This window comes from Capricornis sumatraensis, chromosome 4, assembly GCF_032405125.1.
Source record: "Capricornis sumatraensis isolate serow.1 chromosome 4, serow.2, whole genome shotgun sequence".
In the NCBI taxonomy this organism is placed as follows: Eukaryota; Metazoa; Chordata; class Mammalia; order Artiodactyla; family Bovidae; genus Capricornis; species Capricornis sumatraensis.
The window spans coordinates 3,422,992-3,543,645 of NC_091072.1; the positions used below are offsets into that span (position 1 = coordinate 3,422,992).

At 48.2% G+C, this 120,654-nt stretch overlaps 3 protein-coding genes and 1 non-coding gene across 7 annotated transcripts; 3 read left to right on the plus strand and 1 right to left on the minus strand.

The window, feature by feature from the left end:
• The first annotated feature begins 3,488 nt into the window (after nucleotides 1–3,488).
• Nucleotides 3,489–70,742, plus strand: LOC138077900 (ubiquitin-conjugating enzyme E2 E1). Its single transcript, XM_068970274.1, has 6 exons — nucleotides 3,489–3,603; nucleotides 4,493–4,677; nucleotides 8,121–8,171; nucleotides 67,613–67,745; nucleotides 69,522–69,669; nucleotides 70,612–70,742. The coding sequence occupies exons 2-6, from the start codon at nucleotides 4,526–4,528 to the stop codon at nucleotides 70,707–70,709; spliced, it is 582 nt and encodes a 193-aa protein (XP_068826375.1). The 5' UTR covers nucleotides 3,489–3,603; nucleotides 4,493–4,525; the 3' UTR covers nucleotides 70,710–70,742.
• Nucleotides 70,743–76,146: 5,404 nt separating this feature from the next.
• NKIRAS1 (NFKB inhibitor interacting Ras like 1) lies at nucleotides 76,147–87,483 on the minus strand. Of its 3 annotated transcripts, none has more exons than XM_068970275.1 (3): nucleotides 87,377–87,483; nucleotides 81,529–81,770; nucleotides 76,147–76,587 (listed from the first exon to the last, which is right to left on the minus strand). In XM_068970275.1, exons 1-3 carry the CDS (start codon nucleotides 87,468–87,470, stop codon nucleotides 76,345–76,347), a joined length of 579 nt encoding a protein of 192 aa, XP_068826376.1. In that variant the 5' UTR covers nucleotides 87,471–87,483; the 3' UTR covers nucleotides 76,147–76,344. The 3 variants fall into 3 exon arrangements, with proteins under 3 accessions (XP_068826376.1, XP_068826377.1, XP_068826378.1); XM_068970276.1 differs by having other exon boundaries at nucleotides 76,147–76,590; nucleotides 81,700–81,770; nucleotides 87,377–87,470; XM_068970277.1 differs by lacking the exon at nucleotides 76,147–76,587 and adding an exon at nucleotides 78,449–78,664.
• Nucleotides 87,484–90,855: 3,372 nt separating this feature from the next.
• TRNAG-CCC (transfer RNA glycine (anticodon CCC)) lies at nucleotides 90,856–90,928 on the plus strand. Its single transcript has one exon. It is a non-coding gene; the product is annotated as a tRNA-Gly (tRNA).
• A 5,200-nt stretch (nucleotides 90,929–96,128) lies between these two features.
• Nucleotides 96,129–100,048, plus strand: RPL15 (ribosomal protein L15). 2 transcript variants are annotated; one of them, XM_068972203.1, is made up of 4 exons: nucleotides 96,129–96,206; nucleotides 96,618–96,800; nucleotides 96,888–97,024; nucleotides 98,231–100,048. In XM_068972203.1, the coding sequence occupies exons 2-4, from the start codon at nucleotides 96,629–96,631 to the stop codon at nucleotides 98,534–98,536; spliced, it is 615 nt and encodes a 204-aa protein (XP_068828304.1). In that variant the 5' UTR covers nucleotides 96,129–96,206; nucleotides 96,618–96,628; the 3' UTR covers nucleotides 98,537–100,048. The 2 variants fall into 2 exon arrangements, with proteins under 2 accessions (XP_068828304.1, XP_068828305.1); XM_068972204.1 differs by having other exon boundaries at nucleotides 96,199–96,322.
• Nucleotides 100,049–120,654: the final 20,606 nt, after the last annotated feature.

Sequence of the window (120,654 nt, forward strand, 5' to 3'; positions counted from 1 at the left end):
TGGATGTGACATTGGCCAAAGAGAACAATCAGCTTCGTGAAATATTTGAAGTTCCGTGCAAGCAACAAACCAAAAACAGGAGTGCTCGAAAGTTAGACGGGGTCTCTTTCTTTTGAATCAACTATGTCATTTCACCTCCTAGGGATCAGTCAATACATTGCACTTCAAGTGCTTCTACTTAAAGATACTCGATACGCTAAAGATGGCTTGAGGAAGAGAATTGGATCATTTTGAGAATCAGAAACAGGCATTACTAAACCGGAGCCCAATTTTTCAAAGCCCAGGGACGGCAGAGTGCTGCACCACGTGGGCCTTTTGGCTGAATGCATCTTTTAAATGTAGATTGAGCCTTCTTATCAAAGCAGCCACTATATATATGTGCATTTGCCTGCCCTTGACTTTCAGAGTTGGGGGGAGGGGTGGAGGGAGATTTTCCTGGCACACCCTTTGGTTTCTTCAGGATAATATAGCATGAGAATGTAGTACCTACTTAAAATATGCCAATCAATATGAAATAAAGACACAATAAGGATTAGTCTGAGTAGGGAGCAGGGAACTTCAATAGTGATCATTAATTGGTTCAAGTACAATACATGTTATAAATTCAGCGATTCCCTTCACTTGCTTTCATTTTTTTCCACCTTCCCAATTACGCTGATGGCTTATGTTCTTTAAAATATTATCAGAGTTCTTCATATATTAAATATATTTAATATATTGTTCTTTAACATAATTGAGACTCTCCCTTCTTCCCCCTACCAGACATTGCCAGAAGAAACAAGATTATCTCCAGACACGATGGACCACAGCTGTAATTCTGCCACCGACTTTCTGCTTGACCTTGGATAAGACACTGGGTTTCTTGTCCTGAATTTCTTCATCTGCAACATGAAGAGTTTGAACTCAAAGATATTATATCTTAGGCCCCATTTGGTAAATAAAATCCTCTGATTCCTCCACTGTTATCTTTCTCCTGAGGAGGTTTCTTATACTATCATCAATTCCGAGTCATAAAGACCCCGTGTCCTAACAAAATTCCTGAGAAGTAGGATCAGGGTGGGATTATGAGCAACAGTTAATAAACCATCTAATTATAGATACATATTTGTTCTTTCTTACAACTTACCAGTCACTATGGCACAGGTATGGACCTTCATAGATGAGGAAAGGGAGGCTTAGAGAGGTCAGTTTGGCTCCTTAGGCCTTGCAGCTAATAACCAGAAGAGCTAGAAGGTTATAAATGAATTATTATTTTTTTATGACAGAGACAACTGTCGATTTAAAATAATCTGACATAAAAAATAGTCTTCCGAGAGCAGCAGATTCTCTTCTTAACATTTTGAGGTTTTTATTCCCCCTTCGGCAGGCAGGTCATTCCTGAACCCGTAAAGCACTAACCAGGGTTAGAGATAAGAAAGACACAAAAGAGAGCTAGTGTCCCTCCAGACTGGTGGTTGGGAAGGCACTCCCCTATGGAGGGGCCCTTCCATTTCATGATTTATTTCCCCAGGGCCCAGCCTAATCTAAGCATCAATGAAACACAAAATACCATGTTAGGTTTTTTTTAAAAAAATATTATTATAGTTAGTGTCCAAACATATGATTTACGCAAACCAAAATTAAAGAAAAAACTCAGCCACCATCCTAGGCATGTGAGCAATTCAAACCTTTTCTTTTCCTGCATTTTTCACTGGTTGTACTCACACTGTTCAGTTCAGTTCAGTCGCTCAGTCGTGTCTGACTCTGTGACCCCGTGGACTACAGAACGCCAGGCTTCCACGTCCATTACCAAAACTCTTGGAATTTGCTCAAACACATGTCCATCGAGTCGATGACACTGATAGTGTAGACATGTATTTTAAAGAATCAGGAACCCAAATATTTGTTAAGAGGAAGTCTCAGTTTTAATAACTGTCTTCAGATTTTTTCATCCCTACTGAGTTCATGTTTGTTTACTGTTTTCCCTTAAATTTATTTCTTTTACATCAAAGTACATGTATACAGCCTGGTTTTAGCAGATTCTTTTGGATTGTTTTCATATAACATACAGCAGAGAATGTTATTATTTTTATATGCTCTACTAGGACTCCTGAAATCAAACACACATCTGGGATCTTTTCAAAATTTCTAAGCATCTGAGTGACTGAGGGATTGCTCTGTCTGGAGATAGGAGGCTGAAATGATGACCTATATGTTATTTTCTTTCTCAGCTTTTAGACCCCTTGATTCCATGACAATTCTTGGTAGGTACATGTTTCCTGGTCCCTCACAATTACTTTATGAGTCTTAATAAAGTTGGAGTTTCATGTTGAGGGCTCGGAGGGGTTTAAGTGGGTGGTAAGAACGCTTGTTTTCCTGGTTAGTGGATACGCCTCGGGCTTTATAAATTGTGTTGTACTGTGGTAACTGCAGCCACACTGCTGCCATGGAAAAGGATGGCAATTTGAATGAGATAATGTAGTGGCCCATGGAAATCTGACTGGACAGTCGCTTAATGTACTACAGCTCCTACCTGTAACATCATACCTATTTCTTCAATTTCCTTCTATTGAAATGAGGAATAAATGTGAAACATAATCAATTTGATGGCTGAAAAAAAGTAATCTTGTTAAGAATACTAAATGAACAATTCAGAATTAGAGGGACTTTTAGAAAAATTGTATGATTATTTGAATGGCGTTTGTATTGTAGCTGAAGAATGTACAGCGGCCCCCCAAACTTTTAATCCAAATTCTGACACCAAAAATTCTAAATCCAGTCTAATGCAGTACAGAGTGTATTCCCACTGATTTCTCACATTCGTGAGGCTGTCACACGTTGGTTGGTTTTACCTGTCACGAAATTCTCTGTATCACTTTTAGAAAACACCACCTCTATCTATAAAAATGACTGGAAATACCTAAAATTGTAAAATGGCACGTGTCTGGGCAGAAAAGCCCCGTTCCTCACAGGCGAGCCTGCACCTACTTCTGCTCCTAGCAGGTAAACCGTCAGAGGGAGAAGCCAGGTCAGCCCATAGAAAGCCTGTCGTGGGATTTCTCATTTCCCCTTAGGCTGATCACTTTTAGGAGCAGTTCCCGGGGCCATTCTCTCGTCCAAAGTCCTGGCTACCGGATCACCTGTTGTTTTTTTTTTTAAACCAGTCGGCCACCCTCGAGTCTCCCTGGCAAAAGCCCCTTGCGGGAGGACTTCCTCAGGTCACCTCCCCACTCCGAGCAGTCCTCCGCACCCCCACCCACTCCCAGCGCGGGCGGGGGCGGGGGCAGGGGCCCGGTCCCCAGGCCACGCGAGACCTCGGCCCCCCGCCCCGCGCCCGAAGTGCTGAGGTGCGCGCTGGGGGGGAGGGCGCGCGTGCGGGGGGCGGGGCGGGGCGGGGCCTGCGCGGGCGGGGGCGGGGCCTGCGCGGGGCGGGGCCTGCGCGGGGCGGGGCGGGGCGGGGCGCGGGCGAGCGTGTGTGGCGGGGGAAGCCATTGCCTGTTTAATAGTTGCTGCTGCTGCACTTCCGCTTCTCTCCCGGCGAGAGAGAGACACGAGTGGCCAGGCCCAGCCGCAGCCGCAGCAGCAGCCGCCGCGGCGGCACGGAGCAGCCAGACACAAAGAGAGGTACGGGGATCCCCCCCGCCGCCCGCCGGCCCCCGGCCGCGCCGCCGGGCCTCGGGGCCGCCCCTAGCCGCCCGGGCGGCCGCCGGGCGCGGGGCCGGGGCTGGGGGACGGCGGGGGGCCGGGCCCGCCCGCGGGGGGATGGGCGGGGCCCCCGGGCCGCGTGGGGCGCGAGGGCCGCCCGCGGCGGGGGCGGGGGGGGGCTGCCGGGGCTCGAACTGTCAGCGCGGCCCCGGGAGCCCCCAGTGGCCGCCGAGGCCCGCGGAGGGGGAGGGGAGGGGCGCCCCGTGTCCCCGAGGCGGGGGCCCGCGGGGCTAGCTCCCCAGGGCGGCCGCGCTCATTGTTACCCCTCCGCCGGGGAGGCCCCGTACCCCTACCCCGGCGGCGCCCGCGCGAGTGCTGGGACCCCCGCCCGGCCGCGCCCCCGGGGGCCGGCCCGGGACTGGGGGGGCCTGGCCTCGGCGCCCCCGCCCGCCGCCCGCTCCCCCCCACCCACCGGCGCCCGCTCCCCGCCCCCGTCCCCCCCTTCGGCTTCCTCCCTCGCCCCTCCCCGGCCTCCCCGCCCCGCCGAACTCCGTTCCCGGCCCCCGCGACCCCCGGGGGCCGCCGCACACCGCTCGAGGCCGGCCGGCCCGGCCCCCGCCCGGAGGGGAGCCTCGAGGGCGGCGGAGGGGCGGCGCGCCGCGCTCCCGGCCGGTCCCCACCGCGGCCCCCACTCGGGGCCAGGAATACAGACAAACAGCCCGCGTCCGACTCGCGGAGGCCGTGATGGGCCTGGAGATTCGGGAAAGCGCGTGGAGGGCGGGGGGGCGGCCGGGGCCCGAGCCCTCCTGACAGCGCCCGAGTTCCGTGTCTACACCGGCCTTTCTGTTTTGTCTCCCTCCTCCTGCAGGGGCTGTGTGCGGGGTGGGGCGGGGGGTTCGCTATGTCGGATGACGATTCGAGGGCCAGCACCAGCTCCTCCTCGTCTTCGTCCTCCAACCAGCAAACTGAGAAAGAAGCAAACACCCCCAAGAAGAAGGAGAGCAAAGTCAGCATGAGCAAAAACTCCAAACTCCTCTCCACCAGCGCCAAGAGGTACCGAACCCCACCCCCGCCCCCCAAAGCAGGCTTCCTATTGCCCGCACGGCCTCCGGTTGCATTGGGTCCGCTTCCAGTGAGGGTAGCTTACACGCTCCTCAGGGCTTATGTGTTCATAAAAAGGGGAAAAAGGACCTTGAAAGCCCGAATTATTTCTCTCTGTTGCTGCTTCTGGTTTTACTTCTGATCATTGTCTCCATGCAGCTGTTGTGGCTTGCCTTCCCCGTATCTTGCTGCAGTTTGTAAGAATCCGCATGAGTGTTACTAGTGACCTCCAAATCTGATTTCAAATTATTTGTCCTGTTAATCACTAATCTGTGACCCTCCCCAAGACTGTCATCCCACTTAATTATTAATACCTGCCCGGACAGCTCTATCACGACGATTTCTATCTCTGTCTTACTGCCTTCTCACCTGTTGCACATAGGATCTCTCTTTGAATAGTGCTTTCTCCACAAATGGCGTAAGGAATAACTAACTCACATTAGCAGAGTGAAAAATTTAATAGATGGAGATGGATGTTTTCAGATGGGATTTAAAGAGATTTTTCTGATTTAGAGAGTTGAGGCAAATTAATGAATCAATAAGTGATGTAAATTAGTTATTCTAGGCTGTTTTGGGGATTCTTTTGTTTTTTTTTTTGAGAACCTCCACTTAAATTTCCGGGAAGCTCAAATTTTTTTTCATGCTGTTTTCTTTTATGCTGTAAACAAAACAAAAACACTTTTGTCAACACAAGTTGAATTCAAGCAGTAGCTCTTTTTCTTTTTTCTCTCCCTCTTATGTCTCTGATAGAAGTTACTTTTAATCTCCATCATCCTTCAGTAGTATCCTCTGATCCTCACGAGCCTTAGTCTACAGCAGATTCCTTGGAGCCTCCATTCCTTTTCATAAATCCGGTTGTCCAGTGTCCAGTCATTAAACTTTAAAGTGGCAAACCAGGAAGATAGTAAGGAATCGAAATGGTAGCTTAGGTAAAGATGTCTGTCTTAAAAGATCGTTAAAAAAGTGGAACAGGAGGTTTTAAGTCTCTCCACTGAGTAGTGAGCCAAAACTTTTAGTTAGAAAGTTTGTCCTGTCATTTTCCCTGAAATTTGGAAAGTTGATAAAATGCTTTGGTGACCTAAGCACCGGAGATGAAGAAAAGACTCTGGCTTACTGTAAACAGTGTATTTGTGTAGAGTTAAGTGGCAAGGTGCCTTGGCAAGATTCTCATTTTCAGCGAGGTTGTTTGATCGCATCTCAGCTTCCCAGGAGTCCTGAGCGGCCCTCCGCTGTCAGCCCTGTGCTGGTGCTCCCCAAGCCTGGCGTCTCCCCTGCCTGCTTTGGATGGAGCCTTCTCTTCATTCCCCCTCCCTTTCTCTGGGCTGTCTGATCCAAGCTGAGGGCAGCTTTTGGCCTGACCTAAGGCAGAATATTTGCGTTAGTTCATTAGCACTTTTATATTTTGCTGGATTACCCTAGTGTCCAGGAATATATTTGGGGATAAAGGCACAGGTGTCAAATATAAAATTGTCTGCTTTATGTAAGCAAATAGAGACAGTCTTATTTTTTTTCTTCATTAGACACAATTTGTCCATTTATGCTAAGGGAGTTAAAAACTCATTTGGAAATGCCTGGGAAAGAGATGGTAGGTGTAAAATAAATGAAAGGTGGGAAGCTTCCAACAGTAATTTTATCAAATTAACATCAGCTTTAGCTCCCTGGGAATCTTGCTGAAAGGGTGGCTGTTACCATAAAGCAGATCTGTGGTTAATAGTAAAGGTGAAAAAACAGAGGAGGCCTCGTATCCACAAAAGAACAAGGGGAAAAGAGGTAACTGGGACCCTGTAGCTGCTGGTCTGGGAAATTGATTTGGAAGGTAGGAATAGAATTGGGACGGGCACATATACTAGGAGATGGAAAGAAAGAAGCCTGAGTTGGCTGACAGAAGGTTACTTTACTGCATATTAGAAGGAAGCTGTTGGTTTTTAGTCCACAGCTGAAGGGAAAGCCCCCACTGCTGGTGGACTGGATAAGAAATACTCCGTGGAACATGAGTGGATTACTCTTACAAATCTTTTCCCAGTATTCTAGAAGTAGTGTGAATGTTTGCTGTAGAAATGAAGTGGATAAAGCTGTCTGGTATCTTTTTTAGGTATTAAAGAAACAGCTCCCTTTTCAGTGAATATTTTATCAGAGAGATTGGATTGACGAGGAAAATTTATACCAGTTGTGCTTAGGGGGAGGTGATTTTTGCCCCTGTACATAGGCCTTAACGTACACAGCCATTGTAGTAGATGCAGGTAAAGAAGCGGGAAGCCCGGGATCCCAGCTTTGCCTGACATACAGTAATGAGTCAAACACCAGGGATGCCAAGGGCCCAGAGCTGATAGATGATCGACAGCAAAAGAATTGAGCAGGACACAGATAAGTAGATACCAGAGATAGCAAAGCCCTTTCTACAGTTAGCCAGATTTGCAGGGGACAAGAAATGTCCTCCACTCGGGAAAGTTTACGGAACTTCCCTAATCACCACCCCAATCCGAAGTAAATTTCTCTTGACTTACAAATGAAAAAAACTGCCTTCATAAAACCTTTTGCAATCGCAGCTAGCTAGTCCTGTCATCCTACCCTCAACACCTTTGGGAAGAGCAGAGCATCCATTGGGATTGATTGCTTTTAGACTGTGTGGTTTTTACTGTACTGCCTATGTGGGATTTCTAAATTGTGGCATAGCCCTTTAGGGCTCGATACGGTAGGGGCGGGAAAGGTGGTAAAGACAGCAGGCTGGCTCTGGAAGGTGGCGGAGGCTTCACGGCCACAAACTTTGGTCTGAACTGATGCTCTGGGCGCCTAGGTAGGCCGAAGACAAAGGCCGGCCCGGAGTAAAGGCCGGGCGGCATCGGCCCGGGGCGGGGGATGGGCTCCGTGCAGTGGCGGGGCGCTGCGGGGACAGGAGCCCGGGGGCGGGGGGGGGGGTCCCGGGTTCAGAACCCGTGCGGGGTGCGGCCGGGGAGTGCGGGCCGGGGGCCGGTGCACCTTGCGGGCCGCGGGCGGGGTGTCCGGGCGGGGCGCTGCTGCGTGCGCCGCGGGCGGGGCCCTCCGGGGACGCCGCGCGGCCTGCGCCGCCCCCGCCAGCCGGCCAGGCGGCAGGGCGGTCAGCGCCCGCGGGGCCGCGCGGGGAGCGGCCATGTTGGCTGCGTCCCGGGGACGCGGGCGGCCGGAGGGGGGCGCCGTGCGGGGCGGGGGCGCCGCGGGGCGGCGGGCGGCGGGCGGGCTGCTGCGGGCGGGAAGTCGGCCGCGGGCGAGGCGCTCCAGAAGGGTCGCGGCGGCGGCGGCGCCGAGCGGGAGCCGAGGGGCGGTGCGCGAGGCGGGCCTCGAACCCGGGCGGGGGGTGTCAGCCCTGCGCGCGGCCGCCCTGACGCGCTGTCTTTCTCTCCCCTCGCCTCCCGATCCAGGATTCAGAAGGAGCTGGCGGACATCACTCTAGACCCTCCGCCCAACTGCAGGTGAGCGCCTCTGCCCCGGTCCCCGCTCCTTGTTGCGGATTTCTGCTTTTGTCCCTTGGCCGGCGGTTGTGGGGCGCTGACCCCGAGCTCCCGCCGGAACCCGGCCGGGGCCGGGGCCGAGTCTGCGCCGCCGCGCGCCGGGTCGTCCGAGGGGACCCCCTCATGGCTCCCGAGGGGCTGTGAGACCTGGACGCGGGGGGACATTTCAGTTCAGAAAGCTGCCGGCTTTGTTCTTCAAGCTAATGGAGCCGCATCTTCACAAGTTAGGTTGTCTGCATTTTTGTGTTGGACTTTGGGCTGAGCGATTCAGGATGTAGTTTGTGGCTTTGATAAAGAGGTTTTTACTTTATTTTATAGATTTTAACTCTTCCGTAGAGATGTTTTTCCTCAAAATTGTGTTACTCGAACTGTGTGTATATAATGCGTGTTTCAGTTTCAAAACAATTTTGATACACGCTTTTGAAGGATTTGGTGATGATTTAAAATGGCCACTTGGCTTTTGTTGGGTCAAGGTGGAAGACTGGATGATTTTACTAAATCAACGTGAAGTGATGAAGGACTTGCTACTGCTGCTAAGTCGCTTCAGTTGTGTCTGACTCTGTGCGACCCCATAGACGGCAGCCCACCAGGCTGCCCCGTCCCTGGGATTCTCCAGGCAAGAACTCGGGAGTGGATTGCCATTGCCTTCTCCAGTGCGTGAAAGTGAAACGTGAAAGGGAAGTCGCTCAGTCGTGTCCCACCCTCAGCGACCCCAGGGACTGCAGCCCACCGGGCTCCTCTGTCCTTGGGATTTTCCAGGCAAGAGTACTAGAGTGGGGTGCCATCGCCTTCTGCGACGAAGGGCTTAGGTACTACAGCAGCGCCATTTGAGAGAGATTAGTTATTCAATTCTGTTACTCCCACAGTCTGAAAATTAACTGTAACAGTTAAGCTAATTCTTAGTTCTCAGGATTGATAATTGGAATAGGATGTGGTGTTTTAGAAGTGTACTAAACTTAGGTAGCATGGGAAGAAGTTGTTACTAGCAGATAACAGTGGTGATAAACAGAATTTAAAATGCGCCTGTGGAAATATTCAGGTTGAAAAACGAAAGGGAATGTTTTGCTTATAAACACTGAGCTTTCTAAGCTATGGTTAATAGATTAAGTGGGGAAAACTTTAATACTGCCATTTTCCTAACATGTTCTTACAGTCGGTCAGGTGTGGGGTGTTGCTTGGTAAAATCTTGTCCTGTTTTCTGAGTTTAAAATGCCCTTAAACTATGGTTTGTAGCCAGTTAATCGTTCTGGAGGATTTCTCTCTTGGCTTTTAAGAATCTTTTCAGACTGTCTTTCTGCACAGTTGAGAAATGGGCCACGCTTAGGCCTGGAATATTTTCCTCTTTCATCTTGGTGGCAGCCTCGTTGGGCTGGAGGCCTGTGGCTCCCTTGGTTGGTTGTATTGAACCCATTGGCATTCCCCAAGGTACGTCTTCTCCCTGTCCTTATCACCCATACATCTGATACCACATCTCTTCCATGTATGTCTTGTGCGTTCAGACAGCTTTAGCTGATTTAGATACCAAGCTTTTAAAGCATGGTTTCAAAACTAATAATGTTTATCAAGGCATAAACTGCTTTATTAAACTTACAGTTTAAAATTGTAAACAGTTTGAAGGTTTTCATGGGATTAGTCATTTTCTTTAAAAAATCAGTTCTCAGTACACTTTAGTTTCCAACCATTTTAGCTGAGTTCCCGTGCGAGAGATTTGTGTTGCTCAACATGTAGAACTTCTTATCCTTGGAAAACCCTCCTAAAGACCTTTCAAGGTGAAACCTCTGACCATTAATCACTTGGGCGCCAGGGGAAGCCCCAAACTGGATGGATGTTGGGTTGTGGGTGGTGGGGACACCAGCTTTAACATGCTTAAACATTTTGAAAGAATTTCTCTTCAGTTTCAGAGAAAACACAAGACATTTTTATTTTGGGAGGGACATGTATATTATGTTGTCTTTCAAAAGTAAAGACTGCCTTATTTTTCTGAAGGTGTTTTTTCAGTAGGGCTGTTTAAGTACCGTGAACTGTGATTTCTACTTTTGGTTGGTTTACTAGTGTTACTGACAGAATGTTGTACAATACCCCAACAATCAGCTAATGTGAACGAGTTTGGTTTTAGGTTTTGTATTGGTACCTTATGGGATTGAATCATTTACTATTTTAATGTACATTGTTATTTGAGATGGAAATGGATAATTTAAAGCTACTTTTCGAAGTTCATGTTCAACTCTTTGTGATCCCATGGACTGTAGCTCACCAGGCTCCTCTGTCCATGAGATTCTCCAGGCAAGAATACTGGAGTGGGTAGCCTTTCCCTTCTCCAGGGGATCTTCCCCACCCAGGGATTCAAACCAGGTCTCCCACATTGCAGGCAGATTCTTTACCTTCAGAGCCACCAGGGAAGCTGCTGCTGCTGTGAAGTCGCTTCAGTCGTGTCCGACTCTGTGTGACCCCATAGACGGCAGCCCACCAGGCTCCCCTGTCCCTGGGATTCTCCAGGCAAGAACACTGGAGTGGGTTGCCATTTCCTTCTCCAATGCATGAAAGTGAGAAGTGAAAGGGAAGTCGCTCAGTCGTGTCCGACTCTTCGGGACCCCATGGACTGCAGCCCACCAGGCTCCTCTGTCCATGGGATTTTCCAGGCAAGAATACTGGAGTGGGGTGCCATCGCCTTCTCCGACCAGGGAAGCTAGCTTCCAATTAAAATGTGTGAATTAAGTGATACAGTGAATGTATGGATGTTTATTTCTTTATAATGTTCTTAATGTTACTCAGCATGAAAACTTGATAGCTTGATTCTTAAAAATTTTTAATTTCGACAATTGTAAACTGCATTTTGAGTGAGTTAAATAATTAGCTTTCAATTAATGTATATTAAGCTTTTGTAGAACTTCCTTTCTTCAGACACTATTGTGTGGCTTAAAAATTAGCTACATTACTTTATTAAAGTAAAGTAGTTGGCACATAGTAGCCTCTCAGTCAACCATTGATTATTTCAAATCAATGAGAGAATTGCTTCTCCTGAAGGTGCACTGGATTTGTTGAGTACTTTTAGCACTTGACAAATATATGTGAACTTATTGAGCTTCCAAACCTGTGTGAAATGCAGTTTCTAACAAAGTTATGTCTGAGCACATCAAGTTAAACCCTCAGCGTTTTATGTTGAGTAGATGTTTTTTTGAAGAACGGAATGAGGGGTATATTCGATTGGTGGTGTTCGTTTGTGTGCTACTATGCGACCCCGTGGACTGCGGCACCCCAGCTTCTAGCCCTTCACTGTCTCCCTGAGTTTGTTCACATTCATGCTCATTGAGTCGGTGATGCCGTCCAGCCATCTAATCCTGTCACCTCCTTCTGCCCTCAATCATTCCCACCACCAGGGTCTTTTCCAATGAGTCAGCTTTTCGCATTTGGTAGCCAAAGTATTGGAGCTTCAGCATCAGTCTTTCCAGTGACTATTCGGGGTTGATTTCCTTTAGGATTGACTGGTTTGATCTTGCTGTCCAAGGAACTCTCAAGAGTCTTCTCTTGCACCACAGTTCGAAGGCATCAGTTCTTTAGCGCTCAGCCTTCTTTGTGGTTTAGCTCTCACATCTGTATGTGACTACCGGGAGAACCATAGATAGCTTTGACTAGATGGACCTCTGTCTCAGGTTTTTAAAATGCTGTCTAGACGTGTCACAGTTTTTCTTCCAAGGAGCAAGCGTTTTCTAGTTTCATGGCCGCAGGAACCGTCTGCAGTGATTTTGGAGGCCGAGAAAATAAAATGTCACTGTTGCCACTTTTTCACCATCTATTTGCCATGAAGTGATGGGATGGGATGCCATGATCTTAGTTTTTTGAATGTTGAGTTTTAAGCCAGCTTTTTTGTTCCCTTCTTTAATACATTCAGTGATCTCAAAAGTATTTTAAACTGTATTTTAAAAATTACTGTGTATTGCCATTTAAATGAAATTCCTTGGTATCTCTGAACGGTTGCGTTTGTACATATGAATACGATCATAACTCGTCTCCCAGTTCATGTACTGTGCTTTTGGTGAGGCTTTTGCCCCTGCATTTTGGCTCTCACTCATTTAGAAGAAGAATGCAGTCTTAACTGCTGTAATGATTTCTTAAAGCATTGGATTGTAAAATGATGCCTTTTAGATAGCTGGTGAACTCTGGGCCCCCAGAGTCAGTTTTGTAGCTGTTACATTCAGCCTGAGGCTCAAGCTTTGCTAAACTGACTAGTTATAGCTACATAACTAACCTGTAGCCATAAATGTCTGTAGCCTGTATGTCTGCAATAATAAATGACACATTTTGTGCAAGTCCTTTAAACTTCAGATTTCTCTTATTAGATATATCAGAATTTTGAGTACTCATTTAATGCCTCAAAACCTAAAAATTAAGATTTGAGGCAGGGTGCTATCTAGGACAAAGTGTCTTAGAGAAGTCATTAAACATTTCAGGCATGGGTGAGAATAATAAAAATAAAATTTCCTTTTATATGAGATGACTTTATTACATTTTGAGCATTATTTTTCTAAGTATATAAACCCAACTAAGTCAGTGCTTTTTATTTTGGGGGGAGACCTAGAATGAAATCAGATACAGTGGTTTTAAAGTTTTACGGCTCCACTTACCCTTTTTTTAATATGATACAAAGGCTAATGTCAGGAGCGTTAAACGTAAAGCAGTGTTCTCAGCCCTCTTTTCCTCTGTCACTGAAAGGGCTGGGCCCCTGGCCGGCCTGCCTCAGGGTGTCGTACAGTCCACGTGAGATTGAGGGCTTCCTGATTGCGTTCTGCGCTGCCGCTATCGGAGCTGCCCACTGAGCCCCTTCACTAGCTCATCTTTTCCTGACGTCGGGTTTTGTTGCTTGTAGTCTAAGCACAGTCTTAGGCTGTTACTTGATTGTGAGAATGGATGTTTTTGAGAGGCTGAGAGGCAGAAGTTGTGGAGTAAAGAGTGGAAGATACTTCCGGTGGTCTCCTCTGCCCTTGCCCTTACAGAGGTGCTCTGGGTCAGCACTGATGGTGTCTGTGACTTTACATGTTTGTATTCTGTTGGTTTTGTAAAGTCTCCTGGCGTTGGTGGTAATTATAGTGAGATCTCAGTTTAGAAATCCCAGACTGCTAAGCTTGGACTGAAAAGAGATGACCGTCTTCTTACAGCAGTAAAGGCCGGTCCTTTTGCCCAAGCATGTTTTGTGTGCTTGCTTGGGTTTAAGAAACAGGTTCAACAGAAGTCTTCCTGTACCAAAACCCTGTCTCACCTTACCTGCTGAAAAATAGCCTTCCTTGTATGTATCTTTCATTTATCTGTTACCTGTCTAAAAGTGAATTGCTTCCTACATGAGTAGGAACTCTTGGGGGTTTTGTGCTTCCCAAAAGACCACATGTGTAAATTGTAAAACTATACTGCTGCTGTTCCCCATAAAGCGGAAGAGAATTCCTGTGTGACCCAGCAATTCTCCTCCTAAGGGTTGTCCCAAAAGGATTGAAAGCAGGGACTCTGCATTGAGTCAGTGTTCATAGCTGCTCATAGTAGTCAAAACGTGCACATAACCAAGTGTCCATCAGCAGATAAGTGGATACACAAAATGTGGCCTATCTGTATAATGGAACATTTTTCAGCCCCGAAAAGCTGTCCCCACCCGCCGCTGCACTGCACAGCACGTGGGATCTTAGTTCTCCCGGGGGAGTGAGGGGTGATCGAACCCTCACCCCCCGCAGTGGAAGTGAGAGTCAGCCGTTGGACTGCCAAGGAAGCCCCGTGGAATGAAGTTCTGATTCGTGCTATACACCATGAATGAGCTGGAAAATGAGCTAGACAGAAGGACAAACATTATTACATGATTCCAATTACATGATGAAATAATTAGAACAGGCAGATTGGAGGGTTCCCAGGGGCAGGAGGAAGGGAGAATAGGTAGTTATTTCTTAACAGGGGCAGTTTCTGTTTGGGGTGATGAAAATTTTGCCAACAGATGGTGGTGATAGTTGCACAGTGTTGTCATTGTAATTAGTGGCACTGAATTTTACACTTTCAGGTGGTTTAAAATGGCAAATTTTGTACTATATATTTAACCACACTAAAAGAGGGAAAAAGAAAAAGACTATACTGCTGTTAAAATGTCATTGGCATCTTAAGGGAAAATTGCTTGTGGTTTAGGAGGCAGCACTACAGTTTTTTTGGATTTGTGTAAAGGAGTGTTAGGTTCCTGTCATAAACCGTGAGTGCCTGTCACATGTGAAAAGTCATTGCCTTCAGGGACTTCATTGTTTAGGAATCTTGGTAAGAGATGCACATACAGATTTTGGGTTGTACTTGGAAGTGTCAATAGTACTTGCAAAGTAGTAAGTGCATGTGACATTATTTTAAAGGTTCAGAGGAGTGCGCTCTTTCCTGGCATGAGGGTTTGTGTCTGGGGCCGTGCAGGAGAGCAGAAGTGAGTGGGGAGAGTGAGGGAGCCTGTTGGGGGAGAAGGGGTGCCTGTGCAGGTCCATGGGGTGTCAGAGGAAAGCAGCCAGGGCGCTGCTGGGTGCCAGGGAGCCAGCATGTGGCCTGGGGCTTCCCGGGGGGCTCCGTGGGGAAGAACCTTCCCGATGAGCGGGAGCCGTGGGTTCCATCCCTGGGTGGGGAAGATCCCCTGGAGGAGGAAATGGCAACCCGCTCCAGTATTCTTGCCTGGGAGAGCCCATGGACAGAGGAGCCTGGTGGGCTGTGGTCCACAGGGTTGCAAAGCGTTGGACGCAACTTGACAACTACACAACAGCAAACGAGGCGGTGGGAAGGGGTGGGAGAAGCGGCGACGAGACGCGTGCTCCTCAGGGTCGCCCCGAGGCTTCGGTGTGACTTCCTGGTGCTGGAGGGTTGCCAGAAACCCTTCAGACCAGAAATATGGTCCAGTTAGAGCTGAGCATCCAGACAGAGAAGCAAGGGCTGCGTGGAACTCCTGCCGCAGAGTCCAGGTGGGAGGGCAGGTGGGCCTGGGATGGGGACAGGTGGTGGCCTCAGTGGAGAGGGGAGAGCAGCGGAGAGTGCTGGAAGCACCGACCTTGGCCCCTGATGGAGGTGTGGGCAGCTTGAGAGGGCCCAGGGGTCCGGGGAGGACGGCGGTGCCGTGAGCACAGGCCGGGGAGGCCGGGAGATGGCTCCCGCTCCTGGGGAGAGTGCTTGTGGACCCCGTACACACAGCGCTGAGCACCCTGCTGCTCCCTGACAGGCATCAGTCAGGACTTGCATGCTGACGGTACACTTAGGCTTGTTATCATCAGCCGTCGAGCTCTCAGATCTTCCTCACCTGTTGAGATCAGGCAAGCTAGACTTACAAACTGCCCAGAGAACAGCAACCACGATTCCTGTTTTTATTCTGATCCTACATATTTTTCCCCCCAACTTCTTAAATCTGGAAACTTTCAAACTACAGAAGAGTTGAAGGAATGTTACAGGGAGCACCAGCGTTCACCCGCGTGTATCAGCTGTTAAACCTTTACCTGTGCTTTGCCTCCGTCTCGTCTCTATTTTGCAGAACCATTTGGAAGTGAGCTGTGGGCGTTGGGACGCCTGCGTGTGGGGTTCTGTGCATTGAGTTTGAGGTGGGCTGGCGGGGTGCTGAGGCTGGGGCTGGCCGTGGGCGTCTCCCGGAGACGCGAAGGTGGTTGAGGAGGTCCGCCCGATCGCCCCGGGAGGAGGAGAGTTGAGATTTGCGCTCTGAGGGATGGGGGAGCAGCGAGGCCCCGGTCAACACAGATGCCAAGTAGGGGAGAGCTCTGAGCCGTAGGGGAGGGCAGGGAAGTTTTTCCTGTGGACTTGAAGCATAAGCGCGCGCTCGGTCGACGGAGAAGAAAAGCGTGAGAAGGCAGGAGAGGGAGCGGCAGGGTTTTCTGAACACAGTTTGTACGGAAGACAATAGGATCAGACCTGAGATGGGAAAGTGAGCGCTAAGCCCCTGCTGTCGCGCCCAACTCTTTGAGCCCCGTGGACTGTCGCCTGCCAGGCCCTCCTGTCCACTGGCCTCTCCAGACACCCACACTGGAGTGGGTGGCCATGCCCGCCTCCAGGGGCTCCTCTGGGCCCAGGGACTAAACCCCTGTCTCTCCTGTCACCTGCATGGGCAGACGGGCTCTTTGCCACTAGCACCACCTGGGAGGAGGGAAGTGGAAAAGCGTGTGTTTTGGAAGGCTGCTGGCCCGAACCTGATGGTGGAGGGGCCGTGTCTAGAGCACTGATGGCTTTGTGGCCCTCGGGGAGCACTCTAGCTGCTGGAAAGGCAGCACCCGCCCCGTGTTCTTCCGTTCTTTCCTGGGAGACTTGAAGGTCTTTGAGAGCAGGGATTACGTCTTTGCATCCCTACATTGTCCGAGAGAGAGTAGATAAACGACAATACACATTTGTTAAATTAAAATACACAGAACCCCAGCTTGAGTCTGATGGTTTAATGGGATGCCCTCATTACCCTCTTCAGAAAGTACTGGAAAGAGCTGGAGAGACGGGCGTCGCAGTTTACAGCTATCCATTGCTGGCAGTCTTTCCGAGGCGGCATCCACCTGTCTTGGCAATTTTCACCTTCCCGGCATTACAGAGGAACTGGGGGGGGGGGGGCGGGTACGAAAGCCAGTGCTGTGGCTTGTGTGGGAAGATGTATGCAGAAAATGCTCGTACCTTTGTTCATGGGTTTTGACTTCAAAAGATTACTGTTTGCCAAGAAGTGAGCATGGGTTTAGGGGTGCTGAGTAAATTGGGCTTCCCCGAGTGGCTCCCTGTGCCCAGAGCCTTTCCAGAGTGGGGTGCGTGCAGGTGCGGGCAACGCCGGAGGCATCTGACAGAGCCCCCAGCACCGGCGAGTGAGGCGGGGCTGCGCAGTGAGCCCGTGCTTGCTCTGCCCCTCCCGTGCAGTCGTGCCCTGAGTGAAGCAGCAGGCCCGGTAACGCTGTCAGGGAGTGCTCCTCCCCCCGGAAACCCCCTTCTGCAGAGGCGAGGCTCTCCACAGGGCTCCTTGCTGGAGAGCTGCTATCCGGGAGCCACCCTGTGCGGACAGCTCCTTGCTGGAAACGTGCCAGTGACGGTGGGTTGTTGCAGAGGCCCTGCCACACTGTTGTTGAATCGCGGAGTCATGTCGCACTGCTTGTGACTCTGTGGACTGTAGCCCGCCAGGCTCCTCTGTCCATGGGATTCTCTAGGTAAGCATACTGGAGTGGGTTGCCATTTTCTTCTCCAGGGGATCTTCCTGACCAGGGAATCGAACCCACGTCTCCTGCATTCTGGGTGGACTCTTTACCACTAAGTCGCCAGGGAAGCCCTGTGCCACGCTACGTAGCTTATGATGAACTTGCAGGAGGCCAAGGTGATGTCTCCGTTAGGAGGGCCCTGTTGACTTTGCATGACTGTAAGGTATCGCTGGGTTCTGTTACCTGGGCAGCATACTGTTCGTTAATACTGTAATTACAGGGGGTGCAGAGCTCTCCTGGGCCAGGCCTAAGCCGCTTTTTTGGTATTTTGGCGCATCAGTCACCTTCCCTGGTGGCTCAGATGGTAAAGCATCTGCCTGCAACGTGGGAGACCTGGGTTCGATCCCTGGGTCTGGAAGGTTCCCTTGGAGAAGGAAATGGCAACCCACTCCAGTATCCTGCTTGGAAAATCCCATGGATGGAGGGGTCACAAAGAGTCGGACACGACTGAGCGACTTCCCTTTCCTTTTCCTGAGGAGGAGCATGGACTCGAGACACAGAGAGTTGAGGTGTGTGCACTTGGGAGAAGCCAGCTTGTAGAGGCTCTCGGAAGCCTCCTGCTCACCTGGAGAGGAAGGCGCGAGAAGAGGGGTCAGGCTGAAGACTCGGACGCCTTCTAGACAGAGGTGGTGGAGGCTGAAGGAGAAGCCAGAGGAGGAGACAGAGAGAAAGAAGGAAAAGGAAGAGACGGGGGTCAGGAAGCAGCGAGGGGGGAGAGTTCTGGGGGGCGTGGCCGTCAGCTCTGAAGCAGAGCCGCCGCAGTGGGAGAAGCGGAGACCGGCAGGTGGCTGCCGGGTTTTATGCCTTCTCGTTGTTGGGGGCCTTCACAAGGCAGAGCCAGTAGCGGGGCTGACTGTCGAGAAGGAAGCGGTGTTTCTTTGTGTTGCTCTTCCCAACTAGCAGATCTCATAGTGTTTATCCAGGGAAGTGATTCAGTGTTGCCAGATTTCTACACTAGTGTAATTGTCCTTAACATTGTGCATGTTATTTCTCTTGGGAGGGGGTCTGTCATTTTCAGTGAATTCTCAGAAGGATTGGGGGGGGGGTCCTTTTCCCTCCCTCCACTAGAAAAGTTCCCGCTTTCCTAGATTCGAGGCCTTTGTGATCGTTGCGGCTAACACCTGTGGCGTGGATGCCATATGTAAACAGTACAGAGGTTCAGATGTTGTGTTTTGATAAATCCCTTCCGGTGGACTTGGTTTGAAAATACTAGGCAGTGGGTAAATTGGAAAATCAGTGAACTGCTGCTGCCATCCTTAAGCTTTCTTACCTGCTCTGATTTGCAGTGGTTTGTGCTCTTCACGCCTGTGGATGCCCTAGAATAAATGGGTTTATGTGTTTACTTTTAACACAGCGGAAGTTATTCATCAGTCGATTTTTTTTTTCAGCCTTTTAAGGTTGACTGTTACGTTGTCTTACATTGAATGTACCTGGAACTCCAAAGATCTTACAAGCATCACCTTTCCAATCATCTTCCAGTCCCATTTTATTAATTTGTTTCAGATTATCCCAGGCACTCTTGGGGCTCTGTAACTTGGTAATTGAAACTGACCCTTTTTCTGAGGTTGATTCTCAAGACACATACTTGTAAATTGCACACCATAACCATGGGCAGTAAGACACCTGGAGTTACCGCTGTGCGTGGGTAATAGTTTCATATAAGACAGTGCAAATGTTGGTCTTCCCTGGTTCTCCCCATCAGAGCCCCATGGTTAAACAGCAGTTAGGCAGAGAAACAGACGCCAGGTTCCCATTCCGAGTTGGAGCAAGGGTGGGGGATTGCACAGCTGTCCTAAGGCGTCTGGTTGGTGTCTGTTTACTCATCTCACAAAAGTTGTCAGTCAAAGCACTAGCTCCAAAATACACTGTATTTCATTGACATTGTTCTACTTAGTTCAAAAGTGGAATTTTGGATTATGATTGATATTCTTCACTTTTTAAAACCGGCAGAGGTCATTATAGTAAATGAGTATTTGGAGGAGAAATTATTTACGATCTCTCTTATTCAAATAATTTTGACAAATTTGTAAGGTAAAACTGACGACACAGAGCCTGCCTTCACTTGTACGGTGGGGAGGCTTCTGCATTGTGTCCTGGTGCGGGCTCGCGTGGTGCGGCGAGGTGTCTCATTTTAGACTGGCCCAGGTTGTTTGCCAGTCTGCCGGTCAGTTCCTCAGCAGTGTCTGACTCTACGACCCCGTGCCTCCCTGGTGGCTCGGATGGTAAAGCATCTACCTACAAGGCGGGAGGCCTCGGTTCCATCTCTGGGTCGAACCTGAGGAGGAAATGACAACCCGTTCCAGTATTCTCTGGAGAATCACATGGGCAGAGGAGCCTGGCCTCCAGTAGATGGGGTCGTTTGGGTAAGTTAGTGGCTTAGACCACCTGGAAGAGTGAGAGCAAAGGTCTGGGAGTTGACAACAGAATAAAGAACTTTTCTGGGCTGGGAGACGACATTCAGCTTGTTCAGAGTATTTGTTGGCGTCACAGAAGCATTAGGTACTGGCAGAGGAAGACAGACAGTAACTGTGAAACCACAAGGGTTTTGGTTACATGGCACTTTGCTCCCCCAGTAACTTAAATTTCTCCTGCCACCACTCATAACCCTTCCTCCTTTATGGAGATGTATGTCAGTGTTAGGAAGGTTCCTGGAATTGGCTTTGTAACCCTCCTTTATGGAAGTGTATGTCAGTGTTAGGAAAGTGAAAGTGAAAGGGAAGTCGCTCAGTCGCGTCCGACTCTTTGCGACCCCGTGGACCATAGTCAGTGTTGGGAAGGTTCCTGGAATTGGCTTCGTAACCTTTCCTCCTTTATGGAGATGTATGTCAGTGTCAGGAAGGTTACTGGGATTGGCTTCGTAACCTTTCCTCCTTTGTGGAGATGTATGTCAGTGTCAGGAAGGTTACTGGGATTGGCTTTGTAAAATTTTACTTCTTAGCTGAGTCTGCTAGAACACATTGATCCTAAAGAAAAGAAGATGGTTAAAGTGGTAACCATCAAAGATTGTGAAAGAAAACGTTCGTTTTATAACAAGCACCCAGGAGGATTTTATGTGTATATATATATACACATAAACATGAGAGCGAGCTTTTCCTCTAACCTGCGTAACCAGTTGGGCAAATGTGCCTTAAGTGCTGATAGTGATGTGTGAGCAGAGGCTGGCAGGAAAGGCAGCAGCGCCTTGTATTGCTGATAGGATGCGGTTCTGCTTTGGCCTCAGTCCTTTCCTGAGTGACCCTTTTAAGGAAAGTCCTCAGAGTGCATACGTTTATTCTTCAGCCTGATTGGCAGGCCCCCAGAAACTGCCGCTGCTTTGTAGCTCAGAATACTGAGGTGTTTTCACATCCAAAATGTATTTATTACATAGTAAACATTGCCAAGGGGTTCACAGGTGGCTCAGTGGTAAAGAATTCACCTGCCATTGCAGGAGATAATGGGCTTGATGCCTGGGTAGGGAAGATTCTCAGGAGAAGGAAGTGACAACCCATTCCCTGGAGAATCACGTGGACAGAGGAGCCTGGCCTGCAGTCCGTGGGGTCGTAGTGAAAGAAAGTGAAAGTGAAATCGCTGAGTCGTGTCCGACTCTTTGCGATCCGATGGGCTGTAGCCTATCAGACTCCTCCGTCCAGGGTATTCTCCAGGCAAGAATACTGGAGTGGGTTGCCATTTCCTTCTCCAGGGGATCTTCCTGACCCAGGGATCAAACCAAGGCCTCCCGCCTTGCAGGCAGACACTTTACCGTCTGAGCCGCCAGGCAAGCACGGGGTGGTAGAGTCAGATACAGTAACTGACCAGCAGCCTGGCAAATAATCTGGGCCAGTCTTAAACCACACACTAGGGCGTAGTTCTCGTTAGAACCAAAATTTGAAATTGGTTTTTGTTCTTCCCGGCCATGGCTGCTGAACGCTGTGTGGATATAAGAATTTCTGTTACTGCCGTGTGCTGTAACTTTTGCATTCAGACATACTGGGAGGAACTACTGTCTTATAGTGCTTGCAAGTTAAAATACGTGGTTATGAAAGAAGCCCTGAGAAGTTACCCAGGTCAGTTGTGACGGGCACTCTGGGGCTTAGAGGATTGGATGTCCCCTTCTCTGTTTCTGTGGCCTGTTCACTGTGGGATGAGTGACGTTTCATTCACAGGTGACAAGTACTACGTTTGTCTTTTTCCAGGGCTCCTCTTGAAACCTTTCTACAGTTAGAGGTCATAGTCCAACTCTCGTAGCTTTCCAGAGGTTAAACTTTGGAACCTGGTAGGAAGCCCCTCCAGTTCTGAAGCTTCTCTGAGGTCGGGCCAGCCCATGCAGTGCGATGATAACACTTGTCGGCTGACCTGGAGGTGCAGGAAAAGAAATGCTGTCTTGTTGTTTAAAGGGCTAAGTCAAATCTTGAGTCTTAATGACATAATGCAGGCTTAGTCTGCCACTTCTTTCGGGCTGAAATCTTCACAGCTTTGCTCTGGCATTTCTGGCTTCCTTAGTCCTTGCTGTGCACCCCCCCCCCGGTCCCTTCAGAACAAAAAAGTTAGCCAGTTGGGGGAAGTTTTCTGTTTGTTCTGAACACGTTCACTTGAATCAGAAAGGTTTGTGACACTGGACTTGTGAGGAAGAGACGTAAGTGTGAGTCTCCAGACTCTGTGAGTCGCTGTCGGCTGAACCGTGAAAGTGTGGTTCGTTCCCCAGCAGATGTTCACCAGGCCCAATAGGTTAGTGAATTATGTTCCTCGAATGACTTTTTAAAGCATATGACACCCTGAATACACGTGATTTGCATCAGAAGAATTGTCTGCGTAATGACAGATTTTTGTTTGTTCCAGTTTAATCTTACTACTAGTTTTGCAAGTGTCTTGAGGCCTGGCACGGCTGTCAGTGCCGAGCTGGGGTGCGCGGGGTGCCCCCGCCTGCCTGGCACGGCTGTCAGTGCCGAGCTGGGGTGCGCGGGGTGCCCCCGCCTGCCTGGCACGGCTGTCAGTGCCGAGCTGGAGTGCGCGGGGTGCCCCCACCTGCCTGTGTCCCTGGGGCCCGTGGAGCGCTCTGCAAGCCTCTGCGCCGAGTCCTTTGCGGCGTCCTCCAGCAGGCGGCCCTTTGAGTTAAAACGCAGCTGTGTTAGGCTGCTCCACCCCACACTCAGTTGCTCGTCCTAACATTTCCTGGGCACTTCGTGTTGCGCCAGGTACATGAGATAGAGCTGTGGGACAGTGCTCGTGGAGCTTACGTGCATGCGGAGGAGGAACAAGTTAAAAACGTATGAAACCGTTCTCTTCACAAGAAAAACAAGGTTTTCTGTTTCTTTAATTTTGTGTCCAGTATGAGATGATAGATATTCACTTACTGTGATGATCACTTCGTGATGTATTCATAAGTCAGAACGTTACGCTGTACACCTTAAACTTAGGCAGTGCTGTATGCCTATTACTTTTCAATGAAACTGGAAGGAAAGTGTGCAAAAAAGCAATTTTAGGTGGCAGTACTAAGAAATTAGAGTAATGGCGTAGTGAGTGACAGGGCCAGTGGGAGCATTGGTTGATGCCAGTTGGGAGAGATGGCCCTGAGTGATGACAAGGAGCCAGCCACGAGAGGACATTTTTAAGCCCAAAGACAACAAATAGAAGCCTAGACATTATGCGTGAGGGCCTAGAGGAGTAGGAGGTGAGGTGGGCAGCCGTCAGATTGGATTGATTTCAGAGAAGGCCATTGGAAAGTTTTAAATAGAGGAATGGTCTACACCACCGTGATTGGCCTGCTGCTGCTGCTAAGTCGCTTCAGTCGTGTCCGACTCTGTGCAACCCCATAGACGGCAGCCCACCAGGCCCCTGTCCCTGGGACTCTCCAGGCAAGAACGCTGGAGTGGGTTGCCATTGCCTTCTCCAGTGCATGAAGGTGGAAAGGGAAAGTAAAGTCGCTCAGTTGTGTTCCACTCTTCGCTACCCCAGGGACTGCAGCCCACCAGGCTCCTCCGTCCGTGGGATTCTCCAGGCGAGAGGACTGGAGTGGGGTGCCATCGCCTTCTCCAATGATTGGCTTAGTAGTCTCACACAAAATTGCCAGCTCAGAAAAAGAGAGCTTATGGAGTTACTCTTTGTAAATACCCCTGTTGTTTTTTGGGGTTTTTTGCCTTGTGAACAGATTCGCGGGCATTTCTTTATGTAGCTTTCTATTGTATCTGGATGGAGTAGCTCTGTCGTGCCTGCTGTGTGGGTAGCTCTGTCATGCCTGCTGTGTCTGGACGTCTTACATCTGGAAATTACATAACAGTGAGAGATGTGCCGCCCAGAGTCTGTGTCTGAAACCGCGAGGGGCTGTGTCACGGCGCTCCGCTCGCCTGTCTGATGCACCGGGTGGGTGAGAGTGACTGCCCTGTGGCGTCTGCATAGCCGACAGAAGCGGCTTCTTGGTTGGGTCTCTCCTGCTTGCCCAGCTTCCAGCTGAAGGGCAGGTGGCGTGGGGCTTCTGGGGGGAAGCCTCAGGACCTCGGCCTCTCTCCCCAGCAGAGCAGGGGCCGCAGACAGAGCTGGGCCGGCAGGCAGTGCAGCCCCGGTGGGCTGGGCGCAGCCTGCTGGTCTCCCAGGCCTGCCTCAGTTCCCGCGGCCCTTCCAGGCTCGCTCTCAGAGCCGGAAGCCCCGCGTCTGTGCCATGGGACTGTGGGGCAGTGTCCTTGGTTTGGTAGACTCTTCGGTGGAGTGATAGTTTGCCCTATCTTTTAGTTAGTGAAAGTGGAAATACTTGAACTAAAAGGGACATGTAGGCCAAACACAGGTAACATTACTAATAAATTGATTAGTGTTCTAATCATTCTCAGGTGTGTGTTTGAAACTTTAGCTACTGAAATTCTGATGTTATAGAAATGACCTGTAAAATATAATTCCAGCCTATTTAATAAATGATTCCAGGAGGTTTGGAGTTGCACTGACAAGAAATTACATAATTTCTTACAGAAGAGTAGGTTTTCTTACTGAAGAAATGGTCCTCGTGATTTTTTTCGACTGACCTAATAACAGCTAAGTTAGGAGGCCTCTAGGAAATTTTCACTTATTTACCGTTATAGAAAAAATTACACACTTAGAATTTATGCATGTCATCCAAAGTTTTTAAAAGGGGCACAATTTCAGTGCAAATGAAACATGGGTATTTTGCTCGAAGGGAAGCTACACCAATAATACAAAATAATCGATACAAAAACGCTTCAAGTTTTTTGACTTTTAAATGAACTGTGGTAATTATACTATAAAATGAATGAATGTGTCTAATATTCTGGGTATTCACTTTATGCAAAATAATGAAGGAACAGTGTGGGAAAGCCTGATTTATGATACTCTGGACAGCTCTTTTTAAAAAATATTTATGTTTTTGACTGTGCCTGGTTTTAGTTGTGGCATGTGGGATCTAGCTATCCTGTTCAGGAATTGGACCCCAGGCCCCCTGCGTTGGGGAGTGCAGGATCTCAGCCCCTGGACCACCAGGAGAAGTCCCCTGGACAACTCTTTAGAGTTCATATACATATCATATCTTGTTCAGCTTCTTTCTGCCTCATACTCTGTGCTGTGGAGATTTTTAAAATAGCTTAAAATTTAGTGATGATAGCAGCTAACACGTCACTACGATTTTTATTCCCGTTGTAAAGATGAGGAAAGAGAAACTTAAAATGGTCAGGTAGCTAGTCCAAGATCACTTGGCTCTTAACTGGGGGAGCTGGTGTTTAGGCCTTGGCCCATTAGGGCCTCCTCCCTAACCATCCTCTGAGTTAGACCTCACTTCACGATACTGCCCATTCAGTTTTTACTCAGCTAAACTGTGTAGATTTAAAAAGACGGGGCTATTCACAAGTTAGCCACTGACTTTGTTTCATCAGGCTGGCCGTTTACCCCTCTGTGTGTTCTCCAGCGTAGTTTAATCACCAATGCATTCCTCTTGAAGAGCCTGAAGGACTCCGGCTGCCCTTCGGATTCAGTGCCCCCATTCTTTCTGAGGGCCGAGCTGGCTCTTTGTTGCGTCGTGTGGCCGTCTCTGTTTCCGAGCGCGGCTCTGCAGCGCCTGGCTCCGCGGGTGTGGTGCGTGGTGTGGTTTAGTTGCCAAGTCGTGCTGCAGTCTGCCAGGCTCCTCTTTCCGTGGGATTCTCCAGGCAGGAATACTGGAGTGGGTTGTCATTTCCTCCTCCAGGGGATCTTCCTGGCCCAGGGATGGAGCCTGGGTCTCCTGCTTTGCAGGCAGATTCTTTACCGACTGAGCTGTATAGAAATCCCTCACAGGCTGACTCCAGGAGGCCTGGCTCCTGTTTGTTACTCCCCCTCTGTAACTTGGCCACGTTCCTCTCACTCCCCGGTGCATTCCCGCTCCAGTTTCCATCCTTACTGTTCTTACAGCCCAGACGGAGGTGATTCATCCCACGCAGCGCTCTCATCCGTGCCCTGTGGCACTTCATTCTCTCCTCTTTATAGCATCGATCACACTCGGTTACCGCCGTTTATGTTTTCTGTAAGACCTGATTGCTTTATTTCTTGGGCTCCTCAGGTGGCGCAGTGGTGAAGAATCCCCCTGCCAATGTGGGAGACACAAGAGATGAGGGTTTGATCCCCGAGTTGGGAAGACCCCCTGGAGGAGGGCTATAGTCCACGAGGTTGCTAAGAGTAGGGTACGGCTGAACACACATGCACTTTTTATTTCGTGAGCCCAACACCAGGAGACGCCTAAAAGGTTTGATTCTGAAACAAAATACTGATTCGCAGTAATTGTATAGATGTTTCTTTAGTCACTGAAGAAATTATAGTCAAGTTGAGGTGATGAAACCACAGTCAGTTCTAATCTTTCATGGATAGAAATAGGACTATTTCTGCTACTTTGCATAAATGTAATATATATCTCTAAGGTTTTAAATATAGGTTTGGTTTTTAAGAAAATAGACAGTGCATCCAGTGATTGAAAATTCAGATCAGAAGGAGAAAATGGGATCGTGACTTGGGTGCTTAGCAGTGCTGGTCGAAGCATTGGCGGGTGAAGGCGTGGAAGTTGCTGCATTATGTTGAAAGAGGTGGATGTGAATGACTTTTTGCAATAACATGCTAAGAGTAGCAGGCACCGTCAGGAAAAAAATCAGGAACGGCATTTCCTTGGCTGTGCTGCGTCTTCGTTGCTTCTGTGCGGGCTTTCTCCAGTTGGCCGAGTGGAGGCCCGTCTTCGCTGCTGAGCGGTGGCTTCTCGGGGTGTGCACTTCAGCAGCTACGGCCCGCGGGCTCAGTGTGGGGCTGGCCTCAGTCGCCTCGTGGCACGGGGGGATCCCATCTGTGTCCTCTGCTTTGGCAGGTAGATTCTTAACCACTGTGCCCCAGCGAAGTCCTGAAAGTTACTTGACTAAAATTATAAACTGAGCATTTATTTGTGTCTGTGTATGTATAGCACTGAGTTAGATTGTTTGGAGATAGATGTTCTCAGCATAAAACGGCATAAAGCAGGTCCTGAGCTGGACACTGTATACTGAGGTTCATAGGACAGGACTGTTCAGTGTTTTCTCTTCATCATACCTCCCTTCATCCAAGCTTTCTGTCCTGTGACGGCAGTGATTCCCCGTCGTGCCTCTGACCAAGCGCACCCGGGGGGTGGGGAGCCCAAGCCCGCCTTCAGAGCTGAGGGTAGAGAGGAGGGAAGAGCCCCAGCAGTCCCACAGCCTGAGCTGGGGCGGATGGGGGCGGCCGGCGGCCTGAGGGGCAGCCCCAGCCTCGCTGCTAGGGGCCGACAGGGAGGATGGGGGTGTGGAGGGTTCACGGGCTGGGGGCCTCCATGGAGGGGGGCTGGGGCTCTGGAAGGCTCTGCCCTGAGAACGGAAGGAGTCTGAAGAGGACTGACCTATTTCTCAAGGTTAGAAATGGGGCCTCGCTTGTTCTCCCCACAGGCTGCATTTCATCCCTACATGTGCTCCTTTGTATAAATAAGATCCATCTGAAAGAGAAGCCGAAAAAGGCGTAGGAGAAACCCGGAGCTGGGTTCCAGGAAGAGGCGCCCCGGACTTTGCCATCACTCCAGACACACCTGGCCTGCCCTCCCCTGCGCTACCTCTGCGGTGGCCCACCGGGGGTTCGGGCTCTAGAGTAATTTTGAAAACAGTTTTGCCAAGAAAGTATCTTTGGAAAAATCGTGTATGTATGCTTTGTTAAACTTGTTCTCTGACCCTTGAGGACCCTTTGTTTCTGCGCCTTCCTTCCTCTCCCCGCTCTTGGTCTCTCTCCTGATTTCTTTCTGGGGCGTGATTGACAGGCAGCACGTTGCATTCAGGAAGACGGCGCAGGGACTGGGTGTTCGTGTGTGTTCTGAAATGATCGCCACAGCAAGTCCAGCTAACGTGTTACCATACGTGATTCCAGATGATTTTCCTTGTGATGAGAACTTCTGAGATACCCTCTGCTGCTGCTGCTGCTGCTGCTGCTGCTAAGTCGCTTCAGGCGTGTCTGACTCTGTGGGACCCCACAGATGTGGCCCACCAGGCTCCCCCGTCCCTGGGATTCTCCAGGCAAGAGCACTGGAGTGGGGTGCCATTGCCTTCTCCACTGAGATCCTCTCTGCTGGCAGCTTTCTGCACGCGGTGGTGGTGACTGCAGCCTCCATGCTGTCTGTGGCCCCCCTGTGCCTTCTTAACTGAGAACTTGTGCTTTCTGACGCCCTTCACCCAGTCTGTTCTGTCTGTGAGCTTGGTGTTGGGGTGTTGGATTCCACGTGTCAGTGAGATCACGCGCCGTCTGTCTGTCTCTGGCTGACTTGGCTCAGCATCGTGCCCTCAGGTCCACTCACATCACTGCAGGCCGCACACTGCAGGCTTTCCACGGCAGAGTAGTACTCCTCTGTGTGTGTGCTGGCGCCTCTTCGTGCCTCGCTCAAGGGGGCACGTGGGCGGCTTCTGTATCCTGGCTGTCGTGAAGAATGCCACAGTGGACCTGGGGTGTATTTAGACAGTCCCAGAAGTGGAATTCCCAGGTCATAGGATAGTTCTGTGTTTAGTTTTTTGAGGAAGTTCCATCTTCAACAACTGTTTTCCTTCCCACCAACAGCGCACAAGGTGGAACCCTCTTTTTTTTAAAATTGAAGTATGGTTATTCGCAATACTATGTTTCAGGTATACAACATAGTAATTCAGTATTTTTATGAATTATATTGCATTGAAAGTTACCACATGTAATGGCTTGTTTCCTGTGCGGCCCAGTACATCCTTGTTGCTTATCTCCTGTATACATGGTGATCTGTATCTTGACCCCACACGCGAACTCCCCCCATGTCCCCCTCCCAGCTGGGAGCCCCTCACTTGCTCTCTGTATCTTGATCCCATGCCCCTGACTCCCCCATACCCCCCTCCCAGCTGGGAGCCCCTCGCTCGTTCTCTGTGTCTATTTCTGTTTTGTTACGTGCATTCTTTTTTTTTTTTTTTAGATTCCACATGAAAGTGATAACTAGAATATTTGCCTTTTTCCTGTCTGACTTACTTCACTAAGCATAATACCCTGTGGTCTGTCCATGTTGTTGCAAATGGCAGAATTTCATTCTTCTTTATGGCTCAGTAATAATTACACTTGTATTGTTCATCTTCATCCCCTCTGTTGATGGACACTAATGTTGCTTCCATATCTTAACTCTTGTAAATAATGCTGCAGGGAACGCTGGGGTACATGTGTCTTTTTGAGTTACGGCTTTCTCCAGGTCTGTGCCCGGGAGCGGGGTTGTTGGGTCCTGTGGTGGTTCTCAGATTCTCAGGGACTCTCCACCCTGCTCTCCGCAGGGGCTGCCCCGCTTCACGCCCACTCACGGTGCCTGAGCACCGCCTTCCTCCACACCCTCACCAGCACTTGTTACTTGTAGACTTTCTGCTGACGGCCATTCTGATGGGTGTGTGGTGCTGTTGCGTCGTGGGTCTGGTTTGTGCTTCTCTGATGGCTGGTAATGTAGGGCCTCTTCTGGTGTCCCGTTGGCCATCTGTGTGTCTTTGGAAACGTTTCTGCGCAGGTCTTCTGCTCACTGTTTCGTAGCGTTTTTGGGTCCTGAGTTGTATTAGCTGCTTATATATTAGCGCCATCGATTTCTTAGACGCTTGCTCTCTGGACCGCGCCTGGGCCACGCTTCAGTCTAGCTCAGTGAGCCCTGCAGGATGTGCTCTTCAGTTTTATTCTCAGCTCTTTGTGTCAGGCCTTCTGATACCCCTTGACAGGACCGCGGATGGGTGTAGCGTCTCAATTGTTAGATCCTGTAAATAGATTCACGTTTCACAGATGTCAGTAGTCTAACTGCCCAATTCCCGTTATATATGCAAAAATAAAATCACAAATAATGAAGTAAAGTTTATACCAGTCAGGGATACTTTGTTTTTGGCAAGCTGAAATCATCTGTTGAATCTGAAAACATGCTGAAATGTTTAGGGTTAGAGAATGAACAGGGGAGGAGCCCCCCGAGGAGCGGCAGCTGAGAGCGCCCCGGTGGGCGCCTCGCGCTCCTGCGGCTAATAAACCTCTGAGACACCAAAAAAAGAAAGAAAATGAACAGAACGTAAGGGAGGGCCGTGTGACCCCACGTTGGGGTGGGGCAGGTTAGGTTCTGGTTGTGTGCTGTCTGGGCTGTGGGCACCCTCACTGCTCCGCTCCATCCACCAGCGTGGAGCCTGCCCCTCGAGAGGGTGGCCCTGCCTCTGTGCGCCCCCCACCCCTCCCCCAAGAGCGGCAGGGGTGTGTGCTGCCCCCATCCCCCCCGCCCCCGCCGAGAGCAGCAGGGGTGTGTGCTGTCCCCCCCTCCCTGAGAGTGGCAGGGGTGTGTGCGCCTCCCCCCAAGAGCAGCAGGGGTGTGTGCTGCCCCCCTCCCCCGCACCCAGAGTGTCAGGGGTGTGTGCTGTCCCCCCCTCCCTGAGAGTGGCAGGGGTGTGTGCGCCTCCCCCCAAGAGCAGCAGGGGTGTGTGCTGTCCCCCACCCCCCCCCGCCGAGAGCAGCAGGGGTGTGTGCTGACCCCCTCCCCCGCACCCAGAGTGTCAGGGGTGTGTGCTGTCACCCCCCCCCCCCAGAGCGGCAGGGGTGTGTGCTGCCCCCATCCCCCCCCACCCCCCGCCCCGAGAGCGGCAGGGGTGTGCGGCACAGGCCTCGGTTGGAGCGCTGGCTGCCCCTAGGGCTGTGCCACTGGAACAGCAGAAGCAGGAGCTCCTGTGAGGCGGTTGCTGTGGGGCAAGCTTTGCTTCCAATGTAGAGAAATCATCCAAAATTTAAAGCGTCTGTATTGGTGGGCACTGTCAGGCCCATTTTACAGGTGATAGAATGAACCCACGGGTTCTAGGTGGTGAGTGAGTGGAGGGCTGAAGAGGAGCCCAGGCCCTCCGGCTCAGGGCCCATGTTCTCCACCATTCTGCTTTGTTACTGCCTAAGACTGTCTGTGTTGCAGGTAATGAGAGTTCAGTTTTAATGCATTCAAATAGAAAGGCGTTGCTATAAGGACACGCAGGTGTGTGACGTCCTCGTCTGACCTGGGACGTTCTGGGCGACAGCGGAGGCAGGCCCTCGCCCTCCGTCCCGCCTGCGCTGCTCTCTGCGCGCGGGCCTCGTCTTTCTCACACCGCAGGTCGCTGCTGCCTGACCCGCTGCCTGCAGCAACGGCACCGCAGGGACTCAGGGAGAAGCTGCCTTTTTTTTTTGTCCAGTTCCAAAACTTCTGGGTGAGGGCCCAGTTAGGGCTGTTTGATTGACTCCTGGACCAACCAGCTAGTTTGGTCACTGGTCCAAATAACACCAGTGTTGATGGTTAATTTAAGAAAATGGAAGGAACCCGTCCATTTGGTTCCTAATAACTGGCCGTTGAGGTTCCTGGGCACTCTGCACCCCCTGAGGATGGGACCGTGCCAGCCACCCAGCCGCACAGTGTCTGGAAAATGGTCGGTGCTCAGATGTTTACCAAGTGGGGAAAGGAATAAGTGAATGATCTTCCTGAAAAAGGAGCACGCCTAAAAATAGACTTCAGTTTTCTGATGGCCGTCCAGGGAGTGCCGTAGATGCAAACAGCCTGTTGGAGCGTGCTCAGCGGGGAGAAGGGCCGCTTCTCCTGGGCTGGGAGCGCGCGTTCTAACTGCAGCACTGCCGTCTTCCCCTCCCTCTCTTTTCCCTCAGTTTGTGTCTCAGGATTGCCTGGTGTAAAGTGGAGACGATCATTTTTTATTCTGTACTACTTGCAGAGAAGTTCTGTGCTGCTGTCCCTAAGCTAAAAAAGAGTCGTGAGTGTGCCTCCCTTGGAAATGAACCATTGATGGTCATATATTAAGACGTAAGAATTTAGTAGGCTATCCCAGGGGGAGAATTTGTTTCCGAGACACCTATGGAAGCAGCTACATTAATTAATTACATGCGATACATAAACTACTTTAATTTGACTTCTTATTTTCGAGACCCTTTGTTTTCCCCATTTTTAGATGATTACCAGTGATTCAGGCAGCGCCTGCGGTCTGAAAGCCATCCTGAAGCAACGGTCCAAGAACGAAGTGCCAGCCATAGAGAAGGGCGCTGCAGAGCCGTGGCAGCGTCAGCGAAGCTGGCGGGAGGGTGAGCTTCTGTGTTCAGCCGCAGACTTAGCTGCCCATGGGAAGAAATTGCAGGCTTGAGTGAAGAAGGCTGCCTCAAGATACCGAAAGTTTTTCCTCAGACTTGGCAACTTAACAGCTTGACTCTTGTGTGCAGATGGTTTTTGCGATGTCTTGGGGCAAGACCTGCACTGCTTCGTTATTACAGAGCCAACCCATTGTCTTTGCTATGAGGAGAGCTGGCTTTCTAGTCTCACAAAATGTGATTCACATCTTAACTCTGCCCCTTAGCGCTCTAACCTGGGCAGACCACCTAGCCCCTTACAACTTTCTCATCTGTGAACTGCAGATAATAACCCCTACCAAGTTCTGCAGAGGGCAAGCATTCGTCACCGTTTAGGGCAGTTTTTCTAAAACGTATCAAGTCGCTTCACTCTCTCACGCGGAGCCCTTCCTCTCCCCTTCGGGAGCCTCAGGCCCGTCTCAAGCTGCCCCTCTGAGGCTGCTGCTGACCTCCCGCCCCTAGTCGTCTGGTCCCGTTGAGATGAGAAACTGGACAGTGGGTTTTCCTACACTTTCCTTGCGCTGTCTTCATGATGGAGACATGCAGTCCTGCAGTCCTGCAGTCCCGATGCGCCCTGGGTGAGCACAGCACGCAGTGCCCGGAGCCCCGCAGCTCTGCGACTCTGTGGACCCTCTCTGGAGCTCTCCAGGCTCCCCTGTCCAGGGGATCCTCCAGGCCAGAACACTGCAGTGGGGTGCCATGCCCTCCCCCAGGGGGTCTCCTGGACCCGGGGATCGAACCCGCATCTGGGTGCGTCTCCTGTGTTGCAGGCGGAATCTTCACTGCTGAGTCACCGGGGAAGCCCTTTAGAGTTAGTATGTCTTTACCTGATAGGTAAGCGGAAAAGACAGACCAAGGCTGGAACCTTTTTCTAACTTTGTAATGTTTGAGGAGGACATGTTTCAGAAACTTAATTTTAGGAGGGTAATTATGGTAGATGTCATTAGTTGGCTTTGGGTTTACTAAAGCTATGGATGTTTGCCGTATCTTGGAGCTTTAAAAAGGAGCTACAGGGTTCCCTTTCCCTTCTTTTATGTTGAGGAATTTCTTTTAAAAATTAAATTTATATTGAATTTTGTTTTAGGACTTGTGGTATTTCCTGGAATACATACAAATCAGTATGAGGAATCAGTGTTTGAATCAATAATACTTAAAATTTAGAAGACGCTGAGTTAATTACTTGCTTAAAGCAAGTGAGCATTAAGTGTGTGTTTTATTTTAATATTCATTTATTTGGCTCTGCTGGGGCTTAATTGAGGCATGCAGGGCCTAATTCCCTGAGCAGAGCTTGAGCTCGGGTGCTCTGCGCTGGGCGTGCGGAGTCTCGGCTGCTGGGCCACCCGGGAAGACCCGAGGGGTGTATGTTTAGTGCCGTGGTTCTTGAACTGTTTTCTCAGTTATATGTAACATTTTAAAAAATATTCAGAAGCCACAGCCCATCTCAGTGACTCATCGCCAGGGGAGTGTTCAGACACTTGCATTAAGACTGCACAGGCCAGTTGCCAGAAGGCATATAGTGTATATGTTGCCTGTAGTATAGTTTGGGTCCTAATTTCTGTTTTCACGGCATAATCATAATTACTAAACAAAATAAAAAGATAGTTGGTCAGTTTGGGAAACTGTTTTTTCTTTACTTTTTGAACTTTCAGAAAGAAAACCTCAGGGTAACGATGTGTATAGCTTTAATCAGTTCATAAATAATTGAACCCTGGTGAATTGAGACTGTGTTAAATTTCAGTGTGTGGTTCTCTGCATAATCAACAGAAACAATCCACAAAGTAAACGGTTTATTTCAGCTTGTAGCAGCTTTGTATCCAAAGGCATTCGGCGGAAGGTGGGCAGAGGGGTTCAGTACCTGTTCGCCCTGCGTGCTGAGCTGTGTCTGATGACTTCCGCCGCTGCTTTCGTGATCTAGTCGAAGCTTAGACAAGATACGCGTATCTCAGGAAAAAGTTTCTGAGAGTTTACTGCTGATGTTACAAGACTTCGTTTTCTGTTCCATGGGCCTTTTGGAACAAAATTGCTTAGATGTAGTTGAAATATATTGAAACAGCAAGAACTGAAGCATTTTAAAGTCTTGTGAACAAGTTTTTAGAGCAGTTTTTATAACTTAAATAGATATATTTAAAGTGAACATTTCAGCTAATAAAAGTAGCCATTCAAAAAATTTTTGGAAACAGCTGATTTAGAGTTCTCCATAAAAGTACTTCTTCATTTCATTTATTGCTCATAAATTTTCACTGATAATGCATTCACTCATTGAACATCAGATGCCATCCCTGTAACACAAGTAAGTGACACAGGCTAGGCCGAGGCCCTGTTGAAGGTCTTAGTTTGGAGGAGCAAGCAGTTTTAAACAAGAAATAAAAGGGCTGTAAATTTTACGCTGAAAACTAAGCTGTTAGGATTCTCCTGGTCAGAGGCAACTCTGGTTCTTTCTTCCCAAGAGTGATACAGGCTTTTCTTGGAGATTTTAGAGCTGTTTTTCTAGTCCAGTTCCTCACTTTATGAATGAGAACACTTAGATCTGGGGAGGTGACGTGACCTTCCTGCAGTGGCAGAGCTGAGGGCTGGTGTGTTTGGCAGAGAGCACCAGGCTTCTGTTTGCTGCCCATGTCAGCGACAGACCGAACCGTGCACGCTGGGTCCATCAGCACCTTCTGCTGACGGGCTTCACACTCCCTGTGTGCTGGCGTCTCGGTTTACTTAGAAAGAAGGCAAAGCTCTTACCATTAAACAGTTCATAGTCCAGAGTGAGAGACTGGCAACTTTGAGAGCAGGTTTATGGAGCAGGTATTCGTTTAGCATGTGGATTATGATGACAGGTTCTGAATTAGATCGGATTAAAATTGTAGTTCCCCACTTAGATCTGTAAATTTGGGAGAAACATAAATCTCTGCACCTCAGTTTCCTTATTTGTCAAATGGAGATAAAAGTGCTTACGACCTCACAGGTTTTTAGGATTTGAGTACATATTGTACATAAAACAGTTGTAACAGAGCTCTATTCATAGTGAGCCCTTAATATGCAATAGCTACTAATACTAAAACTGCATTATTTAAAAAAATTTTCATTGGAGTATAGATGATTTTCAGTGCTGTGTTAATTTTCGGTATACAGCAAAGTGAGTTAATCACGCACATATATCCACTTAAAAAAATATTTATTTCTTTATTTGCCTCTGTCACGTGGGATCTTTTGTCTTCGATATTTCTTTACTTGGCTGTGTCACGTGGGACCTTTTGGTGAGGTACAGGAGCTCTGGTGGTAGTGCACGGGGTTTCGGGGTGGGCAGACTTGGGCTTCCTTACCTCGTGGCATGTGGGAGTTTTGTTCCTTGACCAGGAATCTGAACCCGTGTCCCCTGCATTGCAAGGCAGATTCTCAACCGCTGGACCACCAGGGACGTCTCCACTGTTTTTTTTCTTTTTTAATTAAAAAAATTTTTTTATCAGAGTAGAGTTGATTTTACATTGTTGCGTTTCAGATGTCCAAGAAAGTGAATCAGTTTCCGGTTTACATACATCCACTCCTCTAGACTCTTCCAGATACGTCATTACAGAGTATTGAGCAGAGTTCCCTGGACTATAAATAGACCTTAAATAGATAGCTAATGAAAGCATTCTCTTCAAAAAGTTATACTCTTCTGGTTTTTCTCCAATTTGTAGAAGAAGTTGAAGCATAAAGTTAGATAACTTGCCCATGATCACACAGCTAGTATTCTGGGGAGCCAGGACTTACAGACTGGGAATCTAACCAAGTGCTCTCTGTGTAGACCTAGGCCAGTGTGTTCCAGACTTACTGCCAATACCAGGGAAGTATTTGGTTGGTTGGCTTTTGTTTTGGCTTTTGTTTTGTTTTTTAATAGGATCGCCTACATCTGATTTGAGTGAGAATGGTTTATTTGATAAATAGCATTTATTTTTTGAGGAACTTTTGACTTGAGGATTAAATGTTGATAGTATATGGTATGTACTTTGAATAGAAAACAGACTCTGATAATGTGGAAAATTGAAAATTATAAATCTTTGTCCATCTCCTGTAAATTTCCCTTCCTTTCCACCTACCCATTAATAGCTGTTGCTTTATACTGCACATTGATGTTTTCAGGTCTCTGCAGGTGAAGTGTTTATACTGTTAGCACATAAGCGGTAGCTGGTGCGTGACTCTCAACACTGAATAAGGGTTTCTTTTCAGCAGCCTTGGCTTCCCCAGCAGCTCAGTCAGTAGAGTCCGCCCGCGTGCGGAAGACCTGGGTCTCATCCCTGGGTTGGGAAGATTCCCTGGAGAAGGAAATGGCTGCCCGCTCCAGTGTTCTTCTGGACAGAGGAGCCTGGTGGGCTGCAGTACATGGACTCACAAAGAGCTGGACACAACGGAGGGACTAGCTTCCACTTTTCAAGGGTTCCCTTTAAGCAGGACGGAGTGGCGATTTCTTTTCTAATCTGACAATCTTTGTATTTAAATTGGAATGTTTAGCCCATTTACATGTAGTGTTATTGTTGTTGTGATTGGGTTTAAAATCTATTGTCTTACTATTTGTTTTCAATTTATCCCATCTGTTCTTCATTGCCTATTTCCTTTTTTATGCCATCTTTTAGGTTCAGTTTATCTTTCAGTGATAACATATGCTTTGTTGGGTTACTGGCTGTAACTTTTTTTGTTTTTTTAGTGGTTTTTTTAGAGTGTATAGGATTCCCTTGTGGCTCAGAGGGTAAAGAGGCTGCCCGCAATTCTGGAGACTTGAGTTCGATCACTGGGTGGGGAAGATCCCTTGGAGAAGAAAATGGCAACCCACTCTAGTACTCTTGCCTGGAAAATCCCACTGACGGAGGAGCCTGGTGGGCTGCGGTTCACAGAGTCAGCACGACTGAGCAACTTCACTCTCACGTTCGCGCAGAGCTTCTGAGCCACGTCTCCGGCATATTTCAGTCTGCCTTCAGGTGAAATCATGCCCTTCATGGCACAGAGCCCTTCAGCATTTATTCCTTCTATGGATACGCTGTTGTTATCATAAATTTTATTTCTGCAGGTTATAAACCCCATAATACTTTCGTACTATTTCCACTTTACCCTTTGAAGAGATTTAAGAAATTAAAATTTTATATTTTCCAAATATATTACTGTTTGTGGTGTTGTTTATTCTTTTTTATAATTGCAGGTACACACCTATTATCATTTCCTTCCAGCTGAGAGATTGCCTTTTAACATTTCTTGCAATCAGGTTTGCTGGTGATGAATTCTTTCAGCTTTTGTATATCTGAAAAAAATCTTTGTTTTGCCTTTGTTCTTGACACATTTGCTGGGTGTGGAACTCTGTGGGAAAGTTTTCTCTTCGCACATCACACTGGCTCTTCTGCTTCCGGCTGGCTTTGTCTCCTGAGCGGTCTGCCGGCGTCCTCGTGAGCCACCCCACGCCTCCCCCAGCGCGCGCTCAGTGCTGAGCGGCAGTCGCTCCGCTTGGAGGATGGTCACGACAGCGCACGGTCTCTCAGCTTTGCTGTCGGTCATTGCTGGGTTTGTTCCTGGTGATTGGTTTCTCTCCTTGCATTTTCAGACTTTGCTGTATCTGGTAGTTTTCACAGTGCCAGACATTGTGAATCTACCGTTTTGGGTGCTGGGTGTTTTGGACTCTTAAGCGTGGTCTGGGTCTCCTTCTCAAGCCTTTATTCTTGGCCGTCTCTAGCCTTCGCTGCCACGTGTGGACTTCCCCTAGCCGTGCTCCGGCTTCTCGTTGCAGTGGCTTCCCCTGCTGCAGCGCACGGCTTGGGCGTGTGTGCTCAGCAGCTGAGGCTCACAGCCTCAGTTCCCCACGGCACGCGGAACCTTCTGGACCAGGGATCGAACCTACGTCCCCTGCCTTGGCACGTGGATCCTTAACCACTGGGACACTCAGAAAGCCCTTAAATATATTTTGAGCTTTATGTTGAGGTACAATTAAGTTACTTGGAAATAATCTGATCCTTTCAAACTTTGTTTACAGTGATAAGAACAGCTGAAGGTTTAACTTTCTGTCGCCTCTGCAGAGGCAGTACCATTCTGAGTGCCCTAGGGATTAGGAGATTTTTCTTCTCTGACAAGTGGAAACATAGACTCCTCTTAGCCTTGAGGGAGCCCTGGGCTGTCCCCTTGTTCCCTGTGTGCGCGCTCTCCCTGGTGTTGTACGGCGGCGCCTCTGGTGCGTGTGCCAGACTTCCGGGTTCTCCTCCTGGGCAGCTCTCTGCCTTCCAGCACTCGTGTGCCCTGGCCACTTGAGTTCTGTCTCTGCACCATAGGGAACACGGGTGTGTGTGTGTGCATGCGTGCGCGCGTTCAGGGTCTGCACCGTAGGGAACACTGGTGTGTGTGTGCGTGCGTTCTGGGTCTGTACCGTAGGGAACACAGGTGTGTGTGTGTGCATGCGCGTGTTCAGGATCTGCACCGTAGGGAACACTGGTGTGTGCGCACGCTTGTGCGTGTTCTGGGTCTGCACCGTAGGGAACACTGGTGTGTGTGCGTGCATGCATTTGTTCATTCTTTCATTCTGGGTCTGCACCATAGGGAACATGGGTGTGTGTGTGTGCACGTGCGTGCGTGCATGCATTCTGGGTCTGCACCATAGGGAACGCGGGTGTGTGTGTGTGCACGTGTGCATGTCCTGGGTCTGCACCATAGGGAACGCGTGTGTGTGTGTGTGTGTGTGTGTGTGTGTGTGTGCGTGCGTGCGTGTGCGTGTGTGCGTGTGCATTCATTCATTCTGGGTCTGTACCATAGGGAACACGGGGGGTGTGTGTGTGTGTGTGCGTGCGTGGGTGTGTGCATTCGTTCATTCTGGGTCTGCACCATAGGAAACACTGAGTGTCTGTGTGTGTGTGTTTCTCTCAGGAAATACTGCCCTGAGCTGCCTGATGTCCAGTGTTTAAAAATCCTTGTTTCATGTATTTTTTCCCTCTGTTGTTCACAGTGTTTGGGAAAATTTGGTCCCTGTTTTATCCATGTTGACCAGAAGTTGAAGTGACATAAAAAGGCCAGGATATTTTTTTCATGTATAAAAGTCATTAGAAAGCAGTACTTTTTATGTTGTTCCAGTTTTTATACATTTATTATAGTAATACTTTAAGAAATGTAGGTGAACCGTTTCGAAAAGATATAAAGTTACTGGATTCTTGTTGCAATGATGGAGGGATGGGAATTAAGTTCATCTTACGTGGCTTGTGTTTCACATTTCATCTGCTATAAATGAATAAAAGATTATATTTAAACTTTATCTTCATGTTTGGAGACTAGTACTGGTTCTGGTGGATCAGCTGCACATTGCACTTAGAGAATTTTTAGTTATTTTGGACTGTTGGTCTCTTTTACTCCTGCTTTTACTGACTTAGGATTAAGTGTGCTTTGAGTGTATACTAATTCTAATATGATTGTAGGTCAGATCACATCAGGAAGATGTGTTGATTATAATAAGACATTGTAAATTGTTAGAGATTACAGTTCTCTTTTCCAGGAATTTCTGTTGGATTTGCAGATGAAGTGTTCTGAATCTGATAGGAGATGTAAATGTCAGATACTGAGCTCTTGCTTCTTTCATTTTTAACATTTGCCTCTTCTGAGCCAGTGCCCTTCAGCATGGGCTGGAGCTCCTGCTGTGGTCACCGTCAGCCCCGAAGCCCACGCGACTTCTGCTTTGAACACGGTGGTGCACTGTACTCTTCTGACTCAGGCTTGAAATCCTGTGGGCTGGTGAGTGAAAGAGCCGCGTGGAGCCAAGAGTCCCAGTTCTATATCACCGTCCTCGATCTGCTTGTTTGGTGGCAGGGTGTTTGTGGGAGGTGGTTTGGGGTTCTGGTAGGAGAGGGCTGAGGGCATTTTGAGGGGGAGCTGCTGTCGGGGCAAAAAGGACGACTTCATGCTGTGGTTACTCTCGAGATTGTTACACTGGACCAGAAGGTTAGTTCACCTTGGAACGGGTAACTAGATAGAAGTGAGGAGGGTGTGACTGTAACAGTCTGGCTGTAACAGGCGGTAGATCTCAGATGTTCTAGGCTCTGTGTTTCTAGGATCAGGTGAGAAAATGGATCCGCGCTCCTTTTGGGAGCTCATTCTGGATTTCCTTTTGTGGTCACCTTTCATGGCTCATTGGGGGTTTTTGTTGGTTTGGGGTGAATAGCAGTTTTTATGACATGAAGTTGAAAAAACTAAGTATATTTTCACTTGTATTTCGAACTTTTCATTTTATGCTGGAGTATAGCTGGTTAGTGTTGGGATAGTTTCAGGTGAACAGTGAAGAGACTCGGCTATTCACATGCGTGTATGCATTCTCTCCCCAACTCCCTCCCATCCAGGCTGCCGCCTAACAGTGAGCAGAGTCCCCTGTGCGTAGAGGGGGTCCTTGCTGGCGATCCATTGTGGATACAGCAGTGTGTGCATGTCCGTCCCAGACTCCCTGACTGTCCTTCTCCCATGCCCCCCTGATCTGGCAACCGTAAATTTCTCTAAGCCTGTCAGTCTGTTTCTGTTTTGAGAATAAGCTCGTTTGTTCCACGTCTCTTTAAATTCTGCATGTAAGGGGTGCCATGAAGTATATCTGCTTCTCTGTCTGACTGACCTCACTCAGTGTGATTGCCGCTCGGTCCATCGATGTGGCTGCAGATGGCATTGTTTCATGCTGTTGACGGCTGAGTAGTATATTCCATTGTATATAGTTTACATTTTCAGAATTTTGGTTCTTAAAGTCATGTGTAAGATTGATACTTTTTGAGGGAAGGAAGATCCCATACCGCAGAGGGCTGAATGGGACAGACGCCTCCAGCTTACGCTTCTGGGATGGGTGCTCGAAGCTTTCGTTTCCCATATTTGGTAGTTGCGACCTCTGAGGAGAGCAGGGGCTTGTTTTACCGAATAGCCCTTCTGATACTGTGCTTGCGGTAAAACAACCGTAAAGTGTACCGTGCATTATTGCAACATGGTATATATCCAGTAATATAAACCCGTGACATAGTACTTACTGCTCGCATATACCACAGTATATGTGCTGTATGTGAATATCTAGATTTTAAAATGTTTTATTAAAATATAAAGTATGGTATAAAGCTCTTTTTCTGGCTTTGAGGACAACTTTCTTCAGATTTCTGAGACGGAAACTGACTTTCTTTCTGTCACCGCAGGGAAGGCTTTGTTGCGGGCGGGGAGAGGGACCAGAGGGCTTTTCATGACACTGTGACTTAGTCTGTGGACTTGTGAGGCTAATGCCAGTCTTGTCAGCTGTGATCCCTAACAGGCTCTCGAGCACGTGTGCGCGTGCTAAGTCTCTCCATCGTGTCTGACTCTTGTGACCCTGTGGACTGTAGCCCGCCAGGCTCCTCTGTCCATGGGATTGTCCAGGCAAGAATACTGGAGTGGGTTCCCATGCCCTCATCCTCCAGGGGATCTTCCCGACCAGGGGTGGGACCTAGGTCTCTGGCATTGCAGGCGCATTCTTTACCACTGAGCCACCAGGAAAGCCTGCCTACCACACAGTGGATGTTGGATGTTTATTGACTGGCACTGAGCGTTTTGCGGTGCTTGCTGGTACTGAAGGAATGTCAGGGCACTGAATCGCACGCCTCTGTTGGATGCTTATTGACTGGCACTGAGCGTTTTGCAGTGCTTACTGGTACTGAAGGAACGTCAGGGCACTGGACCGCACGCCTCTGTGGAGCACCATTCACGTCAAGACACTGCAGGTCTTCTCAGTTCTCTGTTTGCAGAGATTCCTTAAGTCTTTCAGTGCCTTCTGCGGTTAAAGTAGAATCTAATGGCACATGAACTTAGCTTTTATTGAGTAAACGAGAGCTGTGGTTATTTACTCCCTGCCCCGTCTCACCTCTCCGTGCCCCCAGAGCATCCGTGTCATGTCTTCTGTGCTGTGGTCATCTCTAATAACTGTGGCAGTTAGAATAGCAGTGCACCCAGGTGAGTCTCAGAATCCGTGTCCAACCATCCTGGACTGCCCTCTGGAGGTAGTGCTTTCAGCCGAACATTGGAACCGAACAGCAACACGTGTCAGGCGCCACTTCCCCCAGCTGCCCCTCCACGTTCCCTTCTCTCTTCCGTGGTGTCGTGCGTCTACCCAGGTTAGCAGGGACTGCCGTCCTCATGCTGCCTGCTGGCTGCCCCGGTGCCAGCGCATGGTGTCTTTCTGATGCTGTTGCCCTTCATGATTCCTTATGCTCAGACTCCTCTATTAAAGGTCTTTCAGATGTGAACTGGAGCGCACGAAGACATCGCCCGGGCTGCGTGTGAGCGCATGTGCTGTGCTTGGGTGGGCTCTCCGGGTTCTGCTGCAGTAGCCAGTGTGGTGTGTGTGAGCGTTCCCTCCACTCCCAACGCCCCCCAAAGTCAGGAGTTTGTGTAAACTAGGCTCCTTTTCCCCTCTTCCCTTCTCGCTTGTCTTAGCCCCAGTTTCCCCTCTGTTGACGCCCAGAGCGCCCATCCTGGCATCTCACTGTCATCAGTGCGTGCTCTTACCAGGTACTGAGTTTATAGCTCTTGCTTGCGTAAATGCCCCTCCCACCGTCTTTCCGAAGTGTTTTCAGCTGTAGTCCTTGACTTGGTTTGCTGCGTGGCGCTCCACCGTAGGGCATGCCCCCTCTGCCTGCACAGGCGCAGCCTGCCTGCGGCTCAGTCATGACCAGCTGAGCCCCACCAGCGTTCCAGTACGTGTCTGCCTGCCGATGGCCTCTGTAAGAGTTGAGCGAGACTGTGGGGGTCGTGGGGGTCGGTTAAATTTCAGTTGTGCCAGGAGTACTGCAGAACGGCTAAGCCCTCTCCACGCCCCCGGCGCAGGACGTGGGGGTCTGCACGCCCACACGTCCCTGTGGCAGTGCTGGGGTTCTGGATTTTGCCAGTCTGCAAAGCAGAAGGTGGTGTCTGCAGCTTGGCGTGTGTTTCTCGGGTTAGGCCGCTTGTTGGCCTCTCGGCACATCCTTGTCAGATTCCTGCGTGTCCTGTGCCGTACGTTGTCTGACCACCATTTGTCCACTTTTCTACTGAAGTGCTATTTGATATCTTAGACATTAAAGCTTTGTTCTAGACTTGGCAAATGTCTTCTCTCTGACCCCTGTTAACTTTATAATACAGTATATCTCTTATATCTATTCTTCCCCATTATAAGTTTTAAGTCTGTGTCAAACATCGTAAGGCAACCCTGTGAACTTACTGTAAACTTACACACGGGAGCTATATCCAGGCAGCTAGGTCAGTCTTAGAAAAAAAAAAGATGTTGGGTGGAGGGCAGGAATTGTTGTTTTGCCAGAGGTGAAGGCATGCCCCAGTATTAAACTGTTTTATTGCCCTGGCCGTGTGGTAAGGTAAGGAAATGAAGCGGATTTAGGGTGCTTAGAGAGAGAGACGGGCGGGAACTTCGCTGGTGGCCAGTAGTTAAGACTCCATGCTTCAGTGCAGGGAGCACAGGTTTGGTCCCTGGTCAGACACTGAAGCGACTTAGCAGCAGCAGCAGAAACTTAAGGTCCTGCATGCCACATGGTACAGCCAGAAAATCAGTAAGTAAGTAGGAGAGCCGTGTGTCTATAGCATTTTAATATATGTCACAGCAACAGAGGAACGCAGTGGGTCGGTCTAATAGATGCTGTGGGGGAGACTGACTCCCCCTGTGGAGGCGAATAAAAGTGGGCTCCTACCCGGCACCAGGGGTGAAGAGCTCTGGATGGATTAAAGGCCTGCGCTGGGAAGATAAACTGTAGAGCCAGGGAAGAATGTGTGACCCACAGGCCAGGAAGCACCTTTTCAGCACATATTCAAAAGCAACAGACCTTAAGGTGAAATGAAATAAGTTTATCACATGGAATTAAAATGTCCAGGGTCGTGGACCGCTCTTTGCCTCAGGCTCCGATGACAGGTGGGGTGCACGGCAGGACCCTTGGGGGAGGGCCGGGTGGCGGAGTGCGGCCCGGTGCACAGCAGGGGGCTCAGTCCTGCCGTCCTGTGCAGCTCTGAGCCTAGAAGCTCTGAGCACCTGAGGAGGAAGAGTCCAGATCAGCCTTCCGAATAATACAAGGTCTGCAGCAGAATTACTTGTGGTGGCTGTTTAAAAGGAATATTCCTCTTTTCTCCGTGTCTCCCTTCCTGTGTCTCAGTATGTGGAGTGGAAAGGACCTGCCTTTTTTCTGAAAGCCTCAGCGCAGTGATGGCAAAACTTAAAGTAAAGGTTCAAATAAATGGTAATTATTTTAGGACTTGGAGGCTCTGTTAAAACTATTCAGTTCTTCCCCATGGTATAAAGCAGAAGTGAGAGCCGTGGGTTTGATCCCTAGGTCCGGAAGATGCCATGGAGAAGGAAATGGCAGCCCACTCCAGTGTCCTTGCCTGGAGAACCCCACGGTGGGCCACAGTCCATGTGGTCGCAAAGAGCTGGACACGACTTAAGCGACTGAACAGCAGAGTCGCTGCAAAGGAACTGTAACCGTGTGTGTGCTGTGGGCTGAAGCCAGTTCTGGTGGCTTTTTCAAAAGCTACGAATCCTGTTAAATACCTAGACTTGTGATACTGCTTTTGTGGAAGACTGAGTTAAGTCCCAAGGTTAAATGAGAATAAACTGAGAAGTACATCTTTTAAGTATCTGCTTTTAATGAATGTATGGGTTAATTGTTCATTTGAGCAACCTCTTGATGGTATTTTATGGGAGAGTTAAATGCTTGATAGATGCTTCACATTTATGAAAGCAGTGTTCCCTGAACAGGTTAGAGTTTTTGAGTGTAATTTTTACTACTTTAATTATTTTGTGAGATAATAGCTTGAAATTAGAATGAGGAATACTCTTTCAACTTACAGATTCACAGAGCAGTTATCGGGGATATGTAGCTAGTGCATGATTGGAGCGTTCATTCAGTTCAGTTCAGTCGCTCAGTTGTGTCCGACTCTTTGCGACACCATGGACTGTAGCACACCAGGCCTCCCTGTCCATCACCAACTCCCGGAGTTTACTCAAACCCATGTCCATTGAGTCGGTGATGCCATCCAACCATCTCATCCTCTGTCGTCCCCTTCTCCTCGTGCCTTCAATCTTTCCCAGCATCAGGGTCTTTTCCAATGAGTCAGTTCTTCCCATCAGGTGGCCAAAGTATTGGAGCTTCGGCATCAGTCCTTGCAATGAATATTCATGACTGATTTTCTTTAGGAAGGACTGGTGGGATCTCCTTGCAGTCCAAGGGACTCTCAAGAGTCTTCTCCAACACCATAGTTCAAAAGCATCAATTCTTCAGTGCTCAGCTTTCTTTATGGTCCAACTCTCACATCCACGCATGACCACTGGGAAAACCGTAGCTTTGACTAGACGGACCTTTGTGGACAAAGTAATGTCTCTGCTTTTGAATATGCTGTCTAGGTTGGTCATGGCTTTCCTTCCAAGGAGTAAGCGTCTTTTATTTATTTATTTATTTATTTAATTTTTTGCGTCTTTTAATTTCATGGCTGCAGTCACCATCTGCAGTGATTTTGGAGCCCAAGAAAAAGTCTCTCACTGTTTCCATTGTTTCCCCATCTATTTGCCATGAAGTGACGGGACCAAATGCCATGATCTTAGTTTTCTGAATGTTGAGTTTCAAGCCAACTTTTTCACTCTCCTCTTTCACTTTCATGAACAGCCTCTTTAGTTCTTGGCTTTCTGCTATAAGGGTGGTGTCATCTGCGTAGCTGAGGTTATTGATATTGCTCCCAGAAATCTTGGTTTCACTTTGTACTTCATCAGCCCAGCGTTTCTCATGATGTACTCTGCATAGAAGTTAAATAAGCAGAGTGACAATATACAGCCTTGACGTACTCCTTTCCCAGTTTGGAACCAGTCTGTTGTTCCATGTCCAGTTCTAACTGTTGATTCTTGACTTGCATACAGATTTCTCAGGAGGCAGGTAAGGTGGTCTAGTATTCGCGTGTCTTGAAGAATTTTCCAGTTTGTTGTGATCCACAGTCAAAGGCTTTGGCATAGTCAGTAAAGCAGAAGTAGATTTTTTTCTGGAGCTCTCGCTTTTTCGATAATCTATCAGATGTTGGCAATTGGATCTCTGGTTCCTCTGCCTTTTCTAAATCTAGCTTGAACATCTGGAAGTTCACGGTTCACGTACTGTTGAAGCCGGTCTTAGAAAATTTTGAGCATTGCTTTACTAGTGTGTGAGATCAGTGCAATTGTGCAGTAGTTTGGACATTCTTTGGCATTGCCTTTCTTTGGGATTCGAATGAAAACTGACCTTTCCAGTCCTGTAGGCACTGCTGAGTTTTCCAAATTTGCTGGCATATTGAATGCAGCACTTTCACAGGATCATTATGTGTTGGTAAAAATCAAACATGCTTAAAGTAGTCTTTGGGCTTAAAAAGGTCGATCTCTGAACCATCTCCTTTTCTGTGTTTGGGTAGCTAAAGGGTGTGATATGTAGCCCTCTCTATAGGACTCAGTTCCATGTTCTTACTACTTAGTCTTTTATTGTAAATTTTATTGAATTGGTGCATATCTTAATAATCAATGTGAGGTAGTCAAGGCTGTGGTTTTTCCAGTGGTCATGGATGGATGTGAGAGCTGGACTCTAAAGAAAGCTGAGTGCCAAAGAATTGATGCTTTTGAACTGTGGTGTTGGAGAAGACTCTTGAGAGTCCCTTGGACTGCAAGGAGATCCAGCCAGTCCATCCTAAAGGAGATCAGTCCTGGGTGTTCATTGGAAGGACTGATGCTAAAGCTGAAACTCCAATACTTTGGCCACCTCACGCGAAGAGCTGACTCATTGGAAAAGACCCTGATGCTGGGAGGGATTGGGGGCAGGAGGAGAAGGGGACGACAGGATGAGATGGCTGGATGGCATCACTAACGTGATGGACTTGAGTTTGAGTAAATTCGGGGAGTTGGTGATGGACAGGGAGGCCTGGCGTGCTGCAATTTTGGGGTCGCAAAGAGTCAGACACGACTGAGCGACTGAACTGAAGGTAGCTTTTATTTATTTGATTTCAATATAATGCCTTCATGAATTATATGGGATTTTACTATAATTTTGACCTTTGAAGTGAAAAGATTAAGTTGATTATTGGGAAGCCAAAATGTAGCTTTAGATTTTTATGGCAGCCGTTACTGATACTCAAGTAAGCAAGTAAGCAGCCAGTATTTCTGTGGAAATTTGATCACTTACTGGTTTTTAAATACTTGTGTGGGTTCGGTCGTGCTTAAAGGCCCAGAGCCCCTTGATACAGTTTTCCTTTTCTCCTCAAGGCTCAGTTCAGGCCCGTGTCATCAGCCACACCCTCCAGATGAGGGCTGAACTGGGATTCGCAGGCGGTTCTGATTTTCAGATTCCTTGTGTGTTTGGTTGTATCGTACTGTGAAGTGTATTTGTGAAGCTTTTGAAAGCAGCGTAACCCTTTCTTGAGACAGATTTCAGGGAAGTAAATCACTTAGAACAGTGACGCCTCCTCTCCTCTTGGGGTACAGTGTGACCACCGCTGCCTGCAGGAGGTGTTTCCGGTGCGTCACCGAGGCCCGCTGACTCGCTGTTGTAGGACAGCAGACTGGGGCTTCTTACTGAGTTTGTACTAGATTCTGAGCTGCCTTCTCCCTTCTCTTTCTGTTGATGCTCACTGAAGCTGCTCTGCACCTCATAGATGCAAGCCCTTCCCGAGGCGCACCGCCAATTTATTAGACCATTGCCCGGGAGCTCCTGCTGGCTGGGCCCCAGGGCCCCCACAGATTAGCAGGGACAGGGCTTTGGAAAGGGCGGCGGGGAGTTCAGAGGTCAGAGGAGAACAGAAAAGTCACGTTGTGATGGGCAAGAGGAAGAAAGTGAGACGGCCCTTAAGTTTTGAGACTGGCAGGCCGTTGTTGACCTTTAAGAGGGTTTAGGAGGCGGGGTTGCATCTCGGGCAGGAGGGTGAGTGTGGGGAGGGCAGGATCAGAAGTCGGCGCTAAGGAGAGGAGAGCGCTGCACTGTAGCTCGCGGGGGACTGTCTCAGCCTTTGTCCAAAGAGTTGTTTTTCTTTCTCAGGGGATGTTTGAACAGGATTTTTTTCCTTTGGCTGTGCCTTGCAGCTTGTGGGATGTTCATTCCCCGACCAGGACCGAGGCTGGAGCCTGTGCCCCCTGCGGCGGGAGCGCGGGGTCCTCAGCCCTGGCCCCCGCGGAGGCCCAGCCTTGTGCTTTAATTACTGGTTCTTGGCCCTTCTCTTGGCTGGCACTGTCATGGGAGCAGGCCCCCACTCTGACACTTTTGTGAATCTTGTAAGAATTTTGAACAGATACGCCTGTCTAAATAGGTAGTTTCTAAGTGGCTGATATGTGAGCACACTGGGGTTTATCTTGTCAGGCTCCCCTGCCCCGTGCTGAGCAGCCCCTGCTGCCGCTAAACTCTCCTTCCTCCCGGAGAAGTCAGCCGCCCTCCCAGGCCGCGGCCTCTGAGCGAGCTCTGCTTGGGCGTGCCGTCCCCTGAAGAGGAGGGTGGCTCTGGTGGCGCAGGCTCGGGCGCCCTCCGCTCCAGCGGCCCCAGCGGCCGTCCTGGTCGGGTTTCTGTGGGCAGCTTGGTGCTCTGGGGCTGCCACTGCACCTCGCGCTGGCTGAGCCGGCCGAGCGCCCTGACTGCCTCCACTTTCCCAGCCGCTGGGGCGCGTGGGTCACTGCACGACTGAGCCTCCGTGGTGTCTCTGCATACGTGGTGTGGACTGTGCCTGTCTGTGGGTCTCTTACACCTGCTGTCTTGGTTCTTCATCAAGGCCCAGTCCAGCCAATCCGTGCTGCCAGATAAACTGATTAAAAGGATCCATTTTGCTCAAAAGTGTTTCCTTCCAGTATCGCTTTACCTGCTGTAAGGCATAAACCCATTTAAATAAGTATTTTTCTCAAAAAATGTTAAACCTGATGTGTTTTTTTAAATTAATTTATTTTTAATTGAAGGATAATTGTTTTACAGAATCTTGCTGTTTTGTCAAATGTCAACATGAATCAAAACCTGATATTTTTAACTTCTTGAAATAAACACAGAAAATAACATGTTTATAACTATTGCATAAATAGCAAACAAATCAAGCATATACCTAATGACATTTTTTGAGCTAAAATCAGGGTATATAGTTTTCTGAAATGTTACTGTCTGAAGCATGCTCGATTATATACATAAACTCAGCGTTTCATTTTTTTGCAGATAAAGTAATGATGCACCTGCATGTGCCGGGGCAGTGCTGGGGCAGGGGGTTGGGGTTTGTGCTGGAAGAGCCTGGGCACGCTGGGGGGACAGCTTGGGTCTGTGATTGTGGGTGTTGGTGTATCCGAGGCTCTCCGCTTCACTGCTGACCCTTCGGGGTTGCTGCCATGAAGTGGCTGTGACTTTCCCAGGACAGTGCTGTCCTCCCTGTGCCTGCCCTAATCCAGGTGGTTCGGTCCCATCGCCTCTTGACTAGGCGCGCTGCTCTGTTCACTGAAGGTTGAAAGTGTGGCTTCCAGCTTCTGAATGGGTTGATGTTTTCCCTGTTTGAGGTTTTCCACTTCTTAAAACTGTGACTGTGTCTTCACTGTACTCCTGTAGGTAGTACAAAGCCATTCAAGTCTAAACAGCTCGCTAGGCATTTAAGGTTCTCTGTGACCTCTTCTCCTTGTTTCTCCAGTTACATTTTCAGCTATATTCCTGCAGGAGACGCCCATCACACGCACATCGCATCTGTGTTCAGTCACCCCTTCCCCTGGAAAAAGCCTGTTGGCCCTCCAGACACGACTTGGATGGCGCGTCACTGCAGCCTTCCCGTTTTACTCCGGAACGAGCTTCTGCTCCACGTCTGCTCCAGCTCTCTCTCTCTGTAGCCAGTTTATGCGGTACTAAAGTGGTGCAGTGTGCATTAAACTACAATGCATACTCTTAGGCCAGTGTCTTACGCCTCTTTTCTGGGAGCTCAGTGGGTGATCCCTTGGAAAAATAGCTAACACATGCTGTCTTGTACTTGGAGGAACTTGATTGGTAAAAACAGGCTTGTGTCACATGGTTTTAAAACATTAACTTTGTTTTCTCTTTCCATCTTTGCTTGGTTTTTGTTTTCATTAAAACTATACACCATGGAGAAGGAAATGGCAAACCACTCCAGTATTCTTGCCTGGAGAATTCCGTGGACTGGGGAGCCTGGTGGGCTACGGTCCATGGGGTTGCCAAGAGTCAGAGGTGAATGAAAGCCCAGCCCATGCTATGTGAATAGAAAGGACCTTGCTAATGCAGATGAGGCTGGCACTTGCTTGTATATTTTTAGAATGTTAACTCTTAATAAGTTGAAGTTATTTTGAAAGGACGATAAGAGCATTCTGAGTATCATTGGAGGAATGTGAATAATAGGATTTTGGTGCCTTCATCTGACTTTTTCCAAGACAAAGAGACTTTTATTTTGATAGTGCAAGACTCTGGGACTCTGGGAATAAAATTGGCTGTATGTATACAGTTGTATGGAACTAGGTTCGTGTTATTCTGTGAAACCTGCTACTCTACATAAAGATTTTATTTAGTAGTTTGTTTTAATCCCCTTTTATATTTGTATTTGGTAAGGGCCTCTTGATGAAAGTGAAAGTGGAGTGAAAAAGTTGGCTTAAAGCTCAACATTCAGAAAACTGAGATCATGGCATCCGGTCCCATCACTTCATGGGAAATAGATGGGAAAACAGTGGAAACAGTGTCAGACTTCATTTTTGGGGGCTCCAAAATCACTGCAGATGGTCATTGCAGCCATGAAATTAAAAGATGCTTACTCCTTGGAAGAAAAGTTATGACCAACCTAGATAGTGTATTCAAAAGCAGAGACATTACTTTGCCAACTAAGGTCCATCTAGTCAAGGCTATGGTTTTTCCAGTAGTCACGTATGGATGTGAGAGTTGGACTGTGAAGAAGGCTGAGCGCTGGAGAATTGATGCTTTTGAACTGTGGTGTTGGAGAAGACTCTTGAGAGTCCCTTGGACTGCACGGCGATCCAACCAGTCCATTCTGAAGGAGATCAACCCTGGGTGTTCCTTGGAAGGAATGATGCTAAAGCTGAAACTCCAGTACTTTGGCCACCTCGTGCGAAGAGTTGACTCATTGGAAAAGACTCTGATGCTGGGAGGGATTGGGGGCAGAAGGAGAAGGGGACGACCGAGGATGAGATGGCTGGATGGCATCACAGACTCGATGGACGTGAGTCTGAGTGAACTCCAGGAGTTGGTGATGGACAGGGAGGCCTGGCGTGCTGCGATGCATGGGGTCGCAAAGAGTCGGACACGACTGAGCAACTGAACTGAAGTGTGACAGAAGCTTTTGCAAGTACAAGGCAGTACTGTGTTCTGTTGGAATCTTGAGTTCATTCATTGAAAGATTTATTTTCAAGTTTACCGATTGTTTATTTCCACTAACTTTTGAGCATTTTTTTTTTTTTTTGAGCATATTATTTTATATATGATGGGATTCCAGGTTGGGAATGGAGTGCTTTTTCTCTTTCAATTTTTATTTTAAAAAATCAGTTAAACTCCACTTCAGTGTTGTGGTTTAGTAAACTTGTTTTGCTTTATGGAGGAAAGAGTTAAATTTGATACTTTAAAACATTTCTTTATGATTAAATATGATTTCTGAATGTTGTTTTTACTTGTATTTTGCTTTTGATATGGCCAGATATTCAGCTTTGTTTTTTGATAGTTCCTAATGTTTTCAGAAAAATACAAATAAATTAGTTCCCTTAATTAAAAAAAAAAACTATACACCAGCATAGTTTAAAGGATCTAATATTTTTTTAAGGTTTGTTTCAAAGGAACGACTGTTCCCAGCAACTTTCCCCACATTTTGCTCTGCAGAGGCAGCTGCCTACGGGCTCAGTTGTGTTGTCTCTGGGTGAGCCCGTGGACTGCAGCCCTCGGGGCTCTGTCCATGGGATTCACAGGCAAGAACGCTGGGGTGGGTTGCCGTGCCTCCTCCAGGGCCTCCCCCACCAGGGGTCAGAGCCGGGTCTCCTGCCTCGGCAGGCAGACTGCTCACTGCTCGGAGCCCCCAGAGGCAGCTACCCGCGCTTTTTTGAGTTAGTTGTTTTGCTGTTTACCTCCCTGTTTTTAGGTCGCTGTTTCGTTGGTAAATCGAGTCTCTTTGCAACCCTGTGGACTGTAGCCCACCAGGTTCCTCTGTCCACGGGGATTCTCCGGGCAAAGAAGACTAGAGCTGGTTGCCGTTTCCTTCTCCAGGGGATCTTCCCCAGCAGGGATGGAACCCAGGCCTCCAGCTTGGACAGGTAGACGTGTCCACTGCGTGATGGTCACCACGCTGGGTTTAGGTAGCGTCCGCCGCCATACAGAGCGGGCTGAGAGCCTTCGGAGGCTGCTCTCCCAGCGGCTCTCAGGCATGCGGGGCTGGTGCCTGCGGTCGCCCTGCTGCCCGTTGAGGTCCATGCTGCCTGACCACCGCGACCCGTGTGTGCCCCCGCCACCCCCCCCACCCCCCGTCTTCTCCCAGCAGCGGCGTCTGAGCCATGTTCCTCTTTGCTGGGTGCGGCCTCTTCTGTGTCTCTGGATGGTGATGGTGAGCTTACCCTGGGCTTCTCTGTGATCTTCGTGTTCTCTAGTTGGCCCGCTTCCCGTCTGTCTTGCTGTTTGTTGGCTGTGTTGGAGGAGCCTGCCCCTCGGTCACAGTTCCTCGGGCAAGCCCTGGGGTCACTGATCAGGGGTCCTCCTGGACCATCCGTGCTCCCCTGGTGCCAGGGAGGAAGGCTGGGGTGTTGGGGGTGCCCAGGGCGTGCGGGTGCTGTCGGCTAGGCTAGGACCCGGCTTTAGAGCACCCTCGGTTTTAACCTCTCCAGAATGCAAACCCCCAGCCGGTGGGGTTTCTGTCCAGTGTGTCAGCAGCCCGGAAGAGCACGCGCTTGTTCTGCGGTGAGGGGGCTGCTGGGCTCTGGAGGCCGCGGTCCAGGCCCGGTTCTCTTCTGACTCAGAGGCAGGGGGAGAGCGGGGCTCCTGCCCCGCGGGTTGGCTGAGCCTTGGTCTCGGGTGCTGGGCACATGTGGCCTGACCCTGTGGGGTGACTGTCCGGGCACAGATGGCCCTGGGACGGGGCTCCCGTGGGTGTACTCTGAGCCAGCCCTTCCTGCCTCGCCTGGCACTGCCCCAGGCGCAGACTCCGGGTCTTCAGGGAGTGGACATGGTCTGATGGCCTGCCGCTCTGGGGTCGCTGGGCGTGGTATGAACCCTCTTGTGGTGGCCGCGTAGGGATCATCCTGGATGGCACATCCTTGACCACTGGTCTGCTCGCCTCCCAGCTCCCCCTTGGTGGCGTCTGCTCTCCTGTTTGTTCCATCTTTGTAGGTTTGGCTGTTTGGGACACCACTTACTCTTAGGCAGGTGGTGCCTGGAGGAGGAGCAGCCTCTGCCACACGTGCTCACACTGCCGTCCCCGCCCACACCGCCGTCCCCGCGCCCCCAGACAGTTGTTTCTGTCCTCTGGTCCAGTGTTCACGTTAGGTTTGGGTTTTCTGTTTTTCCTGAAAAGTGAAAAAGTTGAAACTGTCTCTTTCGTTTTTCGTCTGTCTCTTTTTTAGCCTTCCTTTCCAGCCGCACACTGGGCTCTCGGCTGCCTTGTGCTCTGAGCCTTGGGCCTGCGGCAGGCATCTCCTGTGCTCGTCATCAGAACTTCTCTTGCCTTTTGATCTTTTCTCTAAAACTTTATCCTGAATAGGCATGTCCTTCAGTAGTTAGTTTTCTGAAGGTTTATCCCATGTACAGTTGCAAGTCACCAGCCGACATTTTTGTTAGGACCCTTTTCTGTTCGGGGAGAATGTGCCTCAGTGTTGAACGATCAGAGTCCTTCGGAGGCGACTGATGTTAGCCTGAGGTGCGTGTGTGTGTGCGGCTTGTGGCGATTTGGGAGCCAGAATGGTGGCTGGCCCGTGGCCCTGGGGGAGAGCCCTGGGTATCTGTCGCCTGCCCCAGCACTGGCCGCGCGCGTCTCTGGCGGCTGTGAAACGTCACATGTGGACGCCACACCTGGGCCTCCTCAGCAGCTGCTGCAGCTCCTGAGCCTGAGGAAGCTGCTGCCTCTGTGCTCAGCCGGGAGGGCGTGTGCACGGCAGGACGGACCTGGCGATGAGGCTGAGCAGCGAGAGAGGCGCCGGAGGCCCCCCAGCCCCATCTGTTCAGTCTCTCAGCCCTGTGCAGATAGCAGCAGCCGTCCCCTGTTCCCCCTGAGAAAGAAGACGGCGACTCCCGGTGCAGTACATAGCTCCGCTCACCTCCTGACCTGTGATTTCCTGGTGGCTCCGCGTGGCGATGGAGACAGAGGGGACAGAAGGCCTCAGAGGCCCGGCTTCCCAGAGCGCTGCGCAGGGCGGATGTTGTGCCCCAGGCAGGGCTGCCCTGCGTTTCATCACAGGTCAGTTCAGCGCTTGCCAGCCCCCCGGGGCCACCGGAAGCCAGAGTGGATCTGACCTCCTGGGACCCAACTCGCTTCTCAGCTGCAGAAATAGGTGTCATGTTCTAACACACCTGCTTTTTAGTTTTGAGGTTGTTTTTTTCTATTTCCACCTGAAGAATTGTGTTTCTTTTTTCTCTTTGCAGTTGAGGAGCATAACATTTAGACTGTTACCTGGTTGAACTGATGCTCATTTCTCAAAACCATCTTCGGTTTTCATTAAACTGGGGATTCTTACCATTTTTTGAGTTGTCACATTGTTAGCAAAACCCCCTGTCCTTCTCACTAAGTATGCACTGTGTGGGGTGTATGTATTTTCAGTTAATTCATTTCTGCAAGTAAAGTGAATCAGTTTTTTAAGAAATTTTAATAACACCTCTTAGCAGATGACAAGAGTTTCTTGTTCTTGTTTAATTCCAGCCTCCATCCCAATGTGGAAGAGAAATGAGATAATTAGGTAGCGCAGGCAGGCTGGTGAGTGTGATTAAATGAAAGTGGTTGAGTCCGGAGGCAGGTGATTTCATTAAAAGCTCCATGGATTATAGCAGAAAGAAAATACATGGTAGGAAACATGTTAGTAGGAAAGCCTAGGTAGCATTTTCCAGAGCTGGGACTTTCCCCTTTAGGACTTCGCCATTCAGGCACATTGCTTCACGTCTGGAATCTGTTTCCCCATCTTTAAAATGGGGATAATGTGACTTTGCCTGATCCAAAAGATTTGGGTGAAGATCAGAGAATTCAAAGTTTATGAAATGATACGTTCTGCTGCAAATGTTGGGTATTGTTCTGCTTTTGATTTCTGTTGGTTCTTGGAACGATATTTTAAATGTGCCTATGTTAGGTCAGAACAAACTGATACCTAATAAATCCTGGGGAATTGAATTCAAACTTTATTTTGCTTATAATACTTGGATAAGTGTTTATCTAATTTATTGAGGCAAAACATTACATAAAATTAAATTTACCCGCTTCCAAGTCTTCCATGTTTTGACTCTTCAGCTGAATTGAGTGTTTAGATAAGTATTTCGGTGATGTGAGCAGATCATCTTAGCTGACCTTTTTAACATGTCTGCTGAGTGGCCTGTCCGGTCCCCGGCCTTGATTTGAAAAGGATTCGCTTCCTGCTCTTGGAGCTTCCTTGGTTGGCACTGAGCCTTCTCTCCACTCCACACAGGGGGCAGGGTGGGGAAGGGAGCGCGAAGGAGCCCCTGGCTGAGGGGGGAGAGTCCCAGGCTTCCCCAGGCTCCGTGTTGAGAGTCAGGAGGCCTCATCACAGGGCCGGAGGTGGCAGCGGCCAGTCACTTACCGTGAAAGACCGTTTCACGTCGTCACCCAAAGATGGAGCGAGTCAGGAGGTCCCCAAGGAAAGTGTATTTGGGTTTTGGCACAGGAATGAACTTGTCAAAATCTCCTCTCCACCCCTTGGTGACTCTGTTCTAAACCACAGGCTATGAAAACTGGGCTTCTGTAGCCCAGATTGAGTACCCCCATCCCCGAAACCCTTAAAGTACTGGTTTTCTGCTCAGAAACCCTGTTTACCCAGGACCACCACAATACTCACCTTCTCTCATACTTTCTCTCTTATCGGTGGGCTCAATTCCATTTTGTCTGCTCTTTCTAAAGTGGAAACGCAGGTTACTGTGAAAGTTACACACGCTATTGTTTTAAATCCCAGTAATTTAGATCTGTTTGAAGGAGAAGGTGAATCCCCTGCCTCATCCTTCAGGTGTAACCACTGTTATGGTTTGGCTGTATGGTATGTCTTATAAAAACGAGATTGCTCTACATACCCTTACAGAACCTGCTTTTGCAGTTCACACTGCGCTGTGGGTTTCTTTAAATCTGACGCAGGATGCGTGCTTCATCTCATTGAAGAGCTGTGGAGTGTGCCTTTACACGGTTGTACCATGGTCTCTCTAACCTCTCTCCTAGTGATAATTTAGCTTATTACAAATATTTTTCTATCATACATAAGGTCCTTATAAATACCCTAATACTATAGCCATGTGCACGTGTCCATTCATTACCTTAGGTTAATTTCTGAGAAGCAGAATTTCTGTGTCAGAGGGTATCCTGAATATGTTGCATCTGATCGCAGACTGCTAACTCACTGTTCACAACAGTGGAGGAGAGCGCCTGTTCCTCCTGCAGTTAACACCGGAGACTGTGAGTCATTTGAATCTTTGGCAGCCCTTACAGGTTGAATGTGCCTCATGTTGAATTTGCATTTCCTTGAGTCTAAATAAGACTGAGAATCTGTTTATTGGCCTCACGGGTTTCTTTTGAGAAGTGCCTGTGTGCTTTGAGCGTTTTTCCGGAGTCGAGCCCCTAGCCCTGTCCGGTGCGGCCTCTGCGCCGCCCTGGGTAGACTGCTCGCGGCTTCTTCCTCTGGAAGGCCTTCAGCGTTGCTCTCGGCGCAGGCACGTCTTTCCCTGTGTACCTTCGTTGGCGTCTCAGCGTTGGTTCCCCGAGAAGGAGACCCTCGAGAATTGGAACGCAAGCTGTTTCTGTAGTGTTAGGAACGGAAGGAGAGGCGGGAGTCAGCCTGGGAAGGAAGGGCTGTCCACGAAGGACGCCTCCTGGCCAGAGCCCACCTGGCAAGAGCCTCGGGCCGCGCCGGGGTCACGGCCCACCCAGCCGTCAGCCGGTGGGCAGGCGGCTGTTGGAGGGTGTGCCCGCAGTTTATCCCTGCCTGACAGGAACACCCTCAACGGTGCACAACCCCCTCCGCCACGCAGCGTGTCTGGGGCTGGAGTCGTCTGAGGCTCCCTGCCACCACCCGTCGGGGACCGAGGGCCGGGCGGCACGCTGGGGCTGCCCAGGCCCCCTCTGCCTGCCGTGCGGTCTCTGCCCAGGGTCCCCCCTCCCCTGCCCCGCGCCTGCCGTGCGGTCTCTGCACAGGTTCCCCCGCCCCCCTGCGCCTGCCATGCGGTCTCTGCACAGGTTCCCCTGCCCCCCTGTGCCTGCCATGCGGTCTCTGCACAGGGGTCCCCCTCCCCTGCCCTGCACCTGCTGTGCGGTCTCTGCCCAGGTTCCTCTCCCCCCCACACACACACACACAGGGCCTCTGCGGTGGTCAGACGGCAGCGGGGGAGGGCAGGACCCCCTCCTCTAAAAAGGCACTAGCTTGGGGAGGCCCGCAGGCTGCCCCTGGTCCACATTCAGAGTGGTGGGAACCAGACGCCTGGGGGAGGAGTGTCGGGGTCTGTGGATTGTGCGGTGAGCTCGCTGCAGGGAGCGTCCGCTGCACCTCCTGCCTGTGACAGTCACGAGGAACCGCGCTCAGGCACCGCCGGGCGCTTGGAGCCGACCTAGAGGAGGCCTGAGGGCTGCCTGGAGGCACCCGGCGGCCTCTGTGCAGGGCTTGGCGTGAGGTGGCCCCACCCTCAGGTAGAAAATCCTCACCATATTTTCTTCCAGTTCCTGTTCAAACTTCTACGGTTTTGTTTGTTTTAAATAGCTGATGAAAGTAAGGATCAAACACTTGTTTTAATGGTTAGCCAGTTGTGTTAATATGATTTTAAAATAATTTCCCCAGCAATTCTCAAGTTTTTAAAGAAGTTTCAGGACCCCGTTATACCTTTAAGAATTATTATAAGCAAGAGCTTTTGTTCATGTGGTTAATGATTACAGATTTTTATCGCATTCAAGATTAGAGCTGAAACATTTAAAAAAATAGTTCATTTAGAAGTAACCCAGGACATGTTAACATGCAACTCTGATTTTCCAAATCCAAAAAACCTAGATGAGTGGCACTATTTTACGCATTTGCATATTCCTTCAGTGTCAGACTTAAGGCAACAGCTGTATTACTCTCTCTGCTTCTGCACTGACTGTCCTCAGATCATCCTGTCAGGAAGGCTCGACAGTGCGAATGCAAGAGCTGCGGAGGGGAAGAGGCAGATGGTGGTTCAGGGCTGTGGGTAGCACTGACCTGTGGACTGCCGCAGGGGACTCAGGATACTGCCCGTCTACTCTCTTGCCTGATGGTGTCAGAGCCAGCTCTAGCTGAAGGTGCGTGTTTCCTCCAAATCCCCCTGGGTCTGTGCTGAGGGAAGCAGAAGGGGCTGGACCGAGGACGCGCAGCACCTGCATGGGGCGTTTGCTCAGAGCCTGGGTTGGGGGGTGCGGGAAGAATCGGGAGCCTCGCCGGCCAGCCCCAGCCTAGTGCAGGCATGTGGTCTCAGATCCCCTCTGTGTGGATTAACCACAGACGAGCCAAACTGGAGTACTTTCAAGGGCAGTGAAAATTATTAATTATTAAATAAAAGCTTTATTAAACAATGCAATTAAAATAATTGTAGAATTCACCCCACATAACAAGTGACCCAGAAAGCCCGCTGCTGCGATACAGTTGAGGCAGGTCCTCCTCTGCCTCTGGAAGGGCAAGGCTGGGCCTCACGCCCCCTGCCCACAGCTTCCTGCTCGCACGCCTGCAGCGTGGAGGCGGCACAGACGGCCAGTGTGAGTGGTGGGAAACCTCAGTGAGGGCTCTGTAGCCAGAGGTATGTTCTGGAGTCTTCTCTTGGAACCGAGTAGAGCCTGGGAGGTTCTTTTTTGAGGATACTGGTGTCCTGTAAGTAAGTGGCTTCTCCTTGCGGCCCTGTTGCTGCTGAGGGTCAGCACTGAATGTGCGGAGGGCGCAGCATTACCAGGTGTGCCTCACCCCCACCCCACCTCCCGAGGGTAAACAGGAGGCTCTGCTCCGCCGGCTGCCTCTCGCTGACCCGCAGGACGGTTATCGTCTCCGTGGACAAGCTGGCTGTGCGCCGCTGCCCCAGGGAGAGCCCAAGCAATCGCTGGTTTCTAGTTACAGTAGCCCCTGAACAGTGCAGGGATCGGGGGTCCCAAGTACAACTTTGGACTCCTCCCAGAACTTCTAACAGCCTGCTGTTGACAGCACGCCTCACCAGTAACAGCCGTCGATCACCACATTTTGTATATTGTATGCATGCTCACTCATGCATTCACTACATACACACGTGCAAGGGGCTCAGTCGTGTCTGACTCTCGCGACCCTCCAGACTGTAGCCCGCCAGGCTCCTCTGTCCACGGGGTTCTCCAGGCTAGAACACTGGAGTGGGTTGCCATTGCCTCCTCCAGGGGATCTTCCTGATCCAGGGATTGCACCCATGTCCCTTACGCCTTCCAGCGTTGACAGGGGGGTTCTTAGCACTAGCGCCACCCAGGAAGCCCATGTATGTGTACCTACTTTTGCTTTATGCCTTCGTGACATACCTGTTTCTTTTTTTGATATTTCTAGGCTATGCAATTAGGCTATGAGTTTTTTCAGATTGTTAGCGATCCTCCCAAAGTTTCCCAATGTATCTATTGAAAAAACTCTGTGCATAAGTGGACCCCCACAGTTGAAATTTGTGTTGTTCAGGGGTCAGGAGTCCTCACTCAAATAGCAGTTTTACAGATGTTGGTGTGAACACCGCACCTGAAAACTCGGGGCTCCAAGGCTTATACCCTGGCTCTGGCTGCTTCAGTGGGAATAGAGGGGTAACAGCCTGAGAGCCTGACCTGCTCAGACCATTTCTCTCATTTCTCTGGGAAACACAAAACAAATTAGAATTGTTCTAAGTCATGCTTGTCTGGTTCCTGCAGAAAAGAGCTATTGTCTGGTCCACCTTAATTCTGAATAGCTACCTGTTTAACACCGTATAGGAACACGGCCTCTGATACATGGGGTGTGCTGATCTTCTAATTCTCTGTAATCCTTCCAGTGTGTTGTCCCCCCCATCCTCCGCAATCTGATTTTTTTTAGGCCCTTCGTTTCGGGCTAGTTCGTCATTTCACATGCTCGCTGCTTGCCCTCACTCTACTCAGTAGTTCAGAGGTTAAAGCCCGATTCTGGGCTCAGTTAACTAAAAGCTCTAAAAACTCAGCCACCCCTCATTGAGAGGAAGGGACCTCTGAGGGCGATGGTTTCTGAGGCCTGCACCTCTTTCAGTGTCCCTGCTGGAGACTCTTTCAAATTGTCTTAAAATCGTTTTCTTTGTGTCCTTACTCCGTGTGTGTCTGATTTTTTCTATTTGGAATGTGAATTTCCGGAAGGACTGGATGTTGCTTTTTTCTAAAGCAGTAGCATGTGAGATAAAACTGCAGCTGATGGCCAGTTGGGCAAGATGGAGCTTTTGTGGGGTTTTGTTATTTCACCTAACTTGGAAACATTGTCATATAATCCTGAACAGTGGTACATATTTTGACCAGCTAATTCAGTGTTAATCACTATCAGGCCTGCAGACCTGTACAGTGTGTGGGAAATTACTGTCTAGAAGACTTAAGAGTCTGATGTGAGAGAGTTTGTGCACCCATGTAGCTTGTAGTGGTTTAAGTAATCCACAGACAAGTCTTTTCTGATTGGAAACACGTTTCAAAAATGAGCTCTGCCGCTTCCGCAGGCCCCAGATGAGCGCCCTGCTCCGTGAAGAGTGTGTCACGAGTGCCTCTGAGAGGCTGTCCGCTCTCTCCTGCGCAAGACGGAGGTCTCTGTCCTCAGTGTGGGTGCGGCCAGCTGTGGGGGCTTTGCAGGAAGGCCCCTCCCCTGGTGGACGTGGCCTGTGTTGTTTTCCATGTACATTTGTTTGAGTGAGTTCTCCTTCCTGTGTGGGACAGTGTGCCCCCTGCTTGGACTCACTGTTTCAGAGCAACTGCCTGGGTACACAGACTTGAGTTCCTGCATGGACCCCGGCTCTCCTGGGCAGTCCTTTAGGTGGGCCCTTGGTCTGGAAGTTCCTCCCAAGGGACAGTGCTGAAGGGCACCCCAGGCAGCCCCGCCATATGAGCCCGCATCTGGATGGTCACTGTTTTCCGGAGGGGCCCCAGAACAGCATAGTTTCGGGGTCTGTTTTTATAAAATTCCTCTGGGTGTGTTCAGTAGCTGTCACCAAGAAGGTCGCTCTCATTCCCTGGACCGTCTTTTGGGCAGTGATCGTGGGGGATGAGGAGTCCCTCTGGTCAGTTGAGAAAAGATTCCTGCTATTGTCTCATATTCATCTTGAATTTCTTAGCAAAAGGAGAGTAAATTAAGAATGGACTTTGAGCCGTATGTTTGTAGGGAACATAGATTTGATAGCAGATCTCTTCCTGTAAGCACTTTCTCAGTTCTGTGTTTGGTTATTGATCTTACAGACTGAATAGAGCTAAGCATCACCAGGGTTGATCTTTTTTTTTTAACTGCAAAGAAGTACAGATGGAGAAGGAGAGACCTAGATAACACGACAGGTCGTTTGAATCGGTTACAGAACATTGGAAAGTGGAGTTGAAATTCGTTGCCGTTTGTGTCCTCCACAGCCGCCTTCTCAGACTCTGATGTGCTCAGGCGTCATTTGGGGACTGTGTTAAGATGCAGATTCTGATGCGGTAGGTCTGGGGCCTCAGAGTCTGCTTTTCTAACAGACGCCCAGGGGATGCTGACGTTGCTTTTGTTCAGGGACCACATTTTGAGTAGTCGGGGTCTATAGAACACTGGGGCGTGTGCAAATCTCCTTTTTTGGGATCTCAGTTTTCCAACCAGGAGTGGAACCCAGGCCATGGCAGTGAAAGCCCCAAATCCTAACCACTAGACCGCCAGGAACTCGTGCAAACCCCCCTGTGATTGATGACCGCCTGGACCGCATTGCGTCCGCTCTCTCTGTACCGGGCACTGAGCCGCAGACCAGCGGTTGGGGACGGCGGCGGCGTCTGACAGCGCCTGGGGCTGCAGGCGGGCGCCGCTCTCTCTCCCTCGGACGCCGCTCTCTCTCCCACGGACGCGCACGCCCCCGTCCCGGCTGCGACGCGCAGAACCCTGCTCAGACGGCGTCGCCCAGACAGAGCGCGGCTCTAAGGCTCCCGTCGGGCGTGGGCTCCGCGGCCTGTGTGACGGCAGCGGCGCCCTGTATGCGAGCTCGTTGCTGTCACATGCCTTCTGCGGGGCAGAGGGGAGGCGGGGACCAGCCCGTCCAGTCTTAAGTTTCCCCGGCGTGTGGTTGCCTCCAGGCGCCCGTCCTCCTGCAACACGGGTCACTGTCCTGTGGGGCGACACCACGGGTCCGTGGGCGCTTTGGGAAGAACGAGCCGCGCCGGCTGACCTGAGCCCCTGCTGGCCTGCCCCGTGGCCCCCACGCCCGGCTGCCCGGCTGCGGCACGCTTGTTGGCTTTCTGTCCCCCAGCCTCGGCTCCCTCGCTGTTTTTAGGGTGTGAGACCAGATAACTAAGTCTTTTAGGATTATGTCTAAAATAGCATCTCAGGGATTTCTGTGTTTGTAAGCAGGGATCATCTCTCCCAATAAAAATTTTAAAAATTGATTGTAATATTTGCCTTGCTTTCAGGGTGTTGTTTTTAAGAAACTAATATAGCTTTTGAAAACTGAAGGGCAACGTTGGTTTCTTAACTGTTGTCGTGGGAGAATAGTCTAACAAATTGATACTGAGTGTGGGCATGGGTGAGGAGGAGAAAAACATCTTTAAGTGAAAATAAAATTTTGTTTCATTTGGAATGAAGTTTAAACATTCACATGTGTGGTTTTCTTGGAAAAGTCAATCCGGAGAGCACGTCAGATTCTATAGTAAGGCTGCTCTGATGACAGGTTTTAAAGATTGGTTTTATTAATTTCCTAGGATTACACCGTAAATGAGTTGTATTAGTTAGGTTCTGTCCTGTTTGCACTAGGACCCTAAGTGTTACACAGAAGTTACGCCGACTGATAGCTTTTGCTGTGTGGCTCCCAGGTCAGCGCTGGTGAGACGTGGGGCCTGTGGCCGCCCTGCCCCACACGCTCTGGGAAGGCTGGGGTCCTGACCACCCCCGCCCCGCTGGATCCGAGTGACCTCAGAAACTACTACAGAAATGAGAAAGCTGCATCACAAGGAGAGGTTCCTCTCGCTTTTCTTGCAGTGTTTGCTGAAGCTGTGTTTGTTTTCTCTCTGCTTCTGTTTGCGTGCCGGGGTGCGGGGCTCGGGCTGTGTGCGGTGCAGTGCCTCTGCTGGGCCTCGGGCTTGGTTGCTCCGAAGCTTGTGGGGTCTTCCTGAATCAGGGATTGAACCCGTGTCTCCTGCACCGACAGGTGGATTCTTTACCACCGACCCACCAGGGAAGCCCTAATGCTGTGTGTATTTTGACCAGAGAGAAAAAAGCAGAATTTAGGTCACAGTTCTTTCCTTTGGCCTTGGTAAGAGTTTATTACACTCTGTATCCCCTGGCCACGCTGCGTGGCTGCAGGGCCTCAGTGCCGCGATCAGAGAGCGAAACTGGGCCCTTGGCAGTGACGTTGAGGGGTCCTGACCACTGGACCGCCAGGGAGTTACCATGCGCTTTTATTTTGAAAAGTGTTTGTGTTACAGTAAACCTGAATTGAACAGAATCTGGAAGGCAGAGTCTCAGCCACTTTCGGAGATTGCAGTCACCGAGCAGGGACGTGTGGTGGTGGTGGTCCCATCTTCCCTTAATTCCTTAAATTCAGCCTCCCATTTCCCAATTCAGAACTTTCCATCCCTTTTAAGGGCTTAGACTGATTCGTGTACTTGAATTGGTGTTTAAAACTGGAGTTACATTTCTTATTGTACAACCGAAAGTATCTTCTGTTACAGGGAGGGGACGGGAGGCTGGTGAAGGTGTGTGCTGACTGAGCAGGCAAACCAGTCGGTCGTTTTATGGAGGAAGGGGGTGGGGTGTTGGGACACACTTCTCCAGAACAGTGTCACTCTCTGAGAGCTGGAAGCTTCTGCCCTCAAATTTCGCCATGGGTCTATCTATCACCTTCTAGGCCAGTAGGATCCTAACTTTTTCCAGTGAGAATTAGAAAGAGGGAAAAGGCAAAAGCATGGCAGGTCCCTTACCATAATCTTTGTTCTGTGATCAGGACGATGCGTACGACAGAAAGCTGGGTGCCTTCACGCAGTAACAGGCAGCATTCCTTGGTCTTTGCAGTAGAGTCTCAGATGCTTCACGGTAGCTTCCAAGCCCGCTGGTTCAGGGCCCACAGGTTACGGATCTGTGTTGCTGGGTCTTTTCCACAGCTCTTCTTGATGCTTCGCGATTTCAACTACTTTTGACCCTACCTCACCTAGACTGTTTCTTATAACCTACCTTCACTCTTCATTTTCTTAGCATAGAGACGGTGTTACTTAAACAGTCCTCTTCCCGTGTACTTCCAGTTTATGTTACATGCTTGTAACTCTCTCTCTCTAATGTTTATTGATTGATTAGGCTGCACCAGTCTGAGTTGCAGCATGTGGGATCTAGTTCCCTGACCAGGGATCGAACCCAGGTCCCCTGCATTGAGAGACTGGAGTCTTAGCCACTGGACCACCAGGGAAGCCCTCAAACTCTCTCTCCAGACGTTTCCCTGAACTTTCAGAAAGTTCACACCGAACTGCAAGCTGCTCACAAACAGGCAGCAGTCTCGATTTGAATTTCTAGCTGTATCACAGGTGACAGGCTGTGAACTGTTGACACTTAGGTTCTGGACGGTTGTCCTCCTCCCAGCAACCTGTACAGGGGCCCAGATGCAAAGCACCTGCTCTGAGGCCAGAAGAGCTTTTTAAAGATGTGGAGTCTTGGTTCCCCTTCTGGATGGGCTAAGCTCAGTAGTGCCCCTGGCATGAAGGTCAGGAATCTGTCATTTTTAAAGTTTCACAGATGATTTTGGCAATGAAATTGAGAAACCACCAGTTTTCTTTCCAGTCATAAAATCTGCTTGTAGTGGCATGTTGTTAGACCACCGTGCTTCTATCTTTTTTCTGTATTAAGGGCCCCCAGGACTGGGCCTTTGCCAGCATTTCCCCACCAGGGTGGGACCGACTGACTTAGCACCGCTAAGCTGACTGTGAGGAAAACGGCATGGCTCCCTACGCACCTGGAGAAGGAAATTCCCCCTCCAGGGTTCTTGCCTGGGAATCCCTTGCACGGAGGAGCTTGGCGGGCTGCAGTCCATGGGGTCACAGTGAGTGGGATGCGACTGAGTGAACAGCAGTTGGTGCGGTCGTGTTTTGGACGGAAGAAGGGGGTTTAGCGCGAATGCCAGCCTTTCACCTTCGAGCCTTAGGTATTGTGAACGCGATAGGTGGGGACGGTGCGTCTTCTTAGCTGCCGCCTCTGTGTCGGTGTCCTTCCATCTGCTTAGACAGGAGTCCCAGCTGCGCCAGCCCCATCTGTAGACTTTCTGCAAACCTACAGGCAGGGTGGCACTTAGGACGCCTGAGGACCAGTGCTCATCTCAGGAGAGGAAGCAGCAGAGTCGTATCCCTCCGCGTGGAGGGGTTACCGTGTCTCCGGAGAGAGCGTTGGCCAAGGGCACTCCTTGCATCCCAGCTTGTGATAGCTGTGGTCAGACGTCTTGCAGAGTCGAAAGTTGTCTTTTTTAAAACTCAAAGATGGTGTTTGCATATGTGTGACTTAGTCTTAGAGATGGTGTTAAACAATCTCTCTTTCCATGCATGTCCATCGTAAAACAGGTTTTTAATAGTTCTTGGGACTATCCATCCCAAGGAGGTATGAAGGGGCCATCCTGTGTGAGCCAGTGGTTATACTCAAGTCATTAGTAACAGAGGTGACTGCTGCCGTTTAAAGAGCGATCCCTGTGGACTTGTTGCTCTGCAGAGGTGGTCACCAGCACCTCCTTCTCGATGGTGTTTAGTTCTCAGAATATTGCCGCGAGAAGCTGGTAACTCGCTCCAGGTCACACAGCTCGGCAGCGCTCGGTCCGGGGTCTGGGCGCTCTCTGCCTCTTGACCAGGTGGGCCCTGGCGCTCCCCACGGCCCCTGTTCTTTGCCCGTGTTTTCTCCTTCCTTTCCGGCCGCACCGTGCTTTCTTCCTCAGCTTCTCTCTTTTCTTTTCCCCTAACTTAGCTTGTTCCCCTAGCTTCTGTCGCTGTTGTTCCTTCTCCAAACTCCAGACTGAAAGAAAAAGTCTCCAGTGGGTCACTTTTCCTCTTCTCATCTCCCTTCCTCTTCACCTCTTTCTCTTAAAAGGAATTGAGCCCTGCCTTGAACCAGTTAGCAGCGGGCAAGATGAAGACCAGCAGTTCTTGTCTTGTTCATTAGGGGAACCCCCTGCATTCAGCGTCTGCCTGGCGCGCGGGCTCTCAGCACGTGTGCGGGCGAGCGAGTCCAGTTCACGCAGAACGCTTGTTTAAGAGAGATTCGCCTGCTCTGCAGACAGTCTTTTGGGTGTTGACTGGATCTGCAGGTCTCGAAGGGAAGGTCTTTTTCTGTTTGGCTGACACACTTGACTGTCCTCAGAGCAGTAAATGAACATGAAATGAAAACACGCGAGTTAACCCCTCCACAGCGTCTCCCATGGCATCCCCAGGCTGTGGGAAGGTCTTTCTACGTCAGGAACCAAGACTGACTCCCAAACTCCTCGTCTTTTCTCTTTTCTAAATACTAGAATGTTACACTTACTGTTTGGACGGGGGTGTTAAGCTTTCGGAGGTCTTGGTTACGTTTTTATTAACATGCCTTTATACAGAGATGCTGATCCGACAGGGCCGTGGAGAAGGTATCCCAGCGTGACTGCATGTAACCAGCAGTGTAACCAGCAGTGATCTGGTGTGTAGAGAGCCGCTTGTGGAATTGGATTCATGCTGAGACGAAACCGAATGACTTGTAACTGGGTCGTTGGGTCCCCCGCCCACCCATGCATGGTTGACGCTGTTCAGAGAACTGCGATCTGTGGGACTCCTTTCTGTTTAAGATTATGGAGAAACGAAGAGCCCCCGTCAGAGGGTCAGAAATGATGCTTTCAGCAGAGGTGACACGGCTCTGAAGAGCTCTGTGTGCCGAGAGGTGTTTCTCTCTTTTAAGTGCAGTTTGCGTTTCCTGCGGTGCACGGAGGAGAGGGTTTCTGGCTCCTTCCTAGCCGGGCCGGTGTCGGGGCTTCGGCACCCCTCCCGGTGTTCCTGGGCGGAGGCCTGTTGGAGGCCCGCACCTGCGGATCTGGAGGATGGAGGGCTGTGCTCTGCGGAGCGCCCACCTTACCGGGGAGGCCGGGAGCGCCCACGTTACCGGGGAGGCCGGGAGCACCCCACCTTACCGGGGAGGCGGAGAGCGCCCACGTTACCGGGGAGGCCGGGAGCACCCCACCTTACCGGGGAGGCGGAGAGCGCCCACGTTACCGGGGAGGCCGGGAGCGCCCACGTTACCGGGAGCGGGCGCAGCGGCGTGCCCTCCCGGGCTGCGCCGCCGGAGCCGAGCGCCAGCGCCCTCTCACCGCGGTGTGTTGTCCGCAGCGCTGGCCCCAAAGGCGACAACATCTACGAGTGGAGGTCCACCATCCTCGGGCCCCCGGGCTCCGTGTACGAGGGCGGCGTGTTCTTCCTCGATATCACCTTCACACCGGAGTACCCCTTCAAGCCTCCGAAGGTAAGGTGCTCCCCAGACTGACGCTGAAGTTCAGATACTCCTGTGAAAGATGAATCCGGCTTTTAAAGTGGGGGTTTTAACCACTAAAAGCAGATCCTGACAAATCTCTTAGGCACATTTGAACATACATAAAACACGTCTTTGGGTTGACTGCCTCTTCTGGCAAAGGCCATTTCTAAGTAAGTGTGTTTCCACGGGGCTTAAAGTCCTGCACATCTGCCCATAGGTAGTCTCCTGTTTCCCACTCAGCAGGAGGAGTTTCTAACCAACGGAAGCAGTGTCGCAGTCTCCACACGTGGGCTAGGACAGGGACTGGTGGCCTGGCCGCAGGGCGCGGGTGACATGCAGATCCCCGAAGCGCTCCGAGTTTAGAGCACGGCAGCTGGAGACGCTCCTGCCGACCGAGCCTCGGGCCCTTCGGACCCCGGCGGGCTCTCCTCCCGGGTGGGGGCTGCCGGTCACTGTCCGCTGGGAGGCTAAGGGCCTCTTCAGAGTCCGAAGCAGAGCCGCCTCCGGGCGGGGAGCGCTGCCGGGTGGAGGTGCGGTTGCAGCCGCAAGGGCTGACGGACAGCCCTGTCACTCGAAGAAAGCGGCACGGTTACAGGTTATGCTCACTGTGGATGCTGCGGTGTATTTCACAGTGAAAACTAGAGACGAGAGGAAACAGCCCAGGCTCGAGCGGCTGACGCTGCTTTGCTGCTGCTGTGGCCCTTGTGCGTTTCTGGCTCCACCCCCGGAAACTGTTAGAGTGGATTCTGTGATGTAGGCCGGCAAGACAGCTGCAGGATCTGATGTAAAGGTCAGAAATGAACAGAAACACACCGCATCTGCGGATCCACTTTTCAGCCTTTTGGGGGTGTGATCAGTGTTTGCTAAGCAGCTTGTCTTCATGTACCCACTGCTGCTGCTGCTAAGTCGCTTCTGTCGTGTCCGACTCTGTGCGACCCCATAGATGGCAGCCCACCAGGCTCCCCTGTCCCTGGCATTCTCCAGGCAAGAACACTGGAGTGGGCTGCCATTTCCTTCTCCGATGCATGAAAGTGAAAAGTGAAAGTGAAGTCGCTCAGTCGCGACCCCAGGGACTACAGCCCACCAGGCTCCTCCGTCCATGGGATTTTCCAGGCAAGAGTACTGGAGTCGGGTGCCATTGCCTTCTCTCATGTACCCACTACGACGTTTGAATTAGGTGCTGAAGTTTGCTTTGAGGCCATGTAGTTCTACCAGCTAACACAAGAGGTCAGCAAACGACTAGTTATCCAAACTCCAAAACGTTAGGAAAATATTTACATTAAAACTGCTAAAGATGAATTCAAGAAACATACAGGGAACTATATCCAGCTTCCTGGGGTAAAACATAATGGAGAAGAATATTTTTTAAAAAAGACTGTTTATATGTTTGTGTGTGTGTGTCTGTGTGTGTAAAATTGAGTCACTGCTGACAAGCAGAAATTAACACAAATTGTAAATCAACTATAGTTCAGTTTAAGAGGAAAAAAAGGAAAAATTGAAGTTACCTTGCTTTTTGTTGCTGATTACTTTTTAAATGAGATTGAAAATACCTGAGATTGTATCCGTGAATACTTTCTAATCTCAATTTTATTAAATAGTCTCTTAACACTTACTGGCCTTGTTAAGTTAAACTGTTACTTTTTTTTTATAAACCAATGTCTACTTCTTTAAAAGGTGTAATTAGAGCCATTTAATTGAAAATGTTTTTTAGTAAAAAGTTTGATTGTTTGCTGTTTAAATTTCATTTAACACTACCTTATTTTTTAGGTTACATTTCGGACAAGAATCTATCACTGTAATATTAACAGTCAAGGAGTTATTTGCTTGGACATTTTGAAAGATAATTGGAGCCCAGCACTAACCATTTCTAAAGTCCTTCTTTCTATCTGCTCACTTCTCACAGACTGTAATCCTGGTAAGCTTATGGCTGTTTACCTTGGTTTATTTCTCCTCACCTGGGAAATAGTGGTTTTTTCCATTTAAACTAAGACTTTCTAAAGGTCAGATTTTATTTTTGTACACGCTTTCAAAGGAGAAAAACTTAATCGTTTTTCAAAGAAATTTCTAGTCAACAGTTGTCTACTAGTTGAAAACCACAGCTGATTGACCGCTAGCTGATGTGCTCTAGGAATAAGGTGTTTTAATCTGCAGAATTCACGTCAGATTGCCTTAGGTTTTTACATCTTTAGTCATTCCCTCCTTTATTTATTTCTGTTCCGCTTTCGCATATTTCCCACACAGTTCTCCTAAAACGACACACTTGTATCTGCCTCTGACCTGCCCACTGCCTGCAGGCCCACCCTGCAGCTGCCCCTAACTGAACAGTGGTTCCCTGCTGTATACTTAGTGATGGCCAGACTGTGGTGCTTTCTGAACCTTCATTTCCTGTTACTAAATTTTTTTCTAGATAAGCCAAATACAAATTGAATTACTAAAGATTCTGTTTAGGTTTCAGAGAAGCATTGCTTAACTGAAAGTGCAGGTTTCCACCTGGCAGCTCTGGCCGTTTCTGGGTATAGTGGAAAGGCCAATGGTTTGATGCTGCAGGAGCCTCGAGGGCCTCACTGTGCTCAGTGTCAAGAGTGGGTGCCACTGAGCACAGGGTGGTCCTGTGCACGGAGCTGGGTGTTGGCAGTGGTCAGGGCCTCGAGCCTCCCGGACCCTGCCGAACCCTGCCACGGAGGGGCAAACCCTGCAGTGGGGGGAGGGGCGAGTCTGGAAGGAAAGGCATCCGGAATGGTGGAGGGGCTTGGTGACAGCCACCTGTCCACATTCTCCCAGGCTGCCACTGACCTACCGGCTAAGATGGAAACGTCCTTTTCCTTCCCTCAGAGTAACATGCGGTCTTCTCTTCCAGCCGACCCCTTGGTGGGAAGTATCGCCACTCAGTATATGACCAACAGGGCAGAGCACGACAGGATGGCCAGACAGTGGACCAAGAGATATGCCACGTAAACTGGGCTCCACAGTCCTTCACAGCATTTGTCTGTCACAGAGAGAGCTGCTTATGATTTTGAAGGGGTGGGGGAGGGTGGGAGTTGGTAAAGAGTAGGGTATTTCTATAACAGATCTTATTCAGTCTTATTCCCTAAGATTTTGTTGTAACTTAAGGTGTCTTGCTGCAGTAGACAGAATTGGTAATAGCAACTTCTAAAACCTGTTGTTAGTTCTGCGATGTTAGCTGAGGTGCAGCACAGAGAAGACTAGGCATTTGGGTTCAGTTGCTTGTAGACTGTAAGTTTAAAACAGCTTAATTTCGTACAGGTTACACATGGACATTTATGTAAAGTCCTTCCAAGACTACACACTTTTTTGTCTTGAAAAATTGGAATTTGTTTTCCCTCCTTGAAAGGGAACATTGATATTTAACAGCTTTTAGAGACTGTCATCTCATATATAAAATGGACACGTGGCTATAAGACACCAATATAGAAAATGAGTAGTTACGTATTTTATTTTATATGCCAATCTACTTTATTGTGGAGAGAGAGAGGTTTGAATCAGGACTTCTGAAAACCTGTAGTAAAATACCTTAAGCTGTTAGCTGTCCGGCGTGGAGCAGGGTTGCTCAGTGGATTGGCTCTATGTTGTGGACTACTCAAGTCTGCATTCGCTACTGTGCTAATAAACAATATTGAAACAACCACCAACACTGCTGCATTCACGACTTTCTTTTGCCTTTTTTGGTAGTTTTTCTTCTTGCTAGATCTTTACTATTAAAACAATTAAAGGTAATGCAAACTGAACACCTTGGTTTCATTTACCCAGCACCAACTGGGCTTGGTATGTTACTGTTAATTTATCCAACAGCCTTGCAGGATAAATACTGAGGTGCCTTAGAAAAGGTTAGATAATCTAAGTCATTTTCTTCCAAAGATAAGAGTTCTGCTCCATCTTTTAAAAGAATTCTCTAAATTTGTAGATGCGGTGGTAGAATTTGATTGGTGCAAAAAGAACTGTGGTTTTGCAGTGTTCTTTGCCATTTGATACTGGATACATTCTTAAATGTGGTTATGTTATATACATCATTTTAATGTGCATGTCTCAATTTACTGTTTTTTTTTGGTAATGACGTACTACTTGCTAACAAAATGATGTTCAGTTCAGTTCAGTCACTCAGTCATGTCCGACTCTTTGTGACCCCATGAATTGCAGCATGCCAGGCCTCCCTGTCCATCACCAACTCCCGGAGTTCACTCAGACTCATGCCCATCGAGTCAGTGATGCCATCCAGCCATCTCATCCTCGGTCGTCCCCTTCTCTTCCTGCCCCCAAATCCCTCCCAGCATCAGAGTCTTTTCCAATGAGTCAACTCTTCGCATGAGGTGGCCAAAGTACTGGAGTTTCAGCTTCAGCATCATTCCTTCCAAAGAAATCCCTGGGCTGATCTCCTTCAGAAAGGACTGGTTGGATCTCCTTGCAGTCCAAGGGACTCTCAAGAGTCTTCTCCAACACCACAGTTCAAAAGCATCAATTCTTCGGCGCTCAGCCTTCTTCACAGTCCAACTCTCACATCCATACATGACCACTGGGAAAACCATAGCCTTGACTAGATGGACCTTAGTCGGCAAAGTAATGTCTCTGCTTTTGAATATGCTGTCTAGGTTGGTCACAACTTTTCTTCCAAGGAGTAAGCGTCTTTTAATTTCATGGCTGCAGTCACCATCTGCAGTGATTTTGGAGCCCAGAAAAATAAAGTCTGACACTGTTTCCACTGTTTCCCCATCTATTTCCCATGAAGTGATGGGACCAGATGCCATGATCTTCGTTTTCTGAATGTTGAGCTTTAGGCCAACTTTTCATTCTCCTCTTTTCACTTTCATCAGGAGGCTTTTTAGCTCCTCTTCACTTTCTGCCATAAGGGTGATGTCATCTGCATATCTGAGGTTATTGATATTTCTCCCGGCAGTCTTGATTCCAGCTTGTGTTTCTTCCAGTCCAGCGTTTCTCATGATGTACTCTGCATAGAAGTTAAATAAGCAGGGTGACAATATACAGCCTTGACGTACTCCTTTTCCTATTTAGAACCAGTCTGTTGTTCCATGTCCAGTTCTAACTGTTGCTTCCTGACCTGCATACAGGTTTCTCAAGAGGCAGGTCAGGTGGTCTGGTATTCCCATCTCTCTCAGAATTTTCCACAGTTTATTGTGATCCACACAGTCAAAGGCTTTGGCATAGTCAATAAAGCAGAAATACATGTTTCTCTGGAACTCTCTTGCTTTTTCCATGATCCAGTGGATGTTGGCAATTTGATCTCTGGTTCCTCTGCCTTATCTAAAACCAGCTTGAACATCAGGAAGTTCACAAAATCATGTTAGACAAAAAATAAAATCATTTTTCTTACTCGATTTCAAAATGGGTTGTAAGCAGCAGAGATAACTTGCAACATCAACGACACACTTGGCCCAGGAACTGCTAACACACAGCGCAGGGGCCGATCAAGAAGTCTTGCAAAGGAGACTAGGGCCTTGAAGACGACGAGCATGGTGGGCGGCCGGCGGGGGCTGACCACGACCAACTGGGAGGATTGCCAAGGCTGATGCTCTCACAGCTGCACAAGAAATTGCCGGAGAACTCAACATCAGCCTTTCTGTGGTGATTCGGCACTTGAAACAAACTGGAAAGGTGAAAAGGCTCTGTAAGTGGGTGCCTTGTTAGCTGACTGCAAACAAAAACTAACCATCCTCAATCCCGTGCAACAGTGACGTGCAGGAAAAGTGGATTTTACGTAACAGCAGGCGATGACCAGCTCAGTGGTCGGACGGAGAGGCTGCAAAGCACTTCCAGAGCCACGCTTGCACCAAAGAAGGTCCTGGTCACTGCTCGGTGGTCTCCTGCCGGCCTGGTCACTACAGCTTTCTGAATCCTGGTGAAACCATTCCATCTGAGAAATGCACTCAGCAAATCGGTGAGATGCACTGAAAGCCGCAATGCCTGCAGCTGGCATTGGTCCTCAGAGAGGGCCCGATTCTCTCCATCCAACTCTTACCGCGCGTAGAACAAATTGGCCCACACTCTTGCCTCTTCCACCATATTCACCTGAACTCTCGCCAACCGACTACCACTTTAAGCATCTCGACAACTTTTTGCAGGGAAAACTCTTTCACAACCAGCAGGAGGCAGAAAATGCTTTCCCAGAGTTCACAGAATCCCGAAGCACAGATTTTTAGGCTCTGGGGAATAAAGTTATTTTTTGTTGGCAAAATTGTGTTGATTGTACTGGTTCCTGTTTTGATTAATAAAGATGTGTTTGAGCCTAGTTATAATGATTTAAAATTCAGGGTCCAGAACCACAGTCACACTGGCACCGACCTTACCCAAGGTATTGGACACAATTCCCTGTGCTAGAGAGCAGGTCCTCGTTGGTCCCTGTTTTATAGGCAGGAGTATCTGTTCACCCTAAACTTTTAATTTCTCCCTGCCCACCTTTCCCCTCTGGCAACCATGGTTTGTTTTCTGAGTCTGAGAGTCTGTGAGGCTGAGGGTCTGTTTCTGTTTTGTGAGTAAGTTCGTCTGTGTCGTGTTGAGACTTCACATGCTGGTCTCTGACTTACTCCACTTAGCGTGATAATCATCGATAGCTCCCTTTTTCTCTCTGTGTGGTCTTTGCTGACATCGGCATTTCTGAAGAGCCTAGATCTGGGTTTTTTTGTAGCTTTTCTCTTGATGTGAGTCTGTCTCACGTTGCCTTGTGACTTGATTCAGGTTGTGTACCTTTGGCAGGAATACCCTGAGGTGATGCTGTCCTCAAGGCACCGTGTCAGTTTGTCCCCTTACTGACAGCATCCACTTTTTTGATATTCATTTGCTCTGGATCTTTAGTTGTTCCACGTGGGAGCTAGTTCCCCGACCAGGGATCAAACCCAGATCCCCCCTGTATCAGGAGCAGAGTCTTAGCCACTGGGCCACCTGGGACGCCCCTCCCCTCTTTAGTCTAGGGAAAATATAAAGCCATATATATATATATAATGATTTAAGATAGTCACTGCCCTCAAAGAGCTCATTGTTTTGTTGGGGTGACAAGTCCAAATTCCATTTGCATCAACCCAGCATTGCCACGTGAGAAGTGGCTCTCGCGGAGAAGCAACTACCGCCAGGGTAGGAGGAGCTGTAGGGGCCAGGGGGGAGGTTCGCATCCATTCACCGCCTGTTCAGAAAGAACCCAGTCCTGCTGCGCACTAAGAGAGCCAGGCTGAGTTCAGCAGAGGAGCAAACTGCAGGACGGTTATTTGTGGGTCTCTCTGCCACACTGTGGCACGAGGGATCTTAGTTCCCGAACTTGAACCTTGCCCCCTGCATGGGGGAGCATGGAGTCTTAACCACTGGACCACCAGGGAAAGCCCCCACCCCCATATATTCCTTATAAATACTGTGTGCTGTGCTTAGTCACTCAGTTTGATTCTCTGTGACCTATGAGCTGTATCCCACCAGGCTCCTCTGTCTGTGGGATTCTCCAGGCAAGAATAATACTGCAGTGGGTATCCTTTCCAGTCTCCAGGGGATCTTTCCGATCCAGGGATTGAACCCAGGTCTCCCACATTACAGGTGGATTCTTTACCATCTCAGCTTTAAATAATTGTAAAAGTATTTATCTGTGTTTGGAAAAAAAAAAAAACACAAAACTACAGGTTCAACACTCAGTAACTACGAGAGAAGGCAGGGAATGATTTAACCATCTGAGTGATAGTTCTTTAACCAAAGAAAGGTGATGAGAAATATTAATTATAAATTGGCCAGTGCTGCCAGCATGGAAGTTTTGTATCTTATATGCCATAGTTCTTGCCTTGCAGTCACTTAACAGCCAACTGAGTTTAAATTCACAGAAGTTCATCATCTTAAAAAGTATTCAAGATAACTACTGTTTACTAGACCTTTTAAATTACTATTTTGTTGTTGTTGGGCCACTTATCTCACATTTAAAACCAATAGTTAACTGCTTTCGTGGTTGAAATGACTGACTGGCTTGCTGCTTACTTTCCAAGTAGTTAGGTAACTTTGACTTGTTCACAGTGGAAGCTTTACTAGTGTTTAGCAGCTTCCTAAAGAAGGAAGAACCAGTTTGAATGTATTTACACCACCTACTCAATTCATGCTAAACATAATCTCAACAAAGTTAAATCATACACTTTGTTCTGTTTAGCAAGATCTCCACCAGATGAAGTTTAGCTTAACTCAGTACTCCAGTTGTTTACTGTTTGCGATCCAATCTGGACACACGTGAGGTGTCATTTTAGAACCCTAGACATGAGACGAGTAGAAGTCTGCATAAAGTGACACAGGATGACCGCTTCTGAGAAAGGTTAAAGGTGAGCAGAGCTCCTCAGGTCACCTGCATACAGCCGAGCTTTATTCAAGTGCAGTGTGATGTAAACAGCACAGGTGCGCGATTCAGGGACAAGTTTCAAACAAGGAGGGTGCAAATGCATGATTTCAAATCAGGCAATACAACCTGGCCCGAGTAACTTGATGATAACTGAAAGTGCGTCAGAGGTTTCCTAGGAACCAAGGCAGACGCAAACGGCCTGGCTGGAACATGTTCACAGACACCTAGAGACAGTCCCGACTGAAGGACGCTGGCGCGCCTCAAGTTCTAGTTCTCCGAGCTCGAGTTGCCTTTGTTCTTCCTGCCGGGCAGAGGGAAGCTGGATTTGCTCTGGGGCTGCGAGAGCTTGCTGGCCAGCAGGGTGAAGGGCTCGATGAGGGTCTTGCGGTCGGTGACCGTCACCTCCCACAGGCGCACCTTCTCGCTCCTGGCCCACTGCTGGGCCACCTCGGCGTCCACCTGTCTCTGCTCCGAAAGGTCGATTTTGTTCCCTAGAACAACGATCGCCACCTGGAGGAGGGACAGAGGGAAAGGTCACACACTGCAGCGTCAGCTCCTAGACCAAACGGAGAAGGAAGACTGTACTGTGTAACAAACCGCTTTATCCGAGCTGCTTCTCAGACGTGACCTGCGTGGTAAGACGGCAGGGCAGCACCTCACTGCTTCCTTTGTGCATTTTGTTAAAAACAGGAATGCTCAACCGGCTGCTGTGAGATGCTGTAACCTGTGAAATACCTGGGGTGTGAATGGAAGGGAGACTGGGGAAATTGCTGCCTGGGGTACAGGTAACAGTCTGAAGCGTGCCTGCGTTTCACTTTAGCCCTTACCTGCTGTCTGGGAAATGGGTGAGATGTCCTTGAAAACACAACAGGGCGCGTGGAGCCAGGAGAGGTCTGCACCCGGGGGAGCTGACTCTCCACTCACGTTCAAATCCCAGCAAAGCGCCTGAGGCAGGCACTGAAGTACCTGCTGAGCGCGTGCCCCAACGGGAACACTGCGTTAAAGGCAGGGCCAGCGAGCCTTCTCTCAGTGGAACACTCGCCACGCTGGGCACACTCGGCCGACGCAGGCAGCAGTCACAGGGCAGCCAAAGCCGCGGGGAGGAAACGGCATCCGGGTGTTGAGAGGCCCGCCAAGCTGACTCAAGCCGGAGGTGGGGAGGCGGCGGGGGCACAGCGCGGAGCCCCGGGCCGCCCCGCCGTCAGAGGCGCTCTGGCCGGCCTGTGACGCCTGCTTCTCAGCAGGAGCCGCCCGCCCGGCCGCTGCTACCCCCGCCCAGCTTCACCTGCGCCTGTCCTTGTCGCCCGCTCTTCCCGACTGCAGAGGCGGCGCGCTTTGCCCGCAGACGCCCCCGCGGCCGGCGTCTGCACAGAGGCCTCCCCTGCGGCCAGTGGGACAGGCCCTGCCCTGCGGTGCCGGCGGGCGGCGGCGGGGAGGGGGTCCCCTCGGCTGCGCGCCGCCCCTGCCCCGTCCCCGCCGCTCAGCGGCCCCTGGTCACCCCACGCGCCCCCCGGCGGGATGCCTTCAGCCGGGCGGATGACCCGTCGGCACGCTTCAGAAGCCAGAAGCAACGAGAAGGGAACTTCCGTGTACTTCCACCACCGCACCTAACAGCCCTCCGCATCCTCGAAGCCCACGTGCACCCTCTGGATCAGGTGTCGCTCCACCAACCGTCCCCTCGCTGCTGCACCTCTCCACTGCGCCATCCCGCACACAACTGTCTCACCTGAGAAACCCTCCCAACATCCTTCTCCAGCCCCCGTCTCCCTCTGCGCTGTGTGCCAAGTCGTTTCAGTCCTGACTCTCCGCGACCCCACGGACGGTAGCCCGCCAGGCTCCTCTCCATGGGGTTCTCCAGGCAAGAATGCTGCAGTGGGGTGCCATGTCCTTCTCCAGGGGATCTTCCCCACCCAGGGATCGAACCCGGGTCTCCTGCACTGGCAGGCGGGTTCTTGACCAGGTTCTTGCGCCCCTGGGAAGCCTTGCCCGGTCTATGGGACAGGACACTTCCCTCTGACTCCAGGCTCTTGAAGAGCTGTTTGCTGTGCTCAGCTCCCTCACAGCCGGTCCAGCAGACTTTGAAGTGCTCCGCGTTTAAACACTACTTGACTTTGTTGATCTGCCTTCAGCATCTAACAGAGCCTGGTCACCCCCTCCTTTTTAAAGCGCCGACTTCACTTGCCTTCCGGTCTCTGCCCTCATCCCTTGTCTTGCTCCAGCTTCAGAGGCCACTTCCTGTGCAGACTCCGCCGCGGCCTCAGTGCTAACCACTAAAGGTCAGTGTGCTTGAGAGCGAGCTATGGGACTAAACGCGGCTTCGCACCTTGTCCCCCACGGTCAGAGTCAGCATAGAGCGGTCAGTTTAAAACTAAGTCAAAAGGAAGTTCAACTTCCTTCACATGAAGGAGAAACGAAGCTACAAAAACACCCTTCACCTAGAAGAGTCACGAAATCCAGACATTTAGGCACAGGGTTCTCAAGGCTGCACAACGGGCGCTTCCACTGTCTTCCTATAGAGGGCAACTCCGCACCGTCTTTACCCTCGACTCAAGGTCCTAACTTGTGCTGGTGGGTCTTCAACTATCTGCTAAAATGTATGTACAAAATAATAAAAGTCTAAGATTATTCACTGTAGCATGGTTCATAATAGCACATGACACGAGATAACCCGTGTCCATCCACCGGATGCTAATTACATATGATACATCTATAGTCACACAATGAATACGAGGCAAGCTTAAAAAAAAAAAAAGGAATCCTGAGTACTCCTAGGGAAAGGACTCCAAGATGTATTACATGAAAAATGCAAGGTGTAGAACAATAAGCCACCTCAGGCATAACAGAAGAATAAGAAAAAAATATGTGCATTTCTATTTGCTTGTATTTATATGAAGAAACTGCAAGGGTGCCCCTCGACTAGGAAGGTGGGAAAATATTTAAAAAACACACTTGGGTACCAGAAATGGATGGCTGAGGACAGGTGGGAACCAGAGTTCACTGGAGTCCTTTTGATGTACACTTTTTATTTATGAACCATGCGCAAACATTCATTTTCTTAAAAACAAACATGAAAATAAGTCATCTAACCCAGGCTACACCCTGCCCTCCCTTTGCCGCCACCCTCCCCTCCCGCCTGAGCGCCAGCACCCCCCATCCCCGCCTCCCGGAGCAGCCCCTCCGGAGGCCGGCCTGGCGCCCCTCACGTCCCGGATCTCAGCGAGCAGTCCCCGCAGGGAGGCCTTCCCGGTGGCCGCCCGCCTCCCGCCAGCAGCTCTGCGGGAGCAGGGACTTTCATTGTCTCCTGTGTCCCCAGCCCCTCACCAGAACAGTGCCGCCCACAGCCCGGGAAACTGTCCAAGCTCGTCTACACGGAGCTACCACCTCGCCCAGGCAGAAGGGCTGTCACTAAGAAGTCTGTAGACGGGCTTCCCTGGCGGCTCGGCGGTACCGTCCGCCTGCCACGCAGGAGACACGCGACCCAGGCAAATCCCACCCGCCCCAGAGCAGCTACGCCCGCGCGCCCCAGAGCCGGCTCCGCAGGAGGAGAAGCGCAGTGAGGAGGCCGCGCGCCGCAACTGCAGAGCGGCTCGGCTCGCTGCGACTACAGCAACCTGGGCAGCAGCAAGGCCCAGCACCGGCAGGAATAAATGATTAAAAAAAGAACAAAGTAATGCCATCCGTAGCAACATGGATGCACCTAGAGATTGTCATAACTGCAGTCTGAAGAAGACAAATACCACAGGAAATCACTTATATGTGGAATCTAAAATATGACACGGCTGACCTGACACAGAAGGAGACTCGGAGAACAGACCTGCAGCGGCCAGTGGAGACGGCGGGGCGCGGGGGCGGGGTCAGATCGGAGAAACGGTCCCGCCGCACGGCAGTTTGTGACACACTACAGTCCCACCTATGTCAGCATCCTTGAAATGACAAGGTTACAGCAATGGAGAACAGGTGAGCCAGCGACTGAGGAGGAGGGCTGGGCAGGGGACGCGTGTGGGCACAAGAGGTCCTGCCGCTGCTGCCAAGTCGCTTCAGTCGTCTCCGACTGTGCGACCCCAGAGACGGCAGCCCACCAGGCTCCCCCGTCCCTGGGATTCTCCAGGCAAGAACACTGGAGTGGGTTGCCATGTCCTTCTCCAATGCATGAAAGTGAAAAGGGAAAGTGAAGTTGCTCAGGCGTGTCCGACCCTCAGTGTCCCCATGAACTGCAGCCCACCAGGCTCCTCCGTCCATGGGACTTTCCAGGCAAGAGCACTGGAGTGGGGTGCCATCGCCTTCTCCAGTGCCTGCACACATGGTAAGTCGCGTCCGTCCTGTCCGACTCTGCGACCCCGCAGACGGCAGCCCACCAGGCTCCTCTGTCCCTGGGATTCTCTAGGCAAGAGCACTGGAGTGGGTTGCCATCTCCTTCTCCTGAGGGACCCCTGCAGTGCTGGGAAGGCCCCCAGCTGTGTCAGCATCAGGGTCTCGGCTGTGTCATCTACGATGCTGCTGCTGGCGTTTAGTCACTAAGTCGTTTCTGACTTTGACCCCGTTATTTGCAGCCCACCAGGCTCTCCACGGAATTCTGTAGGCGAGAATACTGGAGTGGGTTACCGTTTCCTTCTTCAGGGGATCTTCCCGACTCAGGGATCAAACCTGTGTCTCCTGCCATTTCAGGCAGATTCTTGACCACTGAGCCAGCAGGAAGCCCTGTTCTACAATAGTTTTGCAGGGTGTTACCAGCACTGGGGGAAACTGGTGAGAGGTCTCTGCTGTTTCTTAAAATTGCATGTGAATCAATAATCATCTCAAAATTAAAAGTCTGACATGCAAAAATATGTAAAAATTAGGTTAAGACCATCCAGTGGTGTTAACAGGTTCATGACATGGTTCCCTAAGCACTGAAAAGGTGGTCTTGACCGGGAGAAAGCCTGCAACAAGAGAGCTCCAGGACCATCCCACTGAAGAAGTGTGCAGAAAGCAGGCCCCTGGCACGGCCCTGGGGTACAGGGACAGAGGAACGGACACGGGCCAGATCACCAAGGGCTCCACAGACCATAGGAAGAGCTTATTTTCAAGTGGTACGTCAATAGAACCCAGTAATTATTCATTTTTTCCATTTCTTTCCTTTTTTTTTCAAGGCTGAAGACAATCCTATTTATCCAAGGAAACAATAAAAAGCCCTAGGAAACAGTGGTTCCAAATGATGTGAAATGAACTATGTATGTGAGACATGGAGTCATTAAAGTTCAATTTTACATGGAAACAAGCAAAGGCAGAGCCAAGTGCTGGTCCTGGTTGAACCCAGTCAGTCCTGTATTTCCTGGGCTAAGAAAAAGTCATGACGATTACAGGTATTATGAATACAACTGAATGCTTTTAAAACATTTTAATTGCCCAGAAGTCCATGCTACAATTTAAACAGAATTCACAGTTCCTTTTTTTTTTAACAGCCCCACTTACCTCTTTTTTATCTTTGAACTTATCAATTTCCTTCTTCAGAAGCTCCACTCTTTGAAAGGATTCAAGGTTATTCACACTGTACACAAGAACAAAGCCATCTGCAAATGAGAAATAGTGCTTCGGCAGCTCCACGCCTTCCTGCAGGCCTCGGGTGTCGTACAGGTGCAGCTGCTCCTTGACGCCCCGGTCCGTTTCCACCGACGCCATGTACACGTCCTCCAGCGTCTCGCAGTCCCCCAGTCCTGGGCAAGAGGCCAGTCATTCTCTTTTAAGCCTTTCCTGCACCTGTTACCACACTGCCTCTGCTTTTTGGCTGCCTGGCGCACAGGATCTCAGCTCCCTGGCCAGGGACTGAACTCGCAGCCCCTGCACCAGAAGGCGGAGTCGCAACCGCCGGACCACCAGGGAAGTCCCCGGAAATTACTTTTATATACACCAATATGAAATCGCTGCGTTAGTCATCTGAAATGAAGAATGGTGTCTCAACTTTACCTCCATTTTTAAAAAAAGCTATTAGTTTTTGGACAGCTCTACCAATTTTTGAGTATTTTGTTGTTGTGTACAAGTTGGCTTTCTAGGTTCCTTATTTACTATACCAAAGAATCATATTTCCACTTACTAACTTATTTAAAATGAAAAGTAGTTAAGATTCTTTTTTCCATATAGGAATATTTAGGAATAAAAGATAAAAAGATATATATATCTATAAAATACATATTTCTATATAGGAATAAAAGATAAAAATTTGGCAATGAGGTTTACTATTACTTGTTTTTAAAAAGTAACTTACAAGAGGCAGAGAACTTAACATCTAAAATGGTAATTAAAGTCTGGTTTTTAAAGTAGTTTCAACAGCTAAGTGGCCCTGTTTCCTTCATCAGAGTCAAGGACAGGACTTGGGTAATCTTGATTTTTCTCTGCACAACTTCCACTATTTCCAGGGTCTGTTTAAAGGACTCAAAACTGTGCATGCCCAGTCTGCGTCTAAGCACCAGGCCTTAGTTCCCAAGCACCTACTGTGCACTTTTGTGTGACGTCTTCCATGTCCTTCACACTAACAAAGACTTGTCGCCCTTCCGCCCACACCTGTCCCCCCCCCCGCTGTGTCCAGTGATTGCCATCCATCTGTTCAGCGCCAAGCATTCTCTCTCAATGAAGCAAGTAGGGGTGAAAGTTAGTCACTCGGTCGTGTCCGACTCTGTGTGACCCCATGGGCTGTAGCCCACCAGGCTGCTCTGTCCGTGGGATTCTCCAGGCAAGAATTCTGGAGTGGGCTGCCATTTCCTCCTCCAGCGGATCTTCCCAGCCCAGGGATCAAACCCAGGTCTCCCGCATTGCAGGCAGACTCTTTACCGACTGGGCCTCCAGGGGAGCCTGGTGCACACGGATGGAAGTATGGGTGAATATGCTCCCAAACCAGCCCCTTGACTGCTACGGTCTCTGCTCAGCCCACCGCCTGCTCCCACTCCCCTGCCTTGTGCCCTTCTCCTGAACCACTACCAACAGCTCATCCTCTCCAGACTCTGCTGAAATGTCAGCTCTGTAGGTTTTCTTTGGATTATCCTCTATTCTCCATCCTGCGCTTCCTGTGTCTTGCACAGGTAAGACCATTTCACCCGTCCATCTTTTCATACCTGTCCCCTCAGAAAGTGGAGGGCAAACTCCTCCAGAGCCAGGACTGTGGCTAATCTCTCTCTATAGTTCTGAGGACCAACAAATCGACTTACGGACGTAGAAAGTCCTCAGAGATCATCTGAGTGGAATGAATGAGTGAGTGAGTGAGCTCACGCCTGGCGCCCCAATTTCAACCCCCCTGCTCCCGGGAATGATCAGCCTTGAAACAGGCATCTTACTCTGCTCCATCCGTGTGTGTTTTGTCTCTGCAACTCGTGCGTAACTTCCTTGAGAGAAACACCCATTCGGTGTACATGGCAAGTATTCAACAAAGGTTTGCTGACAAGGAGGTTAAGATGAGAAGATGAACACTCTGAATTTCCATGACTAGTGTGACAGGAAGTCCATGAAGACACAAATTTGGCAGGGCTTTGATTACAAAAAAAATTTTAAAACAAAAACTACCAAGACTTTGGTCACGGTGGATGTTTTCTCCACCAAAAGCCAGTCTGGTTCCCTTCCTCCCATTAAGCTTAGACCTTTTGAGATTTTCTCATCCTATAAACCGTGTGAAGTCAGACTCCTCGCCAGCTCTCCGGATCGCCTCTCCCACTCCCACTCCACGCTGCCCCGTCCCAGCGGGAGACCAAGCTGCACTCCTGGAAAGGACAGAATAGAGGCTGCTAGGGTGGCAAACAGAGGGCAGAGTGGAAACAGGCAAGCCAGTAGCCTGCTCCCAACTTGGGGCCAGCTCTTCACCCTCTAGGCAGAGGAATCTGGGGAATCTGACCACTGAAAAAGTTGAAAATCCTAAATATGCTAACCTCTCAGGTTAGCTATTAATGACAAACGCCCCACCCAGGTCACCTTATAATGAAGCAAAGTCACGAATCCTACCCACGGGCTCAGAGCTTTAAATTAGCTTTTCAGTTCGCCATTGTTAATTACTAAGCAGACAACCAAGGGTTACCAGACCACTGAGAAAGAGACCAAAAAGCAAGAAAGAGCGCCTGGAAAGAAAGAGACTATGCAAAGAGGAGAAAACAAACCAAAAACTACCAAATATTACACTTAGAGAGTGCATTCATGAAATAAGAACAGGATACTAAGAAATGAAAACTGAATATAAGGGCTAAAAAATAAAAGTGAGGAAAATTCCCATAAAGTAGAACCAAACACTGAGAGACAGAAAACAGGAGAGGAGAAATTTTAAACATCAGCGGGTTTGTCCAGAAGATCCAGCATCCAAAAAAGAGTTCTGGGACTTCCATGGAGGTCCCGTGGCTTAAGACTCAGCGCTTGCAACGCAGGGGGTGAGGGTTCGATCCCTGGTCAGGAACTAAGACCCCACATGCCATGCGGTGTGGCCAAAGCATTTAAAAAACAGCATGTAATCACAGGAAGACGTTAGATTCGGAAAACCACCTCAGCATGTGTGCGCTCAGTCGTGTGCAACTCTGCGACCCCATGGACTGAAGCCCTCGGGGCGCCTCTGTCCATGGGATTCTCCAGACCAGAGCACTGGGGTGCGTTGCCATTTCCTTCTCCAGGGGATCTTCCCAACCCGGGGATCAAAGCCTCGTCTCCAGCATAGAGAATCACAGGGACAGGAGTAAACAGTTTGGATGCCCCAGGGTTACAACTGTGCCCAGGCATAGAGGGCTGTCTGAGGCTGTCATCGCCCAAGGCCCCATTTCATCATGAAACATTTTTCACCCAAAGAAAGGACTGGAAGATATGCTCCAGCAGATGAAGGGTGTAAACAAAAGATAACAAAAGGTCTAGAAACAGGAACTGAAACCCAGAGAGAAGAAGCCAAGAGAAGTCCTGCGGTGATAGCTGTGCAATAGGCCCAGAGGACGCCGGGTCCCAGAAGGTCTCAGCAAAAGTGTGCGTGTGTGTGCGCGTGTGGTGGGGAGTTATCTGATACAGCAGACCTCACAGAAAACAGAAACATCTGGACACACATAAGAATTAGGGAAAGGTATAAACAAAACTGAAGAAATGACCGACAGGGCAGACGTCAGCCTCCATAAACAGAGAAAGAGGGGAAGGAGAAACGGGCATGACACTGCTCAGCTGAGAACACCCACAGCTGCCAGCAGCTCCAAGTGGGGTCTGCCAGAGATCCCTCGAGGCCTCCTTCCAGGGAACCCACACAGGCCAAGGGTCAGACACGAGTGAGCAACCAAACACAACAACACGGGCAAAACCTCTTTCAGAACAATACTAAGGCGTTCACCTTTTGCACTATGTTGACATTTGCTGATGATGCAAAAGTAATGGTGGGTAAAACCAGTGTTGGCTTAGTACAAATTCAGGCAGGGGCACCAACAGTGTTAATGGCTGAATTCCCCACCACCTCCTACTGCAGTTTAAGAAGAAAAAGTCAATTTCATTTAAGAATATCCTTGATAAAGCAGGAAAAATTACCAAATTTATTAAATCCCAATCTTTGAGTATGTATCTTTATCTTTTCAATATTCTATGTGATTAATGGGAAGTCTGCATTAAGTATTTCACTTAATCAATAATTGTGACTGGAGGAAAAGTTCTTGTGTCTGAGTTGCAAGCTGAACTAGGCTTTTTTTTTTAAAGAAATGACACACAAAAAGCCATGGGTTTTTTGGGTATCTGACAGACATTTTCTCAAAGATGAATAAACAGAGTCTATCGTTCCAAGGAAAATAACTGACAGTATGTGTGGTTAATGATAAAATTTGTGAGCTTTCAAGCAAAAAGGAGAATTCTATCCATTGGCATAAACTTGATAGCCTCCCAACAGCAATGACATTGGTGATGACATTAACAAATGTTATTCGGAAAATCAGTATTTTCCAAATGACCCATTCATGATAAAAAAACATGCTTGGATAAAAAACCCATTTGATGTGCAAGACAGATCAATGTGATTTTAATGTAATACAAGCTCACTGATGTGGTTTCAGGGTTCACACTGCGTAACCATCAATGACCGAGTTTTAGTGAAATACCAAAGCAAATCCTGAACTATCTGCAAAGCTATCTTTTTCAACCACATACTTGGGTGAGGCCAGATGTTCTTCATGTATTTCAACTAAAACAACACACAACAGCAGGCTGAATGCAGACACGATTGCTCATGATGATCCAGCTGCCTTCTACTAGGCTGGACATTCGATTTTCAGAAATGTAAATCAACAATCATCTTCTCACTAAATTGTTTTTGAAAATATAATTATTTTTCATAAAAATGTGTTCCCTTAGCATGTAATAAATTTATTGTTCTTACTTTAAGTAGTACATTTAAAATATTTTTCTCAGTTTTAATTTCTAATGTAATAAAAATGTCATAAGATATAGCCTACTTAAACAAAAGCTGTGGGGGTTTTGACAGGATAAAGGGATTCTTTTTTCCCCCTTGGGCATAATTTGTTTTTTTGTACAAATTAGAATATGAGGGTAAAAATTTCACAACTGTTAATGCAGCATTTATGACAGGAGCTATGGTTTTGGGGAAATCAAAAGGTTTTCGGAATTTCTGAAACAGGCATCGTAATAAAAACCGAATGTGGAGTTAACCAAAGTTGTTAAATATTATTTTGGGAAGGTAGAAGAGAATCAGAGCTCATCAAAATGGTTAATAAAAATAAGATAGAAATGTGCTCCAGGGTTCTTGCCACTGACAAACACTTCAAAGATCCATGATTCTACCTAAGAGAAGCCTCCTTTCATTCTGTCTGTGACCTCCTTAAAGCCAGAGAGGCCTCATCATAGCCTGGATCACAGGGGAAGTACGGAACATTTTTAACTCAATGAATGGGTAAATGAATGAGATAGTCCAATTCAAAAAGTAGGTCATACTGCAGCGAACAGCTGTCTCTTCCATTCTTAAAACCCGTTCAGCGGTATTGGAAAGCTGTATATGAAATGAGGATGAGAGATCAATGTATTCTGAAGTCAGTGAGTCTGTGACTGCTCTTCATGATGTAAATAATCTACTGGAAACCACAGACAACACTGTCTTGCCTGTTATAACTCCTGTTCTAACAGAGTAAGTGTGAGCACTCTTGAATGTCAACAATATAGAAACGTTTTCTCCTTGCCCCGACATCCCCCTTCCGTCTCTGTTGACTTCTCCAACCCTCCTGGTCCCTCTAGACAACACCTCACCCATCTCTAGGCCATCGCGGCCAACCAAAGATCCCAACCAGTTCCCAGAGCCTACAGAGAAACTAGAGAAAAAAAATCTTACCAATAGTATGGTTCCCATAAAGGAGCTGCTCCAAAATCGCCGTCTTCCCCACAGACAGCAAGCCACAGACCACCACCTTGCAGCCTTTCCCCATCTTCTCTTCAGAGATGTCTGTGAAGAGAAGAGAAGGTCTTTAAAAGAAAAAAGTCCTTTCCTTTTTCTATGTTTAAATGTAATTAGTAATATGTACGCAGGGGGATACTGGGTATTGCAAGTATAAAAAAGAAATAGAGAGTAAAGTTTGTTCTTCCAAACCCCATTCCCTGGTTCCCACATGCCCCTTAGAACAATCAATGCTATGGTTCCGTAAATATCCCTGCAGAGGTGACCTAGAGAAACGCGAGAATGCACGTATAGACACGCTTGTTTCAAAAAGAATAGAGACATCTTATATAAAGACTATTTCAATATTAATTAAAGTCTACAGCAATCCAAACAGAATCCTAGGTAAATCCAGTCCTTGAAAGACTGCCTGCTCATCAGTGTCTACCTGGAGAAACAAAACTTTAAGGAGCCATGAAGATAAAAATTTGGATAGAGAATGGACATCATTTTTTAAAAGCAGCATTAACACTATCAATGCCAACGTTAGTGTTTTCTCAGGAGAGTGAGACACTGGATTTGGGGCTGTCTTAGTCACAATTCTTTCTGAGTCACGGTTCTTCATGCTAGAAAAATTGCTCAGGCACTTAAAACCGAAAGAAAAGGAAAACTCATTCCTCTTTGCTTCCTCAAATATCCAAGGAAGAGAGAGATCAGGTAACATTTTATTGAATTTTCCTCAAGGTTTTTTTTTTTAATCTTCCAGAAGGCAAGGTAACAGAAGACAAGGCAGAAACAGAAAAGACTCATTAACTCTATCCAAATAGCCTGCCGAGAGGATTCAGATTCCCACACTGCCTTTTGTCACCTTCCAACACAAACCTTAAGCATCACGTCCTCCAGTTCTCTTACCTAGAAGTGTGGAGGGGCTTCCCAGGGGGCTCCGTGGTAGAGAACCCACTTGCCACCGTAGGAGACGTGGGTTCAATCCCTGGGTTGGGAAGATCCCCTGGAGCAGGAAATGCAACCTACTCCAGTGTCCCTGCCTGGGAAATCCCACGGACAGAGAAACCTAGAGGGATAAAGTCCACGGGGTCACAAGAGTTGGACATGACTGAGTGACTAAAACAGAAGTGTGGAACATGCGGTAACTCTGACTTAAAAGGCATGCCACAACTCCTTCAAGGCAGAAAACAGCAAAAATGTTCAAATAAGCATCCGCTAAGAGAGACCCGCGGACAGCTTTCTGTACGCGCATGTCTCACACCACTCGTTTTTAACCACGATCTAAAACACTAAGCGAAAAAGAACTTTGCATCAGCCTTCTCTACTTTCTCAGAGTCTGTGATTCTTTTAAACTGAGGTATAGCTGATTTCCTTGGGGTTTCCCAAGTGGCACTCGTGGTAAGGAATCCACCTGACAATGTAGGAGACACGAGAGATGAGGGTTCAATCCCTGAGTCAGGAAGATCCCTCTGTGGTATTCTTGCCTGGGAAATTCCACGCAAAGAGGCCGGCAGGCTATAGTCCACAGGGCTGCAGAGTCAGACACAACCGGGCACGCACAAGGCACATAACTGATTTCCAATACTAGTTTCAAGTGTACAAAGTGATTCGAAATGTTTATGGATTATACTCCATTAACAGTTACTATTAACTATTGGCTATATTCCCTGTACTGTACAATATATCCCTTTAGATTGTATTTATGTGAGTTGTATAACAGTTGTTCCTCTTAATCCCCTCCTCCTGCATTGCCCCCTCCCGCTTCCTTCTCCCCATGGCAACCACTAGCTTGCCGTCTGGATCTGTGAGTTCACGTCTTTCCTGTTATACTCACTAGTCTGTTTTTTTTTAAATTCCACGTGTAAGTGGTAACATACAGTATTTGTCCTCGTCTCATACGCTCCAGGTCCACCCGTGTTGTGGTAAACGGCAAAATGGCATTCTTTTTATGGCTGAGTAATATCCCATCGTGTGTGCGCATACCGTGTCTACTTTATCCATCCACCTGTGGGTGACCGCTTTGGTTGCTTCCCTATTTCGGCTGTTGTAAATAACGCTGCAGTGAACGTTGTGGCGTATGTACCTTTTCAAATGCGTGGTTTTGTTTCCTTAGGCTGTAAACCCAGGAGTGGCAATGCTGGCTCATTTGCTAGTCCTTAGTTCTTTGAGAAGCCGCTAGGCTGTTCTCCACAGAGGCTGCACCAATTTACCTTCCCATCAGCAGTGTAGGAGGGCCCTCTTTTCTCCAGTTCCTCAGCAGCACGTGCTCTTCGGAGACCTCCTGGAGACAGCCATGCAGACAGGTAAGAGGTGCTCTCTCACTGGGGTTCTGATTCGCATTTCTCTGATGATGAATGAGAAAAGCTGAGCATCTTTCCATGTGCCTATTGGCCACCCGTATGTCTTCTTTGAAAAACTGTCTATTCAGATCCAGCACTCATTTTTACATTGGGTTGTTTGGGTTTTTTGATAACGAATTGTTGTATTTTGGATATTAACCCTTATCAGTCATATTATTTGCAAATATTTTCTCCCATTCAGTGCGTGGTTTTCATTTTGTCCGTGGCTTTCTTTGCTGAGCAGAATCTTTCAGATTTAAACAGGTGCCATTTGTTTGTGTTTGCTCGTTTCCTTTGCCTTAGGAAACAGATTCAAACAAACATTGCTAAAATTTATGTCAGAGCGTTCTGCCTATTTTTCTACGAGTTTTACAGTTTTCAATCTTGCATCTTTAGTCTGTTTAGAGTTTATTTTTGTATATTGTGTTAGGGAATGTTTTAATTTCACTCTATTACATGCAACTGTCCAGTTTTCCCAGCACCACTTACGGAAGACACTTTTCTTCCCTCCATTGTATATATTCCTTCCTTTGTCATAGATTGTCAAAGTCTACAACTATGTATAACCCAAGTCAGCCACAATGCTAATCACATGAAATATTTTAAAGCTACTATTATTATAGTACAGTAATAACACAGTGCTCATTTCCAGAGCAGTATGTTACATTTTACCAGTAGATAAATAATCATCACTTAAGTGATATAACTTAGGTGGCATGCTTTCTTAGGTGGCATGCTCGCAATCTTTCTGAGAAATCTTCCCAAGAATATTTATCACCTACTTCCAGGAGAACCACTTCTCTTAGGGGACTTTCTTTTCAGTTTCAGAGTACTTGCAACAGAAAAATTCTCAGTCTGTCTTTATAAGGGCAGGGTTTGGTGTAACACTAATCATCTATATGGTATGGTAACACCTATGTCAGCAGCTATGGCCTATATTAAAAGGTTTTCTATAGATCCTTCTGAATTTGTGATTAATGTCATTTCCTTTATCATAGGATTCTACCCTCTCTCCATATTGTGGTCTTCTGTAAGTTATACTACTGAATCTTTCCTTCAAAGGGTTTTTAATATTAGTTAAAATTTGGGACTTCCCTGGTGGTCTAGTGGTGAAGACTCTGTGTTCCCAATGCAGGAGCCCTGGGTTCGATCCCAGGTCAGGGAACGAGAACCCACACACCACAACTAAAGATCTCACATACTGCAACTAAGAGCTGGTGCAGCCAAATAAATTTTTTTTAATGGGATTTGCATGCCAAGTGAGAATTATTAAAAATAATAGTTAAAATTTAAAGAAAGTTGCCACCTAACTATGAGAGAAGAGAACAAGAAAGTGATGGCAGCACAAACTAATTCTGTTGTCAGGAAAGGTTGCCATTGGAATCTAAATTCTGATTTTTCTACTGTTTTCTATCGTTACTTCCCTTCCTCCGAAACATCTCAGCCCCATAGAATTTGTAAATACCAATCCTCACTTCTCCCTATACTGTTCAACCAGAAAAGTCCCCCATTACCACAGACTATGCCAACCTTCAAAAAAAGTTCAAGTGCTTTAAAAGGGTAGGTACGTACTGTAGTTGAGGGAAGCTACTGTTTTAAGAAAAAAAAAAAAAAAACAATGATTACCAACAATAGACTCTGTGAAAGGGAGGCGGGTACGAGTGCTAGGGACTGTAGAAAACTGAAAAAATGCTGAAATCGACAGACTTCTGAGAAATCCAGAAGTCAAATATTCCTGAGACTCTTTGGAAGTAGTCTTAATTATCATCTGCTTTAAAAGTGGTATACTACAATTGTACTTTAATCCCTTGTGACTGGCAGATAAAGTATGTTAAAAATATGCATTATTTTGTATTTGTGTATAAGAAATTGCAGGAGTTAGTTATTTCAATACCTCAGAGGAAACTTCATCAAGGGCAAATAGCAAAAGGAACTGAAAAAGAGGTAATTCAAACACTAGATAGGGATTTTAAGGTTTTTTAGGAAAGAAAGAAAACAGAACAGACCATGGTAAATATTTTATACCACCAAAAGGAAAACAAAGATGAGAGTGTGATTCCTTAAAACACACCTGAGACATTCTAGGTGCTTAGTTGTCTTCACGTGGAAAACAATAACACTACATAAACCCGAAGATCAGTGCCCTGCTTTACCATCAGATAAAAAATATGAATTCTGAGGCACAAGCTACTGTGTGTAAAATAAATAAGTCATAAGGCTACACTGTACAGCACAGGGAATATAGTCAAATATAATTTAAAACTGCAAATCACTGTTGTACACCTGAAACTCTGGTGGGGTCGCTAAGAGTCGGACAGGACTGAGCAACTTCACTTTCACTTTTCACTTTGATGCACTGGAGAAGGAAATGGCAATCCACCCCAGTGTTCTTGCCTGGAGAATCCCAGGGACGGGGGAGCCTGGTGGGCTGACGTCTATGGGGTCGCAGTCGCACAACTGAAGCGACTTAGCAGCAGCAGCAGCATATAATATTGTACATCAACCATGCCTCTATAAAATTCATTCCTTAAAAGTATGAATCCTTCAAAAAAATTAACATCTAAGGTAAGATTCTGAATGAATAACATTAAATACACACAAAAACACTTCATTTTTTATGCATGATCATGATGGCAGGGACTCTCATGATGTACAAGGAAACTGTTCTCACACTTATTTATATATACTCATATTTACAAACAAAAATTACTAAAAGCTCAGTTCTCTAAGCATTATAATATTTCATAATTCCCAAACATAATAGATATGCACCATTTCCTTCCAAATATAAAAGGAGGTCATCTTCAATGCCCTAAATGGGCCAGGAGTCACAGGAAGAGACGGGGAGGCCAAGCCGCTTACTAAAACCAGGTTTTGAAAGTCTGAGAGGCTCCAGAGTAGACAGCTGACCTCGAAGGCTCCTTCTAATGCTCTGAAGTTATGAGCGCGGAAACTACTTACCCAGAAACCACGTCAACACGAGGTTAACACCAAAAGCGGTAGCTAAGGATGCTTGTACAGTTCCTACCCTAAGAAACTGCTGGACAATAAAATTCAATCTGGGATCTATGCATCCCTGATACTCTGATGGATTAATAAATGGCTAAGAAAATATGCTTAACAGACAAAATCCGATAGTCTTAAATACATATTGGTTTGCCTTCCAGGCTAATCAATAATGTGGTTAGAGAATAAAAATGTGATCTAATCCATTCTGTTGAAAATAAAGCCCTGTCAGTGTTCTCTTTGAAGAGCCATCAGAGACAGCTGACAACTTGAAATTGTGAGTATCGCTGTTTTAAGGAAATTATTCTAGTTTTAAAGTAAAAGACAACTTTTTTATGCAACTGGAAAAATATTAACACTGAAACACTGTTGACTTCATAAAGAGTTGTTATGGATCTTATCATGTAAGCATAGCAGGAGGAAAATTTCTACTCCTGCGCATTGGTTTATGTAAACATAATGGATTGTGTGCAGTACTTCCACTTACCCATATATGAATACATTTTATTTACATAAATATATATTAAGAGTTTTGCAAACAACATTACACATAGTAAATACAATAAGCACATTCCAGTTTACCATTCTTCTACTCATTCAGTAAATATTTACTGAAGGATTACCATAATGACAAGCATTACGGATAAAGCAGAGGGCAAAACCAGAAATGATCACTGCCCTCAGAAATTTCAAAATCAATTGAAAATACCATCCCAAATCTTGCAAAATTACTACATGAGACATTGCAAATTAAGAAACAAAACTGCAAAACCTAATTAAGAAATTAGCAGTCATTAATCACATGGTTTTTCCAGTGGTCATGTATGGATGTGAGAGTTGGACTGTGAAGAAAGCTGAGCGCCGAAGAATTGATGCTTTTGAACTGTGGTGTTGGAGAAGACTCTTGAGAGTGCCTTGGACTGCAAGGAGATCCAACCAGTCCATTCTGAAGGAGATCAGCCCTGGGATTTCTTTGGAAGGAATGATGCTGAAGCTGAAACTCCAGTACTTTGCCACCTCATGCGAAGAGTTGACTCATTGGAAAAGACTCTGATGCTGGCAGGGATTGGGGGCAGGAGGAGAAGGGGACGACAGAGGATGAGATGGCTGGATGGCATCACTGACTTGATGAACGTGAGTTTGAGTGAACTCTGGGAGTTGGTGATGGACCGGGAGGCCTAGGGTGCTGCGATTCATGGGGTCGCAGAGTCGGACATGACTGAGCGACTGAACTGAATCACTTTGCCAGAATCCTCTTTCCAAATGATGATTCCAACTTTGCAATTAATAGTTCTTGACTAATCTTTCTCACACCCCACATCTGATCAATGAGACTTCTACCTTTGGAATGCATCCATGGCTGGACCAGTTAGCACCTCCATCACTAATGAAGTAGCCCAAGGCACCATCTTCTCTCACAAGGTCTCTCAAAGATGCCCATGTCATATTTCCCAAATCCGTGAGTATTCTACTTTACATGGACTTCTAGGTTACAAGACGTCTGAGGTTGTGACTAAATTAAGAACCTGAGAGGGGGAGATCACCCCGGATTATCTGAGTGGACCCAACATCACCACAAGTGTCTTTACAAGGAGGGACAAGAGGGTCAGAAAGCGAGACAGAGATTTGAAGATGCTACAATGCTGGTTTTGCCAGTGAAGGAGTAAGGAGCCAAGGAATGCAGGTGGCCTTTAGAAGCTGGAAAAGAAAGGAAATGGATTCTCCCCTAGAGCCTCTAAAAGAAAACACAGTCCCAAGAGACAGCCCAATTTTAGCCTAGTGAGATTTCTGACCTACAGAACCGTAAGACAACAAATGTGTACCGTTTTAAGTCTGTAAAGTTGCTGTAATTTGTTTCAGCAACAATAGGCAAATGAATACAACTTCCTAACTGGCCACTTTTTCCTTTCTCCTTTTAGCCTCAAATGATCTTTTCTTTTTTTGGCTGCGCTTGCTTGTGGGATCTTTTAATAATTCCCCCCAATCAGGGACTGAACTCGGGCCATAGCATTGAAAGCACTGCAGAGCCAGAGAATTCCCCCAAACGATCCTTTTTAAAATGTAGGTCACATGAAGTCACCCTTCTGCTCAAACGCTTCCAGCGGTTTCCAATCTCAGAATGTCTGCAAATCCACAATCCTCATAAGAACCTCCACCTCTTTGATGTCGCTTGCTAGTTTCCCCTGTGGCTCGATTCCAGCCACACGGCTGTTCTATTAACGCAGGTACTCGCGAGCTTGGCACAGTTCCCTCTGACTGAGATCGGGCCCGGGGCTCAAGCCTTTCCTCAAATGTCACCCTGAAGATTCTGGCCGAAATTTCTACCCCCATCCCAATACTCCCTACCGTTTCGCTCCCGTCAACGTCTGTCCTTTAGCACTTACCACAGAATACAACATATGTATGTTGATTGCCCTATTCCAAGATGCTAGAATCTTTGCCACGACCCCAGCCACCTTCCCAGCAGCAGGGCGCACACGACGCACTTCATAAATCAAAGTCCCTGTCAGGGCTTTTACAAGGGTGCCACTGCAACCAGCGAAGAAAACAAGCAAGATCGGAAATGGGGCTGGAAACTAACCAAACCCGTTAATTTAGACGACAAAGGGGTCTCCTACACCTTCGCCCCATTTCAACTTAGAATGTGTAAAAGAGTTAAACCACTTCATTTTTCTAAAATGAAGATAAAAAAAAAAAGAACGAAAAAAGCCAGTATATAAACTGTCAATGAAGAACGCAACACAAAAGGTCTGCATTTTCTCAGCTTCCCCCCACCCCCGAAAACGCTCGCACCTGTCGACCAGATTGTGGCATATAAATAGGTTAAAAAAAAAAAACAAAAACCCAAACCCGTGGTTCTGACGGAGCAATCCCACGGCCAGACCTGCACGCAGGAAAAGCGCCACCCGGGCGGGCCCCGTCCCCGCCCCGCGCCCCCGCAACCCCATCTGGAGGAAACCCCTCAGAGCGGGGTCTGCGACCCCAACTGCTCCGGGAGGAGCGAGGCCGCCGCCGCGAAGCCCCCGCGCCTCCAGCGGCCCACCCGGCGGGACCCCCGGCCTGTGCGCGCGTCCGTCCAGGGAGAGGGGGCGCCCGCAGCCCCCCGCAAACCCGCCCAGGAGCGCCGCGGCCCCGGGAGCCCCGCCCCCAACCTGCCTCTCAGCCGCAGACGCTCGGCGGCCCGAACCTCGCCGCGGACGCTCGCCGCCGGCTCTGAGGCGCGCGTCCCGGGCAGCAGGGGGCGGGACCCTGAGGCAGGTCGCGCCCAATCCTGGCCGATCTCCGCCCACCGGCTCGCTGCCGGAACTACACATCCCATGCGGCCCTGCGCCACCGCCGCTTTCCACCGGAAGGCGGCTCGCTGTCGTGGGGGTGCGGAGCGCCAAAGGGATTGTGGGAGAAAGGTTCAGTCCTTTCCGTCAGGCGGCAGCCATCAGGTAGGCAGCGTCAGGATATTCGCCGCTTCATCCGCCGCCGATCTGCCTTCACGTCGGCCATCCAGGCTTGGGAGCCCTGCGTCCTGGGAGTTTCTCCTGCCCTCTGCGCCGCGCGGGTTCGATTGAGACGCGAGGCAGCGCGGGCGCGGAAAGGCGGCCCCCCGGCGTGGGCTGGGGGGGATGCGGTGATGGCGGCGCGGACCCGAGCTGGGCCCGGGGCGCGGAGGAGAGGGACGCGCGGGGGCTGAGGTGCGGGAAGCCGGGCCTCGGGCGTCAGAAAGCGAGGCCGGCGGGCCGGGAGGACTAGGCGTCTTGACCCGCGCCGCGCCGTCACCGCGCCTGCCTTGTGTCGGCGGGCGCTGAGGCGGGCGGCTGCCCACGGCGCGCGTGCTGACATCCGCCTGTCCCCAGGGTGAGCCGACATGGGCGCTTACAAGTACATCCAGGAGCTGTGGAGGAAGAAGCAGTCGGACGTGATGCGCTTCCTGCTGCGGGTGCGCTGCTGGCAGTACCGCCAGCTCTCGGCGCTGCACCGCGCCCCGCGCCCCACCCGGCCCGACAAGGCGCGCAGGCTGGGCTACAAGGCCAAACAAGGTGAGGGGCCCGCGGGGCGGGGGCGCGCCTGAGGTGGCGGCGTGGGAGACCCGTCCCTCACGGCCTCCCTGTCCTCCACTCAAACAGGCTATGTCATATACCGGATCCGTGTGCGCCGCGGGGGCCGCAAACGCCCAGTTCCTAAAGGTGCCACCTACGGCAAGCCTGTGCACCATGGTGTCAACCAGCTCAAGTTCGCTCGAAGCCTGCAGTCGGTTGCGGAGGTAAGAGACTTTCTGAGTGGCGCGCGTGTTGGTCACCTCCTGGAGGTGATGGAGAAGGATCTGGGCCGCTGTTCGGTGGTTCATTTGTACCTAGGTGAGCCCTGTTGTGTTTGAAATGTGGCTTGGTGATTTTTATTCTTGCTAACCTCAGTAAATCTTTTCCAACACCTACTTAGGGAAAAAAGTGCAAGACCTTTATAGATGCAGTATTTTTTTTAAAGACAACTCTCCCATCAACATTTAAATTGGACACATGGGGAGATAAAGCCTTTTGTAAGGGGAGGAGAAATACATTGTTAGGTGTAATCCAGTTTGGTTTGTAATGATAGAATTCCCATTTTCTAACACATAAACAGGTGGAGTTAGGTTCTGACATGATACAGAAAAGGATTTCTTGCCCATCTCCCCCCACCGTCCTCCCAGCTTAAGTGGTAAAGAATCTGCCTGCAGTGCAGGAGATGCGGGTTTGATCCTTGGGGAAGGGAAGATCCCCTGGAGGATGAAGTGGCAACCCTCTCCAGTATTCTTGCCTGAAAAATCCCATGGACGGAGGAACCTGGTGGGCTACAGTCCATGGGATCAGTAACCACAAACATGCAGTCTAGCTGAGTTGCTACCAGAATTTAGTTTTCATTTGGGAATCTCTCATAGGTCGTATAAATTAATGTGAACCTGTGGAGCCTAAAACTTTTAAAGGGCAATTGAACATCTTAAAGAGGAAGTCTCCCAGGTGTTACTGGTTATGAATTGTCTTTCTTGGCTAGTAAATTAAGCTATGCCCTGTTGAAGACGTTGGCCAACATGGGCCTGTTGCCCTCCATAAGCTAAAAGTATTTTGTTTTAAAAGAAAAGGCACAGAAGACCAGACAAGAGACCTTTGTAGCCTTCAGAATTCTCTTAAGTTTGCTAACCCTTCTGTTGTACTAGAAAAGTGCAGGGTTCTAGAATACTGTTTGGTTAGCTAGATATTCATATTCACACCTTAATTGGCAAGAAGGTAGTAAGAGAAAAGTTTCAAATACGCATGTTTTTGTGTTATTTTCTAGTAAGTCTTCCTTCTACTTGGGGTCCCAGCCTGTGGAGAGATGCTGAGTATTTGGGTAGTTTTAAGTCAGAAGCTTTAGTCTCTTGTGTAGTGAATTGCTGTCTTAATTTGTTACCGGGATGTGTGGAAGGCTGACCTTGGGCCTTTGTTTCCTGTCCTAGGAGCGCGCTGGCCGCCACTGTGGGGCCCTGAGGGTCCTGAATTCCTACTGGGTTGGTGAAGATTCTACGTACAAATTCTTTGAGGTTATCCTCATTGATCCATTCCATAAAGCTATCAGAAGAAACCCTGACACCCAGTGGATCACCAGACCAGTTCACAAGCACAGGGAGATGCGGGGGCTGACGTCCGCGGGCAGAAAGAGCCGCGGCCTGGGCAAGGGCCACAAGTTCCACCACACTATTGGTGGCTCTCGCCGAGCAGCGTGGAGAAGGCGCAATACTCTCCAGCTCCACCGCTACCGCTAATATACGTGATGTCTGTAAAGTTCTTACCTAATAAACAATTTAGGACGTTCTTGTCTGCTTAAAAGTGTTTTTTAATTTGTTTGTAAAACTAGTTGTCTGCAGATTGCTTCATTGAATGCATTGTCAAATTATGAAAGTTAAAGTGCAATAATGTTTGAAGACTTATTGAAGTTACTTACACACATAAAGTGTATATGAAGTGATGGTGTATCTTGTTTTTAATAAGGGAAATGCCTTTGTTTTTGCTTTATTAGGGAGTTGATGTGTCTGTGTTTAAAATACTGTTTGGTACAATAGGTGTAAAATTCTGTAAAAGAGAAGTGCAGAAACTTAACCCTATAGATTTGTTGATGCATGTGGTGAGACCTGCGGCTTTATTGGGGTGATGCAATGCTCTGCAGTTTTATGGAGTTTGGCAGGGACGTTTTCAGTTGGGTTTTCATTGGCATTGTGAAGGGTGTCCTGATCCTTTCTCGTGATCATATGCAGAAAAATAACGAAAATTTTGACTAGGGCCCACTTTTAGGCTTAATCTAATACTACATTTGTGTAACTGCTGCTTCAGAAAACCAAGTAATCCCACCATTTTTAAGAGAATTGAATAGACCTGTTGCAAGAGGTTTCTGACAAATGAATCAAATCCTGGTTTACCTAAATTAAATTGCCTTGGCCTCCCATGGTACCACTGAAGTTCATATAAAGCTCCTGGTTCAGGTTTTGGGATCTGTAGAATACGGAACTTTATGCAAAATGGTCGTATTTACATTGGTGTCAATTAAAACTGACGGAAATTGAACATTAGATAGGCGTGTGGGGGGGGGGGGGGGCGGGGGTGTAAATTAGCCCTAAGGTTTGTAAGGTAGTGATGGTAGGATTGGGAGCTTGGTGTTCATCAGATCCCTTTCAAGTGTAAGACGACAGGAAAAACTTGGATCAAAAAGTTAAAATGTTTTCTCTGTAGTATTTGTGACCATCATGAACTCTAAGCCACATTAGGGGATGGGGAAAACAGGGGTGGTTATATTTAAAAGTGTCATTGCTAAGTGTAATCTATTCTTTAGGGTCAAGTCACTCCATTCTTAAAAGGCTATTGAGAAAATTCATCGTTGTCAGTGCAAGTTCAGTTGGCCTCCAACTTGATGTTGTCTACGGTTCCCATCCCTGCTGAAACCAGCCTCACAGTTCCAGACTTGCTGGGCCACCAGCTGTGGTTGCCCTTACCACCTCATTCTGCTTGTTCCATCACGTCTTCCTGTAGACGAGGCTTCTGTTTCCCAGGGTGGATTTGAGTGTAGGAAATACAGAAGAGGAATTACCCCGATTCTTGGCTGGCTATCTTCATAAATAGTTTGATTTTGAAATTTAATCGCTGGTTTTCTTGAACCAATTTTTTTTCTTCAAGGGTCTTTAAAAAGGCCCACTTAAGTGATTTCCAGAAAACAGGCTTGCAAAAGCTTTTAAGACCCAAATTTGTTCCAACTCAAAAAAATCTAAAACCATATTATTTTGTGTGTAGAGGTTGTTCAACTACATAATAACAGAATAAATGTCTATTAAACCAAAACAAATGGACCTTCTGTTATCTTTTGTCATTTAATACTGGTAGGCTTTAATGCAGACCAACCTGCAAGAAGACACAACAAAATTATGGCAGAAACAGACAGTTTCAGGGGAAATGTACTTAGTTTTTCTCGCACTTTGGTCCTTGCATGAATTAGAAAAACTTGTTTGAAAGTTTTTTTTCCAACTGTTTGGGTTGCCACTTGGGGAGGGGAGGTCAAAGGTCGGGGTTCCCTATATTAAGATCACAGCCCGAATAGCTTCCACAGTCTTCTTGCCCCCACCCTGTGGTCTCACTGCTGACCTCATTCTGTAATAGCTCATCCCACTCTCCTGGCAGTTTCTCAGGCACTTAAGGCCCTTTCTAATGCCTGTGTTACAGGAATGCTTATCAGGCGATACATGTCACGCCAGAAGCTTTCCCTGACAACCCCATAAGTTGTACCCATTGGAAAGATCACCAGTTGGTTCAGGTATACCCCAACTGATTATTAGGATTTTCTTCAGCAGTAGGACAGTTGGATTTTTACAACCTCAGAAGATGGAGACTTGTCATTAAAGAAGCAGACAGGAAGCAGCTGTTCAAGGTCGCCCAGTGGCAGTCTGAATTACTAGCCTCTCAAACATTTAAAGTTTGGTTATGTAATACACTGACATGGCTGAAAATTCAAAAAATAAAAGACTACAGTAGAAGTCTCGCTGCCTCTCCAGTTCCCATTCTGGAGGTAGTGTGATCAGTAGGTTTTTCCCATCAGGACGTAACTCATATAATTACAATATATATGTATTTTTTCTTTTTTGCCCGAATGGTAGGCTATTATATACATGTTGACTTTTTTTTTCATGTAGCTATATATCTCTGAAGGTATCACTCAATGGACGTGAGTCTGAGCAAGCTCTGGGAGATGGTGAAGGATAGGGAAGCTTAGCGTGCTGCAGTCCATGGGGTCGCAAAGAGATGGACACGACCGAGTGCATGAACAGCAACATATCTGAGCTTATTCTACACCAGCTCAGCAAGCGCTTGTTCTTTTTTATGAGTGCACAGTATTTGTCATATTGATGTGCCAAAAGTTGTTTAATGTGGCCCCTCTGATGAATATCTTTTTTTTCCAGTCTCTTATAAAAAGATTTTTGCATATATCTTTGTTTATCTGTAGGATTAATTCCTAGAAGCAGAGTGGCAGAGTTAATATACAGTGTGTATATTACTGTATGATTCCATCTATATCACATTCTGGAAAAGGCAAAATTAGAGAGACAGTAAACAGGATCAGTTCAGTCACTCAGTCATGTGCTGAAATATTTCCTGAATATTTCCTTCCAATGAATGTTCAGGACTGATTGACTAGTTTGATCTCCTTGCAGTCCCAGGGACTCTTCAAGAAGAGTCCTCTCCAACACCACAGTTCAAAAGCATCAATTCTTCGACGCTCAGCTTTCTTCACAGTCCAACTCACATCCATACTTGACCACTGGAAAAACCATATCCTTGACTAGACGGACCTTAGTCGGCAAAGTAATGTCTCTGCTTTTCAATGTGCTGTCTAGGTTGGTCATAACTTTTCTTCCAAGGAGTAAGCGTCTTTTAATTTCATGGCTGCAGTCACCATCTGCAGTGATTTTGGAGCCCAAAAAATAAAGTCTGTCACTGTTTCCATTGTTTCCCCATCTATTTCCCATGAAGTGATGGGACCGGATGCCATGATCTTAGTTTTCTGAATGTTGAGCTTTATGCCAACTTTTTCACTCTTCACTTTCATCAAGAGGCTCTTTGGTTTTTTGCTTTATGTCATAAGGGTGATCATCTGCGTATCTGCAGCTGCCAGTGGTCAGAGGGAGGAAGGAATGGATAGGCAGAGCACCGAGGATATTTCATGGCTGGAAGCCATGCTATATAATATCACTATACGTTTGTCTAAGTTCACAGAACGTACAGCTCCAAGAGCGAACCCTACTGTGAACTATGGTATTTAGTGATAATATTGCAACGCTGGTTCATCTGCTGTAACAAATGTACCGTGCTGAAAGAGGATACTGATGATGGGGGAGGCTATATGCATATAAGGGCAGAGGGTTTATGAGAAATTTAACTGTGAACTTGAAACTGTTCAAAAAACAGTTTATCATAAATAGCAAGCAAAAAAAAAAGGATGTACTGACAGAGATTGTGCTCGTCCAGTCTGATAGAATTGTCATCTACTTTTATTTTTACTCTTCTGAGTGTGGCAGAAGCAAAGCCCCACACCATAGCTTTTTTCCTGGGCGTCCGGCTGAGCTATGTTTCACCCAGTGCCCCTACTTTAGGTAGGGGTCTTAATGACATTCTTGCCAATACATGAAAAAAAAGGGCACATCTCCTTCCAAGGTAATCAGGAGCTGGTAAGTCAATGAAGGCCAGTGACTCTGATCTCGTGGCTAGAAAATGGTAGAAAAAGCTGCTCAACCCCGTCAGCCTGCGCCAACCACAAAGCTTTGTTGCGTTAAGCTCGGGTCAATTGCGCTCTTTCTTATGACCGCAAAGCCTGTGTGATGCCGACGAATTCAGGAAGTCGAGCCTGCTTTTTATATTTGTCTTACTTTGTCTTACGGTGACCTTCTATTGTAATCCTTTGGCCATTTTTCTATTAAAATCCATACGCCTTTAAGTACCATGCGTATTAAATCAGTTGCTACGTTGCATCATTTCTCTGCTCTTAAGTTTCTTGGGGGTGACTTGACATAATGAGCTTCCCTGAGAGCTCAGCTGGTGAAGAGTCCGCCTGTGATGCAGGAGATCCAGGTTAAATTCCTGGGTCAGGAAGGTGCGCTGGAGAGGAGTTAGGCTCCCCACTCCAGTATCCCTGGCGGCTCAGTTGGTAAAGAATCCGCCTGTGATGCAGGAGGCCTGGGTTCAATCCCTGGGTTGGGAAGATCTCCTGGAGAAGGGAAAGGCGACCCACTCCAGTATTCTGGCCTGGCGAGTTCCATGCACTGTATAGTCCATGGGGTCTCAGAGAGTCGGACACGACTGAGCTACTTCCACTTCACTTTACTTCACTTATGTAGAATAAGCTCTCAAAAGTTCAGTTGTTTGTTTTATCCTTTCAATTCTAAGCTCTCATTCCATCTCCAAATTCTGAAATTCCTAAGGGAAATTAGGTATATTGCATCAGTCAGGTAGACTAGATTAGGCTACAGTAACAACCTCTACATCTCAGTGGCTTAAAATTATAAAGGTTTATTTCTTGAACAAACTACATGTTCATGGAGGGCTGGTTATGGTCCTCATCTCAGAAACCAGGCTACTTGAACAGCCGCTCAGCACACCCCCGGCCGCCCATGGCCAAGGGCAAGGGAGCGTGGTGCAGCACGCCCAGCTCTCAGAGCTTTTTCTCAGGGAGTCGTCTGAAGCAAGTTCCATGGCTCTACCTGAGTTCAGTGTGGGGAAGTGAGATTTCACTGGGTAAGAGAGAGAACCGACTATGTGAACAGCTGAGCTTTTATAAATGTCCATCATTTGGAGAAAAACACGCATTATTTGGACTTGTTCTGGAAGTATCACACAGCCTGACATATCAGCAGTGAAGTGACATGCGACATCCATATGCCACCAGCTACGTCTTGACCACCGCGCAGAGACTCACCCAAAGTGGTAGTTTTTACCCAGGAATCCTTTCTCCACCATCATCCTCCAGTTCAGCCTTGGGAATGTTGGTTGGATGTTTAGCTTGTTCATAGATTTTTAGCTGTTGTTTTTCATGCTGCAGTGAAAATACTCAGTATACATATAGTTTTCAACCATTTTCATATAGGAAAAATAAACTTAGAGCCTGCTAGGAAGCACTGATCAAGCTTCCTAAGAAACAAAATCTGCTGCAAAGGCGGCGTAGTTAGCCTGTGCCTTTAAAACACATCGTCAAAGCACTCAGATTTAATGAAGCAGCTAAAACACACAGTCCACAGCTCACTCTCAAATCCTGGGAAAGGGCAATTCACTGCCCCGCCCACAGAAATCGATTAACCATTTAATATAATTGGTATGCTAGGAACATCTGAACTCACGTGCTTGCGATTCTCATTGTCATTTAGAGAGAGGTTCATCATTTGGCAGTCCTAGTTGGTTTAGAAACAGTAATTGACGGGTAATATAATTATCTAATCACTAAACTTCTTTCTGCAGAGACCGCAAACATACTATTTAGGTTCCAGAGGTTGATTATTAGCTGAGTGAGGAAATTTCACTTATCAGAAAGGAAAATTGAAGAACTGATTATCTACAGCCCATTGGCTTCTAGGTAGGTAGATTCTGTGGGGAGGGCCTGTTAGAATCCATTGCTGTCAACACACCTAGTATAACATTGTGACCAGATCGAAAAATGGAGAAATCCTCTGCCTTCTTCCCAGTTTAGTAGCTCTCTGATTTGTTCTTTCTGGTTTCGTTTCTGTATGAGATAAGTTGGTACAGTGCTTACAGATTTTGCCCCTCTATGCTCCATTCTATTCTTTTCTTCTCTTCTTTTTTTACACAGTCCATCAGTGGAGAACTGGAGGCCTCCAGAGTCAGATCAACAAAAAAGCCTAGGGCGAGACTTCTGCTGCTGCTGCTGCTGCTAAGTCACTTCCGTCGTGTCCGACCCTATGTGACCCCATAGATGGCAGCCCACCAGGCTCCGACGTCCCTGGGATTCTCCAGGCAAGAACACTGGAGTGGGTTGCCATTTCCTTCTCCAAGCATGAAAGTGAAAAGTGAAAGTGAGATCGCTCAGTTGCAACCGCATGGACTGCAGCCCACCAGGCTCCTCCGTCCATGGGATTTTCCAGGCAAGAGTACTGGAGTGGAGTACCATTGCCTTCTCTGAGGGCAAGACTAGGAAGGGCCAAACCCAAAGCTAGAAACCACCATGAAAGCTGTTAGCTGCCAACAGAAAAGCTTTATCCTTTCCTAATGGAACAGTGTAACAGTAGAAATTGATCTGTTTAGTTATGCAACAATATCATTGATTTTTTTTTCTATTTGTGTGTTTTTGGTGTTTTTTTTCTTTCATTTTTTTGCCCCACTGTGCAGCATGTGGGATTTAGTTCCCTGACCAGGGATGGAACCAGCGCCCCCTGCATTGGAATCACAGAGCCTTAACCACTGGCCCACCGGGGAAGTCCCTCATTGATTATTTTTCTGTGATTTGTAAAATATGTCTGAAAGTCTGGAAATGCTTTGAGTAACAGCATTCTCATTGTTTCAAAATGGTGCCTTTGGTCTTCATGAATGTTACCAGGTGCTAGAAAAGCCGCTGCCTTTTTTAATAAAACTCTCATCTCGAGGTCTGGCAGCTTTGTAACAGATTTTAAGTAGGATCAGGAGGCTGGACTAGCCGAGATTCCTTTGACTTTTGAGGGCTCTTAGTGGTCACCAGGTGATCCCTGGGTCGGGAAGATCCCCTGGAGAAGGAAATGGCACCCCACTCCAGTATTCTTGCCTGGAGAATCCTGTGGATGGAGGAGCCTAGTGGGCTGCCGTCCATGGGGTCACACAGAGTCGGACACGACTGAAGCAACTTAGCATAGTGGTCACCGTGGCCACCTCCATGACACCCCCCCCCCCAACCCAGCCCGACAGTGCTCTGTAGTGTCGATGGGACCAGGAGAAATTATTTAAAGAAGACTTTTATTGAATCTAGAGGGTTTAATTGGTTTGGTTGAGTCACTAAGTCGTGTCCGACTCTTGAGACCCCATGGACTGTAGTCCGCCAGGCTCCTCAGTCCATGAGATTCTCTAGGCAAAAATACTGGAGTGGGTTGCCATTTCCTTCTCCAAGAGGGTGTAATTATGAGGGTTTAATTAATTAGAGGAAGGAAAGGCATATATCCAACTAGTTTTACAAGACAAAGAATACTTTCTGGGACCCACTGTTGAGGATTTCCCTGGTAGCTCAGTTGGTAAAGAATCTGCCTGCAATGCAGGAGACTCGGGTTTGATCCCTGGGTGAGGAAGATCCCCTGGAGAAGGAAATGGCCTCCAGTATTCTGGCCTGGAGAATCCCAGGGACAGAGGAGTCAGGCGGGCTACAGTCCATGAGGTTGCAAAGAATCGGACACGACTGAGCGACTAGGCCACCACCTGAGGCCTTCGGCAAGCTTCTTCGCTCCGCCTTGTGCGTGCACCTCTCCTGATAAACATGAGACAGCACTGTGAGTGTTGGGGGCAGCGGTTAAAGACAAGGACGCCAGAGTCAGAGCGCTTGAGTTCAGCCCCTGCACTCCCATTTCCTGGACAAATCAGGGTAAGTGGCTTCGCATCTTTCAGTATAAATCCTGTCATTTGTCAAGTAGGTAAAAGTCCACCCAGGGTCAGTCAGCATTTCTCAGTGCTACCTGGGGAGAAGGAATACTCCGAGAGTGTGGGTGTCTAGTCAGACGTGGTAGAGGCGAACAAAGGAGTCTATTAAGTCATGATGGCCTGCGTGAAACTTCTCTTAAGAGCCGAGTCCCTTTCCCCTGATCCTGCTTTTCCCCAGGTTACCACTTTCATCAAATGTCGAGTCTTCCAAGTGGAGTAGGAAGAGCCCTTCTTCTGCAGGCCTCCTGAGGGTTGTCTCCTGAATTGCAGGCAGATTCTTTTACTGACTGAGCTCTGAGGGAAGCCCCCACGAGTGGGTCCCAAGAGCCCTTTTTCTGCAGAGCAAAGATCTGGGTTGTCGATTTATGGACCACTGATATAAAATGCTCTTATCCAAATGTTGTTAATTCTCAGTAACCCTCTAATCCTTAATAATTCCTCAGTGAGCTAACATTTCTAATATGTAAAGTGTCTTTAACTCCAGCATATGTCATAATCGACTTGGATATAAAAAACAAATCCTGTTGCATCCTCAGTACAACCAGAGGAAATTTTTATACTAACATTTTTCCCTAAAGAAGCTGAACTTTGAGACAGAAGCAGATTCCAGCTCAGGAGTCCCTGAGTGTGGTTTATCACAGATGTGTGTGCTGTCCGGGAAGTGGACAGAAAGAGAGAAGCCAAGTCCCAGGGGTCTCAGTCTCACAGGGAGGGTTTCTGCCCAGTTCCAAGGGGAGCACTGGAGAGGGAGTGATGCCTCGGAGTGCATCCTGACACATGGCGGGGAGATTGGGCTTTCACACTTTTCCCTGCACCGGCAGGTCACGAGCTGGGGTTACCCCAGGCAAGGGGACCCAGGAGTCCAAGCGGCCCCTGTAAGTCCAGGGTGGCCTCGCTGAGGGTCACAGGCACCCAGAACCTGGGGAGGGGGGTGGTGGTCATCAGCGAGAACCGGATGCCTCTGGCACAGCACCCACAACTCCACACCCAGCAACACAGGGATTCTATCGCCCCCCTCGGTAGCTGCTTTTGTTTTTGTTCTTAAAGAAAGCATTGTCATGATCAACAAGTTCTTTGCCAACATTTCAAGTATAATAAAATCAGCAAACAGTTCTGCATGAATTAACTAGCTTTGGGTGTTTTGAAGCTGTTTGTAAAAGTAACCAGTTTTAGGTAAACATTTGAATGTGGTGTTGCCGCAGATGTGTTTACATTCCTGCCTCCAGTGGGGGAGTAAAATTATTTAGGTATTTAGTCTCTTGCCTGGAAAATCCATGGACGGAGGAGCCTGGAAGGCTGCAGTCCATGTGGTCGCGAAGAGTCGGACACGACTGAGCGACTTCACTTTCACTTTTTACTTTAATGCATTGGAGAAGGAAACGGCAACCCACTCCAGTGTTCTTGCCTGGAGAATCCCAGGGACGGAGGAGCCTGGTGGGCTGCCGTCTATGGGGTCGCATAGAGTTGGACGCGACTGAAACGACTTAGCAGCAGCAGCAGCAGCAGCAGCAGCAGCAGTCTCTCCTACATACGATGAATATTTTTTTAATGGAGTGCAGTTGATTCACAATGTTGTGTTAGTTTCTGGTATACAGCAAAGCGATTTAGTTATGCGTGTATATGTGTTCTTTTCTGTGTCATTTTCCATTATGATTTATTATAGGATATTGCATATATACTTCTCTCTGCTATCCAGGAGGACCTTGCTGTTTACCTATACAGTAAGTTTCTAGTCAACTAAATATTGTAATTTCTAAGCCAAGGATGTTCACGAAGCTCTCACATATCTCAAAATGAATGAAAACATTCTCAATAGACTTACCGTAAATCACTTTTAGTTTTGAATAAGTGGTAAACATATGTTTGACTTACTGGCCAATCAAGTGTGGAGAATATTCTAAGGAATAGTTCAGTTGCTTTACAGTTTTCACATGAATATTTAAGGGAATATTTAAAATGTAAATTAACTTCAAAAACCATGTTCTAGATTATCTGTAAAATTATTTCTATTTTTAAATATGCTTACAATGTGTGGGGCTCTCAAACTTCTTAAATATAATGCTAACAAGCAAATGTTTTTCTTAATTACAGAAAATATGCAAAGGATAGAAAGTAAAAAAGTTTGTGAATGCCATTCTTCAGAGAGAACCGTGTTGTTTTGGTTTCTTTTCTTCCAGTTTCTTTTTTGTAAATTAAAAAATCTTATAAAATTGCCACCTGTCGTGATGACAGTCAATAGTTGGTGGAATAGGTGATCTGGAGAAGCTCTCTGAGGACGATTAACAGGCAGAGCACACTCACATGCATATAATACTCTCTCTCTCTATATATATCCATGTTCAGTAGCTCAGTCGTGTCTGACTGTTTGTGGTCCCATGGACTGTAGCCCACCAGGCTCCTCTGTCCCTGGAATTCTCTAGGCAAGAATACTGGAGTGGGTTGCCACTTCCTTCTCCAGGATATACACACACACACACACACACACACACACACACACACACACACACATATCCATACACACACACACATACATAAGTATGTAAAATAAATATAAGCACATAGACAAAGTAAATATATGTGCATATATATGCTATATACACTCACATATATGTGAGCTCAGAAGCAGTGCAGAATCACAGAGCCCAGACCCGGGATGGCCCAGGGAGCTGAGAAAGCAGGGAGCACGTAGAGCTGCTTCTGGAAGGGGCAGCTGAGGGGCAGAGAGGCTGAGCGGCACTCCAACATGCTTGCTGGGAGACAGGGAAAAGGTGGAGAGCTCCAGGCCCAGGCGTTACGGGAGCAGGAGGCCGACAAACCATCCACACTGGCGCTGGGCGTCCCCCAACTATGCTGTCCACAGAAGCAGCAAGAGCGGCCTTGCTGAAACTCGCCACACTATGGCACTCTTGGGCTTGACACTCTCCAAGAACCTTAAGTCTCAGAGGAAAATATAAGAAAAAAATTTTTTAAGGACAAAAGGACTAGAGTACTCCTACACTAGCCGTTTTCAAGCCTGTTTTTGTGTCCAAAGGACTCAACACCCTCTTTCATAATAGGAATTGATAGTGTCCTCTTGACTATCATGAAATTTATATGTGACAACTAATCTACAAATCTAATTTCAGAAAAATCGATATAGTGCCCAAGCCTAATATGAGGAAAAATGAAAGTGTAATAAAACAACATGTATTGCAAGGTATAGATTTCTGCATGCAGCTCGATCAGAATGTACTATGAAACACTCAGGTATTCATTCCTTTGTACAGAAGTCCTGTGACTATAAGCTGATACAGGTATCTTAAGCTGCTCAGATACCATAAAAAAAGTGTTGCCTCCAAATTCTTGGTAAGGACTTCCCTGGTGGCCCAGGGGTTAGGAACCCACCTGCCAACGCAAAGGACATGGGTTCGACCCCTGGTCCGCACCACAGCCCCTGAGCCTGCACTCGAGCTTGTGCTCCACAGCAAGAGAAGCCCCCTGCAGTGAGACTCCCCTGCGCTGCGACTAGAGAGCGGCCCCCACTCGCCCACCCGGAGAGCAGAGCCCACTCCCTGCAAGCAGAGACAGTCCGAGTGCAGCCACGAAGAACCCACGTGCTGAAATGAAGACCCAGCACAGCCACAAACAGGTAAATTAACTCACTCAAAAAAACTCCTGGTGAAGTTCCAAACAAAACCCACAGGGAGCTTCACTGGCTTCGCAAGGAAGTCACACTCCTAGAAAACACAGTATGCATTCAAACTGTGCAAAAAAGCAGTTTGCGTTTATACGTGAAATGAAGTTAAGTCCCAGGCTCATATAATAAGACAGATTTTTCAACTCATCTACAAAACAGAAATAGAGTCACAGATGTAGAAAGCAATGTAATGGTGACCGGGGAGAAAGTGCGGGGTGGGGGGGGGCATAAATTGGGAGGCTGGGACTGACATACACACACTGCTACATACGCAACAGATGACCAGTACAGACCTACTGTGTGGCACGGGGAAGTCTACCCAGGACTCCATAGAAACCAGGGGATACGTGTGTGCATAACCGAATCACTTTGCTGTACACATGAAATTAACACAACATTGTAAATTACCTGCACTCCAATAAACACTTTTAAAATACAGCAAAGTTGTCTTTCCCCTTTAAAAATGTAGCAAGATATTCAAAAGTTGGTAAACAGAACAGTTCCCCAAGGAGCGGGACTGCCCCACACGTTGGCAGGGCTTCTGCCTTCCCTGGGCCCTCTGCATAAAATACCAGGAGCGTCTCTGTCTTCACGGTGACAAAGTGTTTTTGATAAAACACTCCCACCAATTTTCAAAGTGTCCTTGAGACGGGACCTCCCTGGAGGTCTGGTGGTTGAGACTCTGTGTTTCCACTGCAGGGGGCGAGGGCTGGATCCTGCTGGGATCCGAGGGATTCCATGGGAACCGCAAACCTCCTGTGTGGCCAGAAAAGTTTTTTTAATTAAAAAAAAAGCCCTGAGATGGAGGGACAAGTGTGTTTGAGAGCTACTCTGACAGTGACCCGGGGCACAGTTACCTCCTGGACCTGCTTTCTCACTGTCTTCTCCCTTGCCCCCGCCTCTGGAGCCTGGCCTCCTTGTGCGTGTTTTTAGTCACTAAGTCGTGTCCAACTCTTTTGTGACCCCGTGGACGGTAGCCCACCAGGCTCCTCTGTCCATGGAAGTTCCCAGGTAAGAATACTGGAGTGGGTTGCCATTTCCTTCTTCAGGGGATCTTCCCAGCCCAGGGATTGAACCCGGGTCTCTTGTGTCTTCCGCTCGGACAGGCGGAAATTCTTCACCACTCCGCCACCTGGGTTCCTTGCTGTTCCTCAAGTTCGATGACACACACTCCAGCTTAGGGTCCTTGCAGTGGTCGTGCAGTCTCCCTTCGATGACACGCACTCCAGCTTAGGGTCCTTGCAGTGGTCGTGCAGTCTCCCTTCGATGACACGCACTCCAGCTTAGGGTCCTTGCAGTGGTCGTGCAGTCTCCCTTCAACTGGAACACCCCTCCTTCAAACGCAGACATGACTCCCTCCCTCACCTTCAAGCCTTTGCTTAAACATCACCTTCTCAGCAAGGCCCTCCTGGACCCTTCACCCTGCACCTTGGCTTTCCCTCTCCTCCCCTCTTTATTCTCCCCCTCGGCAAGCACACCTGACACCCTCTTTGTTTTGCTTGTTTACTGTCTGTCTGGCCACCCTCCACCCCAGGTGCAGCCAGGCATCCTGTCTGTCTTGTCCACTACGAAGGTCAATGAGTGTTACAGAAGGAGACGCACTGCAGAGTTTACACACGTGCTCCTGCAATAAATACACACAGGCATGGACCTACAGGCCTCCCAGGGGTCTCAGGGGTAAAGAATCTGCCTGCCAGTTCAGGAGCTGTGGGTTCGATCCCTGGGTCAGGAAGATCCCCTGGAGGAAGAAATCGCAACCCACTCCAGTATTCTTGCCTGGAAAATTCCATAGACAGGGCAGCCTGATGGTCTACAGTCCCTGGGGTGACAAAGAGTCGGACACCACTGAGCACAGAACAAGCAAAACGGACCTACACCTAGAACGTGAAACACAGTAGGCAATCCACATGACTACTTACAATAAAGAAAATTTCATTCTAAAAAGTCTGAGTTGTTCAGAAAAAAGACATCATGGTTTTTGTCTACTTCTTTATCAGGAAGCTGGGTGTCGTGTTTGTGGAGGTGGTGACTGATTATGAAGTAAGACTGTAGACTTTACCACCAACTAGACTGTGAAGTTGGCAAGCAGGGGGACAGGTCTTAGCCATCCCCCGTCTCTTCCTTCCTAACGGAGCCCCAGATGTGTTTGGATATCTGTCTTTCTCCAACAGATCCCAAGGATGCTGTGACTCACCCCTAGCGCTAGGAGAACATCCTGTTTCCATCTGTGGTTCCTTAATGCTACTGAGCTTTTATTAATGAGTCCATTTGGCATTCACGTGTCTTTGAATGCTCAAATCTTTTGCCTATTTTTTATAGAGTTGCTTGTCTTTTTATTGTTGAGTTGGAAGAGCTCTTTGTGTATCCTTGATACAACTCCTTCCCTAGATAATATGTATTATAAATATTTTCTCCTGGTCTGTGGCTTGCCTTTTTTTTAAAAATATAGTGTCTTTCAAAGAGTAAAAAAAAAAAAGAAAAGAGAGGGATGGCCAAGGAGAAGCAAGGAGAGGGACTCAGGGAAGGGAAAGAAGGGTGGGGTTCAGGAAGTGACAGAGGGTCACCAGACTGAGATTCATCTTCTTGCCCTCAGCCAACCAGTGAGTTCAGAAACACCTGGGACAAATATCACAATCTCTCATATGTGGAATCTAAAATACAATACAGGTGGTCTTATCTACAAAACAGAAACAGACTCACAGGCATAGAAAATAAATTTACGGTTACCGACGGGGAAAGGATGTGGGGGGTTAAACTAGGAGCTTGGGACTAGCACATGCAAACTACTATATACAAAGCAAAAATAACACAGAATCCTACTGTGCAGCGCAGGGAACTATATTCAATATCTTGTAATAAACCATAATAAAAAAGAATATGAAAAAGTATACATAGGTAAATAGAGAGCCTTCCTGGTGGCTCAGCTGATAAGGAATCCTCCGGCAGTGCAGGAGACCTGGGTTCGATCCCTGGGTCGGGAAGATCCCCTGGAGGAGGGCATGACAACCCACTCCAGTATTCTTGCTTGGAGAATCCATGGACAGAGGAGCCTGGTGGGCTACAGTCCAGGGGGGTCACAGAGTCAGACATGACTGAGCAACCAACACACAGTGGGTTGTTATTATTGGTTGGTGGGGCCTGCCGCTGGATTCTATAGTTTTTCTAAGTGGAGAGGTTAATTTTGAGGGGAGAGATAGGGAAGAACCTCTGTAAGTTATATCACCCCATAGCCAACTGATGGCAGGTGCTTAGCAGTCAGAAAGGCTTAAAGCCCTCGATTCTCTTTGCAATGTGAGGGGTTTATGGACCCCCGAACCCCACAGCTAAACGGAAGTGTCAGAAGTTGTCACAGACCTGGCACAGCTTTGAGGGTGTTTCGAGTTGGTCACGGGAGGCAGCTTCCAATAGCAGCTATTGTGAGAATGCTTATTAAATTGGGCTTAATTAAGCGGTATTCAACAACTAAAGAAGTTACACAGTGAAATTCCAGCCATCTCCATACTACACTAAATGATGCCTGGAGGCCTCCGTCTTCTTTTTTTTTAATTGGACTGTAGTTGACTTACTGTGTTGTGTAGTTTTGGGTGTACAGCGAAGTGATTCAGTTATACATATATATATATATATATATATATCTCCACTGGTTTTTTTTTTAGATTCTTGTCCCATATAGGTCATTGCAGAATAGTGGGTAGAGGTCCTTGTTGATTATCTATTTTATATACGGTGTATATATGTTATATACTATAATATATACACCCACCAGGGTATACATGTTAATCCCGACCTCCTAGTTTATCCCTCTCTCCCTTTCCTCTTTGGTAACCATGGGTTTGTTTTCTACATCTGTGACACTGTTTGGTAAATAAGTTTGTTGGTATCCTTTTTTTTTGATTTCACACATAAGCGATATCATATGATACATGTCTTTCTCTGACTTCACTTATTATGATCATCTCTAGGTCCACCCACATTGCTGCAAATGGCATTATTTTGTTCCTTTTTATGGCTGGGTAGTATTCCATTATACGTATGTAACACATTTTTATCCACCTCGCTGTCTGGTGGTCTTTGCCTTAACCTGAGACTTCACAGGCTGAAGTATACATGCTTAGTCAAACAGTCCACACGAGGCCCATGTAGTATCACCTGATGAAAGAGAACTTCTGTTGTTTCATAAAGAAAGGAGCAGAGAGTCTCTCACTAGGAAGAGCAGGAACCAGTGTGTGTTTCACTGTGACTCTTCCCTTCAAAATGGCTTGCGTTTCTGGGCTGGGCGTCAGGAGGATCGCTGTCCTTGGGTCGTTGCAAACTTACTTGTGGTGGGCGGGCTCACACCCTCTCCCAACAACATCCCATCCTGGACATCCCTGGCAGTACAGTGGATGAGAATCTTCCTGCCAGTGTGGGGGACATGGGTTCAATTCCTGGTCCAGGACGGTCCCAACATACCAAGGAGCAACTAAGCCTGTGCACCCCGACGACCAAGCCCATGCTCTGCAACGAGAGAAACCACCACAACGGGAAATTCATGCACCCCAACTAGAGAGTGGCCCCCACTTGCCACAACTAGAGAAACCCCGCATGCAGCAACCAAGACCCAGCAAAGCCCCCAATACATAAGCAAATCACAGTAACAGAGATTTCTCCTTCTAACGCCTGAAACCCGCGCGTACGGTCAGTCACAAGGCAAGGGGGGATTAGGGTGCAGGTAGAATAGGTTTGCTGATTGGCTGACCTGGCAATGGGGCAATGACCTGGGCGGGCCCGGTGTGATCACAAGGGTCTGTTCAATACAAGAGGGAGGGCAACGAGCCTGAGAGGCAGAGAGATGGCAGATGAGACGGACTTGACGGGACATTGTCGGTTCTGAAGATGCACAGAGCATGAGCCAAGGCCCTGGGGCAGGCTCTGGAAGCTGGGGGAGGCCAGGAAGCAGGTTCCCCCCTCAAGGCCCCGGAAAGGCCCGCAGCCCCGTTGACGCCTTGATTTTAAATTTGGGGAGAGCTGTGCTGGACTTCTGGCCTACAGAACTGTAAGGCAGCAAGTGTGCCTTTTGGTAAGCCACCAAGTCACAGCCACTGGTTACAGCGGCGGTAGGCACTCTGCAGAGCGGTCCTGCTGTCTGTGTGTGTCCCGGGTCTCTCTCCCGCTCCAGACCCCATAGCTCCGCTTCTCCCCACTGTGGCCGCTTCGTGAGTCACTCTAGGCCAGTGTTTCTCAATGGGGGTCATTTTGCCCCCTCCACCCCCGCCAGGGGACATTTGGCAACAGCTAGAGATATTCTGGATGCATGACTGAACTAAAGTTGCTCTGTTGTGTCTCTCTGCGACCCCACGGAATATACATACAGTCCACGGAATTCTCCAGGCAGAATGCTGGAGCGGGGAGCCTTTCCCTTCTCCAGGGGGATCTTCCCAACGCAGGGATCGAACCCCGGTCTCCTGCATTGCAGGCGGATTCTTTACCAGCTGAGCCACCAGAGATATTTTTGTCACACTTGGGAGTTGGGAGTTTGCTCCTGGCATCTCTAGAGGGTAGAAGCCTGGGATGCTGCTAAATACCCTATAATGCACAGGACAGCTCTCCACCCACCCCACCCCAACCAAAGAATTATCCAGCCCCAAATGTGAACAGCATCACTCCTGGAAAACCCGGCTCCACACACACCTCAGTTTATACACAGAATAGGTGGGGATGGGGGGAGAAGGGCCTACATTCAGATCCCTTCCTTCATCCCTCCCCCGCCTTTCTTTGAGAGGGTGGGTAGGTGGGGCAAGAATGTCCTCTTGCTTTGTTTACTCCATGCATTCCCAAGTGGGTCAGGTCATACTGCCTCCAAGGGGGTGAAAATGGGTTTTTGAGGGGCAAAAAAGATACAAATATTACAATGGTTTGTGGCCCTCTGAAACTCAAGCCCACGTGATAAAACCTTATTCCTTGGTATTTCATTTTTTCCATTACAGACAATTTAAATGATATTTAGTTTTTTCCCCTTAGGTGAGTGACAATGGAAAAAAATGTTGGGAAACACTGCCTTCCACTGAAGCATGTCATCAATCTTCTCCAGTGATGGTCTTTTCTTCTGATTGTTTTTGTGTTAGGTTCAAGGGAAATGTAGCCACAAGCTTTTAGAGTAGTTGCTGTATTGTGTAGCGAAGAACATGAATAAGTGTTTTTGCAAGCTACCAAATTGTTTAAAATATGTATGCCTATGGATTTTTAAAAATTGAACATAAAGATATACAAACATGCCGTTCAAATTCTAACATCTAATTTGAGATGTTTTCTCCTGTTTTTTCACCTCTTCTTCTAGGACAGGTCATTAATTTGAAGAAGGAAAACCCAGTAGAATGCCACAGTACTGAATATAATCACAAATACCAGACATTCTAAAATAGAATATTTTCAGTTTCACACCACAATATACTCTTGTTTTCTGTTAAGAATACTTCCAAATTTACCTATTTATATAATATTTATTAAATGCTTGAGGTTTCCTTCTTTTTTTTTTTTTTTTCAGAAACATCAATAGTTGAATGGACGGAAGTTAAGAAAGGTTTCTAAAGTTAGCTCAAGATAAGGCAGAGTAAATGACCAGAACTTTCTATTAGCCCAGCAGAGGTGCGGAGGGTTTGTATCCGTGTGTGTGCAATAAGGAGGGACAAATCTGACTCCATGTTGGATCCATTTATTTACTTTAACCTTTCTATTGCTTTTGCTACAAAAGGGATGTGCCTATAAACTTAAATTATACACAGAGGCCCATCTCTGGGAATCCTGCCTCCCAGATCATGAGGATTATACCTTTGTTTAACTCACAGGAAACTTCCTAACAAGGCCCATCTGTGACTGCAGGGCAGAGAAATTTACCACGTTCCCTCTAGAGGCTGATGAAACCAGGAAGTGTTTGACTTGACTTCCTTCCCTTTTAGTATAGAAGGACCCTGAATTCTGTCTGTCAGCTGGCTTTCCGAATAAAGTCACTATCCCTGGGGGACCTCCCTAGTGGTCCAGTGGCTAAGACTCCAAGCTCCCGATGCAGGGGGCCAGGGTTCGGTCCCTGGTCAGGGAACTAGACCCACATGCTGCAACGAAGAGTTCTCATGCCGCAACCAAAGACCCTGCATGTTGCAATGACGATCAAAGATTCTGAGTGCCACAACTAAGACGGCACAGTCAAATGAATAATCAAAAATAAAGACATACGTAAGTCGCTCCTCCCTGCCCCAGTAATTTGTCTCCCGATTAGGCCTGTCGTGCAGCGAGCAGTGTATCGTCTGTGCTTTCTTCCTGCCACAGTCTCCTTTTTTCACAAAGAGAAACGAAACATCTTTGTACCTTTCCTCACCTCCAGACAAGCCACTCCAACAGACCGAAAGCAAACTGCAAGCGTGCCTGTATCCTCAGCGTTTTGTCCTGGGTCTGCAGTGAGAAGGAAGCCTGCCCCTTGGGCAGCTGTGCCCCGTGCTGTCCTTCACAAGCGCGGAACGACACTTGTGATACCGGTTCTCTGAACGATTGAAGGATTACTCGAGTTGTTCGAATGATGTCATTCTGCCGCAGTTCCTCTGGCTATTTGGCTTTCATACTGCAAATGCGCTAAAAATTTAGGTCCCAGCTTGAACTTTTATTTATGCTGAGGTCAGCCGTGTGGATGGCCTCGTTATACAGAGCCTGCAGGGGCAACCCTTCCGGGCAGGCAGCCAGCACTCTCCGAGGCAGGAACAATTTCAGCTCAATTTACAAAGCAAAAGAGAGGGATCCAGTTGATCTATAAAGACCAGCTCTGCAAGAATTAGTGCAAAATGGTGATCAGTCACAGTTTGCCCATCTTCCTGCGAGAATAAAACAGTCTTCAGAGATTGTATCCCTCTTCTTTCAATGAAAGCACCCACTCTTGTTCTCTTATTTAAAAAAAAAAAAGAACTCAGACTATCAGAAGACTTATTATCTAATGTTGATAGATTTGATAGATAAAAATTGATGAAAGATTGCTTAAGGGATGCATGTAATAAGTGATTTCTAAATCCTGGGGAAACTTGAGGGTAAGTGGTGCTGACTGCCCCCAAGGACCCCATCCAGTCTCATCCGTTCACTTTTTCTTTTGACCCTTGCAAGGGGATCTGAGATCCCCAGGCCCTCTAGGTTGTTCTTGCAGGTTATGCAAGCACAGATGAACCGGGTAAAGTCAGCATTCTAAAAGTGGGATTCTGCTTCTCTGTTGCTACTGAAGACTTCCCATCCCCCAGAATGTAGGCTCAAATGAGCCGTGAGCGTTGCTTTTCCCTTCCTCATCTGACTGCAGTGACGAAGCGTCTGTGTTTGGTGTCTGTATTTGTTCTCTGTTGCTTCTGTAACGAGGAACCACAACGCAGTGTCAGAACACAACACAAATTTATGATCTTCCAGTTTCAGAGGTCAGAAGTCCAGAGAGGGTCTTGAGAGGCGAAAATCCAGGTATTGGCAAGGCTGTGTTTCTTTCCAGAGCATCTAGGGGAAGACTTTTTCTGTCGTTTCCAGCTTCCAGAGATGCCCCCATTCCTCGTTGGTGGTTCACTTCCATCTTCAAAGCCAGCAACGGCCATCCAGGTCTTTCTCAGCCTGCCCCGTAATTCCTCATTTAAAGAACTATGGTGATTACACTGGCCCACCTGCATGACCCAGGCTAACCTCTTAGGTTTAAGGTCAGCTGATATGCAACTTGAATACCATCTGCAAGCTTAATCCCTGCTCTCGTGAGCTGTAAGATGCTCTGAGTTTCCGGGGAATTATGGCACAGTTGTGCCTTTGGGTGTGTTGTTCTGTTTGCTGCCGCGACTGTCAATGAAACCATTTAAGCTTCAAACATATCGCTGTCGCAATGCTCAGTAAAGCTCTCCCTTCTTTCTCGTTTCATCTGCACAGACCTCACCTTGCCAGACCTCGTGTCCCTTTCTCTCATCTCTGTTCACGCACTAGGTCCCCTTCTGAACTGCCTGCCCCCACCATCTGAATTTCTCCTCACCATTCAATCACAAGACACCTCTTTAGTGATGGCATTTCTGACTCTTCCATGCCATTTGTTCCTTCTTCCGTTGCTGGTCTTTCTATACCTCATGCGTCTATTTCACAAGTATTAAGAAAAACAAATGTATTGAGGAATACACATGTGTCAGGAGAATGAAATGTCCCTGCTCCCGTGTGTTCTGCATTTTAGTAGTGGAGATAACACACAGGTAAATAAGAGAAATAGTTTCAGGCAGTGACAAGAATTGTGTAGCAAGGGTGGAATGAAATAGAAATCGGGCCTTTCTCCAGAAGGAGAGGACGCTGAGAAACCATGGGGAGGACAGGAGTCAGCTTATGATGATCTGAGGGACAAGTGTTCCAGGCAGAAGGAACAGCAGATGTGAATGCTCTGAGTTGGGAATGAGCTTGGGAGGTCAGTGATGAGGAAAGGAAGCCAGGGAAGCAGGAAGTCAGAGAGAGCGGAAGGCGAGGTATTTTTTTAATTTTTATTTTTAACATTTTGGCCATGCTCCATGGCATATGGGATCTTAGTTTCCTGGCCAGGGAGCAAATCCCTGCCTCCTGTGGTGGGAGCTAGGAGTCCTAACCACTGGGCTGCCAGGGAATTCCCTAGAGTTTTGAAAATAGAAACCAATAGGCTACAAAAAAAATTCATGATGACTTTAAAATAAAACTGACAATGGCTAAAACGAAACATGATAAGACTTATTGTTGACTCAAAAATAACAGAATTAAATCTTGGCAAAATGAAAATCTGAAAACTTGATAAGGCAGATGGACAAAATAAGTCATTGACAGAAATCTTAATAGTTGAAATTCTGATTGGGAAAAAAAATAATGAATCAACTCTTTTAAGATTTTCGGGGAGAAATTTGATTTTTATGAAAAGAGTTCCAGCAAACAAAGTAAAAATTGGAACTATTTGAAATGGTTTAACTTCACCATACACAATACTGGTCAATGATTGATTAGTTGTACAATAAATTATTCAAATCAAGTTGGCCTAATGGATTTGTCCAGTTAATACTTTCCTGCTGAAAATGTATCAATATCAAGATAATTCTACTAAAATGTACTCATAAGCTTGTCAAAGAATCAACTCTCTATGGGTTTGAAATGACTGCCATTAAAAAATCCTATGGAATCATGCTGGGTGAAGTGAGTCACACAGAGAAAAATGTCACTCCTATGTGGAATCTAAAATAAACGATATGGATGAACTTATTTACAGAACAGGGACAGACTCACAGACATGCAGACAAGCTCATGGTTCCCGAAGGAGAGGGGGCGAGGGTGGAGGGGTGATGTGGGAGCCTGGGATGGACATGTACACGCTGCTCTATATAGATGGTGCGATCACTCACCCAGAGCCAGACATCCTGGAATGCAAAGTCAAGTGGGCCTTAGGAAGCATCACTACCAACAGGGCTAGTGGAGATGATGGAATTCCAGTTGAGCTATTTCAAATCCTGAAAGATGATGCTGTGAAAGTGCTGCACTCAATATGCCAGCAAATTTGAAAAACTCAGCAGTGCTTACAGGACTGGAAAAGGT

What these genes read in the sequence shown, in the direction of transcription:
- LOC138077900 (XM_068970274.1), top strand. Translation starts at nt 4,526, where the DNA reads ATGTCGGATGACGATTCGAGGGCCAGCACCAGCTCCTCCTCGTCTTCG. An exon ending in GACCCTCCGCCCAACTGCAG is followed by an intron (nt 8,172 to 67,612) that starts GTGAGCGCCTCT and finishes TGTTGTCCGCAG; the next exon opens with CGCTGGCCCCAAAGGCGACA. An exon ending in ACCCCTTCAAGCCTCCGAAG is followed by an intron (nt 67,746 to 69,521) that starts GTAAGGTGCTCC and finishes CTTATTTTTTAG; the next exon opens with GTTACATTTCGGACAAGAAT.
- NKIRAS1 (XM_068970275.1), bottom strand. Translation starts at nt 87,470, where the DNA reads ATGGGGAAAGGCTGCAAGGTGGTGGTCTGTGGCTTGCTGTCTGTGGGG. An exon ending in TTATGGGAACCATACTATTG is followed by an intron (nt 81,771 to 87,376) that starts GTAAGATTTTTT and finishes CCTCTTGCCCAG; the next exon opens with GACTGGGGGACTGCGAGACG. An exon ending in AGTTCAAAGATAAAAAAGAG is followed by an intron (nt 76,588 to 81,528) that starts GTAAGTGGGGCT and finishes TCCCTCCTCCAG; the next exon opens with GTGGCGATCGTTGTTCTAGG.
- RPL15 (XM_068972203.1), top strand. Translation starts at nt 96,629, where the DNA reads ATGGGCGCTTACAAGTACATCCAGGAGCTGTGGAGGAAGAAGCAGTCG. An exon ending in GGGCTACAAGGCCAAACAAG is followed by an intron (nt 96,801 to 96,887) that starts GTGAGGGGCCCG and finishes CCACTCAAACAG; the next exon opens with GCTATGTCATATACCGGATC. An exon ending in GCCTGCAGTCGGTTGCGGAG is followed by an intron (nt 97,025 to 98,230) that starts GTAAGAGACTTT and finishes TTCCTGTCCTAG; the next exon opens with GAGCGCGCTGGCCGCCACTG.